General features: G+C 46.1%; 1 protein-coding gene across 3 annotated transcripts; it reads left to right on the top strand.

The window, feature by feature from the left end:
- The first annotated feature begins 32,894 nt into the window (after nt 1–32,894).
- On the top strand, nt 32,895–87,693 carry LOC126537840 (uncharacterized). Of its 3 annotated transcripts, XM_072287535.1 has the most exons (7): nt 32,895–33,097; nt 39,028–39,179; nt 46,044–46,082; nt 52,732–52,818; nt 74,355–74,450; nt 86,418–86,540; nt 87,452–87,693. In XM_072287535.1, exons 2-7 carry the CDS (start codon nt 39,170–39,172, stop codon nt 87,604–87,606), a joined length of 510 nt encoding a protein of 169 aa, XP_072143636.1. In that variant the 5' UTR covers nt 32,895–33,097; nt 39,028–39,169; the 3' UTR covers nt 87,607–87,693. The 3 variants fall into 3 exon arrangements, 2 of the variants coding, with proteins under 2 accessions (XP_072143636.1, XP_050040871.3); XM_050184914.3 differs by lacking the exon at nt 39,028–39,179; XR_011893647.1 differs by lacking the exons at nt 39,028–39,179; nt 52,732–52,818 and having other exon boundaries at nt 32,896–33,097.
- Nucleotides 87,694–111,534: the final 23,841 nt, after the last annotated feature.

Here is a 111,534-nt window from a genome sequence, read left to right as displayed (position 1 = left end):
ACATAAGCAGTGTGGATAGATCTCACAGGTCTGAATAATTTTAAAAGCAACCTTAACCATCGCGCCCGTTTCAATGGCACTAACGACCGACTTTGAATCATTATATACAAAAGGCATGCGTCTGTCAACCAGGGCGAGCGCAATACCCGCTTGCTCCGCGACCTGTGGCCTATCAATCCGAACGGTAGCATCGTTAACGACACTGCCCTCATTGTCCACGACAACTACGGTAAACACCTTACTCTCCTAGTTAAAAGAAGCATCGACGAAGCCAACCTTCTGATTTTCATCACGAATGAGTCTCAGCAGCCAAGCCCCCTGGCCTTTCTGCTACCCACATTTCGCTCCGGATGCATGTTCCTGGGAACAGGATTGCCGTGATACAGCTTACGGACCTTCAAGGGAATGCCAACGTGAAGTTGCGAAATCTCCTGAGGAACACCTAACTCTCTCAGAATCTGCCGACCCGCTCTAGTCGTAGAGAGACGCACCATCTGCGTCCTCTCCTGAGCCTCAGTTGTCTCATCCAAGGTATTATGAATGCCCATCTGAAAAAGTCGGTCGTTGCTGGTGCACATTGGCACTCCCAACACTTTCTTGGTGATCTTCCTAATCTGCGTGTCAAGCTTCTCCTTCTCTGATGGTTTCTACTTGTGCATGGCCGCCACATAAGTAAAGTGACGCAATACAAATGCGTGCATAAGCCTTATCAGACTATCCTCCTTCAACTTTGTCTTCATGTCGGTCACCCTCTTCAATAGGCGTACCGCATTTTCGGTCTTGGCAATGATCTTCTGGATCGTCAGCGTGTTGGCGCCGTTCAACTCAGTCAGCATCCTCAAAACGCTGATCTTTTCTACCCCAGGTATTAGATCGCCATTTCTTGTGCAAAGCTGAATGCCCAGCTTGTCCCTGTGAATCCATCCCCTTGGCTTGGATCCCCTTCTTGTGTGACTGTACAACCACAGCTCCGCTTTAGAGAGGGAGCACCTTAACCCCGTCGGGTCCAAATAAGTGTCGATTACATGTTCTGCCTCCTGCAGAACACTCTCAACATAGCCCTCACTACCCCCGGGACACCATAGGGTCACGTCATCTGCATGTATGATGTGCTTAATCCCCTCAATCTCCAAGAACTTCGTGGCCATCCGATCATGGCCTGATTGAACAATGTGGGCGAGATGACGGCTCCCTGAGGAGTGCCACTGCCTTCAACATTTAACGTCTTTGACTGTAACTCCGCAACCCTTAGCGTAGCCTTCCTGCCTGACAGGAAGTACCTGACATAGTCATGAAAGCGCGCGCGGAGGCCAAGGTCGGAAATTTACATAAGAATATAAGAGTGAAGAACGTTGTCAAAAGTCTTCTTCTGGTCGAGCCCTCGGATGGCCATAACGCCCCTTCCATCTCCGTCAATGACATGCTTGATGAGCTTCATTGCGTCTTGAGTTGACAGCCCGGCCCGAAAACCAATCATAGTGCGGGGGTAGACCTCGTTCTCCTCAAGGTACCTTGGAAGCCGATGAAGCACCGCATTCTCGGCCACCTTGCCCACACACGAAGCGAGCGAAAATGCTCGGGACTTTGGCAGCCTTAGGAATCAGCACCGTGACAGCTGTCTTCCACTGCTCCGGAACTACCCCATCTCTCCCCATAGCGTTAGCCTACCCGGTAAGGTACTCAGTCAACCTATAGTCCAAATTCTTCAAGAGCTTGTTCGAAATGCCGTTCGGTCCGGGAGGCGACTTGCTGTTAAGGTTATGAAAAACCGTGCGTATCTCTTCCACAGAAAAGTCATCAGCTACGGAAAAGTTGTCCTCTCCCGTGTAGGCCTGCTCCGTCAAAAGAGCATATGGGTCCGCAACAGGCAGGTATTTGTTGGCCAGCTTCTCAACCAGCTCTTCCTCCGAGGCAGACCCCACTGCTTCGTGTACAGCTCTAGCAAGGGCGTGCCCCTGACTAGCTCTCGTATTGGAGTCGTTCAGCAAATGCTTGAGGAAGCCCCACGATATCCCGTTGCGCACCTGCTCGTCCGCCGAGTTGCATACCTCATCCCACTGTTGCCCAGGCAAAAGCTTACAGTCTACCTAAATAAGCTTATTCAGCTCGGAAATCATTACTTAGCCTACGATTAAGCCGCTGCTCCTTCCACCTAGCCAGAACAGACAGCTTGGTTTCAATCAGATGGGCCAGCCTGCTTTCAACACTATAAACCTCCAAATCCGTAGTGAGCGCCTTCGTAGCATCCTTTACATCCGCCCTCACCTGGGTGACCCAATCCTCCAGGGACGGCCGGTACAGGCCTTCTAATTCCTTCTCCCTTTTGCTTTCTCCTCACGGTTCATGCGAAACTTATCACAGTCTTTAAACGTTAACGCCCTAGGGCGCCTACCCTCAACCTCAAAAACGACTTGGTTAATATAATGATTACGCATGTAACGCAATGCCTCATGACCTCGACCGTAGCGCAATCTTGGAAGAACGCTAACATAATCCTAATCCATAAGAAAGGGGACGCCAAAGACTTGAAAAATTATAGACCGATCAGCTTACTGTCAGTTGCCTAAAAAATATTTACTATTATAGCGAATGGAATCAGGAACACCTTAGACTTCTGTCAAGCAAAGGACCAGGCAGGAGTCCGTAAAGGCTACTCAACAATAGAGCATATTCACACTATCAATAACGTGATAGAGAAATGTACGGAATATAACCAACCGTTATATTTAGCTTTCATTGATTACGAGAAAGCGTTTGATTCTGTCGAAACCTCAGCAGTCATGGAGGCATTACGGAATCAGGGTGTAGACGAGCCGTATGTAAAGATACTGAAAGATATCTATAGCGGCTCCACAGCCGCTGCAGTCCTCCATAAAGAAAGCAGCAAAATCCCAATAAAGAAAGGCGTCAGGCAGGGAGACACGATCTCTCCAATGCTATTCACAGCGTGTTTACAGGAGGTATTCAGAGACCTGGATTGGGAAGAATTGGGGATAAAAGTTAATGGAGAATACCTTAGTAACTTGCGATTCGCTGATGATATTGCCTGGCTTAGTAACTCAGAGGACCAATTGCAATGCATGCTCACTGACCAGGAGAGAAAAAGCAGAAAGGTGGGTCTAAAAATTTATTCGCAGAAAACTAATGTTTAACAGTCTCGGAAGAGAACAGCAATTTGCAATAGGCAGCGAGGCACTGCAAGTGGTAAGGGAATACATCTACTTAGGGAAGGTAGTGACGGGGGATCCGGATCATGAGGCGGAAATAATAAGAAGAATAAGAATGGGCTGGGGTGCGTTTGGCAGCCATTCTGAGATCATGAACAGCAGGTTGCCATTATCCCTCAAGAGAAAAGTCTATAATAGCTGTGTCTTACCAGTACTCACCTATGGGGCAGGAACCTGGAGGCCTACGAAAACGGTTCTACTTAAATTGAGGACGACGCAACGAGCTATGGAAAGAAGAATGATTGGTGTAACGTTAAGGGATAAGAAAAAGGCAGATTGGGTGAGGGAACAAACGCGAGTTAATGAAATGTTAGTTGAAATCAAGAAAAAGAAATGGGCATGGGCAGGGCACGTAATGAGGAGGGAAGATAATCAATGATCATTAAGGGTTACGGGCTGAATATTAGGAGAAGGGAAGCATAGCAGGGGGGCGGCAGAAAGTTAGGTGGACGGATGAGATTAAGAAGTTTGCAGGGACAACATGGCCACAATTAGTACATGACCGGGGTAGTTGGAGAAGTATGGGAGAGGCCTTTACCCTGCAGTAGGCGTAGCCACGCTGATGATGATGATGACGTGCGCGCAAGACAGAAACGAAAAGGAAGTGGTAGCAAGTGGCACCCTCACACAAATGTTGTCCGTGTACGTCTTAGCAGACCATCGCGATTGGGACAGCATTTCGCCCTACGTTAGATTAGCGTGTATTCTTTCACGTCATGGTAACACCGGTTTCTCGCCTTTCTACGTCTTGTTTGGTGGCCATCCCTCTATGCCTTTTGACACCTCTCTACCGTCAGTGTCGCGACATAAAACGAAATGCTCCCGTGGCGCCATTGGTCGGGCGGGCATAACTCGCCAGATTACCTATGATCGACCTGCAGCGGCGAATGCATCAAAAAAGGCTCGCTGCGTCAGTAGCAACCGGAACCGCCAGTTCACTCCCGGAAATCTCGTTATTCTGTGAACTCCAAGTCGCCATGTCGGCCTGTCCGAAAAGCTGCTGTCACGCCATACCAGGCCTTGCCGTGTATTGCGAAGGTTAGGTCACTTAAACTACAGATTCGCAGCTGTTGAAGGCACGCGGTCCTCGTCCCAGCTACGAAGTGACGTCGTCCACGTGTCTCCTTTAAAATCATACTGTTCATCTTGTTCGCTATTATTCCAACACGCGCTGGGACGGCGCGACAGCCCCAGGGGGTTATGTTAAGCTGCAGTTGGGAATGAACGTGCGTACACGAGAGAGACAAAGAGGAAGTGGTAAACTGGCTCCTGGAGCTGTGACATTTGTACCAGCTTGCGCAAATACTAGTAACTTTCCCTATGTACATAGTACATACATTTGGGCATCGGGCGTTGTCTTCGTAACACTATTTATTCGCACTTGCTAATATCTGCGTACACATTCCTTTATCACTGTTCCTTCAACAAGCATCATACATTGCCTTCGTCTTCGTGACCATGGTCCCTCATAGTATCATCTGTGTTATTTAATAGTTGCATTTTCGCATAGATGGGTAACGACGCACAGATTAAATATAAACTGAAGCCGGCGAACATCAAGGTGAACATCAATGATCATTAAGGGTTACGGGCTGAATATTAGGAGAAGGGAAGCATAGCAGGGGGGCGGCAGAAAGTTAGGTGGACGGATGAGATTAAGAAGTTTGCAGGGACAACATGGCCACAATTAGTACATGACCGGGGTAGTTGGAGAAGTATGGGAGAGGCCTTTACCCTGCAGTAGGCGTAGCCACGCTGATGATGATGATGACGTGCGCGCAAGACAGAAACGAAAAGGAAGTGGTAGCAAGTGGCACCCTTACACAAATGTTGTCCGTGTACGTCTGAGCAGACCATCGCGATTGGGATAGCATTTCGCCCTACGTTAGATTTGCGTGCATTCTTTCACGTCATGGTAACACCGGTTTCTCGCCTTTCTACGTCTTGTTTGGTGACCATCCCTCTATGCCTTTTGACACCTCTCTACCGTCAGTGTCGCGACATAAAACGAAATGGAATAAAACGGAGCTATGGAAAGAATGATAGGTGTAACGTTAAGGGATAAGAAAAGAGCAGATTGGGTGAGGGAACAAACGCGGGTAAATGACATCTTAGTTGAAATCAAGAAAAAGAAATGGGCATGGGCAGGACATGTAATGAGGAGGGAAGATAACCGATGGTCATTAAAGGTTGCGGACAGGATTCCAAGGGAAGGGAAGCGTAGCAGGGGGCGGCAAAAAGTTAGGTGGGCGGATGAGATTAAGAAGTTTGCAGGGACGACATGGCCCCAATTAGTACATGACCGTGGTTGTTGGAGAAGTTTGGGAGAGGCCTTTGCCCTGCAGTGGGCGTAACCAGGCTGATGATGATGATGAATATAATGAACACTACCTAGGACTTCGGCAAGATTGCACCAACTAGGCTTGGACGCGTTGTTCACAAAGCAGAGAACAGGGGTAGTATCCCTACATGTCGACGTCCCTATACGTGTCGGAAAGCCAGGGTCAGTGACCAGCGTAAGCTCAAACTCCGCAGCGTTCTGCCAGAGCTATCTCCCTTTAACTGTGTCTGGCTTGTACCCCCCCACGTGATACGGAGCATTAAAATCCCCGGCCACGATCAGTGGATGGTCCCCGGCAAGCTTAGAAGCCTTCTGCAGAAGCAGCTTGAATCTATGCACCCTGTCCCTCGTGGCGCTGTATAGGTTCAAAATAAACATGCTTTTCTTGTCCGCCCGGTTAGGAATCACCGCAATCATGACATATTCAAGGGAACTGAAAGGTATCTTAAGATCATGGACCACCTGCGTGAGTTTGCTAACCAACAGGATGCAGATCCCCCGAGCTTTGGATCCACTGAAGACGGTTCGAAAGCCCGTCAGAGAAACTTCTTCCGTCATTGTCTCCTGCAGTAGAATAGCCTGCGGCCTACCCTACAGCTGTAGAGGCGCTCATTTACGAGCATACCCTCTACAGTTCCATTGCCACAGACAAAAAAGTATAATTTTGTCGAACCATGTTAAAGCAGTTGCTGCAAGCCATCTTGCTAAACCTGAGACTTCCCCGTCGAGGAATCGGCCGACTTAGATTCCGACCTAACAAGGGGAGAGGCACTCAGACTGGGTTTGTTTTCGAACGCCTCTACTATACATTGCAGCTCCTTGAACCTCCCATCGATCGAGCCGAGCAACTCTTTGAGACGCGTATTCAGCGCGACCCACAAGCCTCACCTACATTATCAAAATCCATGCTCTCTATGGGCTCAGGCATCGCCCTCTCGGCTGGTGCAGGGCCTGCCACACCCTTAAGGGCAGAGATTTCTGCCCTAAGCAACCTCAGCATTTCTCTCAAACCTGCGTTTTCCTGCTCTAGCCTCTTGAATCTCGCCTCATTCTTGCTACGCTCTGCCCTTACCAAACTAGGCATCTCCATACGAGCATTTGCGCGCTCCGCCAAGGTAGTACTACTGGCCACTCCACCGGGACCCTTGCCTTGTAGACCCTACAGCACACAACTCTTGCGCATACTCTGTCCCTCAGTCCCATTGGCGCCACGCGCAGTCTCAGTTCCCAACTGTCCGTCCAGTCCAAAGCGCACCTTAGACGCCGATCTGCTCCCAGACCGGCCACCGGAGTGGCTGCGAGATGCTCTTCCTGGTTTTCTTGATCTGGACCTTGCACGTCGACGCCCACGATCCTGTTCTTGCCCAGCCTCCAGCGTCTTCCCCAGCGTCGGGAACTGGCTTTCGGCGTACCTGAAGCCTCCCTTCTCTTCATCCTCAGCCTTGATATCAGCCGTAGCCCGCTCAAAACGACCGCGCCGAACCACATATGGGGCACTGCTTGGCAGGCGTGATATGCTCTCCCCCACACAGTTCACACTTGGGCGTACACCGGTGGGCGTAACCCGGATCGGTTGAACCACAGAACATGCAGACCACTTCTTCCGGCGAGGGCCAGACGTCAGCGTGATGCCCCAGCTTTCCACAAGCATAAAAAACATAAATCTGCTGGCGGTAAAGCTTGCACCTAACCAGCGCGTTACCATACCGAACGTAGTTGGGCACCTTGTACCTATCGAAGGCAATGATGACCGTACCCGTTTCACGTTTGGAAAAAAAATTGAAATTACCGCTGACAACGATGTGGGCGGTCGAAAGCTTTCCTTTGCGCTTGACTCTGCACCACCCACGCTTTCGCATTTCAGAACTTTCGCGTTTCAGAAGCAATGATAATGCTCAATCCTATTGGACATTATGAACAATGACCCGCCGCGCATCAAGCAAATACGTCTTCATGTATGTTCTCTAGACTGCGCAGAAAAATAGCATTGGCGCACACAAAGTACCATGTAACATCAACTCACTAGTCGCGTGTTGGACTAAACGCCGAAGAAATTATACTTGTGCCACAACATTCCTACTAATTACCTTCATTCATGCAAATAGGATATGAAGCGTCACTTACATCAATTATCAATAATCAATTACGTCACTTACATCATCAACGTTGCACATTGTTGAAAAGGACTATACTCCGTCTAACAAGCTGGTTGCCAGGGTGGAATTTACGAAGTGGGCTGGCTGTGAGCCGGCACTGCGCCAATTAGTGCGCTCATTCCAGGTTCTGTTCCTGGGTTTAACCACTTTAGTAGGGTATTTCTGCGCGTATTGCGACATAATTTAAGACCCACAGAGAGGCATTCATCTTGATTACTTTAATTTCCTTGGCTTTAGTATCAAATCGTTTTTTTTACTTTCTTCCAAAACCATCGAAGTAATAGTACCATGACATTGGAATATTATGTTTCAAATACGCCGGAAATAAACCGTTGAGTTGAGCACGGGTTTGATCCCATTGTTCAGAATGTAGTGAGATGTTCTTGCATGCCAATTAACGAACGTAGGAAGAAACTATGGAAAGACGAAGCAGAGCTTTCCTGCGAAGTAGCGCGCTGTCCATGAGCAAACATTCCATTCCTAAAGCAGTCGCGTATCGCGCACAGCGACCTTCCGAAGTGCAATGTTTTCCAGGAGAGGTCAATACGTTAGCTGCAACCATATTTGAATCACTTCGAACACCGCCCCCATCGCCCGTCGGCCCATAAAGCGGTGAAGGCGCTTTTGTGTTTCTTAAGGACGACGGGTTTGTGCGACCATCTGTGACTTTTAATGAATTTTCTGTAAGACCACACGCGTCAGCGAACTCGCCGCAATTTCCTTCTTTCCTTCCCTCCTCTCTCTCCCTGTGATCTTTGTTTTCCCCTTTCCCATTCCCCCGGTGTAGGGTAGCCAACCGGACGTTATTCTGGTTAACCTCCTTGCCTTCTACTTTTCTCTTCCCTCCTCCTCGATGTGAGTGTGGAGTAGGAGCCAGCATGTATTTTCTGGTCAAGAGGACAGCAGAACTCACGAAGGTGAGTGAACAGATGCTGTGCGAATAGTTGCTGGAGCAAGAAAATTCGCAGTTCCTCCCGAAAGGCAAAGCAGTGATTGCGATATCAAATTAGTAGACTGCTGTACGAAGTAAGGATAGCAGTTTTGTCGGCCTTGCAGACTTGCAAAGATTGGCTTACTAACTAAATTAACAAGGAGCAAACGTGACTGAACAAGGACGTACAAAGAAACAGACACACAGGGACATTGACAATGATGTTTTTTTAAGCATCAGTACAGTGTAATGATACGATCGTGTCATTACGCTGTACTGATGCGAAAATAAACTTCATTGCCATTGTTATTTTCAGTCCGCGGATGCAAATCACAGCAGTCGCCTCACACAGACTTCCGCTCATGCAGTGCTTTATTTCTAAATATGGTATCAGTCGCGCCATCGGTGAACAGACGGCGCGCGCTAGTCTCGCGCCATCTTGTAGCCATCGTCACCGCACAGCCAGTCTTGTGCGACCCTACGCATTTCTTTTCACGCTTTTGCCATACACTTCTCCCCAACTTTACTCATAACCCTCTCTTCGCCATCGCCGTCTTTCATTGCTTGTTGAGTCGCGCTCCCTAAAGCAGTGCACAAAATAGCACCTCTTCTTCACAATCACACTCTCTCTTTTCGCTGCTGCACTTCGCCTTCGCTCTTTCATACATCCCTGTGCTTGTTGAATAGGATAAGCCACCCGACTTAGTTGCTTGGTGGTTTTGGTGTTGGGCTGCGAAGCACAAGGTCGCGAAATTGAATCTCGACCGACGTTCGAAAACAACCCTGTACGTAGATATGGGCGCACATTAACGAACCCCCGGTTGTCCAAATTTCCGAAGTCCTCCGCTACGGCATGCGTCCTAGTGGAGCCGTGTTTCTGGCACGCAAATGCTATAGTTTAATTAATTGATTAGGTTAAGCCAAGAGCGAAGATGGACACCGACGCTCAATGCAGGAAAAGGCTCCTGAGAGCTGCGTTATAAAATGACCAGCAAGTCACTGTGTATAGAGGCGCGTCAAGCCCTGGTCACGTCCATAGCAAACAAGCCTCGACGTTTGATTTCGCTCAGAACACTAAAGGAGCTTGCGTTTCCACTATGAGGGCTCGCCACAATATCCACACAGGATACGCATATCAAACAAGGCACAAGCCTTCGCGCGTGTCCGCGTCGCAGCGCAACATCATCGCTCAACAGGTCGACGACATCCTAGCGAACGACGTCATCCACGATTCATCTAGCCCTCGGTCTGCGCCGGGCATGCTCAAGAAAACGAAAGACGGGGGCCGGAGGCTCTGCGTCAGGTACTGGCGTCTCAACTTTGTAGCAAAAGCAAATGTGTATTCACTTCCTTTATTGATGCTGTTATCGGCTCTCTTCATTGGACATCCTAATTTTCAGCTGCGGATCTCCGACGGGGCTACTGGCACATACCCATGTATTAAGCCTACAAAGAGAAAACTGCTTTTGTGATCTCTGTACCGTTGCATTGAACAAAACCAGGGCTCGGATTAACAAGCACCGTAACGTATCACAGTGCTCCGGCGTTCCCCTGAGGGACGTCCGCTTTACAAGTATCGTCCGAGAACACCAGTCACCTCACCACCCTCCAGTATATGACCGTGTTTGAGTGCAGTTCAACCAAACTTGCCGAGCGGTAGCACGGTGTTGCTTGCATTACGCGAAGACAGAAACGCTGCTCGCCACCGTCAGCAACTAACGCATGTACAATTGCAACACACGACAACACAGAGCCGCTCCTCGGCGTGGCAGCAGCAGCGATCTAATTGGCCTCCATGCTGCACCTCACTTCATCGCGAACTAAGCCTCGACAGCACAGCGCATACGAAGCTACCAGCACTCGGCGCACTTTGTACAAATCGCAAATCACTTTGAAGAAGAGGCCCGTGCAACCGCACACTTTGTTCACATCGGAGATCGTATTGAAGATGTGAGCGCCCTTGCGGCGTAAGCAGCAGCCGCCGGTAGTGGCAGGCTAAGTCCCAGTTTAACCTTGGTTAAGCTTGAAGGTAATAGTTATGGAACCAGGAGGTTTCTGGGTTTGCATTCGGAGTAGAAGAACTGCAGGTCTGATATATAAAGGGTTCGTGGAAAATAAACAGAGGTGCTCCTTCCTTTGGGACTTGGACGTTTATTTGTTGCGTTCTTCATTGAGTGCGTCTGTCCTTACATGGTGGCAGCAACGCGATTTGGTGTCGGAAATTTCTAACAAATGTCATTAAAGTAGCATCACGCTGTGCTTCTTTTTTTGCTGTGAACCTCTCTGCACAGGGGCATGACAACACCAGCATGCCTGTTGATGAATTAAGAACTCCTTCCTTCGGAATGTTGGTCATACAGCCGCTATCAAACTTCAACTTTCAAAGAACCTCGGCATGGCCAGCATGTTCGACAGAATAAAACAATTAACGGTTTGCGTGGGCATTGAACGAGCGCATCGAGGAAGCTCAAGTTCCGACTCTGCTTTAGACAATGGGAAAACACGCGAGCACGGTATGCCAAACTGTCGGCGTGTCGGAAGACGACGCGAAGAAATACGTGGTCGTCGAAGACAAGTTAGACAAGCACTTCGCGGCTTCGTTGGACGTTGCTTACGAAAGCGCTTGCTTTCACTGCAGAAGCAAAATCCAGGCAAGTCCGTGGACAAATTCGTCACAGCTCTGCACACACTTTGGGACAGGTAGGGCTTCGGCACTTTAAAGGAAGACGCGAATCTCTCCAACACGCTGCAAATGGGTGCGGACCTCACCCTGGCAAGCGCCGTCACCAAGGCCTGTTTCAAAGAAACAGTACACGAGCAACAGCAAGAGTTGCGGAACAACCACGGTGCGTCTGGTATGAGAATGGAAACGGGTGTGGACGCTATTGAAAAGAGTAGCGCGTCTTCGCAGCCTCTTCCAAAGGAGCATCTCACGCATCGCGTAGTGGGCACAGCACCCCAAGGCAAAGCTCAGCGTCGCCGTTTTGCGGGTAGGCGTAGTATCGAAGGCTGGCGTGCCCGGCGAAGGCAGCGAATTGTTACCACCCCAACCTCAAGGGACACATCAGTACGGTCTGTCCCAAGAAGGGCTTCGCATGCGGTGAGGAAGGACTGTATTCACTTGAGAAAGACAATAAATTGTACTTTCTTGGTACAGCTCACAACTACTCGGCAAATTCCAAGTTCACAGAAGTCAACAAGAAGAAAGGGGATTAACCAAGGGGCCCTTTCGTAGCCACAGATCAACGGTTCGCAGCCACAGGTCAACATGACGCAGCCGTGATCCAACGCCAAAACCGAACTGTAACGCAAGACAAAGAACCATCGACCTCGATGTGCTCCTCGACGGCCACGCAGTTACCGCCTTAGTGGGCACAGGGGCCGATTACTCCGTAATGAGTGGACACATCGCTGCCCAGTTGAAGAAAGCTAAAACTGTATGGGAAGGCCCTCAAATTTGAACCGCTGGAGGACACCTCATTACGCCGACTGGAATCTGCATGGCAAGAATTACCGTTCATGACCGGACTTACCCTGCCACCTTCGTTATCATGCAACAGTGTTCACGAGACGTCATTCTCGGCATGGATTTCCTGAACCAACACGGCGCAATCGTAGATCTGAAGTCAAAATTGATAACGTAGTCGGACGATCAAGCGATGCCGCCGGAGAGCTCTCGTATTCAGCACGCCTTGAGTGTGCTCGAAGATCAAGTGAGCATCCTGCCGCGCTCCAGCATTATTATTTCCTTCGGCACCGAAACACCCGCTGACGTAGGAGGCGTCATCGAGGGTGACCAACATCTACGGCTTGACTGTGAAATTCGCGTCGCCAGAGGGATTGCTCGACTCCTCTGAGGGAGAGCGGAAGTTATGCTAACCGACTTCAGCCAAGAGTTCAAGCACGTCAACAAAGGCACGACAATCGCGTACATCGACGAAATTGTGGAAACCAGCAATGCCTTTGTCCTCTCGGATTTTGCCGCATCTACCCCGATAAGCATAGTCCACGAACCAGACTTCGACGTAAATCCAAGCCTTCCTATGAGTAAGCAGCAACAGATCAGAAGCCTTCTCCGACGATACAAAGACTGCTTTTCGAGGTCATCGAAGATTCGACAAACAGCAGCTGCAAAGCATCGCATAATAGTTGAAGAGTGCGCTCGACCACTCCGCCAGAACCCTTACCGAGTTTCGACGCGAAAAGGTGAAGCTATTAGGCAACAAGTCGACGAAATGCTGGGTTACGACATCATCCAGCCGTCGAAAAGCCCGTGGGCATCTCCTGTAGTCCTGGTGAAGAAAAAGGATGGAACCCTACGCTTCTGCGTCGCTTATCGTCGACTGAACAAGATCACGAAAAAGGACGTATATCCCTTTCCACGGATAGACGACGCATTGCATCGGCTCTGCAACGCTGAATACTTCTCGTCGATGGACCTCAAGTCTGGCTACTGGCAAATAGAAGTCCACGAGAGAAATCGCGAAAAGACCGCCTTCATCACGCCAGACGGCCTCTACGAGTTCGAGGTCATGGCCATTCGGACTGTGCCTGGAGCCTGCAACGTTTCAGTGCGTCATGGGCACGGTGTTAGCAGGATTGAAGTGGCATACGTGTCTTGTTTACTTGGATGACGTCGTTGTCTTCGCCGGAAATTTCGACGATCACCTTAGGCGGCTTGCGACAGTATTAAGGCCATTAAGTCATCAGGGCTCACTGTGAAGCCGGGAAAGGGCCGCTCCGCTTAAGATGAGCTTCGGTTTCTAGGCCATGTCATCAGAAAATCTGGAGTATGCACCGACCCGGCGAAGACGGCTGCCATCGCAAAGTTCCCGCAGCCAATCGACAAGACGGCTGTGTGCAGATTCCTTGGCATGTGTGCCTACTATAAGCGCTTTGTCAAGGACTTTTCACGTATCGCGGAGCCGCTAACAAATCTAACCAAATGTGATGTCGAGTTCAAGTGGGAAACGCCGCAGGCCGGCGCATTTCAAGAACTCAAACGACGCATGCAGTCGCCGCCGGTACTTGCACACTTCGAGGAGGATGCCGATGCTGAAATACACGGTGACGCCAGTAGCCTAGGCCTCGGTGCCGTCCTAGTTCAGAGGATAGACGGACTTGAACGGGTGATATCTTATGCTAGACGGTCGCTGTCAAAAGTGGAAGGCAATTATTCTACGACTGAAAAGGAATGCCTCGCCATCACTTGGGCTACAGCAAGATTCCGCCCTTACCTCTATGCCAGGCCATTCAAAGTCGTCAGCGACCATTACGCGTTGTGTTGGCTAGCAAACTTAAAGGACCCGCCAGGACGACTGGCACGGTAGAGCCTCAGACTTCAAGAATAGGACTCCACGGTAATATACAAGTCTGAAAGAAAACACTCTGACGCCGCGGCACTGCCTATCACGTGCCCCCAGCGATCCCCCGCCGCAAGACGTCGAGGACGACGACACCTTCCTTGGAATAACAAGCTCGGAAGACTTCACTAAACAGCAACCAGCAGACCCGGAGCTAAAAGGCCTCGTCAAGTATTTGGAAGGGAACACCGACGTTACCCCTAGGGCATTTAAGCGCGGATTTTCTTCATTCACGCTACAAAACAACCTGCTCGTGAAGAAGAACTTCTCCCCAGCACGCGCCAGCTACCTTCTTGTTGTACCGTCAGCGCTGCGTCCAGAAATACTGCACGCCCTACACGACGATCCAACCGTTGGGCACCTCGGATTCGCCCGGACGCTGTCGAGAATACAGGAAATGTATTATGGACCGCGTCCGACCGCTGACGTCGCCCGTTACGTCAAGACATACCGATACTGTCAGCGACGCATGACACCACCGACGAGGCCAGTACGATTACTACAGCCGATCGAACCTCCTCGCCGACCATTCCAACAGATTGTTATGGATTTGTTGGGGCTGTTTCCGCCGTCAACATCCGGGAATAAGTGGATCGCCGTGGCGACAAACGAGCTCACCCTCTTCGTTGAAACTAAAGCTCTACCAAAAGGCAGCGCAGCTAACGTAGCGAAATTTTTCATCGAGAACATCCTGCTCCGACATGATACCCCAGAAGTCATCATCACCGACAGAGGAACGGCCTTTAGAGCAGAGCTCACCGAAACCATTCTGCAATACAGCCATGAAGACAAGCCACAGGAGGACAACTGTCTACCATCCGCAAACGAATGGTCTCACGGAGCACCTGAACAAGACCCTCGCCGACATGCTAGCAATGTACGCCGACGTCGACCTCAAGACGTGGGACGCGGTCCTGCCGTATATAACCTTCGCTTACAACACGGCGGTGCAAGAAACAACACAGATCACGCCGTTCAAGTTGGTTTACGGCGGGAACGCGACGACGACGCTCGACGCCAAGCTGCCGCACGTCACTGACGAAGAGGGTGTTGACGTCGCTACCTATCTCCAGCATGCCGAAGAAGCCCGACAGCTCGCCCGCCTACGGATTTAGAATCAGCAGCGTACCGACAGCCGACACTACAACCTCCGACAACGCTATAATAAGTACCAGCCCGGTGACCGTGTTTGGGTTTGGACCCCAATACACCGACGAGGACTCAGCGAGAAACTACTGCGACGCTATTTCGGACCCTACAAGGTCATCCGAAGTATTGGCGCACTAGACTATGAGGTCATGCCAGACGGCATTCCGGATTCACAGGGGCGCCGCGCACTATCTGAAGTGATCCACGTGGTGTGTCTTAAGCCCTTTTACGCACGCTGACGAACTTCCTTAGTTTGTTGTTTCTTTGCTACGGCTGTTTTTGTTTATTACTTTCGTTTGCTTGCAGCATCGGGTCGATGCTTTTAAGAGGGGGGCATTGACACGTGTACATGTTTATCTTTCTCGGGTGACCACGTTTCACCGCTTAACAAAGGTTATGAGGCAGCGCAGGACGCGCCTGTAGGTATAGGAAGTTTCTGGAATGTTATCGATGGTTCCATCCGCTGCCTGCCCCCGAAACTTGTGTAATCTGATTGCATATATGCGCGACGCGAATAGTGTAGAACCTTGAGGAAGACACGTGGGTCCAAGCGATTATTCTCGAACATTCGACGATTTATGTGTAAAAGCCGACGCGCTTGACCCGTTGATCAGATTTTCGACGATGGCCGATGTATTCGCCGCTATCGTTGCGCTATAAGTGTAGCATGTTTTTCTGGGCACAGGTTCGCCCAATAAAAGTTAGTTTTGCCTTTCACAGTATTGCTACTGTGTTCTTCAACGTCACCACCGTGTGACAATAATGTCCGAGAGGGCTGAGCATTATCATTGTTTCACAAGCCACATTGAATCGTTGCAGAAGTCTTAAACAATAACTGAATAATGAGGCTGTACGTAATTCAGTTATTATAATTGTGTATATTGAATACATAAATGCGGCGTGGCGAAGAACCTCCTGTTCTGCACTACGCTTCCATCGGGCCATAGGGTCCTCTACGCTGAATGCACGCTTTGGAGCCATTTTGCTGCCACGTGGTTATTGCTCCTTCTGCATACGTGGCCAGCATGCTTCAGAGATGCCGGCTCCGAGCGGTCTTTTCAGGCTATGGGCGATTGTGATATTTACACTAGCACAGCCGTGCCCTGGACATCCGCCGCAAAGCACCTGCACTTTAGTTGCAACAAAAAAAATTAAATTATGATGTTTAACGTGCCAAAACCACTTTTTCATTATGAGGCACGCCGTAGCGGAGGACTCCGGAAATTTTGACCACCTGGGGTTTTTTAACGTGCACCTAAATCTAAGTACACGGGTGTTTTCGCATTTCGCCCCCAACGAAATGCGGCCGCCGTGACCTTTTGTTGCAAAGAAAGGCAAGCATACCACCTGCCATGCGCACAAAGAGTGCCACGCTGCCGTGGCAATACCGCATTGGATGTGCGAAGGCGAACGCTATCTATTTGTGCATGGTAAAAGAAACCCAGCGGCAAGCGCTGCATGGCCATCGCAGCAGCAGCGCTGCTGTGATATTGGGAGAAGAGGCAAAAAAGGCTTCGCTGTACTAAGAATTTATAAAATTGACCTACGGCAAGATTTCAACACAGATCCTCTAACGCAGAAGCCCGATGTTCAAATCATTACAACAGAAACGCATGCGTGGACGATCGGCATAAAAGATTGGACGATGCTTAAGCTTCGTCTTTAAAGGGAAACTAAAGGCAAATACTATGTCGACGTGGACTGTTTAAACACCTTTCCAGAAACCTTGCTACGCTTGTACCGCGCCTGTAAAAGGCTTCTTTTGCGAGAAAATTGCATCTAAAGGGTCGAAATGCCTTTTTCTAAATTCAAATCTCCCGCCACCCAACCGGAGGAGTGGCGACATTGCATACACTATCACCGCCCCTTTGATGCCGTCGGTGAATAAAACCGTGCGCTACAGACCGCGGCACCGACCCAAGACAGAGCGGCGGATTCGCCGCTGCAGCTGCTTTCTGGTCAGGTGGCGTAGACCGTTCGGGCATCTCGCGGCACCACACGGAAGTTGAATGCTCTCCTCAATGCAGTTTGTGCGAATTTAGCGAGCCAGCAAAACCAGCACAGCACAACGCGTTGGGGAAAGTGCTGAAACGCGAAAGCGTGGGTGGTGCAGAGTCGAGCGCAAAGGAAAGCTTTCGACCGCCCACGTCGTTGTCAGCGGTAATTTCAGTGAGTTTTTTTCCAAACGTGAAATAGAACTGGGCAAATAGCATTTTATTTACTTTTATGATACAATACGAGGATGTTTTTGCAACGAGTGGCTGAGTACTAATGACAGAATATATCTGAGTAGAGCTTTCGTCATCATTCAAGTGCTTGAACGTACCGGAGGAGTCGCTAATCATGTCCGGCATTTACCTCGATTTCGCGATTATGAAGGTTCTGTTTGCGATAATATTGACGCCCTAGAGTTTATCGAGCACTAATATAGCACTTTAGCTTGACTTAATGTTCGCCTTTAGTGTGCCTTTAAGATTGGAACGCGTTAACATTCAAAGATCCCTAACTGCTCCTCACGCTTCTGGGCTACTGCTACTTATTCATAACAGTAAAGGCGCGTTTATCAGCCGACGTTATCGGTGCTCGGGCGAGTGCCACTGGACGCCAGACGCGCCAGAGAACTTTGGCCGCATCTGGTTACGTTGGTTGTGCCGGTATGTCGAACCATTGGTCGAACTATAGATGCTGTTGTTCTCGCCTACGTGACGTAACGTGTGCGCTTACTCACGCTACCTAAGACTGTATTTAGACGTTTAGGTATACCGGGAATTATTATTATTATTAATATTATTATTATTATTATTATTATTATTATTATTATTATTATTATTATTATTATTATTATAGTCGGCGGCAGATTTTGCCACAGCCTGACGTTTATTTTCTACACAGGGAATGTAGACAAGGAGCATGCGTAGTACAGCCCGGGTCATCTAAAGATCGTCTGTCGGCAACCAAGAGTGATAACCGAAAGATCTTCACGCGACGATTCTCAAGCCGCTACAAGGAAGATCGCCTCCCCTTCGACCAGCCAGAACACCAGAGGGCTCCTGTTTCGTCTCGGCGCTGCCTTTAAAAGACTGCACGAATTCCCGGCCTTCTGCAGTCGGTGGCAGATTTTGCCACAGCCTGACGTTTATTTTCTACACAGGGAATGCAGACAAGGAGCATGCGTAGTACAGCCCGGGTCATCTAAAGATCGTCTGTCGGCAACCAAGAGTGATAACCGAAAGATCTTCACGCGACGATTCTCAAGCCGCTACAAGGAAGATCGCCTCCCCTTCGACCAGCCAGAACACCAGAGGGCTCCTGTTTCGTCTCGGCGCTGCCTTTAAAAGACTGCACGAATTCCCGGCCTTCTGCAGTCGGCGGCAGATTTTGCCACAGCCTGACGTTTATTTTCTACACAGGGAATGCAGACAAGGAGCATGCGTAGTACAGCCCGGGTCATCTAAAGATCGTCTGTCGGCAACCAAGAGTGATAACCGAAAGATCTTCACGCGACGATTCTCAAGCCGCTACAAGGAAGATCGCCTCCCCTTCGACCAGCCAGAACACCAGAGGGCTCCTGTTTCGTCTCGGCGCTGCCTTTAAAAGACTGCACGAATTCCCGGCCTTCTGCAGTCGGCGGCAGATTTTGCCACAGCCTGACGTTTATTTTCTACACAGGTAGAGTGCTTTTCTGTACCTTGCTTTTAGTTTCCTAGTTCTTTTTGCTTTTTTGCCGCCGACTGCTGACTGCCGAGTGTTAGTGTGTATTGTTGCACTGTTATGGGTGACGGTGATGAATGTATTGTGTGTCAGAAGGCGTTGCCCGACGATGGCCGTTATATTAGATGTCTGGATTGCAAAGAACCGTACCATTTGGGGCAGAACTGCTCTGGCATTGCTCCAAACACGTTCAATACGATGGGACCACAAAAACGAGAAGTCTGGGTGTGCAAAACCTGCCGTACCAACAAAAAACGTACTGGCTCCAGTTCGCAACAGGTGCCACAACCTACGGATAACTCCGATGCGCTAGCAGCACTTTTAGCAGAGATAAAGGTCATCAATCGAAATGTGGAATCTCTGCCAGAGCTCCACGCGAAGGTGGATTCCCTGCTTCTGTTAAAGACAGAATTCACAAGGCTTTGTACAGCGGTTAATGTCGTAGAGGAATCCGTGAAGTTCCTATCTGCACAATACGATGATGCGGTCGTACAACTTAAAGCTGATAAAGAGGAAGTCTCGGCTTGCAGGAAAGAAGTGCAGCAACTACAAGAAAAAGTGCTCGCCCAAGAATCATTGATTCATCAACTGCAGCAGGGCCTTAATGATTCCGAACAACATAGCAGGAACGCCAACATAGAAATTCATGGCTTGAAATCGAGAAGAGATGAAAACCTGACTGAATTCCTTGATGAGCTGGCCGAGAAACTCGAGCTAGAGAAGCCTCGTAATGGAGAAGTGGTGGCTATACACCGTCTTCCAAGCAAGAAGCCATCTCCGCCGATCTTGGTGCGATTCGCTTCAATTGCTGTTCGGGAGCGCTGGTACGCAGCGCGAGGCAAGCTACAGAGCCTTTGTGAATCTGAATCATTGGACCAGCTGTATTTCAATGAAAATTTGTCGCAGTTCAACAGAAGGTTATTTTGGTTAGCAAGGATCACAGGAAAGAAAGCAGGCTACAAATTCATATGGGTAAGGGGCGGCAAAATCTTCGCAAAGAAAGACGAAGCCGCAACACTCATTCGAATTACTTGCGACACGGACATCGATAGGATAAAATGACCGACCGATCATTACTTAGTACACAAGAATTTCCAGATTTTGCCACGTTTAAAGCAAACTTTGGCCGAAACAAAAATCATGAATTCACGTTGATAAACTTGAATATTCGTAGTCTCCGCAAATATTGGGAACAATTCAAGATTTTAGCAGAAGACTCGGCGGGTTTTGTGGATATATTTGTTCTCACCGAGATAAATGCACCAGAGTCCTGCCTAGATACGTTCACAGTGAACGGTTATCGTGCCAGTTTTATTGTACGCCCGGCACGCCGTGGAGGAGGGATCGCGGTCTTTGTGAGTGAAAAATACGATGTTTCATCTGTTGACATTACATTTATGCATGCGGAATGTTTGGCTCTAAACGTGAATTTATTACACGCCGCTTTCACATTACTCGCGGTATACAGGCCACCATCTGGTAGCATGACAAGATTTGTAATTGAACTCGAGGAAATACTTCTCAGGTACAAAGATGCTGAGTTGTTCTGCCTAACAGGGGATTTGAACATTGATATCTTGAGCTCAAACAAAATTTCTATTTCAGATTACCTATCCTCACTTTCAGCCTATGGAATAGAAAACACAATCACTGCCCCCACGCGTGAAGATTTCTTGTGCGGTCGTCAAGTTAAGTCATGTCTTGACCACATTGCTGTTCGTGCGCCGAATCACACCTTGACCTCATGTGTCATTTCTCAGCGACTGGCTGATCATTATTTAACCGCCTGTCGTTTTTCTCCTCAGTCTGGAACTGTTTCATCAAGTTTCAGTGATGTTAATAAGATACCCGTGTTAATAACAGATGAAAGAAAGTTGGATGCATTAGTGGCATCTTTTCACTGGACAAGTTTAATTGCGGACGATTCAGCAGAGGTGGTTTACTTAAAGATGTGCCGTAAACTAGATGAGCTCAATACTTGTACGCGACAAATTACGCGTAAAAAAAGGCGGAATCATGATTGGCTTAGTCCTGAAATTTTACGGGCCATCGCGAACAGAGACTGGCTTTGGAGACGTTCCAAGCAGGCTCCTAAAAACGCAGACCTTCGCTCAGATTACCGAGCCGCCAGAAACAAAGTTGTAGCACTTATTCGATCAGCTCGACGCCTGTACTTTCAACAGCAATTCAAACGAGCATTTAAAAATCCTGCAAAGATGTGGTCTCTGATTAACCATCTTCGTGGGCAAGACGGGAATGCGCCTAGTTTTAATATTTCAGTAGAAGAGCCTGTCTCAAAAGCTGATACTTTCAATAAGTATTTCACGCTCGCAGCAGAAACGGCAGCAGCTCGACAAGGCGTTAAATGCACTTTAAAAGAATCTTTGTCAGCTTCTGCATATCTTCCTCAGTTATCAAAGGAAGATCTTGCCAGATTAGTGTTTAGCTTCAAGCGGAGTAAGGCTGCTGGAATAGATGGCATATCGGCAGCACTATTGCAACGAAATTTTGACGCTCTTTCGGACATTATGCTCTTTCTGTTTAACGACTTCTTAGAACATGCCGTCTTGCCAGAAAAGCTGAAGACCGCTATTGTAAGACCACTGTTCAAGGGAGGTCAAAAGAACGCAGTTGAGAACTATCGACCGATCTCTGTTTTGCCGATCCTTTCCCAAATACTGGAGAAATTTCTATTTGAACGCATGATGTCCTTCTTAAACAAATTTGCTGTCCTTTCAAACTGTCAATATGGTTTTATCCCAGGAAGGGGCACCATACATCTTCTAGAGGAATTTGCAGACCAATTGTACGCAGCATTTGAGGAAAACTCGTTTAGCTGCGCCCTCTTTCTAGACGTAAAGAAAGCTTTTGATACTGTTAACCATACTATTCTTTTAGAAAAACTGTACTTACTAGGCTTTCGAGGTCCCTTTTATGCCATTCTCAAGAATTTTTTGAGTGGTCGTTCTCAAATTGTTAGTTTAAACAACCAATCAGAATATAGTAGCAAGCTGCCTGTGAAGGCTGGTGTACCACAAGGATCCATTCTGTCCCCACTACTCTTTAATATATTCACAAATGACTTGAGCTTAATAACTTCCAAGTGTTCCATATTTCAGTACGCAGACGACACTGTTTTGCTCACAAGACATATAAACTACGAGACTGCAGTTAATACGTTGCAGGAAAACGTGATTCATGTAATGAAATGGTTCGCTGGTAACGGAATTTCAGTTAACACACAGAAAACCAAAATAATATGTTTCAGAAATCCGCTAAAGACAGCCCTTATAGACAAACAAGTGTTTTTACATGATCATGATTCTCTCTCTTGTCGTTGCGAACCCGTTGAATATGTAAATTCGTTCAAATACCTCGGGGTGATTTTCGATAGCAGTTTATCATGGCATGATCACTTGGCTTACGTTTGTACCAGGCTGCGGAAGGTTTCATGGTTACTCTTTAATATCAGATCTTTGGCTCCAATGTATGTAAAAAAAACTGTAATTTATGGACTTGCGTATAGTGTTCTTAGATACGGAATTACCTTATTTGCGTCATGTCCTTCCCGTTGGCATTGCCGAATTGATAGCATCTTAAAAAACATGTCAAAGAGCATTGCATATAATTGTCATATCCCTTCCGGGGCCGACATTTTCAGCTTCTTGCGTCTTCCTTCATTCCATTCTCTTTTTGTACAAACAGTTGTTCATCGCCACTTTTGGAATTCAGAATTTTTAATTAAATATGATCCTAACCGGAAGTTGCGAAATACCATTCGATATGTTGTACAACGGAGTGTAACAAGGTATGGAAAGGCACGACGGTGTGCTTATGTGCCGGACATTTTTAATGGGCTACCAGAAGAACTTTTTGCTATAAACTCTATGCGGAACCTAAAAACCCACTTGAGAACATTGAGTTGATTCTTTTGTTCTTTTGCAGTTGATGCTTAGACGTATGAGATTATGTATTATAAGCTTTGCTTCCTTGGAGTTAGTACGGATGTCCTTGGTACTGGCTTTGTGATTGCCTTGTTTTCTATTTCTTCAGCTGAACCTATTGTTCCTTTCAATGTTTTGCTTGTTGTTGCCATTTTGTAACCTCTGCCGCAAACTGCCGGGCCCAGTCCTTCAAGCCTCCTGTTGGCTTTGACGGGCCTGAACCTCTCTGTATCCTCTACAAAGTGGCAATAAATATTATTATTATTATTATTATTATTATTATTATTTGAAAACATACAAGTATACAAAGCTGACAGCTGTCACCGAAAGGGGCACGGCACCTGCCTACTCTTTCGCTTGGAGGGAGTGGAAACAAGAGAAGAAGGTAGGAAACAAAGAAATACCAAAAAAAGGAATTCAAGAAATGACAGAGACACGGACAAAAGAAAGCAGAAACACGGGAATAATGTCTATAAACGAAAGGACAAATTAGTTTTCTGCATGAAAGTTAGCAAGGCTCTATGGGCGTGGTCGCATTGGGCAGCAGTCCCTCTCGGAAACAAGCAATCGTCAAGGTTTGTACTTTTGAGTCCAATCAGTCTATATTCCTTATATTAGTAGTGAATGTTGTGTGACGAATGCGGGACAGTCCAATATTTGTCTGGGCTTCTATTACTCTTGGCCATCAAACCATAACAATAGGTGTGTTCTACCACCCACCCCCCGTCATCTTTATTTGCCAATGAATTCCATGACACTATTTGCCATGTACGGAATTGCTTTCCTTCATCACCCATTGTTGACCTCGGCGACTTCAACTTTCCAAAAATTACGTGGAAGAATGATCAACCCTCGCTGTTTCCTTTTTCTCAACATGCTAAGGAGTTTTAGACGTATGTTCTGTTTCGCTTTCACAACTCGTTACCGATCCTACGCGATCCTCTGTCAATGTAGCAAATACACTTGACTTAATTCTAGCCTCTCATCCATGAGCTCTTATCTTCAATCACGCATTTATAGGGCATCAGAGATCACTGTCTTCTTCATTTCACTTTCAACTCAGCTAGTCCTGAAACAACTAAACATCGGAAGCTTACACACGTTAACAAAAAGACCGAATTTGACGCAATCAACAGATAATTCACCTCATTTTCACAACCAATCACTCCAAACTAACTGGAACTTGTTTATTGATAAAGTAAGCGAACTAACCGGCACGCATATACCAACTCGCAAAATTGTTCTGGATCCGCAAGCGCCCTGGTGTGGTCACCATATCAAGCGGCTTGCCAACTGAAAGAAATTTTTTTTTTTCGCTTGACTAAAAGCTCACCCACCGAATCGAAGTGGTCTTCTTGCAAATTATCCTTTGATACTTACATACCTGCAGTAAAGGTTGCTAAGGAGGACGAGGAGGAATAAACTTCATTTCTGGACAGCAGATTTGAGACGTAGGCCTCTCTGCCTAGATGAAGGCCTCGAGTTCTTGGACCCTGGCGGCATCTTCCGCCTGCTGGATTGCCTTGAGTTGATCTTCCGGTGCACAGCTGAGCAACGCGGTCTCCCACTTCTCTCTGGTCTTGTTTATTTTATTCCGCGTGGGCGTTCGAGGATGTTGTAGGTCCGCCCTTTCTAGACAGAATCTACATCTATCAGTGTAAATGTCCGGGTAGTAGCGAGGGTAGGACGCCGGGTTCAAATATGTATCTGTTTGTAAGAGGCGACATGCCGTCGCTTGCCGTATACTCAGCTAGGAGTATGTCGGGGGAAAATGGGCCCTTCCCAACTTATAGTGTTTGTTGATCTCTTTAACGCAGGCCGTTTCGGTCTTTCTCCGTTCCCAGAATTTGTTGCGCGTCACCTGTTCGGCCCGTCAGTTCTCGAGCCAAGTTGTGCGCAATTTCGTTCCTCCGGAATGGAGGAGTATGTGGGTGCCCATAGAATATGAATGTCTCGATCTTCACGAAAGTTAGTTCAGCACAATGCGTTGGCGGGCTAGTTGGTGCGAATCCATGAATACTTTGTTTAGCGCAAAACAACAGACGCAAGAAAGACGACAGGACAAGGCGCCTTGTCGTGTCGTCTTTCTTGTGTTTGTTGTTTTGCGCTAAACAAAGTATTCATGGATTCACGAAAGTTATTTAAAATTCTCAGCGCTTCTGGCGAAGTCTCTCCTTTTGCATAATTCTTGACGACTGTCTTGGAGTCCGTTACTACGATGTTAGCCTCTGTGGAGGCTATTGCAAGTGCTAAAACAGCCACTTCGGCCACATCCAATTTTCCTGTTTTTATCGTGCCACTAACTCTGCAGTTGCCCTCTAGACTCGTACCAAGTATCGACATACTCTATTTGCGTACTCCGCCGCAGTCCACATTGGCCACGCCCCTGGCACTACGGAATCTTTTGTGGAGAGCTCTCGCTCTTGCGATTTTGCGATCTAGGTGAAACTCCGGGTGCACCTTTCTAAGGTGTGGGTGGTATTGATATATGCTCCCTTATTTTCCTTGAGGGGTCTCTCCGCGCTCCGTGCTATGCTTCGTAGGTAATTCCGATGTCATCTAAGATGTGTCTCCCCGTCAAACTCTGTGTAAGTCTTTCATGCTGTGCTACTCTCTGCGATAGGAAACAAATACGTTCGTCTAGTGTGTTGTGCACGCCGAGCGTGAAGAATTTCTCGTTTGACGTATATGCAGGAAGTACCAGGGCTTACTTATACGCCCTCCTAATAATGTAGTCTATCTTGGCTTTGTCCGCAAAGTAGAGGTTTAGGTAAGCGCCCATATATACAACATCCCTGATTACAATGTGTCTATTAATCGTGTGAGATTCTGCTCTATCAGTCCGTAGTGCCGGTTGGATATCAGCTTTATTAGTCTGATTGTTGAACACTATTGTCTAGTTGTATAATTGTTTCTCCGTTATGGCCGTTTTCAGGTATGCGGAGTCCCAGTATTCTCAGGCTCTCTACTATCGGTATCGTGGTGCATTCTACTGTGACCACAATGACCGGCTTTTCGCTAATGCTTTTTCGATCCCTGCACGTGGGTCTATAGAGCAGAAGTTCCGATTTTTGCGAAAAGAAACTCAGTCTCTTGTCTCTGATGTAGTCTTTGACCGTATTTACTGCTGCTTGAAGGATCGCTTCCACATGCCCATCGTTTCCAGGCGCCATCGAAAGGGTGATGTTGTCAACGTATAGGCTGTGTCCGAATCCTTTTGTCTTTCCGAATCTCGCAGGAAGACCGATCATTGCCACGTTGAATAGACAGGGCGATAGGACTGAACCCTGCGCGGTACCCCTATTACCTAGTTTGAGCGCCTCCGATCTGGATTCTCCGATTGAAATCTTTGCAGTACGATCCGTCAAGAAGTATGTGATGTACGCGTATGTTCTACGTCCTACATCCAGGTTTTGGAGATTTTGTAGTATTTCCTTGTGCGTGAAAGTGTCAAAGAGTTAGGTCGATACCTACTACTGCCTTGGTGTCTAGAGTTTTCTCACCCGCATCTATGATCTAGTGCTTTAGATTGAGCACAATATCCTGCGTCAATAACTTGGGTCGAGATGCAATCATGGTATGTCGGTAAAGTCCTTAACCCTTTATTGACGAGTGTTGCCTACAGGCAACATACCAAAAAATAATTTTTGTCTTTTCAAGTTTGGGTATTGAGTACGAAGTTTCTAGCTAAATATCTTCGGCCAACACTGAATGGCAGGCAGCAAGCGTCATTTGGTGGTTTAGAGTTGGAGCACTGGACGAGGAAGTAGAAGTTTGGCACGCTTCTCACTATCTTGTGCAAGCAAGGTCAGAGGAGACAGGCTGGTGCAACATATGCAACTGCAGTGGTGCCACACATGTGATGTAAAACAAATGAAATGTGCGCATGTGGTGCACATCTGATGAGAGCTGTCTATACAAATTGAAAATTAAGCCTTAGATGGCTTGGAGTGAAGCCCACTTCCAGTTTCCAGCCTTGGGGTTTCCCTCTGTTGCTGAAAAATTTCTGCAAAATACTTTTTTTCTTTTTGTTGAATGTGCTCATTCTTGATGTGTTTTGCATATTTGGGCAGAAGAATAAACTTTTTTTGGCCGTATTTATGTCCGTCATCAAAATTTTAATGTTCTATATGCTATATCCCCAAGCGGCGTGTGGCGTGTTAATATCACCCACCACGACTGGCGCCTGCTTGTCCTCTGCGCTTAACGATTTTCGGAAGAGTGGGCTGAATTATGACTTGTGTCGGTCTGGACGGTATATGTTAAGAATAAATAGTTTTCCCTCTTCTTGACGGGAGGCGATTATTTCAATCAGGACGTGGCCTATGCTGCACATACCGGTATCGTGCTCGACAGCTGAGAGGTTACTGTGTATCAGCATACTGATAGTTGCCTTCTTGCCGGAAGCACTGTAAGATTTATACCCCGATAATATTGCCATCCCCCCGGTCTCTTGCAGGGCGATGACACCTCGCGTCACCTTACTCGCTACGAACTGCTGCAGGTTTCCTCGCTTGCGATGATACCATGATACCCGCGGCAGTTCCTTTGCCAAATCGCGTATTGGTTGCGCGGCGCCATGTTGGTGTATCTGTTCTTCCCTAGTGTCCCTGCTATATTCTACCGCAATCGGTCTGTTGTACGGTTTGCTTTTAACTGGTCCCGCGCCTGCCGGCCGAGCATCTTTTTGGTGTGCTTTCTAGTGCCGATTCTCTATTCTCTAATCCATCGAATCGTTATTTATTCTCTGCATGCATGTTTGTGATTTGTTGTTGTAACCCATAGAACATACCTTTAGACCTTCCCATAACCTCTTTGATTGCAAAGACGCTCATTTCCTCAACCGTTTCCTGCGCCCTCCTTTTGTGTGGCGGGAGGTCGGACCCCTTACCTATAGGCGATTGAGTAGCAGTGCCGCAGACCGCGCTTTCCAAGCTCAGTTGTCCTTGGCCGCCGCGGACCTCGACGTTCATCTCGTCCATGAGCTGACCGCGGAACTGGTCCTCGAGCGTTCGCGACCGGTTTATCCGGGGCACTCTCGCGAGGAAACCGAAGCGGTCTCTTCCATCGTTTTTCTTGCTTGTTTCTTCTTTGCCGGCCTTGCCCTCCTTCAGGTTTACTTGTAGTTGTGGTGGTAGTATCCTTCGTATTCGACCCCTTCTTCTGTCCTCCGTCGCTCTCAGCGGCGTCTCCCTACCTGGTACGTTATCTTGTATCTTGCCTCTCAGCTCTTGCTTCCCAAGAAGTTGTCTTTTCCGTGGAGTTGGCCCTCCGCGTCGCAGTCTTGATCGTGCTGTGGATTCTTGCACCCACACCCATGGCAAATCTTTTCTTCGGGGTGGGGGACACGTCAGCCCTGTGCCCTGTTCTTCAACTCGAATACCCTCAAATACCCTCTACCCTAGAATAAAACGATCACGTTGTATGTGTTACCCATTCTGTTGGCGTGCAATACTCCAGGATTGCGCTGCGTGACTAGACGGGTCACTATGTCCTTCGGACTCTCCTCCTTGGATATTCCTCTAATAAGAACCATGGGTGTTATAAGGAGCTTGTTCTCCGAAGCGGAGCTTTTTTATAGCCCTGTCTTTCCTGGCCCGGTCCTCGGAAGGCGTGCTGAGCACCATTATATTTTGCTTGCTGTTTATGTATATGCTGTCTTCCTCCGCTATATCTCGACGGACCCCGGCAGCGTTGCGCAGGCAGCAGTAAATGCGATCTAGCTTGTAGTGCGATAGGTTAAGTGCACCACGTGGACGCACAATAACTCTGTAGTCTTCTTTAGGCAGGTTAGGCAGCCTACTTGCTTTGATGACTTGTCGCACCTGGCGCTCCTTCTTCCATTTCTTTCTATTTGGTGCTGCCACGACGGAGGTTCTTCCCTGGTACTGCTCGTGTCCCGCACATCCGGCCCCACCACTGCATCGCTTCTTTGCGCCTCTTCTAACTTCACGCTTACCTGATTATTTTTTGAACTCCTCCGGTTGCATTTTTTCACCTTGCACGCTCACGAGTGCCATCCTGGAGCAGGGCCCGGATATCACCGTGGGCGTGCTAGGCCGAGATCTCTAAGCTATCGCTGCGGTGGAGGTTGATATGCACAAATTTTTATCTACCATTCTTCTATGAATGCTAACAGATAACGTTAAAAATTCTGGAGAACTACCAATGCGTCATGTAACGACCACATTGCATAAGCCAACCCTTCTTGTTCCCGTCTTCCGCGCGAAGAATGTGCTACTTTCTTAAACGATACGTTCGTCAAAAACATTTCCACCAAGTGTAATAGTGTTCTAACTCCCACACGTGACTATGACTACAAACAAATGCCTCCAATTATTGTTGAAATGTCTGCTGTCCTAAAACTAACTTATTCTCACGCTACTAACTCTTCTCCTGGCTATGACCCAATTAACAGAAAAATTCCTAAAAAGTACTAATGCTGTTAGTTCCCCCATTCCTACAAAGCTTTTACAGCAGTCCCTAGATATGTCCACATACCTAAAGAATGTACGATCGGGAAGGCGATTCCCCAACATAAGTCAGGTAAGAGAAATTCACCAAACTCCTACCGTTCCGTTTTATTGACTAGTACGTGTTGTAAACTACTTGAACATATCATTTTTTTTAACCATGTTAAATTCCTCGAGTTTAATTCATTTTTCACCCGAGCTCAGCACAGCTTTCATAAAACTTTCTCATGTGAAACACAGCTGGCTTCATTCACTCACGAGCTACATCAAATTTTGCATCATCCTTTTTTTGCCTACTGTATTTGCCTAGATATCTCTAAAGGCTTTGTCAAGGTTTACCACAGACTTCTCCTGTACAAATAAAATAAACTAAGTCTTCATCTAAACCTTGACAAGCGGGTTAAGCTATTTCTAACAAACCGCACTCAGTTTGTCAAAGTTAATGGTTTTAATTCTTCTTTCAGCGATGTACATTCTAGGGTACCCCAAGGTTCAGTCCTGGGCCCTCTCCTTTTCCTCATTTATATTAACCATCATCCTGCTACACTGTCTTCTAACGTACACTTGTTCGCGGATGACGGTGTAATTTTTCGCGAAATAACCGATGAAACCGACATGAACAGGTTGCAGGTCGCCATTGACACCATATTTAGCTGGTGTAATTCGTGGTTAATGGAACTAAACATTAACAAATGTAAAGTACTACATGTATCCCGTGTTTTTCGCCAAGATGCCACTTACCACTTAAACAGCGGTCCTTTCGATACAGTTAACTCTTACAAGTACTTGTCACTGTAACTTTTACAAGTACTTGTTGTAAACCGGTCATGGTCATGCGCACTGAATACGTTATTAACAACGCTAATCGTATTTTAGGATATTTGCGCTGTAACTTCGCTAGCTCACCTTTTATCCTAAAACACCCACTCTATAAAACTTTAATACGCCCTAAATTAGAATACGCTACTTGTGTATGGGACTCTGGCCGAGATAACCAGAAAACGCCTTTTGAATTTGGTCAACATAATCAAGTTCGATTTATGTTTTCTAATTTTCTAATTATAATAATACAGCGAGCATTGTTTCTATGAACCATAATCTTAGTCTTCCTTTACTATCTGTCCGAGGTAAAATTGCACGTCTAGCACTCTTTCCTGGGATTTATCATCATCCTACACTGCACACGTAATTCTTTACACCACCCCTTTATGTATCACAGCGTGTTGATAACTGTCATAAAGTTGCGCCCTATCTATGTCACACAAAGCATTCTCTCAGTTTTTTTTTAATCGCATATGGTATAGAGTTTAACCACCTTCCCGCTAATATCGTAAATACCACTCATAACATCCTTTTTCGTGAAACTTTTTCATGAAACTTCGTGAAAAAAGGAAGTTCTTCTTTTGTGACACAGCAGCTAACTTTGTAAGGAAAGAAAACTCTTGTATTCAAGCGTTGCGTTTTATTCATATTCAAACGCAAAGAGTAATCTCTTTGCGTTTTGTTTACTTTCTATCGTACACATTTTCTTTTGTACCAATCGCGTCTATAATGCCTCTGGCCATGAGGGTATAATAAGTAAATAAATAAATAAATAAATAAGTAAATAAATAAATAAATAAATAACTAACGCGTTCAAGTGTATCAGAGAAGCGACAGGGACGTATACGACGGACTGTCCGCACGTTCTTGTGCAAGCAACTGCCTGCGCACCAACACAGAGCCAAGTCAATTTCACTAGCAGTGTTATGTACTACAAGGCAAGCCACGAATACGGGTAGGGAACGATCCGTTTTCAACACGGTGGTCTGGGTGCTGCCTTAGCAGGTCTCGGAGGAATAACACACGGGCGTTGTCAATCGTAAAAGACATTTTTGGGCGGTCACTCCCGGTTGTGAGCACAAGTTGAAGCGAGGAGTTCAGCCCCTATATTTCTAGCAATACCAGCGTGCGAAGCAATACCCCCGCTGGCAGCGAAATCCATGCATGAAGGCTAGCTCTTTAGGTAGAAATGCAGCCTGTTGCGTTGGCCAATGTTCTGCTATGGTGTCGCACTTTTTGTATTTCTGTCTGAGCAGATTTAAAATAAATAGCAGGCACTGCCACTGTTTTGTTCTGTGGCATTTGTTTGTGAAATGCGATTCTCAAAATTCCGAGGAATATGTTTGTAAAGAACTGTCTATTACCACTGATTGCTAGAACTGATACAAAGAACGAAAGAACTGCAATAAAGGTCGAACTGTGCCAACTGGATCTAGTCGGGTGTTGGCTGCCAGTGTTCGCACACTATGGCTTTGTTAACAGATGCGCCTTCATTAAATTGGCAGCCAAGGGTCAGCTGGGAAGACAGTGGGACACAAGGGTTGAGATCACGTTGTACTTACACATACTTGCTCCAAACGGGTGTGCGCGAGTGTCAGATTCTGGTGACTTGGCAATGCCTGATTGCGAGATCGCATGGCCCTCAGGCATTCGCCTGGACAAGGAACTGGCTGTTCTTGGTGTGGGCTTCCGCTCATAGCGAGTGGCGTGTTCAGTGCGATGATCGCAGCCCTCACATTAATCAGCCTCTTTCAGATTCAGGCAGTGATTGGAGTTAGCACATTTTAAGTTACTTTTGGTGCGTTATCAGTCGGGAAATATCGGGTAGTACGAGTAACATCCGAGACGAAATAACTACGGGAGACGTAACGCGCTGAATATGACTGACTGAAGGGTTTACAGGAACAATAGCAACCTTCCAACGGGAAGTCACTACCTAGCTCGACAACAAAAACTTCATATTATTCCTCAATTAGCCACCTAATTATTACACAGAAATATCCTAGTGGTGAAACGGGGCTCAATATTATACATGGTATGTTTGATCGCATGTTGCGCTCGTTTTATTGACAACCTGGGGTCACGTAACTTGGGACACCATGAAGCCAGATGAGAAACAATTATGGGTACAGCAAGTAGGAGTGAGTAACTTCACTTTTTTGAATCTGTGTATTGCCTCAACCGATGTATTCAAATAGAGAAGAGCAGTCACACCATATTTGAAGGCACGTCAATGTAAATGAAACCTTTGTCCGCGCAAGACACACATCTAAAGTTATTTGTTGAATGGCTGCAGCTTTAAGATGCAGTCATCAAAGGTAAGATGCGAAGTATGTGCGAATTTATTTTTTTTTTGTTCACCTTTGGGAGTTTCTCGGGTAAATGTTACTTGACAATAGATATATGCAATGCTAGCTCATACTTGTTCAACGAAAAGGACTCACGCTTTCAGAAGAAGGCAATGTGGCGCCTTTTATTGGCCTGAATCCGTGGCCTTGCGCGGTAGCGCTCAAACAAAAGACAACTGCTAGAGTGTGTCGTGAACTGCTTAGCGGAAAGCTACGAACAATGCGCAGTGATGTTGTCACATTGCTCATTTTTGAAAAGATTGACAATGTAGTTTCGGGAAACTTGATAGACAGGATCATTGTTTTATGTCTGAAGTCCTCTAGACCTCAAAGGAGTGATGCTTAAAAAAGGTGCACTTTGTTAAAGCCTCAGTGACCTATATTAAACAATACTAGCAGTGGATGCGGTTACCAAGGCAGAATATTTTTATAGTCTTGCTGCTCAAGTGCTTGATGACACCCGCGTATTTTTTAATGGTCGGAAGGAGGCAAAACGGATAGCGTGATAGCTATCCGGAGAGATACTCGAATACTGCCGTCTAAAGTGAATATAAGAGGCAACGCGCGTCTTCCTATTACTATGCATTCGTGTGCCGTCGTTTTTGTCTTCTACATTATATCAGGCATTTTGGGTGAGTATATTTACTCTCCGGAAAATAGTCTGATAGCTAAGCTAACGCACAGCTGCATTATTTTCAGTTTACGAGAAGGTCTTTCGGCAGTGATTGCTTGCACAAGCTTGATGCGAAACATAGACCACGCTATAATGGGTGTTTCGCCTGCGACAATCTCTAATAACTAAAATCAGGGATTCAAAACAATAGCATCTTGGTGTGCCGCAATTTTTTTAGAAGATCTCTTACATGAGAAATTTTGGTTGATTTCGGATGAGCTATGTTTTCACAGAAATGTCAATCTACCAAATTGATGTATCTAGCTTATGATCATGTTGCAGTTGATTAATTAAAACCATTGACTGGTTAAGGCAGGTTTACTTATAGGTAGTGCATAGTTAGCACCACTTGCATTATTCTTCCATAAAGTAATAAAAAGGAGAACACACTGTAGAAACGCCACTGTTTTCGTTTTATTTAGAGTGAGGATATAGGACAGCGTTGCTGATAAAAACAATATTACTATTATAACACTCATTTTCCATGAACCTTTCTCCATGCTGTTCTATTGAATTACATTGTCAACATGTATAGTTAAAAACATAACCTTTCTGCTATCATTCTACCATTCTACTTTGGTTTTTGTAATTATATAATAATGTTTCTAAAGCACCCATCTATTTAAAAGGACTCCACATAGTGAAATTTTCACTTTCCATGGATTTCAGCATTTCAATATTCAAACGATCATTGCTGTTGCGAGGCTCAGAACCTCAACGTCCATTGAGTTCTCATTTGCTTGAAGACCTGCCGAAAACTGACGGTGGTAACTTTCTGAAGTAAAGAAATTGCATAGAACTTCGCCTGCAAAATTAAAACTCAATTACCGAACACTGCAACTCAAGTGACAAAGCAGGCACTCTTTAGTGACCTGCCCAACCGTGTCTGCCCTACCATCTGGTGGCCATATCAGTTGCGATGTCTCATGGGTGGGGCCAACCTATCGGTTATGCGAATATCGCTTTTTCTGTTTAGGACATCACCCAGAAGTTCCTTAAAATCTTTGGAATTACGTAAACGCTCTAAAATACTTGTCTGGTGTGGTTAATATTGAGAGCCTCAAAGGGTGACATGAATGCAGCTCCAGTGTGTATGAAATGGTAATTGGCCTACGCCGCAGGACGATTTTGCTAACTAGTGGCCTCACGCAACCATAGGTCTCTTCAGGTGAAGTTAGGCTTACTCATAAGGAGTAAGAGGTGGCGAGGAGACAGAAATAGGAAAGAAGGAATGTAAATACATATTTGCGACAGCTGAGGAACACATAAGTAGCACATTAAAATACCTTCGAGGTGCCTTCACTGAAAGCATTGGCTTTCCCTAGTCCCAAGGTGGTGAATTCTTACTTCGAGTGGGAAAATCCAGTAGAGGGGAACAGGCACATGGACACTACTTATGACCTGGAGGAAGGGACAGTCGGTAACGGACGACGCTATCTCTTGTTCTGTGTGAAATGAAGGCACATCTCGAGGCACTCTTGCTTCTCTGGGTCCCCGCGACAGGATTAGCAGACGTTATACTACTTTGTCCGAAAAAACCGAAGTGAACTAGTGCTTGATGCCCTGAAAATGTTAATAAGTGAATGGCCCTTACAAGGGCACACATAAGGTTGAGCTTCTAAGTAGATTTAAGGTCGTGGAGATCAACCTCATGGTCATACAGCAGGCTTCTTCAACAAATCTGTCTTTGATATATGCAGCCTCGCGCAGCGCTATTTAAAAAATGACGACAGACATGGAGGCCCTTGAATGGAACGGCTACTTTTACACGAGCGTAGCAGTTGTTATCGTGTGACTTTCACTTTCCTTGCAGGCTTATGTATCGGGACATGTGTTTTACATTAGAAGGATCAACATTTGGATCGAGTTGGTACTAGTTGAACATCTTGAAGCGGCAGCGCTGTCCTGTGTGTTCTTGCCTTCTGTCTTCGTCTTATTGCGCTGCCCCTCCAAGATGTTCAAAATGTGTTTTACATGTTTCTGTAGAATCCGTCTTGCTACATTACTGACAGCGGCGCGCTGTAAAGTTGATCGACAAAAACTGCAGGAATATTTGCATAATACATGTAGTTTGAGCCCAAGGACGGTGTGGTTTAAAACATGCAAAAAATAAGCCTGCGGAGAAGGTTGCATGGTGTTATTCAAAATAAAATTGAGTCAACAGTGAGGGATTTGCGTTGTAATTTAATTTATGACCTTGTCTTTCGCGCTACAGCAAGGAATGAATGGCCATCGACTAGGCATACTTTCTGCCGTATCCTTCTAGCTAGCGTTCGTCGCTGACTGTAATCCGTTGTTGCTAATGCAAGTTTTCTACGCATACCAGAACTATGGAATAATTTTTTAACAGAAAATGTAACCAGAACACCGTAGCTCCACATAGTTATTTCAGGATTAACGTTTGGGTGAACTGCATGAGGACGCGACAAGAAAGGAAAGAAACAGGAGCGCGCGTTATTGACATATGATTTATTTACAAATACAGAGAGCGTACATACTGACGACGCGAGCGCACACGTGGTATAGGAGTGCACACCCAAAATTTCTAGTGTGCATAATTGGCGAGAAGCTAGTGCAAGAAACGCAAATTGGATGGACAGTGCAATCAATCACTAATGGCAAGCACAAGACCACTGTTATAGGGTATATTCATAAGAGTTCACAAAGCATCAAGAAAATTGTTGGAAGGGCCGGTTAGAGGGTTGTTTTGTCGGCTCCCAAGAAACTAGCGTGTCTATGCAGGCTTGTTAACCGAGACGATGCAATCACCTCGAAGGGCAACAAGAAGCAGGTGAAGAAATTGCTGTATTGCCGCAGCGATATTGTATACAACGTTCCTCTGTCGTGTGGTCTCTCGTATACCGGACAGATGGGGCGTTGTGTTAATTCCTGCCGCAGACAGCATTCATGCTCGCTCAGGACCGGCCAAGCAAGCAATCTGGCTTTGCAAGTGCCGACGTGGAGCGGTGGCAAACCAGATTTTACGAACAGCACTATATTGAAGACGTAGAAGAATCGCCTCCCACGTGAAATATTTGAAGCCTACGCAATCCACCAAAGATACTAATGGATCAGCATTCCGTCAATCGATCTGACAAATAAGGAGTTCAACTACCTTGAATAAGCGATATAGATTCATTCTCCGACTAACCACGTGTGTACTCGCATATGCACATATGCTATGTGTATATTCAAATAAATCATCTGTTGATACCCTACGCTCGTGTTTGTTTGCTTTTTTTTTCGTTGTCCCGTGCTCACGCAGTTCACCTAAAATTTGTCCGCAGTGGTTGCTTAGTGGCTATGGTGTCGGTCTGTTAAGCACGAGGTCGCACGATCGAATCCCGGCTACGGCGGCCACATTTTGGTGGGGGCGAAATGCCAAAAGGCCCGTGTACTTAGTTTTAGGTGCACGTTAAGGAACCCCAGGTGGTCCAGCTTTCCGAAGTCCTCTAGCACTGTGTGCCTCATATTCAGAATATGGTTTTGGCACGTAAAACATCGTAATTAAAAGAAAAGTTCACCCAAATGTTAATATGCACCAACGAGTCCGCCTAAATACCCTTCTTCATATTATTTTAGGATATCTCTGCTTCATCCTTTATAAAGATTTAGAAATTCCTGTATTTCCCACATTACATGCTTGTGCACGGTCTCGTTCAACTGAACTTTTAGATATTGTCATTGCATGCAGATGTACGGCCATTCAGCACATAAGAAATACAACCTTTCAAATATCCCACTTTTAGCAGTAACACGAGCTACTGCTTACTTTTCATGGGATCGGCTCTCCAACAAGAATGTCAATATTTTGCCTCCACCTGCTTTGTTGTTCAACCGCAAAGGCTGCGCTCAACGCGCTAGCCGTTTCGCACCTTCATGGCAGTTAAGGAAGCGCTTCGTCCGAAAGTGCAATACTCAGTATTGCCGAGTTGAGAACTGTCTTGATCGCATGCAAGAACTATGCACCGGATCTGACAGAGTCATGTATGACATCATCAAGTGTGACATATTTGACACACTGACACGCACGTTCCCCTACTCGCAGCAATTTTGCACACTATTGAGGCTGCCAGATACCTTCCACCCGCATGGAATGAAGGCAATGGTGGTTTATGCTTGGCAGAAGAGTAAAGACCCTTCCTCGGTGGCAAGTTACCGCCCACTAGCTCTCAATAATTACCTTTTGAAAAATTTATTAATTGGCGACTTATAGATTTCTATGAATTGAACAAAATGCTTGATCCTTATTAGTTTGGCGTCAAAGAATGACGGTCCACAACCGATCATCTTGTGTGCATTGAAGGAAATATTCGTGACGCATCTGTACACAAACAGTTTTTCTTATCCATGCTCCTCTATATAGAGAAGGCGTATAACACAACGTGGCGCTACGAAAATTTGAGAGACTCGTCCGCAATGGGCATCCATTGCAATATGATAACATAATTGAAATCTATTTGTCCAATCGCGCATTCCGCGTCAATATCGGCAATATATTATCTCGTCCATTTGCACAGGAAACTGATATACCACAGGGGGGTGTGCTCAGCTGCACATTCTTTATCGTTAAGATTACCACACTCTGTGCTACATTACCACCGGCCATTTTTTATTTCACCTTCGTGGACTGCATTCAAGTAGGCTTCAACTCCTGCAATCCTGTGAAAAGAAAGTACTTGTTTCCGTTCACAAGAGAGGCATAGTCCCAGATCCTTGTGTAGAACTGTGAGGATAACAAATACTTGTCAACAAAGAGCTTACATTTCTAGGTATTTCACTTGACTCCAGGCTTACCTTCATTCCAAACATAAAATATTGACATGTGGACTTTGACTTTTTCGGGTGAGCGTTTTCAACCATCGAACAAATATTATCGCTCAGCGCGGAACGCACCTGCATGTATCGGATGTTTCTGCAATGTTATCGATGGTTCTATCCGCTGTCTGTTGTCACTGAACCTTTGTATTCTGATTGCATGTATGCGCAACGCGAAGGGTTTAGACGCTTCAGGAAAACACGCGGGCACCAGCGATTACTCTGGAACGTTCCATGGCTGGTGTTTAAAAGCCGACGCACTTGACTGACAGATCAGAGATTTCGCCGGTAGCCGATTGTGTCCGCAGCTATCGTTGTTCTTTGAGTGTCGCGATCTTTCTGAGCGCACAGGTGCGCCCAATAAAACGCTAGTTACGTCAATCACAGTTTTGCTGCCTTCTTCACCGTCACTATTACGTGACAATATCTTAAAGCAGGATGTATAAAATAATGTACTGAAAAATCCATCCCGCACAACATGGGGTAGCCAGGGAAAGTGTTTAATGAATCTCTACAAAAGCCTAATTCGATGAAGCTTGGCCTATGGTGTCGTCGTATATAGCTCTGCTTCCCCGAGGTCACTAGAGACGCCACATCCTGTCCACAATCTAGGTATTCACTGAGCCACTGGCGCTTTCAGAACAACCCCTGTTCAAAGCTTCTGCGTAGAATCAAATGAGGGGTCACTCCATCAGCAGAGAACATATCTCAGCCTCACATATTTTCTCAAAATACACTCTAATCATAAACATCCATGTTCTAATACCGTTAACGATATGACTTGTGCTGCAGCCTTTCTCGCTGCTTGTAGGGAGCTTAGCGATGAAATGTATGTCGCAGTCCTCGAACATCACTTAAGTTATCCAATCAAGCTGTTACCGCCTTGGGAGTACCGCCAGGAGGTAGAATGGGACATTTCTTTTCCAGTGCTTACAAAGCACGCTACAGAGCTCTAAATCAGAATTTATATTCTAAAACTCCAATCCAAGCACCCCTGCACAGAGTTCTACACAGACGCTTCGAAGTCACATGCCGAGGTGTCATATGCAGCCGTTGGTCTATCCTTTTCAGAATGCGATGTACTGTATCCGGAAACAAGTATCTTTGCGGCCGAGGCCTATATATGACTTATTATCCGCTGTGACGCATAGGAGGAAATCAAAGCTCCAAAAAGCAATTATATATATACTCCCTCAGCATCGTGGTGGACTTGATGTCACTCTGTAAGCACAAAAATCCCGTATTTATTGAGCTGTTTTCGGCCTTGTGTAAAGCGTATATATCTATTCAGCATGTCAAGATATGCTGAATGCCTGGTGATAGGGGCATCGAGGATAATGTTCTGGTGGGCCAAATGACCACGTCAGTTGCATCGGAAGCTATTAATGATACTGCTGCTGTCCCTGTCACAGATCTGACCCCTTTCTTAGAAGAAAACTGCAAAGTCACTGGCAACGCCTGTGGGACGCGGAAACAAATAATAAGCTGAACGTAATAAAGTGACAGCTAGGTATATGGCCATCCGCCACAATATCTTTATGCCTGTATGCCATCCGCCACAATATCTGTTGTCTGTATGCTTCAAATATTCCCTAAAATATAAGAGAAACAGGTATGCACATAATACCTGAAACATTTTGCCGAAATTTAGCGCTTTGTTCAAGTTTCCTAATTGGTAGCGGTGACACTGAGTTTTATCAGAAGGCAATGCAAAACGTGCTTACGTCGTTGCGAACACCAAAATACGGACAAATGCGAAGGGTTAACACATACGACGTTAAATATTTTCTTTTGTGCGATCTTCTTTCAACATGCACGCTGATATAGCGGGACGCGGAAACAAATAATAAGCTGAACGTAATAAAGTGACAGCTAGGTATATGGCCATCCGCCACAATATCTTTATGCCTGTATGCCATCCGCCACAATATCTGTTGTCTGTATGCTTCAAATATTCCCTAAAATATAAGAGAAACAGGTATGCACATAATACCTGAAACATTTTGCCGAAATTTAGCGCTTTGTTCAAGTTTCCTAATTGGTAGCGGTGACACTGAGTTTTATCAGAAGGCAATGCAAAACGTGCTTACGTCGTTGCGAACACCAAAATACGGACAAATGCGAAGGGTTAACACATACGACGTTAAATATTTTCTTTTGTGCGATCTTCTTTCAACATGCACGCTGATATAGCACGAAAAGCGAGTGACTGAAAGAAGCAATACTTTGACAAGGAAAGAATGAGGTAGTATACGTTAGGTATGATGTTATTCAGAAGTGCTAGAAAGATTTATTAGTAATCGCACTGGCGTTCTGTATGGGCTATACTTCTTTCCATCACAATGTAAAAATATTAGTACATCCTAATTTACTGACAAGGAAAATGACAAGGAAAAAGGCGACATATGCTTTCCTCGCCACAGTATATGTAGGAGGGGTTATTCTAAAGGGGAGAGGTCGTAAGGGCAGGTGGGTGCAGCAACGAAAGAAGGTATGTTAGCGGCGAGGGTGTCGAATTGAGAATAAAAGACTGCTGTGCACAAGGCCAAGGACATGGCTGTCTGTCAATGACGCATCAACGCCCGTGTGTCAGCCGGCGTGTCAACGGCATGCACAGCCGCCCTCTATTGGCTGTTTGGTTGGTGGGCGTGGGCCATTGTGTCTCTGAATGAGATGATAGAAGAAGCGGCAGAAACCTGTGCTTCTGAAAAAAATAATTATAGAAGAATAGAAAATATAGAAATTCAGTAAATAAATAAATGAATAAATAAATAAAATAAAAAGAAAGGAAAGAAGAAGTAAGAAAAAACGGAACGAAGAAGAAAAACGCTAAGAAACTAAGCTAAGAGTTGTTGCCTATTAATTGAAATTTAACATGGCGAGTAGATTCTAATGCTCCCTTTTAAACGTTTATGCCTGTTGGTTGCAAGAAAAATTAATTATGTGGTTTTACGTGCCAAAAGCACTTTCTGATTATGAGGCACGCCGTAGTGGAAGACTCGGGAAATTTCTACCGCCTGGGGCTCTTCAACGTGCACCTAAATCGAAGTACACGGGTGTTTTCGCATTTCGCCCCCATTGAAATGCAGCCGCCGTGTCCCGGATTCGATCCCGCCACCTCGTGCTCATCAGCCTAACACCATAGGCACTGAGCAACCACGGCGGGTCCTATTGGTTGCAATGTCTTGAACTTATGGATAAGGTATGGATGGATGGATGAATAACTTTCTTGAGGTCCATCGGTGCGCGCGATTAATGCGCAGCGGGCCGCTCCCACGCCGGAACAGAGACGCCATGCCCCTCCGCCGTGACCCGGGGCCGATGGACAGCCCACAGTTGTGCTTCAAGGTCCGAGGTGCGGCGAGCTCAGTCCCACTCTTGCTTGGCGGTCGTGGCCCACAGCGCCAGGGGGCAACCCTAGAGCATGTGAGCAAGGCTAGCTATATCTAAAGTCCCTTGATAATTGGAAAGTACCGCCGCTCTTTGAACTCCGCCGCCGCCGCGCGACCTCCTCGGCTCCTCCTCGCCTCTTGCGCGTCACCCTCAGCAACTACTTTTGTCCCCGTCTTCCTTCACGACGATTGGTCTCCCTGCCGTTGCCATTGGAAACGCGCGGGTCTTGCATTTTGCTTGTGTTTTTCCTTTTCGTTCGCGCCATTTTTCTCCTCACCTGGGCTGGCTCGGCGCTTTAGCTCGGCGTAGCGATCGTTTCACGCTGCGATTCCTGCTCTATGTGTTAGCTCTATGCCATGCTGTTGCGCATTTAACTGCAGCAATAAGCCCAAAGGGGTTATGCCGGTTTTACGATACCACAAGGAAAATGTGACGGCTCGCGCAGGAAGCAGAGGCTGCATAACATTGGCCGAAAGAACTTTGTTCTGACAAAGAACAGCGTTGCTTGCGAGGTGAGGCTTCTTTCTTATTGCTCTTGGCATAGTATCCGGTAATGCGTCATTTTTTTTCATTCTACCGGCCTTCTCACCAGCGTTTTTGTTGCGGTTTGTAGGTTGTATAAAAATGCGGTTGTCCTCAGTATGCTTGATATTCTGCGGTGGTTCCATCACCTCGCACGTCGCAAACTGTTATTCAGTCGGAAATGCAGCACTATAGCAGCACTATAGGAAACGCAGCACTTTCCGCTGTGAACAATTATTTGTGAAGATACAGCCTCTCGATCACGCTTTTTGCCATAGAAATAGCGGCTTGTAGAGGAGCTATTATTTCTAGCTCACGTCGATCTGTGCATCAGTCCGATACAATGAATGCAAGCCCTGAAAAAAGTCAGTGGCAAGCATACCCGTGGAATTGCAGGTGATGAGCGCCAGCTAGTCCACATTGCATTCTTTTTTTAAGTTTTAAGGCGAAAGCCTTTAGGTCTCTATGTTTCAAGGTGGCGTTGTGAACAGAAAATATCACCTGACCTAAGGAACGCCAGAGGCGACCCAAAGCATGTTCACAGCTGTATAAGACAATGATTAGCCATGTTAACTAATGATTCATTAGTGATTGAATTAAGGTGTATTAGGGAGGATTAAGGTGGGTTAGAGCGTATTAAAGAGGATTAAGGTGGATTAAAGTGCATTCAGGTGGATTAAGGTGAATAAATACGGATTAAGGTGAATGAATACGGATTAAGGTGAATGAAAAATGATTAAGGTGGATGAAGGAGCAGTAAGTGGACGCTACAGGCATTACTACATCAGGCGCACAAAGTAAAGATCATGTGGCAGAAAAATTGTCTGGAGTATAGAACTCTCCTCAAAGCTCCTTTTACATCAGTATAGCCAGTTCATACGGCTTTGAGAAAATACCAACCTCCTCATACACATTGCCTTGAGCATTATCGATGCTATTATCAGCATTTCTCAAAATTTTCAACACGACTGTGGCGCGCAACTGGCTCAAAATAGCACGCCTCCATAAGATGCTGCGGCCCGTCTGCGAGAGCACAGGAGAAAAGCGTGCCGTGCGCAGCCGGCGGGCGAGGAGACTCGAGGAGGAGAGTGTCGCTACTTCCAAATTACCAAGGGGCTTTAGCTATATCCTTGCAGTAGCGACACGCATTGTGATGGTGCGCGTCCGGAAAGATCTTGTGCAGGAAGGCAGGACATGGGTGGGTGCTCGTCTGAATCCGCCTGTACGTGACTTCTTGTGCTTTATTGAGCGCTTCATGCGGTAGCGGCATGGTTCTCTTGACTAACATATAATTCTGGGGGAGATCGTTAAGGCTTTTTGTACTTTCTTTCTCGTCCAGAAAGTAAATTTGACTGTAGGATGTAGAGTTTAGGTTCAGCAAAGTTATGACCGGGTTGGTTGAAAGGCTCGGCGATGGCTCTGGGAAGCTTCTTAGCTGTGTCCGCACGATGTCCGTTTAATCTTACGTTCATTGATTGTCCCGTAAGCAGCAATACCGTAAGAAACAATATATCTGTGAAACGGGACAATAAAAGAATGTCACATTAAACGGACATCAAGCGGACACAGCTAAAAAGCTTCCGAAAGTTCTCGCCGAGTATTTCAACCAACCAGGCCATAACATTGATGGACTTAAACTCTACATCTTACAGTAAATTTTCTGTTCTGAACAAGAAAGAAAATACAGAGAGTCATACCTTATTCATAAGTTCAAGACATTGCAACCAATAGGCAAAAACGTTTCCAAGGGAGCGTTAGAATCTATTCGCTATGCAAAATGTTAAGCTATAGGGAACAACACTTAGTTTGGTTTCTTAGCATTTTTCTTTTGTCTTCTTTCCGTCTTTCTTCCTTTTACTCATTTATTTACGTATTCCATGTCAGTATATTTTATTCTATTATATTTTTTTACAAGCACCGGTTTCTGGCGCTTCTATCATTTGTTTTAGAGACGCGATAGCCCACGACTAACATCGAAACAGGTAACAGAGGGCTGCTGCGCCTGTTGGCACGCCGATTGGCCTGTTGGCACGCCGATTGACACACGGGCATTGACACGTGATTGACAGACTGCCGTGTCCCTGGCCTTGTGAACAACACTCCATTATTCTCAATTCGATACCCTCGCCCCTAACACACCTTCTCTCGTTGCCCACCCACCCGCCTTACGCCCTCTCCCCTTTAGAAGAACCCCGCCTATATATAGTGTGGCGAGGAAAGCATATGTCGCCTTGAAGAATAGAAGTCCACTTGTCGAAACGTTGGGTCCTGCTTTCACTTTTTTCGCGTTTTGCTCATGGTCTTCAATTTCCATCTCCCGCCTTCCGCATGTTTTAGCTAGCTCATACGTAGCATCATGACGTAGCATTTCACCAATCAAATAAATAAATTAAAAGTTTTATATTTACGCGAGTCTGTTGGACTCATCGACGAAGCTGAGGTAGTAGATATGTACCGAAATTTTTTTAGTAGTCATGGTTGGTACAACAATAGCTGTGTTGCAGCTGCAACAAGCTTTGCTCTTTGTTTTACTTTGCACTTTGCGTGATGAGCTAGTAGGAACGTGCTTAAATGAAGTCAAAGAAGAAGCACAATTCATCGCAGCTATTCATCTCGGTAATAACTGCATAGCGTGTTCACTAAGAAACGATAAAATCTTTTAAAACTTATTGTGCTTAGGAAATGTATGCTGAGCCTTTTCGTGCCCAATAATGTTCACTCTAACCCTGCCATCTTTCGAAAATATTAGAGTATAAGGCAATATGTCAGAATGTTTGGTTATTTGGCTGGCCCCACAATGATTAGTCGGATAGACATGCCGGCGATACATGGCAGTTTACCTAAGTGGTTGATGACAAATTTATTTCTCATGCTGCTGATTCGATATCCCTAGCAACGGCTGCAGTTACGCCCAGATTCTTCGCTATACTAACACATATTCTGAATGGGCCGCCTTAGGCATATTTATTCGAAACATTGTCTTTCATGTAAAAATAAACCACAGTCAAGTGACGGAAAGATTCAAAACCCCCGTGTATATACTGTTCTCTTGCACCAGCCAATTCAACTTTGAATGGATCCCAGAGAGCACCGTGACCTCATGACGTTCCTCGCTTCCTTTGCTACTATTACGCTTCGCACGCATGGGCTTCAGACGAGGCTTCATGTGAATAATTTTTTGCAAAACCAATCGTTTCGATTGGTAAAATTTTTTTTCGAGTGCAGCTCTTATGCGCGCGTTCCTACGTCGACCGTCGGCTTTGTCTCTCAACCGAGCGAACGAACACAGCGAAGGATGAAAGAGAAAGCGGAGGGCAGCAGATGAAAGGCAGCAATAGCAATGGAGCGCAAAGAGAAAAGTGGAGCAGGAGGGTGTGGAGTAACAATAGCGCAGAAAGCGGAGGAGGATACGGCGAAAGTGTGAGAAGGAAAGCGTAGTGCCGTGCCAGACGGGATTTGCGGCGACGATGGCTGCGAGATGGCGCCAGGGTAGCGCATTTTCTGTATGAAAACAAAGCGCTGCGTGAGCGGAGGCCTCTCTGCGGCGACTGCTATGAGTCGCGCTACGCGTGACCCAGGCGCCACCTCTCGCGATCTCTCGTTTAGCGAAGCGGTCGGGCCACACTTCGCTCACTTCGCTACGTGCCGCCTGAGGCAGATTGTCCACGCCATCCAATACACGCAAAGTGCCTCAAGCGGCCAGTCGCGTAGTTTTTCGCGTGTATAGGCGGGTTTCTTTCAAGCTCGAAAAAAATACATTTACGTAGCACGTATTGAGCTGCAGAAAGCTGTATCGGTAGTTACTTTTTCGTTCCTGTACAATTTTCTCGAGAATACTTTTGCTCTAAATATAGTAATTGAAATCTTGATTAGTAATTAAGACTGATTATGTAATCAGGCGGATTGCGAAAGAAATTGTATCTCCCAGCGACGGCAAACAACCTTTGGTGCACTTACGGGACATTGGTAAATATATTTTTTTTAATTTTGCTCAAGTTACCTGAAACACCCCGTATTTTGTCTGGAGGAATAATGTATGATTGCATTATTTTCACTTCACTTCTAAAAAAAAATGGATATGTTAGTTTATATGCCCTGACAGTTGCGGGTTTCTCGGAGACGTGGCGTGCTGTCTTTTTTGCGCGTCTACATTTACTGTGAAATACTTGCAGCAAATGCAGTGGTTGGACAAAACGCAACAGCCCCGCCTGGTAAGCATATGCATGTTTTTTTACAGGCTGTTTTGTAGAACTTTAACTACAAGTTTACCAGACTCTGACCCATATATATATATATATATATATATATATATATGTGTGTGTGTGTGTGTGTGTGTGTGTGTGTGTGTGTGTGTGTGTGCGTGCTTGGGCGTGAATATCAAGTCTTCTTACTCGCAAAAACTTATATAGCAATTCAGTAGCCACAGCGTTATTACATCAAGCGGGTATTATTTGCGCGGCAAAAATCGCACTTCCGAGATTGTTCAATCTATACGTTGATCAAATATCATTTTGGCCATTCAATTTGGGCACATGTATTGATTAGGAATTTGAAACAGACCAGCAGTGAAATCACTCCTTCTCAGCTTCAAATGAACCACTTTCAATATATCTGTCTGCAAAATTTTTTACGAACTCCATTAGCTATCGTATTATCTTGAACTGCAATATACACGTTTATTATTTTATTTCTCTGAAAAATGTAAATTGAATGACAATGTATTTATACTGCATTTGAGAGCCGAATATTTCGCAAGTGGTGCACACCTTAAGCTTTCCTATGAGCAGGCATCACGTTACTACTTCTTGGCTTTTATTGCTCATTTCCAACATCTGCCCAAAAGTGGAGAACTATAGATGTAATTCGTGTTTTCCTTTTTAACTAGGTATATGAGTATTCGTAATTTGTAGGGGAGTAGTTGTCTCTTTCACATCCGTACTTCAACAGGCGCTACAACAATATGGCAGGCAATCTTTAAAACACCTGCTCGAACTCAAGGAACTTATTGTATATATTGTTACGGTGCATTTGGGTAGGACCATGCGCGCAAGAGCCAACGTAGTCCTCCATATAGAAAGCAATAAACTCCCAATAAAGGTGGGCGTCAGGCAGGGAGATACGATCTCTCCAATACTATTCACAGCATGTTTAAAGGAGGTATTCAGAGACCTGGATCGGGAAGAATTGGGGATAAAAATTAATGGAGAATACCTTAGTAACTAGTGATTCGCTGATGATATAGCCTTGCTTAGTAACTCAGAGGACCAACTGCAATGCATGCTCACTGACCTGGACAGGCAAAGCATAAGATTGGGTCTAAAAATTAATCTGCAGAAAACTAATGTTGAACAGTCTTGGAAGAGGACAGCAGTTTACGATAAGTAGCCAGGCACTGGAAGTGGTAAGGGTATACATCTACCTAGGGCAGGTAGCGACCGCGGATCCGGACCATGAGACTGAAATAATCAGAAGAATAAGAATGGGCTGGGGTGCATTTGGCAGGCATTCTGAGATCATGAACAGTAGGGGACCTTTATCCCTCAAGAGAAAAGTGTATAATAGCTGTCTCTTACCAGTACTCACCCACAGGGCAGAAACCTGGAGGCTTACGAAAAGGGTTCTGCTTAAATTGAGGACGACGCAACGAGCTATTGAAAGAAGAATTATGGGTGTAACGTTAAGGGATAAGAAGAGAGCAGATTGGGTGAGGGAACAAAAGCGAGTTAATGGCATCTTAGTTGAAAACAAGAAAAAGAAATGTGCATGGGCAGGGCACGTAATGAGGAGGGAAGATAATCAATGATCATTAAGGGTTACGGGCTGAATATTAGGAGAAGGGAAGCATAGCAGGGGGGCGGCAGAAAGTTAGGTGGACGGATGAGATTAAGAAGTTTGCAGGGACAACATGGCCACAATTAGTACATGACCGGGGTAGTTGGAGAAGTATGGGAGAGGCCTTTACCCTGCAGTAGGCGTAGCCAAGCTGATGATGATGATGACGTGCGCGCAAGACAGAAACGAAAAGGAAGTGGTAGCAAGTGGCACCCTCACACAAATGTTGTCCGTGTACGTCTTAGCAGACCATCGCGATTGGGACAGCATTTCGCCCTACGTTAGATTAGCGTGTATTCTTTCACGTCATGGTAACACCGGTTTCTCGCCTTTCTACGTCTTGTTTGGTGGCCATCCCTCTATGCCTTTTGACACCTCTCTACCGTCAGTGTCGCGACATAAAACGAAATGCTCCCGTGGCGCCATTGGTCGGGCGGGCATAACTCGCCAGATTACCTATGATCGACCTGCAGCGGCGAATGCATCAAAAAAGGCTCGCTGCGTCAGTAGCAACCGGAACCGCCAGTTCACTCCCGGAAATCTCGTTATTCTGTGAACTCCAAGTCGCCATGTCGGCCAGTCCGAAAAGCTGCTGTCACGCCATACCAGGCCTTGCCGTGTATTGCGAAGGTTAGGTCACTTAAACTACAGATTCGCAGCTGTTGAAGGCACGCGGTCCTCGTCCCAGCTACGAAGTGACGTCGTCCACGTGTCTCCTTTAAAATCATACTGTTCATCTTGTTCGCTATTATTCCAACACTTGGAATAAAAAACTTTGGAATAGTTTTACGTTATAGCGCCCCAAGGGTTGCGAAAACAAACCGAATAGTAATAGTAAGTGTCAACTATTTATTCCAATCACGAATAACCCAACTTAGGCGCATATATTTAAAGCACGAATATTCATTTCGGTATAATTAACTATTAAGAATTTTCTACTCGCTCCATAAATGGTTTACGAAAACAACTCGAAGTTGTGGAAAATGATAGCTGCTATAGGACATGTGTGCCGTGAACACTAGTAATAGGTACATTGCACGAAAAACGTAAAATGAAAAGAAATCAGTCTTTCATTCGTCTGCAAGGGAGAAAGCGATAGTCTGGAAAAAGCTGCATAGAAACACTTTTACAAAGCCCATTGGCCCTTTCTACCGTTTGACGGCATTGAAACAACTGCAGCGTAAGAGCAAAACAAGATGGTCGAGCATGCCGACAGCAATTGCTGCGCGCGCACAAATGGCATGAATAGAAGATGCACTGAACTTTGCCCATAAAAGCAAAAGTGCTTTTGGTAACAAGCACATACGAGAACCAACAATGCAGCATGAAAACAAACGCAGAGCACGTGTATGCGATTATGCGGCTACTAAAGTTCAAAAGAAGAAGACGAAAACAGCAGCAATCACTCAATCCCTGATTAGCACACGCATAAAAAAGAGGAGAGCATTCAGCGTTTTTTCAAGCTGTTATAGAACAGAGCACAGTCAAAACGGCTTGAGGGCTACTGTTTTATAAACCTTGGAGTAAAAGCGTCGGGCAGGAAAATGGCAGCGTATCAAGGGTACTTAATTTCCTAGGTGCAGACAACTATACATGATCATACTGGGTAGGTTAAATGCATAGCCATGTGGCTATAAAACACCCCAAAAGACAGTGGGAGGGCACGTGTAAAAGGAGAGAACAAGAAAAGCGGGTGCACCAACACTCGCCAACGCAAAAAAAAAACGGAGAATTAACGACAGGGTTAACACAAACAAAGCTTTTGGACTAGAAACTACATGTAAATTGGGCACGTGGATATAACTTTAGATTTAGACCATTGCAAGTAAATCTGTTTTATATAGTTGCAGTGCGAAAGGAGTTTGACCGTCAATCGTGGTCGGTACAGGAGAAACGTACCACCCATATACCATTATAACGCGTATTGTAAACATACTGGTACTGCGTCACTATAAACAATTTTCTACGTCGCCATTGCATGTGATGATAGCTGATAGGCATATACGAGCTGCGCAGAAAGGGTATATGGTTTAAACAGGGGCTATTTTTATAGACAGAAAAGTATTTGCATATATTAGCCTCATTTAGTATATTTGCAGTGGCATGAAAGGCACGCTTCTAGCAAACGGCCAGCTTGCGGATGCTTTATAGCGAAGCTGTTGGCCTCTAAGTGGGTCGAGAGTTTTCATGGGCTCGTGTTCATACAAAAACAATACTGCCACTTAGCGGCCGCGACCACTCAGACAGATATCAAACGGCAGCTGGTAAAGGGATCTGTCTTTCAGCTTCTGCGTAACAATTACAAACCGAGGCCATCATGTCCGCAGCTTGTGTGTAAATCATACTTTAAGAGCTTACTGGCCCAAATTACTTTGCAAAACACATTAATTTTAATAAGACACTTGGGCTTGGTGGCAGGCCTAGAGGAAGATGAATGCTGCTCTACGGCACATGTGTGTGCACGCTTGACGCACATGTGCACGCAACGCATCTATCCTTGACACCTGGACGCTCCGGCCGTTGCATCTGTCGTACAGTGCGTACTGCGACGCTGGTCGACATTGTGGAAAACACTATAAAAAAATTACGGTGACGTTTCACTTCATGAATGCGGGTAATGCGCAAGCGTGTGGGTGCTATAGCGCCTACGACACTATCGACCCTCAATGCGTCCAGACGCCTCCGCTGCCCGCATCGCAGATCGTATTCAAGGCTGGGCTCGCGAAGGCGAGCCATACGCAACAGCCACCGAAGTAGAAGGGTGCAGCGGGAAATATTGGCTGACTATCTAAATTACCCAGCATGCAGTCAGCACGCACACGCAAACACGAACACTTCAAACTCTATGTCCGTGGAAACTCCCCGTCAAGCTGGAGTGAGGAATCGCGGCACCAGCAGCCAGCGAAGCAACCTTCTTGCTGTCCATCGTTTCAACGCAAACTGATAATTGAAAACACAGCGCAGGCCAAGTTCCGAGCTACTACCCTGCCAGAGGTGGTACCGCTAGTGTTCTATACCGCATGGTGACACGGTGGCAAGGGGAGCATCCTCGCATTCATACGTTGTGACAACTACGGCTGCTTTGAGGCAGTGTCATTGAGCTGCTGCACTTTTCGTCACAGCTTTTACGCTCAGAAGCACTGGCAAGCGCGGCACCTAGTTCCGAACGCGTTGCTTGAGAAAGTGGCGCTCGAAGTAGCGGTTGGCTTTCGAGTACGGGTAAGGCATGGTGCTAAGGGGGCACACCCCCCCCCCCTCTCTCTCTATAACCGAGTGTATTATAGTGCCGCAAATAACCACATCCCAATGCATGCTTAACATATTCTTGAATAGTATGCGGGGTTGGTTCTTGATAAATTTGTCGTTATCCATTATTAGCAAACATTTCAGCAGCGCAATTGCAGGCATATCCGTGCCAGACTGTGTTCAAAGTGCGAGTTTAAAGAGCAATAAGGACGCTAGGCGATTTTTTCTCCTCAAATTTCTGCGCTTTCGTTGCCCGTAGAGCCAATTAAATCTGCAGATGAGATTTCCAGACAAACCAAAGCCAGCACGGAGGCCCCGCATCCTCCCTCGTTCGCGTGCTTCGCTGCTTCAGAAACGCACCGCGGATTTCGCGAGCTGGCCAGTTGCGCTTGCGCATGAAACAGAACCGCCAACTAGCGGTCTCGGCAACTCAGGCATACATCAAATGGCTTTTGGGAAATGGCTTTCCCTTTGAGCTTCCGCGTAATCGAATTGTTATTTCGTGTATATTTGAATTACAATTCGAAGCTATCATGTCAGAAGCTTGTGCTTCAGTCACACTTTACGAACTTTCTGACGCAATTTGCTTTGAAATATTGGACCGTTCAATAAGGCACTAGTGCTTGGCGGAGGGCCTAGCATAATGAGGATGTATGCTGCACTTCCACACACGTGCGTGCGCGTGTGACTTACGTCGTTTGTGGCGCATGTCTAACGTCAGTTGGGAAGGGAATCCCACTTTGCGGTAAACATATTAGGTATTCTGGGCCTAAATCAGGTTCTTTTTTTCTAATAAGAGACCCCGGGAGCTTTGTTATCAGTTACTACACTTACCTCTTCCTTACGCGAAGAGGCCTTTCGTTTCGAAAACAACGTAATACGTTTAGTAGGAAAGGGGAGAAACTGAGTTTTCTTGGAAGAAATTCTGATATAGTTATCTTCAGATCACCTCTTTGCCGCAGTGAATTATTGGTAATGAATAAAACCTTACCGTTTAATAGAATTGTGGCGTCATAAGCGTAACCTATCCATTGAATATAATTCATAAGGGAGAAAATTTCTCTTTAAACGATGAATAAAATTGGGGCTACTATGCTGTTCTTCCGGACACCTGAAGTGTTCTTGTTAAAGTTTGAGTGTTAGTATATTGGGGCCTTGTAATGTAGGTGCGAGTACAACATGCCATTTTTTCTTGCACGCACGAGATCGTTAAATTTTGACAAAAATCTCATTGTGCATACAATCGAACTATTAAATAAACATATATACGTACAGCTACCTTCTTTATTTTCTAGTAGACTAATATGAATTTTTTTTCCTGGCAATAAGGTTAATTTCGTAGACTTACCTTTTCATAAACGCTCCGGAAAGGCAACATCACTCAGAATTAGAATAGAAAATTGTATTGAGAAATGTGCAACAAAAGTCGTGAACTGAACGCTGTATGCATGGTGAGTGGTCGGAGCCGACATGCAAAACACTTGTTCAAACGTTCACTAGCTGGGTCACAAACTCGCTTGCCAGCTTTCTCGTTCGTTCGGTTGCTCGTTCGCTTATTCGTTTTTTCGCGCACTGGTTCAATCATTCACGCGTTCGTTCGGGCTATTCGTTTGCATTGGTACTTACTGTCGATGGTTTCCGCATAACTTTATGAACACATCGGTTCACTTGCAACAGAGGTTATGTCATGATGACTTGATGAAAATCGAAGATTGATCATTTGGGGATTAAAAAAAACTGTGCAAACAGTCCTAATTACATTTCAACGCCTCATGTCTACAGCTCCCGCAGCACCCGCAGCACCTGCAGCACCAGTAGAAGCTTCTGCAGCAACTCAACCAACAGCTGCAATGGGAATGCCCCAACTTGGTAAGTTTGTCACTCTAGGAGTATTATAGAAATAACATTTACCTCTTGAATTTCAAGCTACATTATACTGGGGAGTGCTATATTTCGTTATGGGGAAGACGCACAGTCTTCTGATTGTTTTCAACACAATTTTCTGTGCGGCCTCACACCCTTATTTCAATAAATCAGCGAAAGCAGTTCAAATAGCTTAACAAAAAGTATGTAGTTGACGTTGTGTAAATTCAGAAGTGCAAGATCATTTTGAATGCAAGCGGTGCGATGTGCACCATGTGTGAACTTCCTAATAAGTGCTGTATCCGGATTATCGCAGTGTGAAAATTATTTCTCACGTAATTAAAGACACACACATACACACGCATATATATATATATATATATATATATATATATATATATATATATATACAGTGACGTTTCACTTCGTGAAAACGGGGATTGCGCTAGCGTATGGATGCTGTTCCGGAGTTTCTATGCGACGTTGTCATGCCTAACGCACCGACGTTGTCGCAAGCTGCTTAGCATCTTTTTCGGGAGTCTCTGGGGCACGCCTTGGCGGTTTTCTTAAGCACGTGCCCGGCACCCGCCGTCGACTGCGGGGTTGGTCGACTCGTGCAGGGCCTCCTGCCGCCTACGTTGCTGCTCCATCCTTCCCGCTCGGCGATCTGTCTCTCGACTGCTTGACAAACCCGGTAAATCCATAGCGCATAGAGCACGTAGGAACTGGCAGAGGACCCAGCGTGCCTCCGCCTACCGTGCTCCTTCGCGACGCCCCGCCTTCTTCCTCCCCCCCCCCTCCGCTGCGAGCTACTCCTTACCTTTCCCAGCGTGCACTCCCCTCTCCAGCTTCAAGCGCCCTCCAAATATCCAAGAATGGTCTCTATGAAGGGTGTGTTAAAATATTAGGTAATGGTGAAATAAAAGCCATCTCTAGGACCACACTTAGAGCCCTCTTGGAGCATTGTAGACATCGGTGAAACCGCGATTGTGCCAAGATTTTATGCCGGACACGCCACATTTCCGATCTTACTTATTTGATTATTTATTTGTCTGAGTTCCTTAAGGGCCCGTTTGCGCATAAGATAGGGAAGATGGAAAGTGTAATGTGTACAATGTGAATAATGGGCGAATACGTTAGGTAGGAAAAAATTGTCTAAACGTCGAACAAAAAAAGAAGAAGAAACGGCGTTTATACAATATCTGTTAGCATGAAAAACGCAAACGAACTGAATATGCGACAGAGATGACCAGTCCCCATCAAACTATGAGTTTAAAAATACATTCGAAGGGTGAACTAGGTAAACAATCTGGAGAAATACATGTAAGATGAAACAGAAAGAATGTTATAGAATACTAAGCATGTGAAAACGCAGGTAAAGTAAATATTGAAGCTTACGCGAGTTCAGGCAGGTGGATACACTCTAGGAATCATAGCAGTGTTGCGTGAAATGATAATGATTCCGTAAGCGAGACAATGCTTGAAAGTAGTGAGTTCCACTCGGCAATAGATGAAACCAGAGGCAAATTTTCAGGAGCTTTAGTCCTGTAAAATATAGGTTTTACTTTATGAACATAGTCTGCACGGTTCGCGATGTGAGGAGTAGGTAGATTATGGCCTCGAGCCAATGCAATGTCGCGATGGTAAAGATTATGGAAAAACTAGAACCGTGTTAACGTCCTGCGTATATGAAGAGAACAGAGATTCAGCAATTTCTTTAAGGCAGACACACTTTGATAGCGAGAGTATGAAGATGGGATGAACTGCGCGTCTTTCTTTTAGGCTGATTCGAGTAGATTCATGAGATTAGAGTGATGTGGGTGCCAAGTTATGGACGCATATTCTAAAGAAGGCCTGATAAGAGAACTGTATGCCTGAAGTCTGGTATCTGTGTTCGCAAGGTGTAAGTGCCGTTTGAGGTAATAAAGTTTGATACATGGTTTTGCAGTAATGTGTTGAATGCGAGCATTCCAGCTTAAATTGGAGTTAAACAGAGCACCCAACTTCTTGGTTGAAGATACTGAATGAATAGTAATACTGCAACAAGCATGTGACGCCCCCTCGGGCATAATCTCCTTTAGCCCACGAGGCTCGGTGGGAAAACATTGGTCACCGCACCAATAAACATCGACGAGCAGAGCTGCTCGGGGTCAGTTATCGTTCCTCACAACATCGCTGCGGAGCGTCTGTTTAAAGGAGAGTGCCTCGAGCCCTCCCAGCCGGATCCCAGCCCAGAACCCAGCCGGATCGGGACACTGGCGACGAGTACTTACGGATCGTCCCATGCCACCGCGAGCGGCGAAACACCGCCCCCCCCCCCCCCCCCCCCGATGCTGCCGCCATGCCGCTGTACGGAAGGCTCGAGTTGTTCGAGGGAGATAGGTCCGCCTGGCTAGTTAACGAGGAGCAAGTCCACGTGTTCTTCCGGGCAAACAACACACCCGAGGCCAAACAGCGGGACATTTTCCTGGCCAGCTGCGAGACCCGTGTCTCCAGTCTCCTGCTCGACCTACTCAAGCCAGCCACGCCGCATGTTAAGATGCTGGGTGAGCTGCTCGCCATGCCACCCTCACATGTAAACCTAGCACCGTCCACACTAAAGGAGCGTTTACGCTTCAATAACCGAAGCTGCTGGGAAGGAGAGACCCTCGTTCGTTGCTGCGCTGCGAGGGTTAGCGAGTGCCTGCGCCTTCGGGGACCAGCTGTACTCGCTGGTCCGGGACCATTTCCTCTGCGGCATCAACAACCCCGCCATGCATACGTGACTCCTGGAGCTTCCCGATCCCTCGCTGAACGACGACGTGAATGCAGCGCTGGCAATGGAACCTGCCGCCAAGGACGTCGGCAAGATCGCACCGTCGGCGGCAGTGAACAAGTGGGCGACAAAGGGCAGTATCTGTGGTCGCTGTGGTGGTTCCCACTCCCCCTCACAGTGCCAGTTCTCTCAAGCACAATGCTTCGCGGGTGGGAAAACTGGGCACCTGGCACGCGTATGCCGATGGGGAGAGGACAAACAGCGGACAGCAGCCTTGTTCAAGCCCTGATACCACACAAGCCCGCGGCCAGTGTAGCCGTCGCACTGGTACGCGGCGGGGCGTGTGGCACCAAGCTCCACGTCGTGGCCGAGGACCTGCCGATTTTCGACATGTGGTACACAGGCTTTGTTCCGTCGTATGTGCCGCCATACATGCTGAGGGCCGAATTCTGGTGGAACCCCATTTTCATGGGCCTGGACACAGGGGCCAGCGTGTCAGTCATGTCCGGGAAACAGTTCAAACGTACCTTCACCAGCATGTCCATCGAGGCTACGGTCGTGATGCTGCGCAGCTATTCCGGTCTGCTCTCCCAGGTCCAAGGTCAGACCCAAGTCAGCGTTCGGTTTGGCGACAGGGAAGCAACCCTTCCCCTTTATTTTGCCAAGGGGTCGTCGCTGATGCTACTAAGCAGAAACTGGATTCATGCGCTGGGCGTTCGTCTGCATGAGTACCAGGAAGCCAGCCTGCATGTGGTGAGAGACGTCCCGAGCTTCCTAACCGAGTTCAAGTCCCTGTTCAAGCCAGGGGTGGGCACATTCGCCAGCACGACGGCTGGCATCTATGTACCCGAGGGAGCCTGGTCACGTTTTTTCAAGCCTCATCCACTGCCGTTCTACCTGAAGGATGGGGTCACCCAGGAGCTGCGAAGACCGCAGTGAGAGGCCCTGCTGGTGCCCGTCAAGACTTGAATGGGCCGCTTCCATTGCACCAGTCCACAAGCGAGACGGCAGTGTCAGGATCAACGGGGATTCTAATGTTACCATCAATCCCGTCCCTACAGTCAAGAAGTACCCACTGCCCTGGATTGAAGATCTCTTGTCAGCGTTGTCCGGTGGACGGAAGCTCATCAAGCTCGACCTCAGCAATGCTTACCAGCAACAGGGGCTGCAGGATGCCTCCCGGAAGTATGTCATAATATCGAGAACTGTGGGGCTTTTCCAGTACACGCGCTTACAGTTTGGCGTGGCCACAGCCCCACAATATTTCAGAGGGAGATGGACAAACACTTCAAGGGCATGAGGCACGTGGCGGTGTACTTGGAAGACATCCTGGTTACAGGCTACGACGAAGGGGACCACCTGCAGAACCTGCACAACGTCCTGGCATGACTGCAGGATGGTGGTCTGGAGCTCAAGCTGGAAAAGTGCATTTTCCTGGCCCCCAATGGTGAGTACTTGGGGTATGTCATTTCCCAGGCTGGCCTAGCACCGGCTCCCCGCAAAGTTGGTGCTGTACTCCAGGCACCTAAGCCCCAGAACAAGAAGGAGAGTAGAGCAACCTTGACCTCATGAACTTCTACAGGAGTTTCCTGCCGAACCTGTCGTAGCATCAACAGCCACTCCATCTTTTGCTTAGAGATGGTCAGCAATGAGTATGACAGCAGGAGCAGGACCGGGCCTTCCAGCGCAGCAAGAAGCTAATTGCCAAGGCTCCAGTGCCGGTACACTTCGATCCTGCCAAGCCTGTCGTCCTGACCGTATAAGCGTCGCCGTACCGCGTGGGAGCCGTCCTTGCGCACCGGGACAAGGATGGCCACGAACGCCCTGTGTCGTTTGCTTCTCGTCGGCTTCATGCTGCAGAGAAATGCTACAGCCAGCTGGACAAGGAAGGCGTGGCCCTCGTGTTCGGGGTCAAACGCTTTCACCAGTATCTTTGGGGCCAGAAGTTCTAGGCGATCACGGAACACAAGGTGCTGTTGGGGCTGCTAGGCGTGACAAGGCAGCTCCCATGCAGGCATTCCATTGAATGGTACGCTGGGCCTTGAGGCTGGTAGCTTACAGTTACAAGCTGGTTTACAGTCCGGGAAAGGGCCTGGGACCTGCTGATGCCCTGAGCAGCCTGCCCCTGCCAGAGGTGTCTGATGCTTTTCCAGAACCTGCTGAATTGTTCACGCTGGAGCACGCGTACCCGGAGGTACTCTTCAGGTCTGCAGTATCACAAGCGATGGGCCATGACCCAGTCCTGTCTCAGGTGGTCAAAGTGGTGTCCCGTGTGAAGGAATTGGTTCAGCAGGCCTATAGCCACAAGGCCGCCGAGCTGAGCTTGCAGCAGGGCTGCCTACTGTGGGGTTCAAGGGTGGTGATCCCACAAAGTCGCCGGTCCAGGGTGCTGCAGTTGCTGCACGCGGGTCATACTGGCCTGGAAAAGAGCAAGATTGTGGCCCGGTCCCACGTTTGTTGACCTAGCTTGGACCAGGACATCGCTCACATGGTGTAGAGCTGCCGGGACTGCAAGAAGCATCAGCGGGCCTCCTGTCATGTGGAAATCACTCCTGGCCGTTCCCACAGAAACCCTGGTCTCACCTTCATGTAGGCTTTGGGGGGCCCTTCAAGGGCCATTACATCCTGGTGGTGGTGCATGCCTTTTCGGAGAGGGTGGAGGTTCTACTTGTTACCACTCCATCGGCAGGCGCGACCATTGTGGCGTTGTGACAGGTTTTCACTGGCCAGGGGTTGCCTCACGTCATCGTATCGGTCAATGGTCTTGCTTTCGTCAGCACACAGTACCTCGCCTGGCTGAATAAGAAAAGAATCCGTCGGGAGATGGTACCGCAGTACCACCCTGCTTCAAACGGTGCAGGTGAGTGGGTGGTGCAGACAATGAAGGACAAGCTCAAGAATAGCCAGGTTGAGGATTTCCGGACGCAGATTGTCCGGGTACTGTTCCAGTACCGCACCACGCCCCACGAGGTCACTAGCCGTGCCCCTTTTGAGCTCCTGCTGGGTCGGATGGTCATGACAACCACTGACGTCTTGCATCCGGACCTCCGATCCACAGCGATCTTGAAGGAGCTGAACCAGAAGCTGGCTGCTGACCAAGGGTGCCGTCCCGGGCCTTTTCCGGAGCGGGATCTCGAGTCTTCGTTCGGAACTTCCGTCCTGGCGCACCCTGGTCCACCGGGCAGATGGTGTCGCATGCCAGCGCCTCATCGCTGCTCCTGCGCATGCCAGACGGGGCCACGTGGCACCGATACGCCGACTATGTGAGGCCTCACCTCGGGACATGGCTGGCGCCCTCAACTGCCGCTTCAGAGTTCAAGCCCGCTGGAGAACTAGCGGATATTCCAGTCGCTTCCAGCGCAACACCGCCGACCTCGGAGGCGGAAAGCGTTTCCAGTGGTGCGGCACGCGTTGGGCGGCTGTCAAATCCGGCACCACTCACAAAGCGGACCACTGCGGATCCTGCGGAAGGAGCGAGGCTGGCTCAGACAGCATCCAGCATTGACAACCTGGCCAGTCAACGCCGGTGCCCAGGAGGAGTACTCGACCGTGGAGGCCGCCGGGCCGTTACTCGCCTGGATAGCAGGAACCGTCGACTTGCCTGGGTCCGCGACCGAACCTTCCACTTGAACTTGGATGTTTTTTGTTGTCAATGAACAAACTGGGGGTAAGGGGGTGTAACAAGCATGTTACGCCCCATCCGGCGTAATCTTCGTTGGCCGACCAGGCTCAGTGGCCTGCCAGGCTCGGTGGGAAACATTGGTCACCGCACCAATAAACACCGACGAGCGCAGCTGCTCGGGGTCAGTCATCGTTTATCACCACCCCGCTGCGAAGCGTCTGTCTAAAGGAAGGCGCCTCGAGCCCTCCCTCGTTAACGAACACGAGTGGATCGCGACAAGTACCGCGTATTTTATACTGGTCAGAGGGAAGTCAAGTAATATAAGCACACTTACGTGTTTCATTTTGGCTGTGTTAATTTCCATAAGCCTAACTGAAATCATACTGCAGCACAATGACATCAGCAGGGCAGCTTCTTTCATTATATAAGACGCAGTCATGTGTGAAGATATGTAATTGTGAAGTAACATTAGTGGCAATGTCATTGATATAAATAAAAATAGCAGTCGACCGAGGGCGGACCTTTGAGAAACTCCCGAATTGACGTGAGTGCGGTTAGAAAAGCAGTTGTTTTAAGCGATACTTACAATCTGTTCGTTAGGAGCTCCTTAATCTACCGCCTGGCGGTATACTCAAGCGGTAGCTTTCTAACTTTCAGTTTGAGTCGATTTTGAGGTACCCAGTAGAAAGCATTAGAAAAGTCAACGAAAATCACATCTGTACAATCCAATTTCTGCACAGAAATCTGAATATCTGTTAAAAGTTCATATAGTTGCGTCTGACACGGGCGATTTTGACGCAAGCCAGGTTGGTTATTGAGGAACAGGCTATTTTCGTTAAGATAGGCTATAATGCGAGACTATGGGGTGTGTTGCATTAATTTGCAACAAAGTATGTCAGTGGTATAGGTCGGTAATTATTAGGGTCTGCTGTGTGACTGGATTGAAATACCGGCATCACTAATGCTATCACTAATGCTCTTACAATCTCCCGACAGGCATCCCGCATCTAGTGATTACTGAAATATGAACTATAGCAAAACAGAAGACTAGCGCGATGTTAATTTCAGAAGTTTAGCACTTATACCGTCAGGACCTGGTCTGATTTTAAGAGGAAGTCTGCCAGTTGCACTAGTGGCGCCCTGTTTCGGTATCATTATGGATGAAAAATTGAATTCAGTAAATGGTTGTTGAGTATGTGAGTGTTATGAAGCGGCAGTTCATTAGTGAAAACTGCAGAGAAGCATAAGGTAAATTGCTCTGCGCTGTCTACGGGCTGCCCAGAGGGTCCACGATGACGCCATAAGGCTCGGCCGGGCTGTGCCGACGTGGACGCGGCCCACCTCGGTCTGAAATGACCGGGCTTCAGCACTCTAATAAAGTTTTGTGAATGAATGAATGAATGTCTCTTGAGTTAAGCACAGCTCCGTTTTCGGGAAATAGTAAAGGAGGAGTGTGATTGAATTTTGGGGTAATTATTTGTCAAATCCTTTGAGGATAAGATTTTATCATATTGGGAAGAGCGCAATTATAAAACTTCTCTTTAGCTTAGATAATTCCAGTTTCTGCATGGTCCGCTATGGTTCTGTAATTTTGCCACTCATTTGGAGAATTTGTTAGGGCAGCTTTTCTTAACGCCCTTCTTTTTGTTTGCGCATTTGTTTCCTTCGTGGTTAAACCATGAATTGTTCTGCCTTGAGCTGATGCTAATTTCAGCTATACACACAGTTCAACCATTCGTTTTAGTGGTCGCCGGATGCGCCCTCCATTGGGACGTTCCTACACTTCCTGAAATGTCACTAGTCTCTGAGGGTTCTAGTCGCGCAATACAGACAGATAAGCAGTCAATGAGTTTATAAGGAGTGATTAGGGCTTTTATGGCTCTTATGACGGTTGAAAATGGTTCGACGCTGATTGATAGGGTGCCAAAGTGCGGCTGTGGCTTATGTTGTTCGGAACAATCCTGAAAAAGGCAATAATGACTGATAAGGATTGATAAGGGTCGGATAAAGTCTGATAAAAATTGATAAGGGTCCGATAAGGTCGATTCCAACTGATAAGGGCCGATAAGTCTCGGAGCGTGTTTGATAAGGTTAGATATAAGTCCGATCTATTCCCATAAAGTTGATAATGAGCAATAAGGCTTGATAGGTGTTTATACTGGTCGGATCAAGTTTAATAACATTGATAAAGACACCAGGCTGCATGAAGATGAGCAAGCAGCAAAACGTTTACGCATAAAGAACTTCCAAAAGAATTTCTGCATGAATTTTTTACGAAGGTTGGGCATTGCACGGCGCATGAACCAGACCACTGGCCTTTCTGTTCTTTGCTGCATTCATTCTGTCGAGAGAAGTCAACTTGCAGGCGATTGTATGCCCATGTCGCATTTTGTTTTGACGCCACATCAGCAGGTTGGCACATGCTTTGTACAATTATGGAAAGTCCTGTTTGGTCTCGCAACACTTTCTCTCTGGCACTTTTGTTATTAGTCCCGAATACAACGCGGTCCGTAATCACCGCCTCTTCAAGTGTTCCATAATTGCAGTTAGGCTTGAGTCCTCAGGTGAACTGCAAACCGCTCGAATTGCCCTTCTTCATCTTCGACTCGCATTACGGAACCCATGGCGTTCGTAAACTTCGTTCCCCTGCTCGATGAAGTTCGCGTGAAACATCCGCACAGGTGTATGGAAGTCATCCCTGAGCTCACCTTCGGTGAACCCGCACCAGTTGACGGCCGCGTGCGGAATGATCAAGTAGCTTCATTCGGAAACGGTGAAAATATTCCTCTCTCTCTTTGATGTCATGCGAATAGGTGGGAACATTTGGTCCGCTTGGAAAGAACACAATTGTTATTCCAGTACTTACATAGGGCAAGAATCTTGCTTGAGCAAAAAGTTGTTTAGGCAAGCTCTATGAAAACATGGTGAACCGGCGGCAAATCTCTGTTTTAGAAAACCACAAGGCACTAGACTCTCTTCAATGTGGCTTCAGAGAAGGAAGGTCGATGATGAACCATCTTGCCCGCGTTGAAACATACAATACGGATGCGTTTCTTTCCGTGTTTTTTGATTTAGAGAAGGCATCTGACATGACGTGGAGCTACGGTATTCTTAGATATCGGTGGTAGGTAAATGAAGGTAGGTGGTAGGAAGTTTGCAGGGACAACAAGGCCACAATTAGCACATGACCGGGATAGTTGGAGGCGTATGGGAGAGGCCTTTGCCCTGCAGTGGACGTAGTCAGGCTGATGATGATGATGATGATGATGATGGTGAAATCTCTCTCAATGAGAGAGATTCACCTACCACCAATAATAGCGAGATTTGCCTTGAAAATACCCTTTGCGTTAATTGGGAAAGGATGAGGAACGAGGAGAAAGCTAATATCAACAAGGTACTGAGGCATGGGTGCCTTTAATCCCCGCTGCTGTTTAAGATGTATATGGTGAGTATGGAGAGGGCGCTAGAAGGAAGTAATATCAGGTTTAGTCTCTCATACAAAAAGGTGGGTACTCTAGTGGAGCAGCAGATTCCAGCTTCATTTTATGTGGACGAGATTGTGTTGCTAACTAAGAAACAATGATTTGCAACGTCGGGCTATAATATCTGTGGACAGGAAGCCGACGATCTAGGTTTTAAGTTTAGCGTTAGAAAATCAGCTGTTATAGTATTCAATGCAAACAGTGAAGAGACAGTGGTAATGCAGGGCCAGAAAATACCTCGGGCAAAAGAATATAAATATTTTGGTGCATGTGTCAACGAAGGAAATAGATATATGGATGAACAGGAAAACGCAATAGCAGAAAAGGGGAAGAGAAATGTAGCCATAAAGAAACACGGTGCGCTATGGGGATACAAGACGTACGAAGTGCTCCAGGGTATGTGAAAAGGTGTAATGCCTCCAGGACTTACTTTTGGAACTGCGGTTGTTTGCTTGAAATCAGGGGTACAATCAGCACTCGAAGGCAACCAAAGGTCAGTGGAAAGCCTCGCATTGGGCGTTCACGGGAAGACTACAAATGAAGCTGTGCAAGCTAACAAGGACTGGGCAAAATTTGAAGTGAGGGAAGCTCACAGTAAAATTGATTATGAAGAACGGCTGAGGAATATGGAAGAAACTAAATGGGCTGCGAGAATGTTTAGGTGTTTGTGCAGGAAAAACATTGATTCACAGTGAAGGAAAAGAACTAGGAAGCTTACCAGCAAGTACGCTGTCTTTAGGGCGAGCAACACAGCAACGGAGAATGTCAAGCGCCAAGTCAGAGAGGCTGAAATAAACTCCTGGATGGCGGCAATGGAAAGGAAACCTGTCACAAATAACTACTTAAAAGGAAAAAAGACAAAATGAGGAAAGAAACAATTTATGATAACTCAAAGGGAAGCTCAATAATTTTCGAAGCGAAATCAGGATGCCTTAGCACACGCACCTATAAAGCGAGATAGAAGAAGGAAAATGAAGTATGTGCTTGCTGCTGTAAAGCTGTGGGAACAATGCAGCATGTTTTATTAGAATGTGAATAATCCTGCCGAGCGGTTGATTTAGGCACCACTGTACTCCTTGAAGCCGTTGGGTTCAGCGAGAGCATGGGGAAAGTAAACATGTCCGCCAAAGAGATTAGTAGGAGCCGATAGGAAGAATGGTGGAAGAAAAGTAATAAAACGACAAAAAACTGAGACGTACAAGAGCAAAGTCCGCCATAGGGGGTCAGAAAATTTGGTTATGGGAATTCATTGTGCGTTCTTTTTTTTCCCTTTTTTTAGCCTAGGTGGGACATTAGGCACTATAATAGCGCAAGCTTGACAGCATAACCTACCACCCAGTTCTAAAGGGGATGCTCATAACATCCATTTAAAACATCCATCTATCCAGATATTTTCGCTGTGGGTGTATGTGGCAGCATGTGAAATACAATTGAAAGCTACTTGTCAAACCATACCTTCCACGAAATGGTCGGTCAGACCTTATTTATGCCTTTCATCCGAGAGACCGGTGCTCCACAAGGCGGTGTTCTTATCTGTACACTCTTCATCGTGAAAATGCATTCTCTGCGAACGGCTTTTCCCTGTACTATGTTCTATTCTCTGTGCGTAGATGACATGAAGAATGATTTTCTGTCCTGCATTCTTGCAATTGGTGACCGACGTGTCCAGCTTGGCCTAAATTAGAATGCTAATAGGGCTAATGAAAACAGTTTTAGTCAGAACCCGCAGAAAAGTCCGTGTGTACATTTTACAAAAAAAAAGAGGAATTATTGCAGTCCCTAATATTGAGCTATATGGAAGTAGACTATCTGTAGCAGAGTACAAACATTTCTTGGCATGATTTCTGATTGAAAACTCGCATTCAATTCTGACAATTAATCCTTGAAGGCTAAATGCCTGAATACAATGAGCCTAGTGAACATTCTCTCACACACAACATGGACTAGTAATAAGAAGTGTGTCATAAACCTGCACAAAAGCCTAATAAGATCATGATTAGACTATGGCCCTGTAGTTTATAACTCTGCTTCACGCAATGCACTGAACATTCTAGATGTGGCTCATCATTTAGGTATAAGACTAGCGACCGGCCCGTTGAGAACAAGCCCGATAGAGAGCTTCTACGTAGAATCAAATAAGTGGTTACTACAATTACAAATGTTATATCGGAGTTATACATACCACCTGAAAGTCAGTTATAACTGACAGCACCTGTGCTATTCTACTATGAATGACGCGACATGTGCCACACTATTTCGTAAACAACGCTCATTGAGAGAACGCTATTCACTTCGTGTGAGGAAGCTGTGGGAATAAATCGGTCTGCGACTCCAAGATTATCGCCTAATCCTTCAAACGGGCTTTGTACCACCGTGGCAGTGGGGGCTGCTTGAACCTGACGCATTTTTTACCAACGCATCAAAGCATGCCCCTGAAGCACACAGTCGAGCGAACTTTCCAGCCTACATTCGAGGCCAAGTACTCCTGCCGGTAGTATTGCACTGATGCGTCTAAGTCACATACCGGTGCTGCTGGTGCAGCGCTGGGGCTATTTTGCTCTCAAACAGGCGTTGTGCACACTGAAACGAGCATATTTACGGCTTAGGCACATGCAGAACTGTAAGCAATGAAACATGTGAAGAAAACAAAGATGGAAAAAGCCATAATGTTCCGTGACTCTATGTGTGGTTAGCTCTCGTATGTCAATGCGTAAATGTAATGATGCTGTATTTCGTGAACTTTATGCTCTCCTGTGTACGACATACACATCCAATCAGCCTGTAATAATATGCTGGGTGCCACGGCAAAGATGAATTAAGCGCAATGTACTCGCACACCAAGCCGCCACATCCACAACAACAAGAGCTTCTAATCTTTCCATAGCTGTACCCGCTATAGACATAAAACCCTTAATTTGTAGAAAACTAAGAGGCTATTTGCAACGCTTGTGGGTTGCGGAATCTTCCAGCAAACTCCATCTGATAACGCTATAGCTTAGGATTGCACCACCCTTACTAAAATAAAGAAAATCTGATGTCTCAATTTGTCGACTGCGTGTAGGGCACACATTCGGCGCACACAATTACCTACTTACTATGTAGGAAGATGTGGTAAAAGACTGACCGTCCACCACGTCCTTGTGGAATGTAGGAAAGCAGAAAGTTAAAGGAAAAACCACCTTGCGCAATAGCTTTCTTACCATATCCCTCTGCATCCAGCATTGGTTCTGGGCTCAGAACCGTTTTCGTCAAAGTGAAAGCAGCTTTGAATGATCTAAGTGTGGTGCTACACGTTATTAGCCGAGGAAAGTCATGGCATACCTTCTCAATTGAGGGTGCTGGTGCGATTGTAGTTTTTGTGGAGCAAAAGCTTCCGTACACTTGCGTTTAAGGGCCCTCGTGAAGCTGTAGTGCTAGTTCTATAATCGTAAATTTTATTGAATGATCGTTCTGTAACATATATTTTACTGTCATAGCACACGTCACTCTCATGTTGGCGATTTTAATACCTATCTATTCGGCTCACTTTACAGCGACTAGCATTTAGGAGCTTTCATAGCCAAGTAACATCTACCTCACTTACTCCACATCACCACTTGCATGGCACTCTTTGGCCATAGCGGGCCCATGGGCCCCTAAACACATCAAAATATGTAAGCTTATAATTGATATCTCGCTTTCCGCACGTCCTATGGCGCATGAAAAGCGGCCTAAGTTGACTATAGGTTCAGCGAAGTGGGGCACTTACCCATTGCCTTCATGGCGCAGCTTGCTAAAGTGTTAGTCTTAAACATATCCGTTGATAAGCAGGACGTACCCTGTGTCTTCTTTGCGTAACCTGCTAAAGCGTCGTCCTGGGGCCCTATAACGTAAAACTATTCCAATATGTTTCTATTCCAATCTCCTGACGTCAAATTTGCGTAACCACCGACGCAAGCACCGGGTGGTCACCTGCAGTGTTGTCTGAACAGACCAATCAAACACTCTCCTCGTTCATAGGAGGTCACTTTTGTTTGCGTGAAAAACGAATAACATTGCCTACACTGAGCGGCTTGTCGTATCTAATTGGCTGATAAGAGGCGAGGAGCACGCTCAAGTGGAGAGGGATTCGCTGGGGCAGAGCCAGTGCACTGAAAATTGATAACCGGATGAAGAGGGTGGTGCCGGCGTCTGCGATTGGTCGGCTTTCCCTTACTTAGCTTGTGGTGGCTGGTCGAAAATCACGGCGGCATGCAATGGAAGCTTAAGAATGACGCTAAAACTGACCCTCAGGAAAGAAGAGTTGGCCGAATGGGGTGGTAAACGTGCCGAAAGTGTTCGAATACGTTACACGGCCACGCAAGAAGTTTTATTATACGCAAATACACCCATGCTCTCCGGCAGGTGGGAGTAGCCAGCGTCTCAGCGATCGGCGGCAGCCATCTTTTATTCCTTTCGGAACGGGGCAGCCTGCGGCTATTCCGAAGAAAATTCAGTTTTGTTCGGCATATTAATGCATCTTTATCGCGTACACATCACTTTGACGCGGTGAGTTTGTGCGGTTTTGTGACGTCGCGTGACAGGCAGGTGAAGTGGGTGCAGCCCGAAAACTTTTTACCAATAGCCCAGGGCTAATGGCGAAAAAGCGTCGAATCAGAAATAACTATTTTTCTTTCGTTTGGTCAAAACATACATAATCAGTGTGTGCACGTCACATTAGTTGGGGAGCTATCGCGGTTTTCGTGACGTCGCCTGACAGACAGGTGAAGGGGGGGGGGGGGGGGGTGTTCGAAAAAAGTTTTTCACCAATCGTGGAGGGCTGATAGCAGAATTGGACTAGAAAAGTTTGGAACAGTTTTACGTTATAGCGCCCCTGCTCTCCTTGAGGAAACCTTGTATGGGAGGATCAATCTCTCTCAGCATCAGATAAATTTAAGAGATATTTTTCCTCAATGTAGAGGGCCACACACACCTACTGGTCATGCCAAGTGACCCAAGTTAGCATCTGAGGAGTTCGTTGAAGACCAGCACACATCTAGTGGCACATACCCAGTGTTGCAACATGTACTCAAAGATTGCTGTTGGGCAGCGGCGTATACTCAGTTTTGCATATAGAGAGCCTTGTCCGATGAAAGATGCTACCTGAAGAGCAGCCCATATGTGCACACTGCCACACTGCCATGTGTCCGACAGGTTCTTGAATTCGGCTCCATCAGCAACGCAGTAGGCGTGAAAACGATTACATTCAGACAAGCATACATAATTAACGCTGATAGATGGTTAGACGGGGTAACGTTCTTGAAGTACCCTAAGAATACTAAATCTTTAAAAAGCAGACTGCTAAAATGAAGCAAATGCATCATGACGTCAGCATTGCGTGCTGTAAGAAGAAACCACGTCAGTGGGCACGGCGGACCAACTGCGGGTATGTGGCCTTACAGGCCTTTCCTGTGCTTTATGCAGGTGCTCGTACTTGGTTTGTCTGGAGCTACGTATCACCGAAACTGTTGTTCTGCCTGATCTACAAGCAGCCGAAATGTGCCTGTTCCTTCCACGTCTTTTCTTAACACATTAGCAACGATGGAGACTTATCACAAAACCCCTTCCTTCCACGTCACGCCAGCTTTAGTCCTGGGCACTCCAACCCTAACGCTACATACACATCATGTGACTTCACTGGGCTGCTGTACAAAAGAGCGAGTGCAGCTGCACGATTTTAGTTGGCACAGCGGACGAACTGCAGGCATGTGGCCTCACAAGCCTTTCCTCTGTTTTATGCATGTTAGTTACTACTCTGCCTCTTTGAAGAGCGATTTCGGCTGTCTTTTGGTCTTTCCGTGCCCCCGGCGTTGTGCTAGTATTGCTTATGAAATGTACTGTATGTGTTTACTTTTGCTGTCCAGTGGCGTTGCGACAAATCCAGGCCCCAGTATTAAAAAATTGCTGCAAGAAATACTGGGCGGAAAAACCAAGTTGGTTGAAGACATGGCGATGCTTAGAACGCAGCAGAACAATATGGAAAAGCTTTTTACTGATTCGGACAATCCTTTCACTGCTTCAGAAAAACGCGTGGCTCATGTAGATGAACTCGAACAAACCATTAAATCTCTAGAAACCAAAATAGTGGAATTCGAAGATAAGAGTAGGCGTTCCAATTTGATAATTTTTGGCCTTCGGGAGGAAGCTGCTGAAACAGAAACTGAGTTTAAGTAATCAATTGTGACTGGCATATTTTCTCATATGCTAAACGTAAATAACAGCTAGATTGGAAGAATCCTGCATTTAGGGAAGACCAGCAAACAAGGACCCGTTGTTAGGTTCGTTCAGGACTTCAATGAAAAACTTGCAACATTAAAAAACGCCCACAAGCTAAAAGGGGCCAGAAATTCTGTATAAAATGATTACTCACATGAAACCTCCCGAAAGCGTAAATTGTTTTCGGATAGCGCGAATGCTGAGAAAAAAATAAGGCAATAAAGTTAGTTTGATAGACGCGAAACTGTGGGTCAAAATTGAATCCTTTGGTGGAGCGATGTCATGAACACCAGTATTAAAATTCATGACTATCGCAGTACTTCAGAAAAGGACTGACTTCCTCCCGCTCAAGAATTCCGAATTTTAAATATCAATGCACACAGTGTTATCAACAAGGGTGATAAGCTTGACGCGATTTTTCTTGCGCATAACCCACACATTCTCGTCATCACAGAAACATGGCTGCGTGGCGCAATAGAAGATACGGATGTCTTTCCCTCTAATTACCGTGCTTTCCGCCGTGATTGGCCTACTAGAAGTGGCGGTGTTGCTACTTTGGTGAGACAAGATATTTTGGCAGTTCTCTTACGTCAAGCTGCTAATCTTGAAACAATCTCTTTAAATATTTTGTGCCCTAATACCTCTGTTTTGCTGTTTGCTGTTTATCGAGCTCCCGATTCCGTTCCGCAGTTTCTCAATGATCTGCGTGATCACATGGCATCTTTTTGGGCACGGCGGACCAACTGCGGGCATGTGGTCTTACAAGCCTTTCCTCTGCTTTATGCACGTGCTCGTACTTGGTTTGAGTAGAGCGAAGTATCACCGAAACTGTTGTTCTACCGGATCTACAAGCTGCCAAAATGTGCCTGTTCCTTCCACGTGTTTTCTTAACACGTGGAATACACGTCAAATTTTTTCTAATAGGCGATTTCAATCTTCCGGGAGTTGACTGGATTCGCGGAGCTCGTAGCGCTGATGTTATTATAAATTTAAATAATGAGCACTTCCATAACATAATCTTGATGCAGAACTTGCAGAAAGTGGTTACTGAGCCGGCACGAGTTAGCACTGCTTCTGCCTCAATACTTGACCTTGTGTTTATTAGCCGGACTTTAGATTAGGTCTCTCTTGAACATGGCATTTCTGATCATGAACATGTGGCTTTTTCTTGCTACCTTGATCCTCTCAGATCTACTCATTGTAAAACAATTACTGTAAAAGATTTTCCAGGCGCCAGGGATGAGAGCATACTGGATTATCTTGAGTTCCGTCTTAGCGGTTTTAGGGGACATGACGCAGTTCAACTTTGGGATGAATTTAGGAGTACTTGTATGCACTTTATTGACAACCTTCTTCCAAATAAAACCAACAAAACACTAAAGCTACTTCCTGGATGATGCGTGATATAGTGCACGTAAAGAGAAAAGTCAATCGACTAAGGTGACAGGGTATGTCTCGCGACATATTAGGACCCTACCAAGAAAAATTAAATGAGTCTGTAAGTGCTGCTAAACTTCGCTACTTCCAGTTAACCCTGCCTGATTTCATCAGAACTGCTCCTTCCAAATTTTGGAGCTATCTCAGTAAAAAAAGTAAATCAGTTGACCATATAATGCAAGAGGAAAATCCTGTCGTCGCTAAACAGGATATCGCTGATCACTTCAGTGCTTATGTTAACAGTGTATTTTCGAACTCGCCCGTTTCCCCCTGTGTGAATGGCGTAGCATACAATGATGATTTTAGTTTTGTTTCTTTGTCTGGCGTCTTTTCTATGCATGTGAACATAAAAACAAAATTGTCTCCAGGGCCTGATAACCTTCCAAACGTGTTTATTCACAGGTACGCCAAAATGCTATCTCGATTTCTCGTTATTAGCTTTCATGCATCCCTTTCATCAGCGGTGCGTCCTAACGAACGGCTTTCTCCTCATATTGTTTCGATACCAAAGGTAGGCGATCCATCACTAGTGGCAAACTACCGCCCCATATCACTAACCTCATCTTGTTGCAAACTTTTAGAACACATTATTGCTACTGAAATAAATTATTTTCTCGATGATAGAGTCATTCTATCTCCTCTGCAGCATGGTTTTCGAAAGGACCTCTCCACTGTAACCCAATTAACCCCTATAATTCACAGTCTGGCTAGCACTTTCGACAAATCAGGGCAAGCGGCCATCATATCTTTGGACTTCAGGAAAGCATTTGATCTTGTATCACACGCAAAGCTAATAGAAAAACTTGAACATCTCAACATTCCTTCAAATCTCGTCAATTGTATTCGCGCTTATCTTTTCAACCGTACGCTATTCGTAGTAGTTGATAATTGCTCTTCCAATATCCTTCCTTTCGCTTCTGCTGTTCCCTAGGATAGTGTTCTTGGACCATTATTATTTAGCACATATATTAATAACATTGTAAACGCTGTTACTCAGCCCGTACAAATAAAACTATTTGCTGATGACTGTCTGCTCTTTAATGAAATCAACTGCCAACAAGATCAAGTTACTCTAAACTCTAACCTTCAAGACATGCTAGCTTGGTGTACACGCTGGGATATGCAGCTTAACATTGATAAAACAGTATTTATGAAGATCACTAAAAAATTAGTAAATTATTGTTTACCTTAGCATAGCACCCAAACCTGTTAAGGAGGTGAATGAATATAAGTACCTCGGCGTTACAATAGCCAGTAACCTTAGTTGAAACTCGCACATCTGCCAAATTTGCGACTCAGCTTTTAAAAAGCTTTGCTATCTCATGCTTTAATTAAAACACGCTCCTTCTGAAATCCGTCTCATCGCCTATACCTCTCTTGTTCGTCCTAAACTCGAGTACGCCGCTATTGTATGGAATCCCTATACTAATAAAACTAACAACGATGGGCTAGAAATGATACAACGTAAAGCAGTGAGGTTCAGCTTCTCTAAATTTCGCTGAAGTGATTCCCCAAATCAGTACCCCTTGCTACCCGCCGAACAAGACATCGCCATGCTGCCTCACTGACACCTGATAATGGTAGAACGAACGTCTTTATGTATTCCTTTTTTTTCGCACAGTAACGGAATGGAACAGCCTAGCTTATAGCAAACTGGTCAGCACTGTTTGAATAGCGTATTAGTGAATAAACATTAGTGCTTGTTGTTACGAAATATTGTTTCAGTTTTTATCGTTATGCAATATTTATTGATTTACGCTTTGAAATAATTTTGAATTATACACTCCTCTTTTTCTCTGTTACATTTCCAGTGCTTCGAAATTGTGCTTATAAAACGAGGCTTCAATTTCCATTTGCCACTCTCTATGCATTATTTAGGTGCTTTCCTCATCCTGTATTCTCATATTCTATTACATTTTCCAAGCTTTTCCTACTCCTCCGTCAATCTATTGTGTTTTCTTCTTTGTATATACCTTTCCCCTCGGCCTGGGCCTTCTAAGGCCTGCAGTATGCGTAAATAAATAAATAAATAAATAAATAAATAAATAAATAAAGTAGCTAGCTTCCCGTAAAACAAACAACCCGAAGTTGTTAGGTCAGCAGTCTCGCACGTGAATAGCAGTGACAAGCCAATGATTTTCTTTCTTTATGTAGAAAGAAAAGTTAGACAGTATTCAGTGACAATTAAAGTTCTCTGCGTTAATACTAAAATGTGCAAACCGAGAAGTTGATTGTTTGATTGTTAGGTTCTGGGATAATAAGATTATGCAAAGCTTCCGGAACGTGGCGCTGCGACAGCGAGTGTGGACGAACACTTTAAGCCGTTTAAATGTCGCACCAAAGCCGCGAATCCTAGTACCTGATAACACGCTATGTGTGTTTTCCGGTCGGCTTAGCTTTTGTTGCTTGTATATTTTCATGATAACTATTATCAGTTTGCATGCAAAGAACATTGACTTTATGACGTTTTTGTTAGTTGTCACTCCAAATATTTATTGTAAGTGGGCTGCTACAGTACATTGCTTTCACGTGACTCCTTGACTCCTGTTTGCGGTATTTTCACTGCTTCTTCTATGTTTTTGTTCACACATATGGCCAAAATCACACGTGCAGTGGGCGGTTACCAAAATGCAGCCTAATGTGCAATTCTGAGTGCAAGTGGCATCAAACGTTATGTATTCTATGGGAACTTGCTCACTTGTCTTTGCAAGGGCAAGAATGACAAAGCAGAGTTCTTCAGCACAAGTAGCACTCAATTTCGAAGGAAAATAAATCTCATGAAAAGCTTTGCGAATTGTGTAGAAATAAATAAATCGGTGCATGAGCCTGGATCGCTCTTAACGATTGTGGTGAACGTGCAAAATTCTAGTTTTGTTTTCCCAAAATAAATCTTTCATGTGTAAATATTTCGATATGCATTTTATCGAAACGTATTCGCAAGATTTCAGTGAACCTATTGCACACTGTCGAGCATTTTATTGCGGAGGGTATGAATTTCAACCATTAGCACATGTTTAGCCATATTTACGTGAAAAATGTTGTTAGTATAGACATTCATTAAGTCAGAATAAATTTCTTCTGGAATGATCTCTGCGCAAACCAAAATTGATTACGTACCCTTTGAAGACAGCTATAGTTGAAATACAATCACGAAATTAAATTATCCTCCTTTAGGTTGTTTCTGAGAACAGGCGCTGTTTCTTTGAAAACTTGAAACAAAAACAATGAAATCTAAAAATTCGGAGATACTTAGAAAATATATTTCGAGTTCTGCGTCAAAAATGCTGCCATATGTTAGGGTAAAGAGCACCCTTATGCTCGCCAAACTTAGAAATAACATATGCAGTGGTAATAGAAGGAAATGCTAAAAGCGGCGCGACCAATTCACCCTACCAATCCCCCTTAAGGAGTCACTGCTAGATAATTGGACTACATTACATAAATAACGCATCCACTTTAAAAGAAGTATCATTACTAAAGTAATAGAAGGCTTTGGAAACTGCAATACGGGCTGTACATGGTGTCCCGTGGCGCCCATTTCTTTGTTCTGCACTTTAATATTGCACTGCGTGGCATCGACAAATAGGATCTTGCAGTGTGGTTTAAGGACTGCATAACTCTTCAGATAAGCCAAAACGCTTGGTTACTCTAGCAAGCTTATATATTTCTCGTATGCCGTGAGAAAGTCCCAATGTAGAAAGTGTGTTCAAACACGTCACTCCAGAATCCCCTAGCAGCCGAGGTCCTGGCTGGAACTACAAAGAAACATGAACGTTTAGCTGCATTTCCTTGATATATATATATATATATATATATATATATATATATATGTGTGTGTGTGTGTGTGCAAGGGGGTCCATTTTTGAAAGCAACGATTTCAGTCACACCATACATATTGCGTATTTACTAAAGTATTTTGGCGCCATTAGAACCACTTCAAAAAATATCAAGTCGTATGGTTTTAGCAGGATTCCTCTTAACCTTATGAAGTTTGAAAAAAAAATACATGCAGGAAATGAAATACCTCAAGATGCGCCAGTGAGGCAAAAAGGAGGTGTCGCACCAGGAGAACCTACATCAACAAATGAAATACCAACGTCCCCAGCTGGTAAGTGACGTCATTATATATATTCCTCCGAGAAACAATTTTCGAGATTACCTCCCGTGACTGTCTTTAATATGTCGGAACCTTTTATTCAGAATCTAACAGCCGCGTATTTTGGGAACCGCGACGTGATTTCAAAATGGCAAAGTGCTCTACCACAAGCCTTTGCTCAGCTCGGTACGCATATAGTAGAGTGGAGCACTCGAGCATGGTTTCCCTACGCACGGATCTAAAAAAAATTCGCTGCATTCGATGTATTCAGCTTCTGATTTCTTCTGCCTCCTGTGTTCACGCTGACAAAATTAAGCAAATTTATTATATTACTACATACAGGAACCGCACTTTTTTCCGCGGTACCATGTGGCGTGTATTGGTTTTAATATTTATTGCAACAAATTGTGAAATCTTCAGCCCCTGACCTGGGCCTTTACTCATGATGACTCATCTTTGACTTGGCCATGACACCAGAGATGCTGATAACTTTGAACAATAGTATTCAAGCATTTTGGCTACGCGAAAGTTTGATGTTCACCTCAGATAGATTTTGACCGCTTTCATTCGATCCAAGGAACATAGGCATGCAAATTTATTCACGCTTTATTTACTTGCGATGCCCCACATTGCTATACCATTAAAGAAAGCTGTATCAGAAGAACAAAATAAAAGAACTCAACTAACCACGGTTTTAAACTAATCATATCGCTTGGAACACGTAAGAATGGCAATTTAATACCATCCGTTCCCAAATTACTCAGGGCGCGAACATGAAAAGCAAAAAGTGAAAATATCTGCCCAGCTATCAGGCCAAGAAAAGCAAGTTCTGCGTATGAAGTGATGACATAAAAGCGTCATGAAAAAGAACTCAGTCGCTGCTAATCATACGCCGCGACAATACCAAGGAGCAGTGTGCTGAGGCAATGCCCGCAAATTAAAATTTCAGCGAAACATATCTTTTAGGGTTCACGTTTTTGTGAACACACCTATATACCTAAATTAATCACCCGCGAGCGATATTCTTTTTTGTTAAGTTCAGCCCGTTTAAACATTTTTTTAGATGCATGGCGTTACTGATTAGACAGCACCAGAAAATCAAGGACATTCAGAATCACTTTCGTCATGTACATACGGTAAAACAGATTTTTCACACACAATTTGGTACAGTGTATGCGTAGGGGCGTCCGCATTGCACAAAAAAAGTTTCGTGTTCTCTGCCCTTCACCGCTTAAAAAAAAAGAAAGAAATAGAAACATGCCATTTGGGAATACGGCGCAGAAACAAAAATTTCTGATGGAATGAAAACATCAGCATTATGTCAGAGGACCCATTGCACTAGAGTCGAGGGTGAAAATTTGCACGGTTTTTACCAGCTGTTCACCGATATGTTTAGGTTTCTAATTTGAGTATTCTTATTACTTTCACGCACATGTTTTAATACTTGGCCCATATTCTAAATTAAAGATTGGACCTTTTCTTGTTCTTTAGAGCAGTTATACTTTTAGAGAATTCCGAACATTGGTCTCTTGTTCGGCACAATCTAGCTTGTCTACTACTACAGCAATAATCTCTACGGTGAATATCGGGAAGGCAACTATGCTCGACGGCCACTACCAAATCTTCAACACATATTAATCTAGAAGGAGAAGAATCAATACTGCAAGCAGGGCTAGGAAAAGCTCTGACACCTTTCATACCGCACCTGCATGACACCGACACCAGAAAGATCATGTTTTCATTGCGATTAGGAATCTTCGAGATATTGACGCGCTTTTTAGGGGCAAATCTCTCTGCATCCGTAATTTCTTAACAGCATCGGAGCTGCTTTGCTTTGGGAACAGGGTCTTAAACCAACCGTAGGACCAACTTGGGTAACTGGGGATGTGTCACCGTGTACGTGCCCCTATTGAATGAGAAAGAAAGTACAGAACCAAACCCCCGGAAAATATATTAACACAATCTTTTTTGAATATACTGTTTGTTTCTGCGAAGACCGCAATCCAATTCGCCTTCTTCAAGACACGCCAGATTTATATGGAAAACCCTGTTCCGCAACCTAATTCCACAAGTTTCCGCGCTACCTGCAGAATACAGCAGTTAGAATATGTGTATAGGTACTTATGATGGAGGCACAGGCTTCCCTTCATCAAATGTGCTACGTGGAATCCTGCGCAAGCTTGAGGGAGAACACGCGTGGTGTAACGCACTCCGACGGCAATGTAACGGAAGAGGCGTTTTGAAGTGGCTCCATGTGGTAAATACGTTACACATCAGACGTTCTACTAGAGTGTACGTAAACTGTTCGAGAACCTTCACTACGCAGGTGTCACCAAAAAAATTATGGGTCACACCCCCGAACAGTTTCCAGGAAGTGGGCAATCACATCTGGAGAAGAATTTTTGCAAGCTCGTGCGGTGGCGTTGCATGTTCGGCTTTGCTAGTCACGTTGCAGCCTCGTGGTAATTCCCCGTTGCACCTGCTTTATTGTTTTGCATGCAGCATCTTTTTTAGACGTGTAAATCCTTTTCGTAAACAGGAAGCTGCGCGCCCTTACTTCCACTGGAAAGTCTTCATCATGGTCACATCTATTCCACCGTGCAGTCATGTATAGAAGTACTTTCACTGCAACTTTTTTCGCACTACGTTTATTCCGGTATTTTTACCTGTGCCCTCTAGCACCTGTAAAAAACAGCGCGACAAGCTTACGTAAACGGCACGTCCCTGGGTTGCGGTGATTGTGACGGTCCGACATGGGGATTCAGTTGTTAGTGTCATTAAGCCTTGTCAGATGTAAGTGGCGAAAAAAGTTTTCGGCGCTTGAGCAGAACAGCCCCTCATGAACGAAGAAAAGATTTAGTAAACTGCGATTAAACTCGGGTGTGCTAAGCATGGTAATCGGACATTTTGCCGCACACCTAAGAAAAAACTGACTTGCAATCGTTTTTGTACATGTAAGGTTAACCACAGACTGCAAACTGTTATGCTTTCTGACGCATACTTCTTGTTGATTAGGACATTTTCGAAAGCCAATACCTGTGCATTTTACGGAAGTTCTACTCTGAACTTAATTCTTTAACGTATTTGACACAAATAGCCACTTGGAACACGCTTTTAAACATACGCAGTACCACAATGCCTGATAGGATGCCGGAGCTGGCGCTATCAATTTCAAACTTTTTATTAGTGCTCCGCAAACCGCAATGATTAAAACAGTCTCGCGACGAAGCGTCAAGAAGGCAAAAAAAAAAAAGAAACTGCTTGTGGTCAGCAAAGTTAACGACTCACTCGTGCCTATTTGCGAACGAAAACTGAAGGCGACCTAAGCATGTGTCAGCGGATCTAACTGTTCGAGGCAGAGTTGTGCTTCTCGCTTTCTGTTAGTTAACGTTTGTGTTAATTTTTGATTCGCTATCTTGATTTTGATATTTTAATTGTGAAATGCTGAAACACCGACGCATTTCCCCAATCACTTGGGTGGATAGCTAATGGACCGTAATTGCATAATTTGTTTATTTGCCAAAGACACGCTTTGTCATAATGTCCTGCTGACGTGTACCATATCTAATGGGTTTTTCGTACTTGATAACGGTAAATGCAGCACAGGCGTGCTGTAATCAATGGGAGCCTACAGTGTCTAGAGCTTGTGGGGATGCGTGACTCTCACGCCTCCCCTGAGATCTAGTTTTCCCGCATAGCTCGTCTCCTGCAGGGCGGCTTCGCCCGCGGCGGTCGGAGAGGTTGAGGCGCAGTGCGGGAGATGGCGCGAGTGTCGCGCTGCTGCGGGGTTACTTGGGCGCCGAAAGGGAAGGCGCTTGGTCTCTTTGAAATCGGGAAGGAAGCGGCACGGACGTGCCGTGCCGCGCGGACCCATGCTTCTGCGAGACCGTCTCGCGTGGCCGCCTTGGACACCATTCGCGTGACCGTACACGCGAACGACCAGGCGTTGGGATCCAGCATGGGGCGAACATATTCGCTCGCAATGCGGTCGCGGTAAGTCGGACTTCTAGATTTGTCGCGCGCCCATCGGCATGTATTGGGGATAGCAACTCGGCTAGCAGGCATTGATCTATGAAAGGTGCAATAAATGCCCCTGTGATTGTTTGCACTACTGTGTTGTCGTTCCTTTGTCCCAAGAGTACGGAGGAGAACCCCGTTATCTCCCACATCTGGCTGCCCAACGTGGGACTCTTGGGGCATCGGACGATAATTTTAACAGTGTTGCTTCGTTCGAGACCTTTGTTTGAACCGAAGCGTAGGCCTAGCGTGGATTTTGATCGCTAGCGTCGGCGGCGTGCTTTCTTGAGCGAGGCGGCGGTGGCTGTAGTGTGTTTGAACATGTCAACAAGCTAAGCCTTTTCGCAAGTGTTTTTTTTAATGACATTCGTTGGTACGAGAGCCACGTGATCTTCATCCTGGGAGAGCGAGGCTGAGCGCCCGCGGAGCAGTGGCAAGCCTGAAGCGAGTGAGTACGGAAGCCTCGTGGGTGGTCCGAATTTCTTATGTAAATAGCTTCTTCTATCTCTTTGACTCGGATGAAGTCGCGGCTCTGGGAGCCGGGTGGCCGCGGGCCACGGGTGCCACTACGGGCTGACTGGTATTGCGGCCTGGCACCGGGCGCTCCGACACTGTCTGGGACGGTGGGCGCCGTCAACTCGGATGCTGTGTGCACCGAGCGGAGTAGGACCACCTCACAGAGCTGACGTCTCCTCGCGGCTGCCTGTTTTGCGCCCATTTTGGGTGTTGTTTTTGGATGCCGGTTGTTGTCAGGGTAGCGACGATTTAGGCCTAAGGCTTTACGAAGCTGCCTGTCGCACGTGGAGGGACACAACCTGGTGGACCGTGGCGTTGAGGCGTTGCAATTTGCTTCCCTCATTCTATTTAGCCTCGCACGAATTGAAATTGCTCGTTCGACTCAAGGAAGCGAGCTTCGTTCACGTGAACTTAGCATCTGAGTAGCTGCCCGATCTTTTGCTAGCCGAGTTGAACATCGTACCACGTGGGCGATGCGCATGCAGAATTCCTCTCCCTTGCACTACTTTAGTGTTTGCCGAGTGTGTTAAGTGTACCCAGCGTGAATGGAGTCACCCCTGGCTTGCTGTCACCTGCACATCGTCTGCGCTGCTGCCCCAGACTACGATCGAGTCACCCCGGGCGATGGTGATGCTGTGGCCAGTTCGGCGCAGCGACTTCGGCGGCCTCCTGCATCCAGCTCACAACCCTCGGCGGCGGACAAAGGAGCCAGCGGTCACCGACAGCTACGGCGGGTCTGGCCAGCAGGGCGCGTCGGCGCGAGCGACGCTTGCTCGTACCAACTACTGCGTCGCCATTTCCGGAGTCCTGGCCTGGAATCTTGCCGTCGAGTCTGCAAAGCTGCTGCTGTGACCGGCGGACGCCAGCGGTGTACCCCAAGGACAGTCGGCTCGCATGTTATGGACAGCGTGTGGACATTTCCCCGGCGCGGCCACTGTTGCATGTACCACCTTGTTCGCGAAACACGTGTTGATGTTAGACTGTGTGAAATGTTTCGCCGGAATATGTAGTGATTTAAGGTTGGGGGGATGTGGGGATGCGTGACTCTCACGCCTCCCCTGAGATCTAGTTTTCCCGCATAGCTCGTCTCCTGCAGGGCGGCTTCGCCCGCGGCGGTCGAAGTGGTTGAGGCGCAGTGCGGGAGATGGCGCGAGTGTCGTGCTGCTGCGGGGTTACTTGGGCGCCGAAAGGGAAGGCGCTTGGTCTCTTTGGGGTCGGGAAGGAAGCGGGACGCTCGTGCCGTGCCGCGCGGACCCATGCTTCTGCGAGACCGTCTCGCGTGGCCGCCTTGGACACCATTCGCGTGACCGCACACGCGAACGACCAGGCGTTGGGATCCAGCATGGGGCGAAGATATTCGCTCGCAATGCGGTCGCGGTAAGTCGGACTTCTAGATTTGTCGCGCGCCCATCGGCATGTTTTGGGGATAGCAACTCGGCTAGCAGGCATTGCTCTATGAAAGGTGCAATAAATGCCCTTGTGATTGTTTGCACTACTGTGTTGTCGTTCCTTTGTCCTAAGAGTACGGAGGAGAACCCCATATCTCCCACAAGCTGCGAAATAGCTTTATTCTCCTTGGAATATCTGAAAGTCCAAAAAGGCCACCTAACTTATCAGGGGCCTAGGGCACCAAAATGTTAAGATGTTGTGCCACAGAACCACAAGAAAGAGAGGGTGTCGGCACGGAGAAGTGTATCTTTCTTTAAGCATTATGAACCCATTCACTTAACAACAAGCGTCATTCACACCAAAAGCTAGTCATTTTTGTTGTACTAATTTTCTTTCAGTTGTTTTATATTTTTGAAATTTGACGAAGTGACATGTTGCTGCCAACATGAAAGGAATTTCCTCACATCACAAGGCGACTTCGTAATTGCGGCAGCAAACAGCACGCAGGCATTTATTCATTGCGCAAGATTTGTATGTACTGTATAGTGCTTAGATTACTAATTGCTGCGGGCTTGCACAGATATACCTTTCCTATCCCTAATCTTTATTTCTTGTTTACGTTAAAGAAAATACAAATAAGATCACGGTGCTAAAATCCTTCTAATGCAACATACTCGCAGGAAAAGGCGGAGCTTTGAATGTTCCGCAGCCGGTGCGACGTGTGTGACATTGGCCTGTATTCAAATTGACAAGGATTGTTACTCAAGGCATGGTACAATGACGAAATCAATGCAGAATTTTCGCGGCATTTCAGTTACCCTTCATACACAATATACTACTAGTGTATGCTGTAAGCATCTTTCACGGTTAGACGCAGTCGACCTTTGTCGACCACAATATTCGTCTATTATGACCCGTAAGTAATAAAGAAGTAGGCTTTTCGCTTTTCTTAGCTAGTTTGCTCACAATGAATGTTTGAATGATTTTGCACAGCAAAAAGCGCCACATGCTCAGCAACCTATGTACTTTACTGGCTGCGGCCACAAGCTACCTGCTGATCGTAGAAGGAGGATGTCTACAAACGGACGCAGCACGCAGAAGGAGGATGCCTACAAACAACGCCTGAAGAGAAACTTTTACAGAAGACGCAACGAAGAAATACCAGACAAAGAGGTTTATGACTAGGTCCTAATAAGAAAATGCGCGGGGACTTCAAATGCTAAACTTAACGGACCCCTTACGGTGGTAAAGACTGCGTGAAAACACGGTATATTGAAGACAATATGCTATTTGGGAACCTCTGGCAAAAAGAGTGCACCTTTATCGGAAATGTTTTCAAGTACTGCACTAGGAGGTATGAACAAAAACAGCGAGGGAGGGTGAAGCCTGCTGCATTTAAGCCATGAAAGAATAGGAAGAACCAAGGGGACAAAGAAAGAGGAGGGCAGTTTCGTGACAATAAAATGGCGTAATACATCTGTTGGTTATAAGCTATGCGTTTTCTTTAGTTGCGTTTACAATGAGTGCTAAATTATCTATCTATCTATCTATCTATCTATCTATCTATCTATCTATCTATCTATCTATCTATCTATCTATCTATCTATCTATCTATCTATCTATCTATCTATCTATCTATCTATCTATCTATCCTCTTACGCCGACCCATTAACCCAGGTTGACTACTTACTTTGGCCACTAGACACAATGTCATCGTTCTCAGGAGATGGCCGTCATATAGACGCCATGCATTCTTCGCCACATCGCCATGGTGACGCCGTCATTGTAGCTACGTCGTTACTATTTGAGCTTCACGATCTTAGTTTCGGCATTCTGTCGTCATCACGCCTGTCATCCCAACCCAATGATCTAAGTTGTCTAATATGTTGGCCCACCTGGTATGAGCTCTAGGTCGTGATGCAGTGCAGCTCGTTACATCGTCGTGATTACAGCTTTTTCTTCCGACACTCGTCACACCGTTGTCGCCACGCCATCGCCGCCATACTGTCGCCATGCGTTCCTCGTCATAGCGCCGTAGGGATGCCGCCGTGGCCCTTCAATCATCGTCATTCCAGCTTCGGAATGTGACTCGGCATACTGTCATCGTCATACCTTCAGCTCAGGCCCAATAACCCAACTTTTCTAATACCTTGAGTATCTAGGTATGTGTTCGTGGAAGTGATGTCATCATGGTTGTTGCATCGTAGTGATTGTAGATTTGTAATCCGACTGTGATGCTGTCGTCATCTCGCTATCGTCATCGCAGGGTCGTATTTGTGCCGTCTTCGTCAGCCAGTAGTTTTATAATTGTCATCTCTTCAGTAGCATCCTCTCATATTTGTCATAGCTTCGACGTCCGACCGCCTTCGTCGTTCAACCGGCATCAGCCTTTCTTCTTCGTGATATTGTAATTATAATGGAGGTCATTCAAAGAGGATGATGCCGACCTTTTCATGCCGTCATCGTAACGCACTCGCTATGATGCATCCGTTGAAAGGCGTCATGCCACCATAGTTGTCTCTACTTCGTCACCTTCGTCAACTTTGTCATCCGACTCTAGTCTTGCCGTCGTCGTTGCGTCACTGTCGTCATACATAATTTATGGTACTGCTATCTTTGCGCAACTGTGATCATACATCTGTCGCCATGCCACGGTCCTTATGCCGTTGGAACGCCATCGTCTTCATACACTCATCGTCATGCACACGTTGTGATACCTTCGTCGTGATGAAGTTGCGATTCTTACATCGTCATTATTCTAACTTCGACATTTGGTCCTTGTCATGCCGTCATCGTCACGTGAGTGTCATCATACAGGTTTCATGATTTAATCATCGCTACTCCATAGTCATCATATACTTGGCGTCATCCGAGTCTCTTTATGCCGTTCCTTGTGATACTGTTATACATACGTTAAACCGTCGTTACTGTCACTTTGATAGGCGACACCCGTCTCGCCGTCGGCGTTTAGTGATCTTCGTCACGGTGTCGTTTTACCCTCTTCATCGCTTAAATATTGCCATCCAATTATTGTCATGCCATAGACGTCATACCCACTTTGTCAATCCTTCGACGTCCTGTTTGTCGTTCCAGTGTAATCACGCTCTCGTCATACCATTGCGATCGAAACGATGTCGTTATTCCACCGTAGCCATTGCGTCAGTGCCGCAAAAATCATGCATATCCTGGCATACCCTCGTCGTAATTCCAACTTCTTCATCCGATTGTGGTCATAGCGACGGTGTCACGCCATCATGGTCATGCAGTCGTCACTTCATTGTCTCCATGTGATCGTCTTCCCGTTGTGAGCGTCATACGAGCGTCATATTTATTCGACATCTTGTTTCTGTGCCGTCGTTGTTATATGTCGCTGTGTTTCTTTCGATATCACTACTTCATTCCATCGCCACTGAGCGGACTTCTTACAGTTATCGACACACATCCATGGACCTGGGCGACCTTGGCAAGCGGGTGCCATAGCGATGTGGAGTAATATTCGAGTACGTTGCATATAGCCGACGCCATGAAAGTCTAAGAATTACCGCTACTTGCGTTAAATGTACGTGACTTCGAAATGGGGTCTCTCGCTGCGTTGCCACATTGTTATTTGCATTACCGTTGGCGGCCATCATCAGATGCGTTAAGCCGAAATTTATAAAAATATTATTGCTCTATTCATTTCGTGTGTTGACAGAAACAGTAGGTACAGGGCACTTGAAAACTGGATACATGAGAGACATGCTTGAATTCCGAAGACAACGTGGTGTACAACTTTTCGGATTGGGCACCGATGCGACTACATTCGCAGCTGACCTAAATCGGCAATGAACATCGCCATCTGTGTAAGATTTGAGTAGTCGGGGATAATTTATTTAATAAAAGTGTACTGTGTGTAAATATACTTGAAACACAGGTACATAATATATCCAACCGTAGCTGGAGTATATGAAGAGATGCGCCCTAATCTCCCCTTCCACTCCTCTCCTAGCGTGCGCACATTTGCCCGCTGCCTCGCTCGCGCGCGTGGGATGGCGACGCGCAACCTCCCCACTTTTCTTCCGCGTGAGCTCGAGAAAGAAACGCCACATCAAGCTGCAATCCTCGCTTGACCCTCGCAGGTTTTCGCTCGCACCTACAGCACACGGTGCGCTGGCGCGATGTCATTGCACTTGAACTTTTTATCGAACATTACGGTGACATCGGAAGCTCACCTAGGGCCTCCGTATAATAGAGTCGGCTTAGTGAGCTTTTGTGCTACTATACTAGCGCATAGGCAAGCACAGGGAGTATTTCTAGGTATCGAGACAATACGGGCCCTGCTTATGGCTGATGCTTTTCTCGTTTAGCGTTGGTGTGCAAATATACATGAAAGACTACGCTCACTCATTTTCACTGAGACTTTTCTCGCTCAACATAAACTTGTAGCTCTAGGGCATGCGGCTCCACTGCATCCCAACGAAGAAATAATCACGGTTTGGAATGACAGTGATGGTATGACTACTACCCAATGACGATGAGTAAAGATGGTTTTAGGCGCAAAACATGACATGGACTAAGAACAGACTCGGGCAGGCACAATTACAATGACTTTATGATGTTGACACATTGGCGATGATGACTTGCCGACAACAGTATAATAATGGTATGATGACGAAGGCGGCGTGATTACAATGGGATGACAGCACTGGAACGACGACTACTGTAGGTGGACGACGGATTGACCACATTGGGATGACAAATGCGCAATGTCGACGACGGATTGGAATTGATAGAACGGCCAAGACAGCATCACAAAGGAACGACTCATCGACGACTGTATGACAACTAAGCAACGGCGGCATTGGAATGACAACGACTGTATAATAACGGTGGTTACGCAACTGTGGGATGACGATGACCGTATATGATGGCAGCGTGACAACGGCTTGACGATAGCGCTATGAAGACGCTTTAATGGTGACGCTCGTGATGGGCGTGATGACGTTGGGATAACGAATCTGGAATGATCATGAGCGCATCACAAGAACAGTATGAGCACGATTACTTGACGACAACTATTGACGCCTATGGTGTGCCGTCGAGAGCATCAACACGTGGGCGTGATGACGACTCCATCTGAACAAACCACAATGGATGAGGGCGACGCGGCGACAACGATGGAGTCATCAAAACAGCACCACTATGCAACGTGTTTGTTTTGCAGAATACGTCCACGTTTACGTGCATCAGTTACCGTCGCAGAAGCAGTGGCCAATATTACCTGGCTGCCTTCGACTATGATACCCCGCGTAGACAATTTTTTTTACTCGGCGTCCAAAACATCTCGGTAAATTATTGTTAAAAATGCCCAGCCTTACAGAACGTTGTCTTCACATGCGACGCGTGAACTGCCGAACAGCGCCTTCATACTCCGTAAGAATGGCCAGCGAAAATAAACACCGTTCAACACAATATTCGCCTAATGATAATGAAGAACATCTCGAAAGCTAATTTGAATAACAGGGAAGAAATTTGGGCGTGTTGGTGGGATACATAAAAACTGGCATACATAGCGCAAAAATGACACAGGGACAAGCAGGAACACAGGACGAGCGCTGAGGATAGGATAGGATAGGATATTATAGGATAGGATAGGACACAGGATCGCGCTCATCCTGTTTTCCTGCTTGTCCCTGTGTCATTTTTACGCTATGTATCCCAGTTAATTGGAATAAGTTGATTCGCGCAGCATCTACGACGGAAGACTACACAAGTCGGGCCAGAAAACTGCGCGCTTTTAGTACAATCGTAGCGCATGAAATTTCATGCTTATTGAGGTACAAACACATTAAAGTTGTTTCAAACTTAATTATTATTAACACAATTGTAAGGAACTGCTTCAAAGTTGCAACTTTATTCATTCAAATTTGTAACCTATCAAATCTACATATAGTGTAATTCCCAAAATCTGAATATGGACAACTAAGGACACAAAGAAATGCATTAGCCTTACTGCAATCAGAATTATTCAGCCCTCTTTTTTTATTATTATAATGGACGTCTTGTCTCTTTTAACAGCTGACTGGGTGTCCAAGCAGTGCCAATTCCTGGGGCACGAATGTGTTAAGTTGGAGTTTTGTAAGCCAAAATATCGGCTCCGACTCCGTGGCTGCGGAGACGGTAATGTGTGCTGCAACGTCCGTAAGTCCCAGTTTTTCTTTGCTCAAGACAGTAAGTCAATAGTAGAAAAACGCGTCCTGTTGAGCCAGGCGCCCAGTCGATCACTGCTTAATTCGCCATTATTGCGTCACTATTACTCTGCTACTTCCGCCAGGCATCCCTCTTCTTTCCGACGCTCCTGCTTTCTGTCATGAATGGGTGTTTCTTTGAGGGTCATTCAGTATTTTACAAAGCTGATAAGGAATAAAAGAGAAAGCGGACGCTGCAGTTTTCTGGCGAGATATCACCGAATAGTGACATAGCTGCAAAAAGAAAAGGAGACGATATTTTCTTCTTCTTCATACTTGCATATCTTAAGAATCGTCATGCGAACAGAGAAACACATTGTTATTACAATATTAAGATACAGTAATATTAAGTCTATAAATGATAATTATCATCTGAAGGGTGCGGTACTTAGGATTCTATGCTGCAGAACATGCGATTAGCGGTAATACAATTCTGTATCATTTAATTCTTCTCTAAGACTTCAGCAGATCAAACCGTTGCGCGCGCTTACTGCGTATGAGAAATTGTCTTACCTTTACACTGCAGCTGCACTCAATTCTAAGCGCACAGTTTTTGAAAATCGTCACAGGTACACAAACCATTCGAAATTTGATGACGTTATTTACGGGTTACTCATTTTAGCGAATAATGAAACAACTTGTTCAAAATACAATTATGGAACGTTCCTGTGCCGCAAGCTTGCACGATAGCTCGCTGCCTTAGCTGACACGTCTTGAAAAATCCGCAGTTCCATGCCACTTTAGGCAAATGCGCGATAATATTTATACACTACGAGTGACTTACAGACTATGAGTTACACGTACGAATCTATATCCTAAAAAGTTAAGTATGATTTTAACCAAACTAGTATTTCTACATTGCAGGTAAAACTAGATCATGCATCAAAATCGGAGGAGAATGCCGAAAAAAATGCCGTGGATATGAAGTTCCGAATCGTTACGTCAAATGCAGAAATCTACGGAAGAAGTGCTGCGTGGCCGTCGACTATCAGAGGCCTTCGACAAAGCTGGGAACCTAACAATACTGCTTATCATTTTCTTGAAACGAAACTGCTTTTTGAACTGGATATACTACGTTAAACGAATAAAAAAACTGGGAAACATAACTGATACACAGCATTATCTTTATACATTCCACATAGTTCCTGAGTACTGCGTTTGCTCGTCCGACAGAGTATCGAATTAATACTCGCTGGTGTCGTGGTAGCACATTACACTTATATAGGCTTTAGATTTACACCGGGCTTCTTCAGCGTAGACCAGTTGGATGTGCTTCAATGGGAGCATGCGCAGGCCAGCGGTGCGAGATGGCTCCAACGTCGGCATGGCAGCACAGCTATTACAACAGCAGTAGTTATAGAGACAAGAAGGTTGCAAGGATGCTGTAAGGCCGATATCGTATCACCAATAAGGGAATTCCATTATAAATATGACCATTGAAATGTTGTTGGCATATTCTTGACAAATTGTTGACTCAATAGCCTTTTAACAATGCCTCAACAATTATTGAAAGCACATAGAAATAATTCAGCAATAAAGTTATTGGGTAGTTCACAACAAAAACAAGTCGTTGAATACAAGCTGTTAGCTGCCATATAGTTGAATAGTATTCAGTATTATTGAGCCATTGTTGAGTAGTTCCCAACAATAAAGACGTTGACTAAAATGTGTTGATACATTGTCGACTTATATTGAGCATGATTGAGCCGTTGTTGAGTGTTTACAGCAATGAAGTCGGTGACTAAATGCTGGCAACTTATTGTTGAATAACATTGAGTCTATTGAGCAATATTGAGTTTCGAAGTATATGTGAAAACACGCACATGTGTATGTGTGCGTCATTTGCACGTATATATTGTTTTATTGATCACTTGATCACCATTGCATATACACAGGGTGTTGTTTCACGTTACTTGAACCATAGACGTATCTACCGAATGAACAGGGGAACAGCCCCCTGCCCTCCCTGCAGTTACGCCTATAGTGCAAATTACGTGACTTGGCCCCTCCCCCACCTCGGAGAGTGGGGGAGGGGATGTGCCCCCTTCACGTTACTTGATGTGCCCCCTGTCCACCCAGTAAATACGTCTGTGGTTCAAATTGCGTGAAATGCCCTACATATATTTATATATGTATATACATATATATATATATATATATATATATATATATATATATATATATATATATATGTCTTCATGATAGAGGCATCTATGGCTATCGTAAGGTGTTTGAAAAGTTGATGCACTTGAAAAACTCTCTCATTCACACATGTTTTCTTATGCCGGGTGGCTCAGCTAATTTTGGCAAGAGTTTAAATATATGGGGAATGTCATGTAGCTAGATAGAACCACGGTGTGGTGTTTAGGACTATTCGGCCCTTTTTCTAGTGCGCCGTGATGCGGAAGAAAGACAGAGTCATTTAGGTGCTATAATAAAAATGAAAGCAACCTTTAAAATATGTACATATACAGAGTTGATATCTGTTTAAGGGCAGTCAGTGTGTGCACACACACAGCACACTGGAATAAATGGGCTGAAATAGTCCCGGCCTGCGAGGCTCCCAGTTTGGTCGTCATGGCACCGTGCGTTCACCCATGCTGAAGCTGGCTGTGACGACGACACGCTCAGGCTCCGTTCAGCACGGTTCTCTGGCTTGGCACGCTCAGGAGCCGCAGCGGCAGCAGCCAGGGGACGCCTTGTTCCACATGCCCTCGATGTCAGGCTCGGACGCCGCTGGCGACCGACGCGCTACAATCGCACGTCCAGCATGACCTCGGTGCCCAGCTCGTACGCCGCTCGCCACCCACGTGCGGTGGTCGCACGTGAGGACCTCGTCTAGCACAGCAACATCTGTGCCAGACTGAAACGCTGCACGGCACAGCTCAGGTGCGGCAGCTCAGGGACCGGCGGCCCTCGAGTCAGCCAGCGTCTGGAGCACTGGCAGAAGGAGCACTGAGACGTCCACTCTCGGCTCCGCGGTCCTCCGCATCTTGCCACGAACGTCTCGCCTCGCAGGAACTCTCGCCTCGTTCAGCCCAGGAGCTCGGAACTGCTGCCCGCCTGGCTCAAACACTGCGAGCGTGCCCTCGTGCGCCCGTGCTCTTGCACCCGTCCCCTTGGTTTTTCACGGAGCTTGGTGGCCGCTCCCATCTTCTAGTGGCACCTCGAGGCACTTACGTATGACACAAGTTAATCTTCTTTGCCTTCGCTTGGTGATACTCAAATTATTATTTTTTTCATTCTACCGCAGTGGATAATTATTCTTAATTAATGTTTTGACTTCTCAAATAGTATAGTACCTTAGATGAAAAGTGTCAATGAGACAATTGCTGAGTGACATAAACTCCCCATACAGCTTTCTGTTGCACAACACGTGCTACATAAAAATATTTTTCCGAGCGTGAAAGTATAGTATAGTATATTGCGTGAAAGTATTCACGCAATATTGCCGTGCGACTGGTCGCTCGAGGAACTTTGCGTCTATTCGCGGGCTTCTTCCACGCTCGGAAAAGTACTTTCTTGTGGCACGTATTGAGCAACAGAAAGCTGTATCGGGAGTTTTTCATGTCGCTCTACAATTTTCTCATTGACATGTAAAGTTACGTAAAACACTCTGTGCGCGCGCGCGCACACACACACACACACACACACACACACGCACGCACACACACACACACATATATTAAATTAAATTAAATTATGGGGTGTTACGTGCCAAAACGAGATCTGATTATGAGGCACGCCGTAGTGGAGGATTCCGGATATTTCGACCACTGGGGTTCTTTAACGTGCACCTAAATCTAAGTACATGGGTGTTTTCGCATTTCGCCCCCAACGAAATGCGGCCGCCGTGGCCGGGATTCGATCCCGCGACCTCGTGCTCAATTGCCCAACACCACTAAAGCGAAACAACAAATCAGTATAGACTAATAAAGCATTGTTTGAGAACCCTGCAGGAAGTCACTTAAAAAAAAGTTTGAATATTAGACGAGAAAATGAAGGTCCAAGTATCAGTATTTGAATTTCGCGCCGAAACCCCAGCGCCGGTAGGTCAGCGTGACGTCAGGGATTCCAAAGTATGTTTTCGCATTCTCGCCGCGTTGGCTGAATAAAGGTTCCCGAAACTTGCCATGTTTAATATTTGGTTCCTTTAGAACACAATGTAATCAATCTATACCGCTGTTTATAATTACAATATTCTATATACATATATAGTGTATGTATTGTGTATATTCTACAAGTTCTCTCTGAACCATTCTTTCGCGTAGGCCTTGACCTGCTTGGCTTTTTTCCGGCGACTAGAGGGAATCAGTGGTCGCCGTCGCTACTGATTATGCGACACGCTGCTCGCGAAAACAAAGGCGTTGCCAACTAGTTGCGCAACAGTTGTCATTGATTTTGTCCTGCACGACGTCATTCTCCACCACGGTACACCTCGACAGTTACTGACAGACCGCGGCTGCACGTTCTTGTCTCGAGTTGTCGACGGCCTCCTCCGCTGTTGCGCCACTGAGCATAAGCTATCCATCGCCTACCATCCAGAAACGAACGGTCTTACGGAACGTCTCAGCCGAACAATCACAGAGGTGCTGTCGATGTATGTCTCCAACGATCACCGCGACTGGGATGCCACGCTTGCCTATGTGTAGTTCGCGTATTAACTCGTCCCAACATCACACCACAGGATCTTCACCCTTTTATCTTTTGTATGGTTGCTACCCTACATTTCCGTTTGACACTTTCCTCCCTTCTGTGCCCCGTGTTGCAACTGAGTACGCTCGTGAATTCGTCCGTCGCGCTGACATGGCACGTGAAGTCGACTGATCTCGTTTATTAGCTTCGCAGCATATACAAAAAGAACGTTATGACCAGTGCCATTGTGATGTTAAGGTTCCACCAGCTGCTTTGGTGCTCCTTTGGTTACCATGTCGTCGGGTTGGTATCTCCCAGAAGCTACTCGCTCGCTACACAGGGCCTTATAAATTCATATGTCAAGTTAACGACGTAAATTACGAGATTGCGCCGGTACAGTTTGATGCATCCTCAAGTCCGACGCCTGTTGACATCGTCCACGTTTCGCCTGTGAAGTCATACTTCACTCACAATTCATCGCTTACCATTCACCAAGACGGCGCTTACCTACCAAAGGGTCCTGTTACGAAAGCATGAAAGAAGAGAGAAAGAAGATCGCGGGCCGCTGGCTGCTGCGTGTTCTTGGTGGTCAGCCATCTTAACTACTCTGACTCATTTTGCATATATATGTCGTAAATACAATCTTCTATATTCTCAACATACCCGTAACAAAATACTTAGCCACACAAACTAGTCAACAAACTGTGACTGCCTTTTTTTTCATTACAAAGGCAGGTGACGTCAAGCGCCGCAATCTCGTCTCGTATTTTTTTAACATTAACGCGAAAACTGGTCGCCGACAACATCTGACCACATCAGGCTGAACATGGCGCAAATTACTTTTATGCTCTGAAACAGTGGCGACATGCAACACCCCAAGAATTTGTTCATACTCGTATAGGTTTTCAGTTTTAATTATGGAGCTGTTTTCTACTTGCATCGTCATTGGATTCCAAGGAACAGGCCACAAAGTGTCCTGCAGGACTCCCTCAGGACTCCCTTAGAATTTAAGACGGATTGATATTTTTGTGCAATGGCTGCATGGTTTAGCCGGCCCACACCAAGCACAAGCCTCGTTACGTTAGAGCGTACGTCTCTTGGCAATAAAATACAGACCCCAACAGGGCTTCTCTATCATCTATCTGTGTTTCAGATGAAGCCAGCTTCGTCGTTTGCATTCCTGGCCGCCAAGCTTGTGTGCACATCCGAGAAAATCCAGTGCTGAGAAAAATTCAACAAATGATTTTTTTCACATTTAAATATAATGTCTTCTCTTTGAAATTCGCACAAACATAGCAGACAAGCAGAGCTATCTAATAATGTATCAGACATTTCTGGCAAACTAAAAAAGCTATGTTTACCTTGAACATGAATCTTCTTGAAAACATTACAACCTTACAGTTTCTTTACGGGCGATCAGCTTAACCTTTAGAGCTTCAAATATTTTTCTGCTATACTATGTCACTTGGGCTATCATTCCGTAGTTAGTTTCTGCCTTCTGAATTTTTCGTTACGAAAAAATTAAGACATTGCAATTTTACTCACTTTTGCCGGTGCCAAAAGCACTTGAAAGATACAGATATGTGAAGAATTTCCTATTTTGGTAGTCAGATCACTTCACCGTAGTTCCATGGACCGCATTTGAAGGCCTCGACCAATAGAATGTGCGTTCGAAAAAGAATGTTGATTGATGTCTTCCAGCTCAGCTGAACAGGAAAACAAAACGGTCACCAAAACGCTACAAAATCATTGGCAAAAATAAATAAAAGTGGGGAAGGAGTTTTCTGAGCTCCAGTAAACATGTGGCAATATTTTGAGCTATATCTGTGGTGTCGAAAAAACGCTGGTTGATTCGGCAATGGAATGACACACCTGCAAGTGTATCTTTTTCATTGTCAGATTTGTTTAGTCAAAACTGCATTTTACATGACTTCATAAAAATGGTTTAGTTTGCTATCTAAAATACACGAGTAAGAATTATTAGGGATAAGTTGGCTTAAATTTAAATTCCAATAAAAACTCTCCGGTAATGGCAATGTGTTTCATGTTTGCATGAAACGATATTTTTTTGTGAATTCTTTCGTTACGTTTTGTGGCAGTGAGCAAAATTGAAATGGAACTCACACAAGGAGTAACTTTGTTTTATTCCAGCATATCACTAATATCGTTTTTTTCATATAAAAATATGAAGCAGTCAATATGAATAAGTCGCTTGATATGTGATGACCTGTGCAGGAAGGTTATCATGGCAGAAAACACAACTGGATCATGCAACAGCAATGCAGCATAATAAACTGCTCCCATAGCATCACTTATTGCGATTGCTATGCTTCCAAAGTAGATAAGGCTTACTGAAATTGGCCCACACCATTCAAACAACAAATAAGGATTGTACAGAGTGATCCTTTTTCAGTTTTACAGATATTTTTTTTATGTTGCCTGTGCCAGGTAGCTTAATTCTTGTTCTTGAGCTGCATTATTCAAAGGCGGACATTACTAGCACAAGAAATGGGAACACATTCAACTGATTCTCACAAATTTACTAATTCACTTATACCATTAAGGCACATATGGCAGGTTACATATTGTAGCCAGTCAGGTTGAAAGACGCATTCACTTGAAATTAATTTCCAGGATGACACCAGTTTTGAGATTTTTCCATAAATGTGAAACAAAATACATGGGTATTGCAGTTACTTTTGCGCTTCAATGCATAATAGTGCGTTTTGCTAAGAAAAGTAAGTTCAACAACAGTGCATTTCTACAGCCAGTTTGATGGCATCTGTCTCGTTACTGGTGTCATTCTGGAAATTTACTCTAAGTGCATACACCTTGTAAAATTACTGCTACAATTAGTAAAATATTTATTAGGAAATTAGTTTTTGTTAGCTGAATATGTGTCTTGATTTCACATACAATAATGTTTGGCACTCTGTACCTAGAATTATGTTAGCTGCAACAGCCAGTGTTTAATAAATTTTATGAAACTTAAAGAGAATCACTCTGCATATCAGTGAGTGCTGTGGGCTCAAGCGAATCGCGCCATGCTTATACTACCACTGGCTACCTAACAGAGAAAGCAAGTACCTTTTTTGAGTGTTCATATTTACAGTCATGTCAGGCTGCTTGTACATCTATATATTTAGGTATTTATTTTTTAAGATATATTTCTTTTGGAAAATGTGTGTGCTTGAAGGCCATCCAGACTACATCTGTCAGTATTAAATTTTGTTATGGTGTCAAGCTGCAGGAAGTTTGTACTTTCCAATAGGTTTTAACAAGTTTCTGATGTTCTCAAACTAGAAATGGTTGTGCACTTACACAGATGTTTGGTTACAAATAAACACTTGACCTATAAAAATGGTTTTTGTCTGCATCATTTCAGCACTCTTGATTTCGTGAAGGACCATTCACTGTGACAATTGAAAAAGGGGCATAACAGTACTACTATCAGCTTCCCAATATAGTTTATTACAGGCAATCTAGAAGCATACTTTCGTGCCCAGGGTGGCCGAAGCCTGCAATACAAAAGCGACTGTATTTTACCCCTATCCTCTCAGAGCAAACATAGCAACGCGACATCTACGATAATTATATGCAACACAACATTGCTGAGCAGTATTTTAGGTGAAGTGCAGTTTTCAACACTGCTAAATGCACACTGGGGCAAAAGGGCTTTCAACATAATTTGAGTGTTGACGTTTAACACATCTGCATCAATATTTTAAAGGACTATCAATGTTGAGACTCAACAGATTTGCAACTTTGCTTCATTGGGCTTTCAATTTAACAAACACATTTCAATAATAGCTCAATAGGCTTTCAATTTTGAGACTCAACGCATCTGTAACAACGCTTCAATGTGCTTTCAACATTGAAATACGTCATATTTTCTACAATACACCAATGATCCTTCAAATTGAAAAGCCCAAATGACGTTTTGACAAAATGTCGTAGGCCATTTTCAACACTTGTCAACAACTTCCGCAATAATGTTTCAACAATTCCTCAATGTTCTTTCAAGGTCATTTGATGACGTTGAACAATAACATTTCGATAACCTCTCAACTATTTTTTTGTGAGGGAACCTATCAATGGCATACAAGAGCTTATTGTCGGAAAGCATTCGTAAGAACGCATCTGCAGACAACGTATACATTCCACGCATTTTATTTTTAGAAGGCGTTGTGTCAAGCCGTCTAACTATATTGTCAAATGCGAAATATTCGTCGCGCACACGGAAATTTAGTACATTTTTTTACTTGGTACTGCCAGCCTATCACGCCTGCAGAGGTACTAATACGCAGTTCATATGGAAAGACGATTACCCAACAAAAGCACAGACAATACATTGCACGATGAGATTGTAATATAAGTCTGACAGATGCTTGAAATTACGACGAGAGAAGGCAAACATTCTCTGTGGATGGACAGAAATGAAATAAGGTACCGGTCATGAAATAAGAACGAGGCAGATTACCAACACAGACGATTAAGTGAGGGATTAAACGCTCGAATGCAATGCATTTTTTAAATAAGCTATCCAACCAATCATACGACAGACCGCATCCTTATGAACAAGGTAAGCATTGATTTTTTTTACGAATGCACCGGCATTTCACGGGAACAATGAAGGAATAAGTGAACACGACAAGGTACAGTTTAGTTTGCTCGATGCCTTCTGTGAGACACTTAAACACCTTATATTGGAGTGTGCCGCATTTCTCAAGCAACGTGTATTGCTAATTAAGAAATATGGCCTCACCGGACTCAAGCGTACGACCCTTCACCATTGCCTGTTTCCGAGAGGAAGTGCTGCTCAACGTGACCAGGCCAATAGTGCCTTGCTAACTTTCATGCAGAAAATTGATTTGGCGTCCCGTTTATAGACATTTTTTCCTTGTTTCTACTTTGTTTTCTCCGTGGCTCTCTCATTTGTTGCATTCCTATTTTCTTTCCTATCTCTTTTTTTTCCTTATCTTCTTCTCTTCTCCTCTTTTTATTCCCTCCCGAAAAAGTAGGCAGGCGTTGTGGCCCTGTCGGTGACAGTTGTCAGCTTGCTCCCTCCCTGTTTGCTTTGTGTACTTGTTTGTTTGCACTTCTAATAATAATAATAATAATAATAATAATAATAATAATTTCCGGTAAACCTATAGGGCTAAATATAGTCTTGCGTAGCGTGAGCAAGTGCACACTTTACGTCACGTAGGCGAGAACAACAGCGTCTGTAGTTCGACAGACGGTTCGACTTACCGGCACAGTCAACGTAACCGGACGCGGCCAAAGGTCTCCGACGTGCACGGCGTCCAGTGACACTCGCCCGCGCACCGATAACGTCGGCGTATAAACGCCCCTTTACTGTTACGTATAGGCTGCAGTTGCCTGGAAGCGTGAAGAGCAGTTAGGGATTTTTAATGCTTTCGCGTTGCAATCATAAAGGGACACTCAAGTCAAATATTAAGTCAAGGTAAAGTGATAGATTAGTGCTCGAGAATCTCGATTAGTACTCGAGAATCTCTATGGCGTCAATATTACCGCAAACAGAAATTTAATAACAGCGAAATCGAGGTAAATGCAGGACAAGCTTTCAAGCAGGACATTCAAGCACTTGCCGGATGACGAAAGCACTCCTCAGTTAAATTAGGCCACTAGTACTCCGCCACTCGTTGAAGAGAACATCCTCGTATTGTATCATAAGAGGGAACAAGATGCTATTTGTCCAGTTCTGTTTCACGTTTAGAAAAAAGAACTCATCAGGAAAGCGCTGAAGTCGCGTTTCAGCACTTTCCTGATCGCGTAGTGCTGTGCACGTTATGCTGGCTCGCGAAACTCACGGAAACCGCAAGTAGGAGAAAATTCAACTTCCGTGTGATGTCGCGGTATGCCTGAACGGTCTACGCAACTTGACCAAAAAACAGCTGCAGCGGCGAATCTGCCACTCTGTCATGTTCCGGTGCCGCGGTCTGTCGGGCGCCGTTTTACTCACCGACGGCAGCAAAGGGCGGTGATGGTGTATGCAACGTCATCACCACTCCGGTTGGGTGGCGGGAGATCTGACTTTAGAAAAATGTATTTGGACCTTTCAGATGCAATCTTCTCGTAAAAGAAGCCTTTTCTAGGCACGAAACAAGCGTAGCGAGGTTTCTGGAAAGGTATTTAAAGAGTCCACTTCGACTTATCATTTGCCTTTAGTGTCCCTTTAAAGGCGAAGCTTAAGCATCCCCCACTCTTTTATGCCGCTCGTCGACGCATCTATCTCCGCCGAAATGGCTTCAACATCGGGCTTCTGCGCTAGAGCACCTGTGTTCGAATCTTGCCGTCGGACAATATTAATAATGGTTAGTACCGCGAAGCCTTCTTTGCCGCTTCTCCCAACTTTCCAGGCGCTGTTGCTATGATGGTCTTGCAGCGCTTGCCGCTGTGTTTCTTGCACCACAACCAGATGGCGCTCGCCTCCGCGCATTCCAGCCGGCACCACCGTGGCAGCGTTGCCCAGTTTGTTCGTATGGCAGGTGCTATGGTTGCTTTCCTTTGCGCAAAAATGGAGGTGCTGTGCGGTGAAGGTCACGTGCTCGGCTGTGATAGTGTAAACATCCCAATCGCGCATAGCCCGAAAATACTGCTTGGAGCCCGCGTCTCAACAGCATGCTGGCCACGTATGCAGAAGGAGCCGTGACCATGCGCCAGCAAAATGGCTCCAAAGCGTGCACTCCGTGTCGAGGACATCCAAGCCCAAAGAAAGCCTCGCGCTGAACAGGACCATCTTCGCCACACAGTATGTCGGTTTGTATTCAATGTATACAATCATCATAATTGAATTACGCGCAGCCCCATATTTCAGTTATCGTTTAAAGCTTCTGCCACGACGCAATGTGGCTTGTGAGGCAATGATAATGATCAGGCCTCTCGTACATTATGAACAATGACGCACAGCGCCTCAAGCAAACACGTCTTCCTGTGTGTTCTGGGGAATACGCAGACATAGAGCAGCGGTGCACACAAGGTAACATGTAACATCATCTCGCTACTAGCGCGCTCGACTAAACTCTGAAGAAATTACACGTTTGCCAAAACATCACCACTAATTACTTTCATTCATGCAAGCAGCACACGATGCTTTCGCTTACATCAATTCTCACTGTGCGTGGGATCGTCTGATCTTTAATATGATTTATTAAGTTGCACAATGTTGAAAAGGACTATACTCCATTTCACAAGCTGGTTGCTAGGGGGGAAGCTACGAAGCGGGGTGGCGGTGACCCGGCGCTGCGCCAAGTAGTGCGCTCATTGCACGTTCTGTTTCTTGGTTTAACCACTTTACCAGGGTATTTTTGAGCGTATTGGATATAATTTATGACCCTCAGAGAGGCCTTCATCTCGATTATTTGGAGCTCCTTGGCTTTAGTGTTGCAATTCATTTTTTTTTTTTGCTTTCCGCCAGGACCATCGAAGGAATAGTACCATGCACATTGGAATATTATGTTTCTAATAGCCGGAAATAAGCCGATGAGTTGAGCACGGGTTTGAGCCCATTGTACAGAATGTAGTTAGGCGTTTTTATGCGAAGCATATTACTAGAGCTCAACGCAGCTCCTCAGGCGCGGCGGTGTCGCCTTCAATACCACGTGACACCGTGACGTCACGACAGAGGAGAAACGGGGCTCCTACTCGCGCCGTCGCAAAAGGCGTCGCGGCGGTATATAAGCAGCTGCGCTTGTTTCTAGGTGGCTTTGGCTCAACTCTTGCAAGATGGGCTGGGTGGGAATCGAACCAGGGTCTCCGGAGTGTGAGACGGAGACGCTACCACTGAGCCATGAGTATTTTTTTTTCTTTATTTACCACTGAGCCATGAGTACGATGCTTCAAAGCGGTACAAAAGCGCCTCTAGTGAATGCGGTGTTGCCTTAGAAACGAGCTGTTTCTAAGGCTCAGGCGTGCGTCGCTTGCTCAGGCGCACATTTCGTTGCCGCGCCGAACGCTGCGTTGCTCGACGCTCACCGCGTCCAATGCGGGGCGCGTAGTCGCTGCGCCGTAACCCATTGTCTTACACCCCTTGGCGGGTCGACGGGAACGCTGTCGCGTTCCACTCTTGAAGGCGAAGCAGAGTAAGGCATGAGCTGTTTCTTCATCTAGCCGAACCAAATATAGTCAAGCAACAGCAGTTCACCAGGCTAAACAGTGGTTCAACAACTAAAATAAAGGCTAGTATGCTTCGCATCCTGGGCTTAACCTTAGCTAAGCCACAGCCATTTTTTGCATGCCATTAGGAAGCAAACGCTAAAAAGACGAAGCAGAGGCTTCCTGCGAAGTAGCGTCCCGTCATAAGTAAACATTGCGTTCCCCAAAGCAGTCGCCTATCGCGTACCACGTTCTTCCGAAGTGCAATGCTTTCCCAAAGAGGCGAAGGCGTTAGCTGCAAACGCCTTTGAATCACTTCGCAATGAGTGTGGAGAAGGAGCCAGCATGTATTTTCTGTTCAAGAGGACAGCAGAACTCACAAAGGTGAGTGAACGGACGCTGTGCGAGTGGTTATTGGAGAAAGAAAATTCGCAGTTCCTCCTGAAAGGAGAAGCAGCGATTGAGATTGTAAATTAGTAGACTGCTGTACGAAGTAAGGATAATAGTTTCGTCGGCTGTACACACTTGTAAACATTGGCTTACTAACTAAATTAACAAGGAGCAAGCGTGACTCAACGAGGACGTAGAAAGAAACAGACACACGGAGAAAATTACAATGATAATGACATTGATTTTTGCATCAGTACAGTGTAATGATCCAATCGTACCATTACACTGTACTGATGTAAATATAAACTTAATTGTAATTGTTATTGTCAGTGGGCGGGCGCGACTCACAGCAGCCGCCACACATGGGCTTCCGCGTATGCAGCGCTTTAATTGTATACATGATATCGGTCGCGTCATCGTGGAACAGACGACGCGCGCTACTCTTGCGCCATCTTGTAGGCATCGTCGCCGCGGAGCCTGTCTTGTGCGGCACTACGCTTTCGTTTTCACCCTTTTTATATACTCTTCTTCCCCGCTTTCCTCCTCACACTCTCTTCGCTATCGTCGTCTTTCATTACTCGTTGAGTCGTGCTCCCTAAAGCACTGCACGAAATAGCACCTCTTCTTCACAATCGCACTCTCTTTCCGTTGCTGCGCTCTCAAGCCCCTTAAACTTCGTAAAGTAGCGACACTCTCCTTCTCCGCCTTCACTCCTCCTTGTTTTTCCTCTCTTTCACGCTCCCTCCTCGACCGTGGCGCCGCCTACACTACTCGAGCGTAGCAACGGCGCCAACATGCGCTCCTCGCCACTCTGTAGACATTTCTCGCGCAAAAAAGGCGCGGATGCACGGAGCGAGGGCCCACGTGATGCTATTATACCAATAGCGTCGCGGTGTCGGCCTCGGCCAGAGCGCACGACGAGAAGGCGGCATGCACCCAAACGTGGCAGCACTCTACGAAGTTTGAGGGGCTTTACTGCGCTCCGATTTCGCTCTTTCATACCTCGCTGTGCTTGTTGACCAGGCTAAACCACCCGCCGTGGTTGCTTAGTGGCTTTGGTGTTGGGATGCTAAGCACGAGGTCACGGAATCGAATGCCGGCCGATGTGCGAAAACAATCGTGTACGTAGAGTAAGGCGCACATTAAAGATCCCCAGGTGATCGAAATTTATGAAATCCCCCGCTACGGCATGCCTCCTAATTGAATTGAAAAGAAGAGGGACACCGACCCTCAATGCAGGAACAGGCGTCTAAGAGCTGCGCTATAACATGATCAGTAAGTCACTGTGTACAGAGGCACATCAAACCCTGGTCACGCTCTTAGGAAACAAGCTTCGACGTTTGATTTCGCTCAGAACACTAAAGTGGCTTCCGTTTCCACTATGAAGGCTCGCCACAAAATTGACACAGGATCCGCACACCCCCAAGGGAGAAGCCTTACCGCGTGTCCGCCTCGGAGCGCAAGATTATTGCTCAACAGGTCGATGACATCCTAGCGAAGGACGTCATCCAAGATTCATCTAGCCCTTGGTCTGCGCCGGGCATGCTCATAAAAAAGTAAGACGGGTTCTGGAGGCTTGGCGTCAGGTACAGGCGTCTTAACACTGTGGCAAAAGCGAATGTGTATTCACTTCCCTTATTGATGATGGAATCGACTCTCTTCTTTGCGCATCCCAATTTTCAGCAGTGAATCTGCGATGGGTGCTACTGGCAAATACCCATGTATTAAGCCTACAAAAAGAAAACTGATTTTGTGACACCTGTAGCATTGCATTGAACTCAACCAGCGCACGGATTAAGAAGCACCGTAACGCATCACAGTGTTCCGGTGCACCACCGAGGGTTCCAAGGGGCTTGCGACGTCCGAACTCAGCATCCGTGGTTGGTGAGCTCGGAATTGCCGTGGTTGAGTGCAGTTCAACCAAATTTGTCGAGCGATAGCACGGTGTTGCTTGCTTTGAGTGAAGACAGAAATGCTGCTTGGTGCCGTCAGCAAATACCGCATGTACAATTGCAACAAACGACAACACTAAGACGCTCCTCGGCGTGGCAGCAGCAGAGAGCTAATTGGCCTCCATGCTGCACCTCGCTTCAATGCGAACTAAGCCTCGACAGCACAGCGCATACGAAGCTACCAGCACTCGGCGCACTTTGTACGTATCGCAAATCGCTTTGAAGATGAGGCCCGTGCAACCGCGCAGTTTGTCCACATCGCAGATCGCTTTCAATATATGGGCGCCCTTGCGGTGTACACAGCATCCGCCGGTAGTGGCCGGCTAAGTCCCACTTTGACTTTGGCTAAGCTTGAAGGTTCTATTTATAGAACCAGGCGTTTTCTGGATTTGCACTTGGAGTAGAACTATCGATGTTATATAAATGGCTCGCGGATCATAAATGGAGGTGCTGCTCGGTTTGGGGCTTGGACGGTTGTTTGTTTGTTCTTCATTCAATGTGTCTGTCCTGGCATCGTGGCAGAAACGTGACATAGTATCAGAAGTTGCCAACTAATGTCAGCAAAGTAGCATCACGCTGTGCTTTTTCTTCGTCGTGGATCTCTGTACATAGTGGCACGACAAAACCAGCAAGTCTAGTGATGAGTTAAGACCTCCTTTCTCATGAATGTTCGCCATTCAGCCGCTATCAAACTTCAACTTTCAAAGAACTTCAGAATGGCCAGCATGGTCGGTAGAATAAAACGACCAACGATTTGCGTCGGGATTACACGAGTGCATCGAGGAAGCTCACGTCTAGACTTTGCTTTAGACAATGGGAAAACAAGCGAGCAGGGTATTGCAAACTTTCGGCTTGCCGGAACACGACGCGAAGAAATACGAGGTCGTCCAAGAGAAGTTGGACAAGCACTTCAGGCCTTCGTTCAACGTCCTTTACGAAAGCGCTTGCTTTCAGCGCAGAAGCAAGAATCAAGGCAAGACCGTGGACAACATCGTCACACACTCAGCACACTTGGGAACAGGTGTGACTTCGGCACTTTCAAAGAAAGACGCGAAGCTCTCCAAAATACTGCAAGTGGTTGCAGACCTCACGCTGGCAAGCGCCGTCGCCAAGGCCTGTTTCAAAGAAACAGTACACGAGCAACAACAACAGTTGCGAAACAACCACGGTGCATCTGTTACGAGAATGGAAACGGGAGTGGACGCTATCGAAAAGATGAGCGCGTCTTCGCAACCTCTTCGAAAGGAGCATCTGATGCATCGCGTAGTGGGCACGGCACCTCAAGGCAAAGCTCAGCTGTACCGTTCTGCGCGTAGGCGTAGTATCGAAGGCTAGCGTGCCCGGTGAAGGCAACAAAGTGTTACCACTGCACGTCAAGGGACACTTCAGCACGGTCTGTCCCAAAAAGGGCTTTACATCCGGAAGGAAGGACTGCCTTCACTTGAGAAAGACAATGCACTTTATTTTCTTGGTACTGCCGACAAACACTGTGCGAGTGCCAAGTTCACAGCAGTGTACGTTAACTGAACGCCAGTTTCCGTAAGAGTAGGCAAGGTCGCTGAGATATCTGTGATTCCTTCAACTTTCCCTGGGATCCCATCAGAATTAGGTAGGACGGGCATAGTTGTAACGGGACCAAGCTAAAGGTTTTGCTAACGGGACCAACTAAAGATTTTGGGAAAGTTCCCTGCCGTTATTAGTTCGAGGCCGGCAACTATCAAACAGACCGTAGACGCCGTTGCTTCGTTGCGGTCCATTCTTCTTGGTACAGACGCCTCAGAACGACTCGGGATTGTTAAATTTGTAGCCGGCCTAGCGTGTTCAGGACTTGAGGAGCAATGGTACTCTCAGCTGTTTCAAGGGTTAGGTAGACTATCGGGAGAGTATGCCATCCGCATGAAGCCAAACTCTGTGCACTATGGGGTTTATGTGGCTCGCCGCGTTCCACCAAGAGAGATGCTGTAAAGCATAAGCATGAGACAGGGCCTAATACGAAGAGTAGAGGGGCTTTCAGAATCGTGCGCTGGAATGGTTCCTGTGTAGAAATGATCAGGCGCAGTACGAATTTGTGTCGATTTCACGCACCTTAATTTAAATGTACTTATGGAACGTTATGCTCTGCGCACTGTGGATGGGACAGTAGGGTTCTTAAGTGGTGCAGCAATATCTTCAAAGCCAGACGCGAGCTTTGGCTGTTACCAGATTAAGTTGTCCATTGAGAGTCAGCTGTTGACCACTTTGAGAGCGCCGCGCGAAAGGGAGTTCTTTCAAAGGCTGCCTTTTGATTTCACATCGGTTCCTGAGTAATTTGTAAAAAAATGTCTGATATCTTGACTGGGATGCCAGGAATGGAGAATTTGTACAAAAATGTTTAAATTTTGGGAGCACTAAAGCACCAGACCTTGTCCTACGGAACGCCAAGAGACCAAGGTCCTACGTCATTAGAATGATGACGTAGGACCTTGCAAATTGTGCAAATTGAAAGAAATCGATGGGCTCTCGTGTAGCTGTCGGGCAGCGAGAAATTTGGTTCATCTGCCAAGTGGCGAGACTGCCGGGTCAGATGATGGTAAACAAAGACAATTTTTCCCTATGCCTGCGGATCAACCGGGTGCTTACATGCCACGCTCGCGAACAAGAGTGATTGTACCGTAACGTCTTGAATACGAGGAGTGAAAATTTTGGCGTCATGGTTAAAGTGGGATTGTAGCGCGTCGAGGCGTCTGAAGTTCTGTATTTTGTGACCACCGTGACTGTTTTCTTTCTAACCAGTGGTGCGATATTGCCGGATGGCTACAACACTAAAAAAGGGAAGATGTGGCGTTGCATCGAACGCAATCAGAGCTCCGATTAACAAATACCATAACGCATCATTGCGCTCAGCTGTTCCACCGAGCGACGCTCGCGTTCTGAGCCAACTGTGGCGTCTGCACTCGTCGGTTACGTCACCACCCGCCAGGTTATAGAGAGGGCTCGTTGACAAAAAGGGGCCTCCCAGGGCCATCTGCGCCAGCAGTCGTTCGGTGTGTTGCGACACCACGTACCCGAGCACGCGATAGTTGGAACCTCCCGTGTCGATCAGTGCGCGGCTTAGGCGTGTCTGGGGAAAGTGGGATCCTGAGCGTTCTCAACCTTCAAGGATCGCGAATATTTAAAGGCCTGCAGCGGAGGCAACACACCTCCTTGGCCTCTAGTTCACATAGACGGCACCTCCGGGCTTACCCAGTCGGGGGAAATCGGCCATTGCATTTTGCTGTAGTCCGGTTCAATCTTCGTCTTTCCCTCTCACTTCCTTCCTTTCCTGTCCGCTTCTTCTGTATCACTTCCGATTTGCCAGGCAGCGAGGGTTAACCTTGTGTGACATAACCAAGCTAGCTTATACATATTGGGTAATATTGGGTATATGCCGCTGGCGTTATCAGAAGTGTATATTTCAAGTCCTGTCGCGTCCCCTAGTTGGGCTCCGTAGTGGGCAGCTGGCATGCCTGCTGAATACTATGTTATATTATGGTTAATAATTTTCCTGCGCTCCCTGATCTCTCCCTCAAGATTGGGCGCACCGATGAAACTTTCAAGTTCTTTATTCAACAGAAAGAAGCATTTCTCGAGTATATTGCGATACATAGTGAGCATGGAACAGACTGTCCGAAGGACATCCCCTTTCGAAGTATGTAAAGGCTCGACAGACACCATAGGGCCTGCCTATTAAGTAACGAATATGGCAAGCGGCGACTTCCTGCTACAGGTTCGTGAACAACAGCAACACCCCAAACTGACCAACCTTTCTGCATTCGGGAACATTCCCATCTATATGTCTACTTAGGTCAATGAATATTGTCCGTGGTGTCGTTCCGGAAAATTAACTGCTCGAATTGACTTAAACTGAACTGCTCGAAGGGTGGAAAGATCAGAAGGTTTTAAATGTACAAATAAATAAAATAAGGTGCGCCGAAAAGGAAATTCCAGCTAAGCGTTTGATTATCATCTTTGGAACTAGCAACCTGCCTGACTACATCGAACCAGGAAACTGTAAGATACGCTACGAGTGTACATCCTAAGCCCGCACCGATGCTTCTAGTGTAAATGGTTCGGACATGAGTCTCATAGCTGCTGAGGGCGTTCTACTGGTGCAAAATGTGCCTCAAATGACCACACCTCTGACATCTGCACTTATGCTACCCATTGTGTCAACTATGACGGAGATCACCCAGCTTACTCGCGATCGTGTCTGTCATCAAACACAAGAAGGAAGTCATTGAACTAAAGGTCGAATCGAACATATCTTTCCGACAAACTCGCAGACGTCTTTTCATGACTCACAATTCATTTAATCCGTCCTACGTTGATGTGACGCGGCGGGGCAGCTTCACATTCTTCAGCGCTGTCTGAGTGACACCAAGTGTGGCGGCAGTCACCCCGTCAGCCCCATTGGCGGTAGCATCCAGCACTGTTTGCTACCCAACAAGGTGAGCCAGCAGTCCTCCGTGCCTGCGGTCTTTATGACATCTAAAGCTTCTCCTCGGACAAGCAAGCCTGAAACATCCGCGATGGTACACCACGAGAGAGCATGCAGTGCCTCAGCGGATGTGATGCATGCATCGTCAAGTCCACCGGCGTACGCCAAATGATCGGCGTAGCTCTCAGGAGCGCGCCAAAAAAGACAAACTCCACTTCACGGGGCCTGGTAAGGCGCTGGTTGGCTAACAGTTTTTTTCTCTTAGAGACACAGCACAAAGCACTTTCACTGTGGATACACAAATATTATGTTGGAATGTTAGGGGACTACTTTGTAATCTCGATGATGTTGAAGAACTCTTTCGTAAACATAGTTTAAAGATGCTGTGTGTTCAAGAGACACATCTCAAACGCACACAAACTTTCTTCATCAGTAAGCCATCTTCCGAAAAGACCGTGACGAGACTCACTCGTCGTGCGGCGGTGCAGTATTCCTTGCAAACAAGTCTGTAGCTTATCGCCATGTAGCCTTACAGACACCCTTTGAGGCAGTGTCAGAGGGGTTCTTTTCAGCAAGGTGGTAACTATTTGTTCCATATATATACCACCAAACTATCGTCTCACAAAAAAACAAGATTTCTATAAACGAATAGATCAACTTCGGGAACACTACATGCTCGTGGGTGATTTTATTGCGCACAGTACGTTGTGGGGAGACTCGCAATGCTACTCGAGAGGCCGACTCATTGAAAATCTAGCAGTTGGCTATGCTTCTCTTCAGCCTCATCTGGAATGGAATGTGTCAATTATCTTTTAGCAAGTGACCACTTCCCTGTAAGTTTAAACTTAATGACGCAGTACGAGAACCATCCCCATATACTGTTCGGAAATTAGCGTTCGGAGCACTAGGATCATTTTAAAAAATCAAATTGTTTACCATGAGATTTTATAAAGATTTTAGTATATATGATGCTGTCGCACATTTTACCGCTTTTATTATTGATGCACTGAGAAGCTTAAGCCACAGACGAGCAGTCGTTCACTTAAAAAGACGTGTTCCATGGTGGCACGCGGACTGTAGAAAGACAGCAAAAAGGCAGAACAAGGCATGGGGCACACTGTGTAGGTCGTGAAATGCAGAAAACCTCACTCAATTTAAGAACATAGGTAAGGCGGACACGGCGTCAGGCAAAGAGAGAAAGTTGGGTGAGGTTCCTCACGGGTATAAATTTCCCCACACAGAAGGCAAAAGTGTGGAATGTCTTAAGAAAGCTAAAAGGGCAGCATATCCATCCGTTGCATCTGGTAAACAACCAAGGGAATACCTTGCAAGACTAAACAGGCTCATTTTGGCGGCACTTTTACAATGTGTCAAGCGATCCTTTCACAACGCTTTCTCAAATACAAACAAATAAAATAATGTAAGGTATTCGTATCCTAAATGCCGACAGAATGAACCATATAAACGTCATTTTACTAATGCCGAGTTGAGAACTGTCTTGATCACATGCAATAACTCTGCACCGGATCTGACAGAATCCTCTATGACATGATTATGTATGACACACTGACAGGCAAATTACACTACCCGAAATTTTCCACACTATTTAGGCTGTCGGATACCTTCCACCCGCATGGAAAGAAGCTCTTGTGGTTCATGCTTTGAAGCAGAGTAAGGACCTTTCCTTGGTGGCAAGTTATAGCCCACTAGCTCTCACAAGTTGCCTTTGTAAGCTATTTGAAAAATTTATTCATCGGCGACTCATTCATTTCTATGAACAGACCGAAATGTTTGATCCCTATCAGTGTGGCTTCAGAGAATGGCGGTCCACAACCGATCATCTTGTGTGCATTTAAGGAAATATCCGTGGCGCATTTGTCCACCAACAGTTTTTCTTATCCGTACTCCTCGATATGGAGAAGACGTATGACAAAACGCGGCCCTACGGAATCTTAAGACTCGTCCGGAATGGGCATCCGTGGCAATATGCTCAACATAATAGAAAGCTATTTGTCCAATGGCACCTACCGCGTCAAAATCGGCAATGTATTGTCATGTCCATTTGCGCAGGAAACTAATTCTACCACAGGGGGGCGTGCTCAGCTGTACACTCTTCATCGTTAAGATTACCACACTATGTGCTTCATTACCACCGGCCATTTATTATTTCGTCTTCGTGGACTACATTCAAATAGGTTTCAAATTCTGTAATTCTGTAAAAAGAAAGTGCTGGCCTTCCTTTCGCAAGAGGGGCATAGTCCCAGATCCTTGTGTAAAACTGTGAGGATAACAAATACTTGTCAACAAAGAGTTTAAATTTCTAGGTATTATTCTTGACTCCAGGCTTACCTTTGTTCCAAACATAAAATATTGACACGCGGACTTTCCCTTTTTCAGGCGAGCGCTTTCAACCATCTACCAAATGTTATCGCCCAGCGCGGGACGCGCCTGCATGTATCGGAAGTTTCTGGAACGTTATCGATGGTTCTATCTGCTGTCTGTTGTCACCGAGCCTTTGCAATCTGATTGCATGTATGCACGACGCGAATGGTGTAGGACCTTCAGGAAAACACGCGGGCACGAGCGATTACTCTGAAACGTTCGACAGCTCGTGTATAAAAGCCGACGCATTTGACCGCCAGATCAGAGATTTCGACGAACGCCGACTGTGTCCGCAGCTATCGTTGTTCTTAGTGTTGCTGTATATGCTCCCGCAGGGAGCAGAGTTGCGCATAGGTCCGCCGTCGTGCTCCAGCTCTGCAGCGAAGCCACTTCTCGCGCGCGCAGGAGCCAAATGCCGCGCGGGGTTCCCGCCTTTTTCATTAGTGGTCGCGAGCTACAAGCGCCAATTGTTCGCAGGCGCTTAGCAAAGGGCACTTCTTAATACAGGCCACGCTCGAACGAGTCATTCGTGCAGCCGGAGGGAGTGGGCTTCCACCCAACCGAAACTTTGTATGTACCTACTATGTAAACACGCATATACAAACACACACACGAACGTACAAATAGGGGGTAGGACCGCCTTAGATTCCCCAAAATAAGATACTCCCGTGGCTCGAACAGCTCCAAAGATCACTCGTAAACGCGCAGTACGTTGCCACAAAAAGCGGTGCAATGATTTTCAGCATGCATATGAAGTTGTCTTATCATTGTCAGAAGGCAAGAAATGTTTTAAAGAGTGTTTAAAGAAAACTTCACACACGTAAGGTGGACACTTAGCGCATTTTGGCTGCCGAAACCAGCCGATTAATGACCGTCGCCAAGAGAGCTATCGTGCCTGCAGTTATGTCAGTGACCGTTAACAGAGCGTCATTTATCACTAGCCACCGCTCACAACAGCTGCACATTTTCGATACATGCGGTGCAGACACAGATTCAAGCGCATTTCAAATGTTCACATGCGCACATTTTAAGCAAAGCTTACTTTTACGATTCATTCATACCGCAGACTAATCAGCTATTTAGTAGCAGCAAATCTGCAAGTAGAAAAAGATTCAAGATGCAAGAGCTTCTAGATCAAATTTATTTCATACAAGGGAACGCATGAACGGCTGCTGGCAGCAGGTCAAGTGTGCTGGTTCTTGGAACCTTAGGGGCAGAATTGAAAGAAACTGGGAAGGCAACAAGCTATTAAGAGTAACAACAGGTTATTTTTATTGCACTAATCACATCAAGATGGCAAACGTGCAGAGTAATTATTCACACAGTGCAGACTGTAATATGACAACATATCTTTCTTCATCTCTTACCACTCAGAGAAAGGCCAGTAGTTGAAGACACTGTATCAAGTCAATGAAATCACTGAAGCAGGCTTTGGCCAAAAAGCCAGGTTACAAAGCTTTGTGACCTATCGCATCAGAGGCAAGGAAATTTTACGTCATTCAACAGTGCATTCACTCCACTCGCGCCCACAGGAAACAGCATTCACCAAAGCACAACGTAGATTTCCAGCATGTTTAATTGAACGACAAGTTTTGTTCCACTGGCACCGCGTAGAGCGCTTTACCGCCTTGCGTGCGGTTTCTGCAGTGTGGTGCGCTGCACCCCGTCATACTGGAATACAAGTGCCAGTACGATGTGTTTCGTATCACTTCATCAAGGGCCTTGACTTCACATCGCCGAATACCGTACCTGAAAATCGCAGCTGCTCCTCTGAACGCACGATCGACGGTCCGCTGATTGCAATGGCGATGGCACTGACGGAAACGACGAGTTCGCATGAGTCGGCGATGCGCCCGTAAAGTTGGCTTCGCAGCGGCGCGGATCATTTGATGTCATTTTTCGCGCTCGGCCAATAGCGGTGCGAGCGGCGCCGGAAAAGCTATGCGCAACTCTGCTCCTTGCGGGAGCATATACAGGAGCACTAGTTGTTCTTTGAGTGTCGCGGTCTTTTTGGGGGGATAGGTGCGCCCAATAAAACGCCAGTTACGTCAATCACAGTTTTTCTGTCTTCTTGACCATCCCTACTACGCGACAATATCTTAAAACAGGATGTCCAAAATAATGAAATTACTGAAACTTCTATCCCACACAACATGGGGTAGCGAGAGGAATCCGATCATGCTTTGACTCTGGTGTCGTGGTATATAACTCTGCTGCCCCGAACTCACTAAAGACGCTAGATCCTGTCCACCATCTAGGTATTCGCTGAGCCACTGGCATTTTCAGAACAAGGCCTATTCAACGCTTATGCATAGAATCAAGTGAGTGGTCCCTCCATCTGCAGAGAACGTAGCTCTGCCTCACATATTTTCTCAAAATACACACTAATCATAAACATCCATCTTCTAATACCGTTAACGTAATGACGTGTGCTGCCGCCTTTCTCGCTGCTTGTGGGGAGCTTAGCGATGAAATGTATGTCGCAGTCCTCGAACATCGCTTAACGTATCCAACCAAACTGTCACCGCCTTGGGATGTCCAGGACGTAGAATGTGACATATCTTTTTTAGTGCTTACAAAACGCGCTCCAGAGTTCGAAATCAGAATTATTTTTCTGAAGCTCCAGTCCAAGCCCCCCTGCACAGAGTTCTACACACACGCTTTGAAGTCACATGTCTAGGTGTCCTATGCAGCCGACGGTGAGAGGCCGCAGCACTCTATAGCCGGAGCTATACGCACGGCAGCTCAATTAAACCATAGCACGCTCCACCAGCTAAGCATCCGCATGCGCCGACAGCAGAACGTCGCAGTGGTCAGCAAACCGGAGGAAGAACTAGCGGCAAGACTGCAGCTGATCGAGTCTATACGCCTGGAAAACAAGCAGTACGAGGTTCAGGCCTATGCGGCTGCTCCGGATGCTTCCGGCAAAGGAGTCATCTCCGGCATAGAAAAGAACAAATATCCGATCAAATATCCAATCCGATCAAATATCCGATCAGCGATGGCTCAGGTCC

Source organism: Dermacentor andersoni, chromosome 4 (genome assembly GCF_023375885.2).
Source record: "Dermacentor andersoni chromosome 4, qqDerAnde1_hic_scaffold, whole genome shotgun sequence".
In the NCBI taxonomy this organism is placed as follows: Eukaryota; Metazoa; Arthropoda; class Arachnida; order Ixodida; family Ixodidae; genus Dermacentor; species Dermacentor andersoni.
Note: the sequence above shows the minus strand (reverse complement) of the source record. Positions and strands in the feature narration are given on the sequence as shown.

Coding starts and splice junctions, on each gene's coding strand:
- LOC126537840 (XM_050184914.3), top strand. CDS start 33,046: ATGCATTCGTGTGCCGTCGTTTTTGTCTTCTACATTATATCAGGCATT. Junction 46,083..52,731: donor AAACGCAACAGCCCCGCCTG/GTAAGCATATGC, acceptor TCATGTCTACAG/CTCCCGCAGCACCCGCAGCA. Junction 52,819..74,354: donor AATGGGAATGCCCCAACTTG/GTAAGTTTGTCA, acceptor AAATACATGCAG/GAAATGAAATACCTCAAGAT.